The following is a 115,027-nucleotide window of genomic DNA, read 5'->3' on the forward strand; positions in this document are numbered from 1 at the left end:
AGTAAGAATCTTCCCCCCAATTCAAAAAAAATATGGAAACTATCGATTTTGTGACCGGAAAATATTATAATTATTTGTATCAAATAGTTTCTTCGGAAAAAAACTGTATTAATCACTTTTATTAATGTTTTTTTTAATGTCTTCTTTTTTTAATTTTTTTAATTGTTTTGTTACGTTACTGTTTTGATGTGGCATATTAAAGTTTTTTTTGTTCATTATCGTCTCTAATCTTTTGAAAAAACAAACTGCCAGCCATCAAAAATTTAAAATATAGGATTAATTTTATTTATTTTTTTTAAAGAAAAAGCACATCCAACAATAATTGGTCCCACTTCCCAAGGAGCAATAAGCATCACCAGACAAACAAATTACTCACATCACGTTTTGAACGATGGCTTTCCATTATTTATGTTATCATTTTCTTTGAACATATATATTTAGATTATCATTGTGTTGTCTCTGTGGTTGTTTGGCCATAATTTCATTCAAATAAAGTACTTAAACCATGGCCTCAAGTACTTCATCTACTTATTTTGTACCTGTACAAATAAATAAAATTATTTAAATGTAGTTCAGTAACGTATAGAGTGTGCATTATATATATATTCCGAAAAAAGGTATAATATACGATGATCATAAAAACATTTAATATCAATCAAGCATATCTATATTTATACGTAGAATTAAGATGATCAATAATAAAATCGATGACATATATACCACATATATATAACCATACATATAAAGGACCACTACTAGCTAGCTAGCTCCAAATTAAAGTCATCACATACAAAACAACAAAATCCCAGCTTGATGATTAACAGGGAAACATGCAGACTAGCAGATCATCGAGAGCAAGAGAGGATATTGATCACTCAGTGGAATACATTCATCATGAATCCAAGCAGTTTTCAGCTGTTGGCACCAAAAATATTCCCTTGCGTTTCTTGAGAAACTGTTGCTTCTCCGGCCAAGATTTCGCCGATAGCAGCAATGCAACAAGTGATATCTCCACCAGTCATGGCGGGAGCAGAGGCCATTCTTCCCATGGATATTTTATTCATCCTGAAAATTGGTATGTTTTTTTGCTAGCCTTTGCGCGATTATCGGGTTTTGGTTTTAACATTTCCTGGAAAATTTTAAAGAAACATTCGTTTTAGCATTGTTTTCGTGAGACAGCGCAGCTTGATTCTGTACATGATCATCAAATCAAATCAAGAAACATTTTGTGTAGAATATATTATTACAATTATGTATGGCTGGTCATATGGCTGATGTCTGATGATAATCAGTTCTGGTCTTCTTTGTGTTGTTTTTTTATTTAAAATGATGAAATAAAATTGTTGTCAATATAGTCCATCTTGGTTGTTATTTCTAAATCTTTAAGGTCTTATAAATAATATGGAAACCATATCTTACATATTTATGACAGTATTAGTAATTGTTAGCATATATCCATATAAATGATCAACACGTGTGGATTAATCTCAATTAATTTCCTTCCTCTTCGATCTCACGCAACGTATAGTATTTAATTTAAGGAAAATGCTATATGTACAATTGAATTTTATATTTACAAGATTTTTGGTCTGTGTACTCATTTCTTTCAAGTTGTTTGCCAATCATTAATTGTTTCCAAATTCATTCAAGATTTCTAAACCAAAAGGTATCAAAATTAAAAAAATTAAAGAACGATACTAAAAATGCATGCAGGTTGTACGTAGCATGGAATCAGTTCATTCTGATATGGGCTGTGTACTCATCTTTCTTCACTCCGCTGGAGTTCGCCTTCTTCCGAGGTCTGCCGGAGAATCTGTTCCTCCTCGACAGCGCCGGCCAAATCGCTTTCTTCTTCGACATTTTCGTTAGCTTCTTCGTTGCCTATAGAGACCCTCATTCTTACTGCATGGTTTATAATCACAACTTGATCGCCATCAGGTGATAAGACAACATGGATTTCGATTCGTTTTATATGTTCTGCTAATTACTTTTCTTGAAAAACTTGTAGTTGTTACATGAATGTACATACTTTGGTGGTTGTAGGTACTTGAAATCAAGATTTCTGATAGATTTATTGGGATGCTTGCCTTGGGATGCCATATTCAAGGTTAGTTTTCTTGTTCTCCTGATTGTTTTGTCTTCTTTGACGCTCAGAATTTATCGACTGCAAAACTTAACTGCATCAGGGATGTGGAAGGAACGAGATAGTAAGATACATGCTTTGGATCCGGCTAAGCCGTGCGCTGAGGGTGACAGAATTTTTTGGAAATCTGGAGAAAAACATACGTATAAATTATATGTTGGCAAGAATCGTGAAGCTTTTTGTGGTGGAATTGTACTGCACGCACACAGCAGCTTGCATATTTTACTATTTGGCCACAACTCTGCCTCCTTCAGAGGAAGGGTATACTTGGATTGGTAGTTTAAAGATGGGGGATTACAGTTACTCCAACTTCAGAGAAATTGATCTTTGGACTCGTTACATAACTGCCTTGTATTTTGCTGTTGTGACCATGGCGACTGTTGGTAAGTTCCCTGTCATTCATTTAACTAAAACGTTCAACGATTGACTATCAAGTTACGCGGTTTATGTTCCGTGCTTGCAGGTTATGGTGAAATCCATGCTGTGAATACCAGAGAAATGATATTCGTGATGCTCTACGTTTCATTAGACATGATTCTGGGTGCTTATTTGCTGGGTAACATGACTGCATTGATTGTCAAAGGTTCCAAAACTGTGAGATTCAGGGATAAAATGGGAGAACTCATCAAATATATGAACAGAAACAAGCTTGGGAAAAGTTTGAACAAGGCAATCAAAGGCCATGTACTGTTACAGTTCCAGAGCAGTTATGCCGAGGTTGCAGCTCTTCAGGATCTTCCTCTCGCGATAAGAGCCAAGGTTGGTATTAACTAGCCTCGTTTTAGGCTCAAATGAACCGTGCGAACGTCATCACTCTCGTTTCTCTGCTTTTTTTTTTTCTTTATCATGGTGCAGATATCAGAAAAGATATATGAGCCACATGTTAGGCAAGTTCCTCTATTCAAAGGTTGTTCATATGGCTTCATCAAGAAAATAGTAAGATGTGCATTTTTCTATAAATAGTATTATTATATTATACATTTATAAAAGAGTGATAATTCCCACTATCTAGTAGTAAGGGTGGTTGTTTTTACCATGCCACTACATTTATTAGTTATTTCTTGTTCTGCTTACAATCTTATCAAAATTGGCAAAGAAAGCTTACTTGCTATGTTGATTTAAAGGCTATTAGGATGCACGAGGAATTTTTCCTTCCCGGAGAAGTAATCGTCGAAGAGGGAAGCATTGGCGATCAACTCTACATCCTCTGCGATGGTAGACTGGTAGAGTTTACCTGAATATATTCATTGATCATTATCAACTCAAGAATGTTGATTAATGAAACGATTGCGTATGATCTGAAAAGAGCAAAAACTTAACATTTTGTAGCAACCACCGGTCGTCTTGATGTGTAATCACATCCCACTTTGGTTTGGTCAGTGTTTGAATTCGCTTAGGTGTTGTAAATGCAGGGTGCAGTAAGAAACTCAGAAGATAGTTATACCGAAGAATATGTGCCTGGCATACAATCTTATTGGGCATTTGGTGAAATTTCTGTCCTCTGTAACATCCCTGAACCTCGTACAATACAAGCTGTTGAACTATCTAAGCTTCTACGAATTGAAAAGAAGGCGATTCTGGATGCGCTTGAGATGCACTTCTCTGATGGACATACTATCACTAACAATCTTCTTGAGGTAAGTTCATTAATTTTTTGTGTTTGTATTCACCCAAACTTCTGAAAATTCATGCAAAAATGATCAGTCTGTACTCTCTAGTTTATTATTCACTGAATAATACATAATAAAATAAAAAATTCCTACATTTGGTTATGACTTCCCAATTGTTTACCTGATTTTTTGGAAAATATTTGGCAACAATGAGCGGAACCAGAAGTGTGAGAGGACATTAATTACAGTTTGACGAAAAATTTGATGTAGCGTGGCTATGATTTTCAGGGAAAGGAGTCTAATATTCAAAAAAAGATACTGGAGTCTGATATCAAATTGCAAATAGGAAAACATGAATCAGAGTTGGCCACAAGATTGAATTGGGCAGCCACCGATGGAGATTTGCACAGATTAAGACATTTAGTTGAAGCAGGAGCAGATCCCTCTAAGACGGATTATGATGGACGATCACCTCTGGTATTAAAACGATCACCTCTGGTATTAAACTTCATACTTAAGTTTGTCATACTCATTGCATGTGCAAAAGACGGATAACTTAAATTCTTTCTCAGCATCTTGCTTCATCTAAAGGATATGAAGATGTCGTTCACTTTCTTATCCAAAAAGGAGTGGAAGTCAATGTTAAAGGTGATTGTTTTTTTCTACTCATCATCCTTTCCCAAGTCATGGGCTATAATTCTGGAAACAATCTTTATCATTCGATTTTTTTATAGTGTGTACTTGGTTTTTCTTTTCATTTTTGTACTTCCCAAGAATTTTCATATTTTGGTTGTAATTTGGCTGGTTGGAGAACATGTCGTGCAATGTGTTGCATTATGTGTGAAGGCGAGGTCTGTTTTTCAAAAAACTTCTTTGTACATGTCTATTCTTGCGATGTACTCCTGGCTATAATGTGCACATGGTGTGAAACATCACCTATGTGCTAACATTATATATTATCTGAATTCCCAAAGATCCATATATCATACAAATATGACATTAACATGCACAGAATATGATTTAACAAAATATCTGTGCGTGTGTGTAACAAGAAACAAATGATGAATCGGGTTCTCTTTTTTGGTGAGTGACTGATTGTTATGTTCGACTGCAGACCATATTGGAAAGACTCCATTATACGAAGCAATCAAGAATGGCCATGATCAAGTAGCTTCTTTACTGGTGAAAGCAGGTGCATTTTTGTCTGTTGATAATACTGGGAATTGTCTTTGCGAGGTGGTAGCTAGTCAGCACACAGATCTTCTTAGACGACTTTTGGAGAATGGAGTTCATCCGAATTCCAGGAATTATGATTTTCGGACGCCTTTACATCTAGCTGCATCGGAGGGCTTGTACTCAGAGTCTCTTTTGCTTCTGGAATATGGGGCCAGTGTTTTTGCAATAGACAGGTACCGAACGCGTGTTTGTTTTTAGTATTCGATGTTAAGCCTGTTGTGGATCAAATGGATCTTGTTCAACCATTCTACAGCAAACATGACCCTTGATGTTACCATGGCTCATGCTTTCATTTTTGTGGTATATGTAATGTAAAAATATCATTTTACTTGTCACTTTCTTTGCACATTGGTCCTAAAGAACTTCTCAGGCTATAAAAATATGAGTTTTCTTTTTAGATTTCATGATATTTACTGCCTATATGTATTTTGTATGGTTTTCTCAGATGGGGCAAGACACCAATAGATGAAGCTCGTGTTAGTGGAAACAGGAACGTGCTTAAACTACTGGAAGAAGCCAAGATTTCTCAAACGTCAGAAATTTCTTCCTCTTGCGAAACAAATCAAGGTACTGCCCCTTCATTAATTTTTGTATAACAGTATTTCATTTTAGATGAAGATTGGGATAGATCATATTCATAAATATAGCCATCATTTTTATGACAGATAAAGTGCCAAGCAGAAAATGCACGGTTTTCGGGGGAACCCCATCGGATCATAGGGAAGGAAGAAGCTTTGGAGTCGTTGTATGGGTGCCGAAAACCATTGAAGAACTCATCGAAACCGCGGCAACACAGCTAGGTTTCTCAGGTGCTACCTGCATCCTATCTGAGAGTGGGGGCAAGATCACTGATGCAGGCATGATCAGTGATGATCAGAAGCTCTTTTTGGCTAGGGAAGTGAAGTTTATATGAAGTCGTGATGCTGATACACATATAATTTGAAGTACATGTCTGTGTGCGTTCTCTGTATACATGCATACCCAAGAGAAGTAGAGTTTCAAAGTTCAAATAAGTTGGATTTATTTGTTATGTAATGGAACACTGGGTTCACTAATTAATCAATTATTACTTTATTCTTAACTTTATTCTTACTAGCTGTGTAATATGTACCGGAAAATCTTTTGATAAAAAATATAAAATATAATGTAGTTTAGTTTCACGAGGACAAAGAATTTGATACCATTTACATAACACGTCAGCGATACGTTAAACATTATATTGACAGATAATCGACTAAAACTAGGGCTGGTAAAATTCAAAAAATTCCCGACCTTCCCGGTTTCCAATCCATTTCTGTCCCGAATTTTTTTCGACCCGAATGTCCTAACCCGATCAATTTTGGGATCGGGATAGACAACTCTACCCGACGATTTTCGACCCGACCCGAATATATTAATAATTTTTAATAATTTTTTTAATTAAAAAATAGAATTTTTTTATAATTTTCTGTTTTAATATTAATGTTTTATAATTATCTACCATATAATTATTTTTTTATATTTATATTTATCTTTTTTAATATTAACATTGAGTTATAAATTTGTATTTTGTTTTTTTATTATTATGAATAATTATATGTTTTTATTGTAATAATGAAGCAGTTGTTTTAGTTTATTTGTAATATATTAAAAAGATGTTTTAGTTTTTAATAGTTATATAAAAAAAAAATTAATTTATTTGTAATGTACTAAGAAATTGTTTGAGTTTCTTCATAAATTTTTTTAAAAAAAATATTTTCATAGAATTTGTTTTTTAAAAAATATTGTTCGGGATTACCCTCTCCCGACCCGAGAGGATCTCGAATGTTCGAGATTACCCGCTCAATTTTTATCGAGACAAAAATCTGGTAAGGTGTTATGGGACGGGTTCCGACCCGATCTCACCCATAACTAAAACTAAAATTGATAATATAGAAGATCAAAATCATAACTAAAGAAATATATAATACGAAAAAACAATTTTCCGTGATTTCATTTACCAAAACAGATAATTGTGTTAAACTCGTCGTTTTTTTTTTTTTTTGTTTTTTCAGATTTTAATTATATAATATAACTTATCAAATTTTGATCAACATTCACAAATTTTATTTCCGTCGTTTTTCTCACATTTATGTAAATTTTTGGGATCTAATTGTAATTACACATAATTTGACTGACGTAAAAGGAAATAAAATAACTACGAAGTTTAAAGATGAGACGCGGCCCGAACCAGAGCAATTTTAATTTTATGATTATGATGTAACCCAATATTATATTTCCACAACTTGTCTAAACCTCCACTCCTGGTCTCTTCTCGCCCTCTCTCTCGATCGTCCTCCGGTGAATTGGCGTTGCCCTAGGCCTCAATTCGCTTTCCTTCTGTCTTAAAAATGGAACATGCTGAAGAAATTGGCGGCGAACATCATGAGAAACATGATGACGATGGAAGACACGATGTTGAGGTCAAAATTTTCTTCTTGTTTTTGTGTTTGGGTTCCCTAAGAAGACGCACTTCGGAATGAGCTTTTGCCTTTACCCCTGTGGATTTCGAGCATACTTAAAGTAGATAAATGTGCCCTAGTTTTTTAGTGTTGTCCTCGCTTTAAGTTGGAGGACAATGAACGATATACTAGCCGTTCACCTTAAATTTCTGTATTTACCCAGTTGACGCATGTTTTGTTTTATTGGTCCTTTCGCTATATGTGATATCACAACGTGTTATTTTCTTGAATAAAACTGAGGGGAGTCTGAAAGCTTTTATTTTACATATTTTCGGATTTTTATTTATTTTGTTTTTCTATATATTTATTGTGTTGGTTGGGAACATTGTAAGAAGCATGTCAAAGAGGGAAAACAAAATGAGTAGGTCAAATTCCTCTTTTTTCCTATAATAATATACTTTGAATGATTATTCCCTCTTGAGTTACACAATATGGATGATTTGAGCAGCCCTTCTTTTATTGGATGCCAATGAACCTTTTCTTGGCATTGATTGTGAATTTATATCTTCAAACCATTTGAATCAACTATTGTTATTGATTCAAGTGCAACACAAGTGATATTTTGTGTTTAATGAATGAAACTTTGGAAGTTTCAAATTTTTGTTTGTTGCATAATTTTGGGTGGTATATGCTATGAAAATAATCGTTGTATTCATAAAAACATGATTCAGGAAGCTAATGCTCGTCTAGAGGAATTAAAGAAGTCCATTGAAGCAAAAATGGCTCTGCGACAGAGTAATTTGAAACCTGAAAGACCTGGTTAGTGTGTTCTTTGGGACATAGTTTACTTTGTTGAAATTTTATAGCTTCAAGAGTTGTAGAGTTGACTTATGATATCTTCTTTGATGTCCGTTTAGGCATTTCATATGGGAAGTCTTTCTATTTGCTAAATAGAATATATTTTTCCAAGGCTACCTTGTTGAAATCTTTTGTGGCATACAATACTATTAAATAAATAAAATGACAGGAAAATCTTCCACAAACTAACAGAAAACATTAATGCTATCAAATTCATGTTTTTGTAATTTTCGCGTGGAGTGTATGTTCTCTCGTGATGGAATCAAAGCTCTTAAAATTAGATATCTAGACCATAAACTGCACTGATGCTGGAGCCCATGTTAGAATCCTCGGCTTGCTTAAAAGCGTTGAGATGGAATAGATAGCGGTGCACATGATTTGAAATAGGATGTGATTTTGATTATGTAAGTGATGTTTCTCAAGTTGTATCTGTTGACTCTCCCTCTCTCTCTCCTTAAGCATACTGTTGGAAATGAACTAGTCTTTATAAGCATATGATATCAAGGGTGATTCAAAAATCATTTCCGTTTTGCATATGGATGCGTGTGATACAGGACTGAAAATTCTTCTATAACTCTGATGAGCTAATGGAGATGAGTGCCATGATAGACATGTGGTAACATGAAATAGTAAGAACGGATTTTTATAATGAAAATTTATTATCTTTTGCTCATGAACAGGGAAGCAATTGATCAACTGCAGCAATTGGTTTTATCAATCTAATATAATCTTGTCAATGTCTAAAATTAATTGTTTCCTCTTTCTGAGAGTGGAATTGGGAATGGTTTTCTTGAGGGTGGAATGGCCTTTTCATTTCTTCTTAGCTTATGATTTTGTTTTTCTGAGATTTTATTCATTTGAAAAGAATAGATTGATTGTTATTCACGTATTCTTGCTGTCACATAAATTTTATACTCCGGGTGATTAGATTTTAACATATAATCACTGAAAGCAAGAAGAGGACAGATTCTTTTTCTTGACTTTTCTACAATGAAACATTGAGATCGAAGGAAGTTATGAAATTTATCTGTTATCACAGAAATACATTTTTTTACACGTTAAATGTTGTTAAGAATTGGTTTATTGTATCGTTTTGTCTGGCGATCTGTACCTCTATGATGATGGTTCAATGAAAGCTTTTATTTACTTCTATCCTTACTATAAGTGGGTTTTAAATAGAATAAATCTTCATGCTCTAATATATCATAGAACTCGCGCAATACTTGTAGAACATTATAACGCTTATATGTGTTGATTTTAAGATGTGATGTCTCTTGATAGAAGCATTAATTCAGCTATATTTTCTCTTACAGACTCAGGTTTTCTCAGGACATTGGATTCTAGCATCAAACGTAACACAGCTGTTATTAAAAAATTAAAGCAGATCAATGAAGAGCAGCGAGAAGGCTTGATAGATGAGTTACGTGGTGTTAATATGAGCAAATTTGTCAGTGAAGCTGTAACTGCTATTTGTGATGCAAAGCTTAAAGCTGCAGACATACAACCTGCTGTACAGGTAGCTGGTGATTTTGGTCAATTTATTTTACTTCAGTGTTTGTATTTTCATCTTTTTAGTCGAACAAGTACATGAAAGTATCCATATGGACAGTATGGGTGTCAAATATCTCACTAGTGAGCATAGTTATTTTATCTTATTTGACGGTCTAGTTTCTCTCTTTGTTCAAAATGATTTTATGAATGATCCACTACAAGGTTTTCATGTTAGGTGCATGGCGAGAATTTTCCGATTTTGGTTGTGCGAGAAAAAAGCTTCTTGTACAATCTTATAGAGTGGGAAACTTAAATTATTCATGAATCAATCATCTCTGGCTGATGTAAATTAGATATCATTATCGTTATTCTAATTAGATGTCTGCCTGATTCAACGTCTTCTCTCTTTCTTTTTTTCCTTTCGTGTGGATATTTATTTGACTACTAGTCTCTGGTTGATCTTATTAAGCCATTGATGGAGATGATTATCTATTTCAATAAGAGAGAATGATAACCTAGATAACAGGTATCTTATCTTTTTAATTTGGAAAATATCATATACTTCTTTTGGATGTGCATCTCACTGTTCTCACACGAGTAACAGGCACAATGGGAAAGGCTTCGACTCTTGGAACCTTTTAGTTCTTGTATGGATTTTCTCAGGAAGCTTGTGGTTTGGTTGGTTTGCTTTCCATGGACCATTTTCCAACTTTGAAAATGAAACCAGATATTATCCTCTTATTTTTATTTTCTTTACCAAAAATATATTTCACTCATTTCACCTCTGCATAATCATTGCTTAATTTAATTTTTTATTCATTTGTACAAATATCATGTTATCATATTATTTTCTAAAATGTTATATATTAATTTTAAGTTTTTCTACAAAATAAAAAAAATTAAACGAATAAACGCATTCTATATTTCTATTATAACTTGACGTTTATAGGAAATGATTTAGGCATATTAGAATAGTTATTTGAATGAGATGAAAGATGCTAGATGATATCCTGTCTCCTTCGGCCTGTGAATTTTACTCTGCTGAACGCTATGCAGAAGAACTCAATTTGACTACTTAAAGAAGATTTTAACTTGTACTCGTAGCATGAAAAGTCTTTATAAAAGCAGGTTGCCTTTGGATTGAAATTTTGTGTGAAACAATTTGTGCTTAGAAATATATGAAATTCATTAGATTTATCCAAACAACATTGTGATCACTAGCCTAACTGCACTGTGGTGCAATATTACATCAATTACTAGCAGGGACACACATTATTATGTTTTTAAACATTGGGGCTTCTACAATGCATTCAGAACTCAGAAGTTTTCTTGACAAAATGTTTTTATGGCTCCAGATCTGTTCTTTACTTCATCAAAGGTACAAAGATTTTTCACCTTCTCTAGTTCAAGGTCTCACTAAAGTTTTTGCGTCGGGAAAATCTGTCGAGGATTTAGATACAGACAAAAATTCAAGATCCATGAAGAAACGGAGTACTCTTAAACTTCTATTGGAACTTTACTTTGTTGGAATTATAGAAGATTGTGGCGTCTTTATAAATATCATCAAGGATCTCACTAGCAATGAGCATTTGAAGGATCGTGATGCAACCCAGACAAATTTGTCTCTTCTTGGCAGTTTTGCACGACAGGGAAGATTTCTGCTTGGGTTTCCACTAACTGGATTTGATATTCTGGAAGAGGTACAACACTTTTGAGATGTTTTCAGATTCATGAATTAAATCATTATTTGAAATGTATTCTGTTGTGCTTATGTCTCTGGTTAATTGTCCTTTTCAATTGATGCATAATCCCCTACTCGGTTAATTATGAGTGGTGTTCTGTTCCATTCTGTAACCTTTTTATTGCATATAATATATTCCCCCTTACACTTGGCAAGTTTTTCAATGTGATTGTTTTTCAATTATGGAAGTTGACCAGAATTCTTACCTCTTGTGATAAATGGTGTTATGGAGGTCTGGGTTAATAATTGTTTTAACCCCTTTTTCTTCTGAGAATTACAGTTAATGTCATGGCTTATCTTGAAACTTCTATATTCTTTGGGTTGCATTCTGAAGAGATTTAAGTTCTGATTAGCTTTTACTTGTGAATGTTGTGGGTGTTCTCTGAGTCAGGATTCAAAATTTTATGTATGTGTCAACCTCACAAGATTTGGTCTACTTTTACGTAAAGTTTCAATCTCAAATAGTAGTTGATTGGGATGATTGACTATTTTTGCAAAAAAGATAAATAGTGCTCAATCCGTACTTGAGGCGTAATTGGACAAGTGTGTGCTTATTTTGAATTTGGAGCTATGAATTTGAAAATTTATATTTGATTTACTGATTTTTAAGTGTTGGGGACATATTTTCCACAGTTTTTCAAGGAACTTACTGTTACAGCTGATCAGAAGAAATTCTTTAGGAAGACTTTTCAAATTTACTATGATGCTTCCGTGGAACTTCTCCTGTCAGAACATGCTGTAAGGAGTTTTACGCGTTTTGGTGCTGAACTTAGAATGAAATTTCATCTGATTGAATTATTTTTGTGGTGAAATGTAATGGTTCATACTTTCAATTCCTGAATGACAGTTACTTCGCCAAATGGAGCATGAGAATGCGAAGATTTTGAATGCTAAAGGTGAACTGAGCGAGGAACATGCTTCATCTTATGAAAGGCTCCGTAAATCATATGACCATCTAAGTCGTGGCATCTCATCGTAAGTTACTTGTCCTAGACTTGTTCATTGAGGTTATATGTAGCATCTGTAATGATTCTCTTTTTATGCGTTTGATTTTGTACTTTATTTTTTTTAGGCCGTGTTTTTCAGTTCTGAAGTTTTCATCCACCTCACGCATGGATCCACTGAATTAAAAATTTATTATATTGTTTTATTTAGTTTAGCTGAAGCGCTTGATTTGCAACCTCCTGTGATGCCAGAGGATGGTCATACAACCAGAGTCACATCTGGGGAGGAAGTTCTATCACCTGTTTCCAGTAAAGATTCCTCTGCTCTTGAAGCCCTTTGGGATGATGAAGATACTAAAGCTTTCTATGAATGCCTACCGGATCTTAGGTGGTTTTTTCTAAGGTTTATTGGAAGTCTTCTTCTAATGAATTTATGAGGGCTAATATAACTGGGTTCATTTCCCCAGAGCATTTGTTCCTGCTGTCTTGCTTGGAGAGGCAGAACCAAAGTTGAATGACCAATCTCCAAAGACTCAGGAACTACCGACTGTAAGAAAGTTACCTTGTTTTTACAACTTCAATGACATACGCTTGGTTGACTTTTTCAAGTTAATTTTGGTAACTTCTGCTGGATGCCAGAAGAATCTTATGAGGTTACTTCAGCAAGCATTAAACGTGGTGTTTCTTATCAATATTTGCTCCCCACCCCACCCAAAAAGCACCACATACCCTTTTCACCTTTTTAATTGGGAATGTGTGTCTATGTAGGGAAGGAAAGAATGGTAGGTGTTCTGGAGAGGAGGCAATAAAATTTTTAAGCCCTAACATAAGTGCGGGTACAATCTTGAGAATTGGCAAAAATAAAAATATTTATCTATATTGTTTTGTGAAGGTTTGTGTTCCCATCCCATTGTGGAATAGCTCCTTGAACAATACAGACTGTTTGAAACTAGAAAATTTAGGTGCAACTCCGATCTCAAGGATCAACAAAAAAATTATTTGTAGTATTTTGTGAAGATTTGCATTCTGGTTGAAGATTAGCTATTTGCACAATACAAACTGCTTGAAAGATGCTCTTTTATGTATGTCTTGGCTGTCCAAGGATAAAACTGTTATATGTTGTGGTCACTGGATTATCTGTCCATATGGGTTGTAGTATGATTATAAGATGCTTTTTGAGGTAAATATGGATGCGGCTATTTGTGTTCTCATTTCTTGGTGATCTTGTGGTACTGTTAATTCCATCTCTTAACATACATCAACTTTTTGTAGGATTTGGCTTCTGAATCAGAAAAGGATCAGATGTCTACCCTGGAAAACTCAGAGGCTTCTGGATCTGAAGCTTTAGCAGATGATAAGCAAGATAAGGACACAGAAAAGGGCAAAGAACCCGAAAAAGAGAAGGGAAAGGAGAAGGATGCTGAAAGACGAGGAGAAAACGAAAAGGACAAAGTTAAAGGTCTTGATGGAACAAATCTCGAAGCTTTGCTACATAGGCTTCCAAGCTGCGTGAGCCGTGACCTGATTGATCAGTTGACTGTAATCTTCATCTCACTCTCTCATGCGTCATGGAGGATTTTCTTACTTTTGTAGCACACTTGCGTCAAAATGATATCTTGTCGGTCTCTCATTGTCTTTTCAGGTTGAGTTTTGCTATTTAAATTCAAAATCCAGCAGGAAAAAGCTTGTGAGGGCTTTGTTTAATGTCCCAAGGACGTCTCTGGAGCTCTTGCCGTACTATTCGCGCATGGTTGCTACACTTTCTACTTGCATGAAGGATGTCTCTTCCATCCTTTTACAGTTATTGGAGGAAGAATTCAACTCTTTGACAAATAAGAAGGTCAGTATAATTAATATAGCTACCTGATGCATTGGATTTGAACATATTTCTTATACCTAAGTGCAATGCAGGATCAAATGAATATCGAAACAAAGATCAGGAACATTAGATTTATTGGAGAACTTTGCAAGTTCAAAATTGCCCCAGCTGGAATGGTTTTTAGTTGTCTAAAGGTAATGGTGAGGCAATTATCATGAGTATGCTGTTGAAATTTTTGGGACTTTCTTCTTAAGATTCTTCGCATTTATGAAACTCGATGAAATTCCTCTTCAATTCTTGGGCAGTAGCTTTGTGTTTGCAAATAAAACCGAGGCTGAAAACTGTTCTCTTCTTTACTAGCTGACTGATTCTGCTGACCTCAGGCTTGTTTGGATGATTTCACTCACCACAATATCGACGTTGCTTGCAATCTGCTTGAGACATGTGGCCGCTTTCTCTATCGGTCACCAGAAACCACAGTGCGGATGTCAAACATGTTAGAGATACTAATGCGCTTGAAAAATGTCAAAAACTTGGATCCCCGTCAGAGTACTTTAGTGGAAAATGCTTATTATTTGTGCAAACCTCCTGAAAGATCTGCACGAATCTCGAAAGTTCGTCCTCCTTTGCATCAGGTATATTTATATAAATATCTTTGGATTTTCCACATTATAGGACTGCACAGTGGGTTTTTACCTTGTATGTGTTGTATTTTTCAGTATATCAGGAAGCTTCTTTTCTCTGATCTTGACAAGTTTTCAATTGAGAACGTTCTACGACAATTACGTAAGCTGCCTTGGAGTGAATGTGAAGAATATCTTTTGAAGTGTTTTTTGAAGGTTCACAAGGGAAAATATAGCCAGATTCATTTGATCGCATCACTTACTGCTGGTCTGAGTCGATATCATGAAGATTTCGCTGTTTCTGTGGTTGATGAGGTTTGTTCTTTGGTGCTGCCTTTTGTTTTGGAAAGTTTGTATGAATGCAAATTGCAATGGAATCTCTTGTATTTTATGTGGAATGATAACTTTTTTGTAGAGATTTCAGTTGATAGAAATTATAATAAGATATGCCGTTCTATTTTGCATTTAGGTTTTGGAGGAAATCAGGCTAGGGTTGGAGTTGAATGACTATGGGATGCAGCAAAAACGTGTTGCATTCATGCGGTTCTTGGGCGAACTGTACAACTATGAACTTGTTGATTCATCTGTTATTTTTGATACTCTCTATCTTACTCTTGATTTTGGGCATGGAACTATGGAGGTACGGAATTGCTGAGTTTTAGAATTTTCAGTCTTCCATGTCTTTTTTACGTTTGGTGCATCTATGTTTGCTTTGGTTACATGTTTTAATTCTCCTTTATTTCCTGTCATAGACATTACAAGATTTTCTGTCCATTTTCTCAGCAAACGCCTATTTGTGATAAGCATTCATTAGTTATTTAGTCTCTGACCCAACCAAATTCACTAATCATTACACGTGGTTAGATTTCTTACAGCATAAAATTGGGGAGGTTTCAACAAAAATCCAACTGATGGTGTCTTAGATTTGATCATGCATTGTTAAGTGACTTGAACAGTGTGTGCTTATAGATGCCGACAAGTTTGAGTTCCAGAACAAGATGTACTTCTTACTTGGTTTCCATTATGGCATGATGTATGATATATGGATATTTAATTGTTGTGAGGTAATGTGCTGCATACTTTGTCTTTTGTACGCGCATTCGCATACATTTAACCAAAACCAAATTGTTTCAGATGAGATGTACACCATTTGATTTTTTATGGGTTTTTACGTCGCATGCATGAGGTACCGATATCGGATAAATTATAGCTGATTATGCGGATACAGCATGATTCCCATTGGCAGGAAGAATCTAGAATAACAGGGCACAATTTTTTTCTTCGTATATACACTTGTAATATTTACTCATCCATTATGTTAGTGAAACATTTTGGAGTGTTGAAAATTGAAATCTGTGGGTGTAAAGACCTTTACTGCCATATCTATCCTTTTAATTTGGAAATATTTCTAATCTGATGTTCTTCTGTATAGCTAATATTGCTTGTGATTATGTTAAAAATCAAACATTGAACATGATTTATGTTTTATTGCATTTCAGCTTTTCATGGTTAACTACCATTGCCCCACTACAAATGTATTAGATTGGATTTGAACTTTATCTGATGAGAGGCTTTATTGTTATGATACCAGCAAGATATACTTGATCCTCCGGAGGACTGCTTTCGTATAAGAATAATTATCACACTTCTCCAGACATGCGGGCATTATTTTGATAGAGGTTCATCGAAAAGAAAGCTTGATCGGTTCTTGATTCATTTTCAACGATACATTCTGAGCAAAGGTTCCATTCCCCTGGATATTGAGTTTGACCTGCAGGTCTGTATACTATGATTTTTTCTGGCTATATCTTCATTTTGACAATGTGAGTTATTCTGTCAACCAGAATAGTTGCATTGCTCAGATTGTCATGCCTATGATAGAAATATTTAATTTGAAACTGGTCCTCGTTTAATATTTCTTTTTAGAGAGTTATTCTATTGTTACTGAAGCACGCAAGTTAGAATTGTTGGTCCTATTTACTTTTCGTTCATTCCTTTATCGTCTCACTTTATAAATTGAGAGTTTTTCAGGACGTGTTTGCTGATTTGCGCCCAAAGATGACTCGATACTCATCATTGGAGGAGGTTAATAATGCTCTAATTGAACTTGAAGAGCATGAACGTAGAGTTTCATCAGAGAAGGCTCAGAATGAGAAACATTCAGACTCAGAAAAACGTCATAGCAGGACGAGCTATTCAGACTCAGAAAAACGTCATAGCAGGACGAGCTCTGGTGCTTTATCCATGAATGGACAAAATCTTGTTAATGGCACCGAGGAAAATGATGATTTGTATCAAGAAATTGTCGGCGAGACGGATAGCGATTCTGGTAGTGGCACTGTTGAGCGCGTTGATCATGATGATGAAGAATCGGAAGGAGAAAATCAAGATGACGGTTGTGAAAGTGAGGATGATTACGAGGAGGGAGGTCATCCTGCTTCAGATGAAGATGATGAAGTACATGTCAGGCAGAAGGTGGCAGTGGTAGACCCTCAGGAGGTGGCTGATTTTGATCAAGAACTGCGGGCTTTAATGCAGGTATTGTTTGAAACTAGTGTTTTTTAACTCAGTTATGCAATCCCAATAGTCTTGGTAACAATGCAAACAAGATGAAGCTTTAAAAGTTCTCCCATCCACTTGTTCTCTAGTGTAGAGGCAAAAATGAACAATAGGCTTGGCCCGTGTATAAAAATTATATATTGGATATGAGCAGGAGAGCTTGGATTCGAGAAAGTTGGAAATGCGCTCTCGCCCAGCGATAAACATGATGTTGCCAATGAATTTGTTTGAGGGTTCCACGAGGGAACACCATGGGAGAGGAATCGAAGGAGAAAGTGGCGACGAGATGACTGATGAAGGAACTGGAGAAGCTAAGGAGGTGCGGGTGAGAGTTCTGGTAAAGCGTGGAAACAAGCAACAGACAAAACAAATGTATATTCCCCATGATTGCTCCTTGGTTCAGGGTACCAAACAGAAAGAGGCAGCTGAGCTTGAAGAAAAACAAGACATTAAACGACTTGTTTTAGAATACAATGATAGAGAAGAAGAGGAACTCAATGGAGGGACACAACAACCAGGTTGGACTCAAAGTGGAGGCAGAGTTGTGAACCGAGGCAATATGTTGGATGGACAGAATAGGACTTCTGGTTCAAGGCATCGACATCTGTATCATTCAGGTGCTGGCATTTACTATGGCAGGAGAAGGTAATTACGGTAATTTCATCACATTCAAACATTGCAGAAGGAGCTGATGCTTTTGCTGAAGTTACCCCTTGCCAGTGGTATGGATTAAAATCTGGCGCCCATGGATCACCATTTGACCGAAGAGCAATCTTTTGTTGTCTCCTCAACCAGTGGGGAGATGCGACAGCAAACTTTTTTTGTCTCCACAACCAGTGGTGAGATGTGACGATCTTTTGCTGGCTCGATAGCCGGTGGGAAGATTTGAAATCAAAGCTTGAAGGAGGTTGCATCTGGATGTGTTAATATGGTTCGTGCAAGAGTAATTTACAGGTACTTGCCCTTTTGATGTTAGTAGTTAGATATTACCTTTGGCCTGGATTTGTATGAATCAGTATAGCTTGTCCATATACGATTCCAACATCATGTATTAATTCCCTTGCTCTTGCTCGGAGGCTAGATGGACATATGGCACATATTAATGTTATTATTTGCCTCTCGCGTGGTGTTTGTGACAATCCCGTTAGTTTTTAAGATGATTAAAGATATATAAACATTTTGAGCTTGTTTGGTGCAAAAACATACTTGTTCTCTTGAATCTTTTTTTTCTTCGTCCGAACAATTGTTCTCTTGAATCTTGATTTTGTGATGTTGCAACCCATGTGCAACGTGCATGTCACGTATAAAAATTAAAAAGAAAGCGCGAGAAAAGGGCAATTGGACAAATTGAAAAAATCCATGAAAAATCAAAGTGCATCGTCATTCAATTAATTGAACTAAAGGGAACATTGTAAACTTGTGCACCACAACCTGTCAATGTTGCGGAGAAACCTTTTCAGATTACATGCTGGTAATTTTCAGGTTCAAAACTCCATTAAATTTAAGAATCTTAACTCTTAAGACTATAGCACGTAAATGTGCCAGCTTGCACTAACATCCGTGAACAAACGAACCTTGCTATGGAATCTAGTGTTTTGCTACACAGAATTAAAACAAAACTGTTCGGATCTCAACACTACCTATGTAGCTGATACTAAGATATTGTCCCCTTTACCGATCTCTTTTACATTAGGTATAGCAACGGCTCAGATTCAAAAGACTCCAAGTAATGTGGCAAAGGCAAAAACCAAAAACAAAGCCCCACCGATGAATCCAACCTGATTCAGTCACAATGGTCAGTAGCATGTTAAATATCATCAATTTATTAAAGTTTTTGAAGATGAAAATTTATTTTTACCAATTTTTCGGAAATGTAGCGCGATAGGAACGCCCCTCCAACTATAGCAATTAAAGTTGCCAGCAAGTGTCCTGCAATGGCTCCACCTGCCACGCCCCACGGAGACTACATTTGAGAAAAATATTATTGGTACAATGAGGTTTGGAGAGCAAAATATAGTGAAACTTCAACTGAGAGTTTAGGAAGCTTATACCTGAGCTGCACCGAGGGCTATTGTAGCTAACATTGAACGGTCTCCCCATTCCTACGAGCAGGAGACAATGCAATCAGTCGATATTTCCATATACTTTTGTCTATGGGAGAAAATATATTTAAAGTTAAGACTATGGTTGAGAATTTAAAAGCAGCATATTGCGGTAGCAGCAAGTGAATATACATTCAAAGTGGAAACATATAAGAAGGTTATAGCACATCTTAGAGGCACCTATGATTGGTAAAAGGAAATGCTTACAGCAAAGAATATTAGGCTAAACGACTTCCACAGAACCTCAAGCGGATTTGAAAGATGATTTGACGCCTTTATACATGCCAAAGGTAGAAGATGTTAATTGAAACATAGATAGAAGACAAAAAAATTGTTCGAATTCAGGATGATTACCTTTTCCTTAACAAGTTCTTCAGCTTCGGCAAATTCATCAGATTCTTTGTTGCTTTGATCATCAGTTTCGGCTACTTTGGATGGAAGGTCCCATGCATCTTTAATTGATTTTAGACCAAAGAACATCAGTAGGGCTACTGCAGCATATTCTCCAATTGGCAAGGCTGTTCATACAATAACTAATTTATCAGCAGCCATTGCTGCAAGAAGAAAAGGATGGTAGACAAAAGACGATTTTCATGTCGGTGAGTGATCAGGCTCAGTTTGTTGAGTTGTTATGCTATAATTGATGCACATCTAGTTAAATATCTACCAATTGTCACGTTTCAATTTTCATTTGTAGGAGCGAGAAATGTTGATTACACCAGCAAAAGGAACAATTGAGTTGCAAAGATGAGAGAAAACAAATGAACAAGGCACCAGACAGGTTTGGCAGAGAACATGCCGTAGTTAAGATTGCAAACGAGCGGGCTGAACAAAAAATTGTAGTTTGACACCGAACGCACCACAGATTAAAAAAATTAAATATCCCCAAGAATTTCTTAATATTAGTATTATCTATGACAACTAGAGTCCTTTTTATTGAGCTTAAAAACTTTGTGCCTTTACGATGTTCTAAAAATTTCTCCATCGATAAGAAATTTCAGGCTTTCCACGTTTCAATTGCTCCTTTCATGCATCCTTCCTCACGCTAATGTAGGCAACACTTACATAATGATACCTTTAATGCTGCCTGAGGTCAGGCACAATCCTCCTCCACATATCCTTTGATATGTGTGTTGAGGGAGGGAGCGTATGTGTAAGAACTACTGCTTACTTGTTTGAAATTGAGCAGGCACCGAGTGAAATATCCGACCAATTATGACAGATAGGATAGTCATAAGTGATAGAGCACCCATTGATCCTAAAAGGACCTGTCCACAGTTAATGGAAGTAAGAACAATGCTCTATCAATTAGTATCGGCAAAACTACTGATTCAAAGAAAATAATGTACATGCATGAAGTTCTGTACATCTATATTGCTACTACTCCATAAGTCGTTCATATAAATATTAACCACGTTTAAGTGCTGCATATGGGCAAACTTAATTATCAAAATCACAATTGTCAAGATCGCAGAACCACAATTAACTCATTAAATTACACTCAGCGGCAGACATTCGAAATAAGTAACACTTGATCTTTTTCTTTTCCAGTTCTATTTAGCTTTCAAAAGCTTTTGAATTGAGCAGTGCGATCATGCATTCAAGAAATTATGTTCCTGCATTGACTGGTTACTTCTATATGTTTGGAAACACCAACACATCAGCTTATTCACAAATATGTGTGATCATTTTCTAGTCTTTGGCCCCATCAAAGCAAATGATACTGAGTTGTCTCCTGTTTATTGTGAGATGAAGCTAAGTTCAAGATTTCTGAGCCAAGTTCCGAAACTTGTTTTCACACTGTAAATTTTCAAGCATGCTAGCAGCACAAAACACGCCCATTATATTAAAGACAAAAACAAACCATATCAGATTCAACACTAGCTCATGCATATGGGAATCGAGTAGTAAAAATAATTCATACTTGCAGATGCGCAACAAAGATTAAGACAAATAAAAGAGGGTAAGCACAGGGAGAGAGAGCAAGAGGGATTCACACCAGAATTTTGTCATATTGCATGGCCAAGAGTGCAGCGATAAAAAAAGTCTGCAAAATCAAACGTTAAATTTTGAGTGGAGTGACATCTGTCTCTATGCATGAACCTAAAGTAGTTGAATTATCATAAAGGAGGATATAAGGAATATTGTATAATTTAACCTAAAACACTTGACTAATCACCAAATTTATCAGAAACCCTATATTCAAGGTAGAGTCAGAATTTTATCGACCGGGATAAATTTACTAAATCTTAGAGACCAAAACTTTTGATTTTAGAAAACTTCCCCCCCCCCCCCCCCCCCCCTCTCCCACCTCTGATTATGCTTCTTATAAATACATGATATTTCAAATGACTCTGAAGCACGAATTTTTGTAATAATGAAACTATCGAAGCTGACACTACATAGTGAGGATATCACAGACAACCGATGAATTTCCCTATACAAACACATTTACATTTTGCATGTCGCGCCCTATATCCATGAACATTAGGTACTACTTTTTCTATGCCATAATTCAACACAAGTATGAAAAGATTGAATTTTTTATATTATTGAAGCCATTGTACCTAATAATTTGCCTAAACGAAAAACAAAACTACAAACAGCTGAATATGGGCTAACCTTGCTTCTAAACGAATTTTCTACTTATTTCTGTTCTATGCTAGCGTACTTTCAGTAATATGCGTATATGAAACTTCAAATTTTGCTGTGTTTTACCTTGTCTCCAATCTCAGAAACAAATATCAATGAAAATGCAGCAGTGAATCCTGATTTTGCAATAGCTGGCAATATTGATGAAGGCCCTCTCCCAAAGGCAATCAGTAAAAATACCAAACCGCATGCAACAAGAACAAGAGCAATTGAGATAGGATAAGGGATTCGATCAGGAGATGCCTCACTGCCATTCATGAGAAGTTAATTATATTAGACAAGACAAGGACAGGATTAAGTTGGATCATCCTTAACAAATATTTGTGCCGACGATGATTTGTAAGAAGAAAAAAATTGTCATAACAATCAGTGTTTTACAGACTAAAAGATGTGCATATTCTTCACTTTTTTTATGCATGGATCGCAATTAAAAATAATTACATTCTGGATTGGTAACTTTCATTATTTTTTCAGCTTATGAAGTAGTTGAAGTGGGTAATGTCATAAGAATGTCAATTTTTGCTTAAATGAGTTACTATTAATACAAAATCAGCTTGTATATGAGAATGAGAACAAAACTAGAGAAAAAACAGATTCTTCATTCCCTAACAATCCTATAACACATCTAGTATAATTGTCGAAGATACTACTATTTTTCAGAAGAATGAGCCTTTCAAGATTTTATTCAACAGTGCCATCAATTTCGCAAGGTCATTTCCCATAAATAATCTCACTGCTAACTGAAAATTATCATCAAAGAAAGAACACTAAAAGATCACGAACATTTTAGATGAAGGATTAATGTGAGCTCCGCCACTGGAGAAACTTTCCTTGTGATTTTCTTCATAGTCTCCAGATCCAGTTCCGACATTTAATGAATGAGCTATGATTGTTCTGCTCCTCGCACATAACCGTGGTGCCTTCCTATAATATACTGTGAAAAAGTAGCTGTCATCACCACCAGATTGAAATGTGACACTCTCATTGACAAAAAGGCTTCTTGAAGAGAATTTATCACAGCCATCAGTACCAAAGACTTGAAAACATGAACTAAAATGTCAAAAGAAACACGTTGAAGATTTATGTGAAGGGAAACCAGAGTAGGATTTGAGAATACTTGGACCATACTTGCTGATATCCAATATCCATAGTGGAAGCTAAATCATTATATGGATTGAAACAATCAAAGTCAGACATCCAATCTACCGCAAAAAATTACCCGATTAGCTAAACACCAGAAAATCAGTAGAAATATGTTTAAGTAATATTAGGTGCATTTTACAACGTGAGAAAGAATGGTACAATGACGGCTTTCCCTCATCAAGATTAATTCACTTCTAAAAGCTCATTCCATCTGAATGTACCTAAACACCAACACCCCAGCCGCAATTTTTAAATTTTAGCAGCCCAATTTCAATAAATATGAGTAGAAACACACAAGATTCACAAAGATCGGCTCCCTCATTACCTAAGCAGGACAAATAAAAGATTCAATCTCTAAGCTGAATAAGAACAGTCAGACCGAAAACAGTTGAAAGAACTCACGTGAAGATGAAGATTGTGCAAAATTTCTGCTGGCCAATGAAGAAGCAAAGGGTAGTTTATTAATGAAAGCAAATATGGGACGGAGCTCGTTCTTGCTCACATTTCTTGATGCTACTAAAACCTGGGGTACCTGAAACGCCAAGAGTTGCATTTTTTTTTCCCTATTTTTTAATGTTAAATTAAATAAACTTGAATGCCATAAATTCTTGTCCTGATAACTTGTCTGAATTGTCTACAAATGGAAGAAAAAAGAGCAAAGGATTTGGAAATTGGAATTGTTGAGAAGATGATGAGGTTTGAGAGAAGCCTCGTGTGCGTGTGGTGCCTTCTGTCTTGTATTTCAAATATATATAATTAATGCGATTTTCCTTTTTTTTTTTAAAAAAAAAAAAAACAAAAACTTGACAAATAAACAGAGGGTAATATTTACTTCGTGAATTATATTTTTATTTTCCATAAATTATAATTTTATGAGCTAATAAATTATTATCTTCGAAAATATTTTAGCTAAATCCAGGACAATTATAAAATATTTATTAACATTTTTTATGTATTTGAGAATCACATTATTTTAAAGAAAATCGCATTATTAATATTAGATAAGAACTAATCTTTCGAGAAAAATATAATTGTATCTTTTGTATAATAATATTAAGATTTATTTTCTAGCATGTGTATGTTATGTTGATCTTTGGGTCTCTATAGTGACAACTGACATATGTTCACTCAGGAAAAAAAATAATAGCGATTATATAATTCATTTTTATGATTAATAAAATATATATGATTGCAAAATTCTCCTAACAAATTCGTTTTAAAAAATTTTACGCCATCAACACACTGATACTAAATTTAAAAATGAATTTCCAGTAATTTCATTAGTGAAAACACAAAAATAATTAACTCAAAAAATTTATTCGTCTCAATTATCTGAAAGATGTATTTAATACGATTTTCATTTTCGGAAAGCATCGTTAAAAAAAACTTTTATTTTTCTTAGAAATTAAATTGAGGTTAAAAATTTTAAAAGACAAATTTAACGACTTCAAAATTTTAAAATTTTAATCTTTATTCCGCATATAACTTCTTTTTTAAAAACAAAATTAATAAGTGTATTTTCAAATAATCCCGTGATCAGAAAGAATAAAATGAGCGGAGTAACCTAAAATAAGGAATAATTATACACATTTAATGTTAAATAAATATATAAATTTTTACTTATTTAACCATATACTTTCAACAAAATTTTTCCTAAATAACAAATTGATTACCCCTCGAGGCTCGATCGAAATTGTATTCGAGTTTTCAATCAGGGAAAAAAAATGTAAAACCTTTCATTTAACATATTTTTCCGTTTAATCGTAAATCTAATACTAACACAAACTCCTATTTAAAATTGTTGTGATGAAAATATCGAAAAGTAAATTGATGTTGAATGACAAATAATATTGGATAGAGTTTTATTATAAATTTATAACTGATACAAAAATCGACCAACACCAGAACAGATTTTGCAAATCCTTTTAAAAATAAGGTTCTCTTAATTGGGTATTATATGAAAAGCAATCAATTCATCTGATACAGAGTATTAAGAAAAATCAAAAATAGGAAACCTGTATTCCCTCTATATTGACTTCAAGTTTCACATAAAACTTAACATGAAATATGAAGTTTTCAAAATTCACTAGTATTGCTCTTTCACCTTTTCTGAGAGAGATGAGAATGAGAATTGTGTTTCATCTCCTTCATCTGTTTCCGTAGCGTGGACATGATTGCTGAAACCAAAATGGTAGAAATAGCGATCATGCAAGGAAAATCTATTGCAGGGCTTCTATTGTATCTCCAAATTGGAGATGTCCGGATACAAACTGATGCAAATCTTTCCTCGGATTGCTTTCTCCTGTGACGTTAAAATGGTTAGAAGCTGAGGAATCTGATGCTGAGTAAAGTTACATGAGAGAATTGACACAATAAAATGAGTCTAATAGCATGCGCTAAAACCAAAAATAGGAGAAACCACAATGGAAGTAGAAATGCCAGATATCTTTGCCGAACTATGTCAAGAGACTCCTAAGCAAGAAATAACTTAAAATGCAGCGACAAACAAATGATACCATATTCAAGTGACATGCATTAGCTAATAAAAGAGTATAAACTCTGGAGAACAACAAATTAGTGATCCACAGCAGCCACATAATAATAAATTATAGTCAAAATGATGTTTCAACATTGCCGGTCTCTCCACCAGTCCACCCCATACGTAATTATGTTCTCATGCAGCCAACAGTTACTTTTTTCTCGTAATATTCTTTTAACACTCTTAGACTATTGCCCTTAAAAAAGGATTCTTTTAGTCTAAATCTCAAATTAACCTGCTCGGTGAAGGGAGTTCTTCTGTCCATTGTTTGCCAGAGAAAATCAGTTGCTTCTACCTATTCTAGTTCTGGAGCTAATACCATCTTTGTCAAGAATTGCTACAATTCCAAGCAGAGTGCATAGAGAATCCATGTATACATCCCAATACTCAGAGTACGGTCTACCTTTGGGGTGGAATTTTCATGAGCTAGAGTGACTAGGTTGTAGTATCAAAATACACACAACATATAAAACTTCAAGATCGAAAAGGAACTTGCATCTTAAAGAAATAACACAAAAAATTGTGGATTTTTTTGGAGCAACCCTAATCTCCTCCCATCGTGTGTATAATGCATTTACACAACAAAATCCACCAACTAAAACAATACAAAGTTCATTAACCTTACTATGACGAGCTTTTCCATTTGGCAATCAGTTATTCCTCATTACTTTGTAAGAAGCGGGCATTACAACCGCACAACTTCTGCAATAAACAAGCTCTAACCTATAAGCCCCAGGTTGGACCGGACCCATCCAACATACTATGCAGTGAGGGTCTCAGACTAAGGTACACAATACAAAAAGAAATGGGATGCATTATAACAAATGAGAACGAACAGAAAGAGGGAAACTTATGAATAAAAAGAGTCGGGGCCTAAATATATAAAACATAATATCATCTCATGCCAACTACTATGACTAAAAAGAATGCACTGGTTTGTAACAAATGAGCACTAACAAAAGTGGGGATATCCAACCAGATATAGTAAGTAAGAAAGAGGCTCGGCGATGTAGAAAACCTACCACAAGAAGTCTTTGACTCGGTTCCACCAGTACGCGTCACTTTTGCTTCTATTGCTTGAGCTGTGATCTACATTATCTTCATCATGCTTGCCTTGCATTGCTGCAATATAACAAACTAAGGCAACAAAAAGAGGAAGAAATAGAATAGGAAAGATTTTCATTGAGCAAAAAAGTAACCTCCTTTTTTCACTGGGATCGAGCCGCCCTCGGTTTCCTTGAAAGAAGCCAACTTTTCAACTAGGGCGCGCTCAGCATCACTATCATTATGGTGGCATAACATCAATTGACAGATTATTTAAGTGTTATATAATGACATGTTATATAATGGCATACGTTAAACAAGACACCAATAATTAAGGAAATTATGGTGCACCTTTTCCCATTATAAATAAGTATCCATCATCACGAGACAAAAAAGAATGAGATGTTTGCCCTAACATAATATTTCTGGTGAACTTATCAAAACTTATAAACTGGATTTTCTGGAACATGTAAAGCAGCAAATCACACAAAAATAAATAAAATAAACAAAAAAACACAAAAGGAGATGGCATGCATCACTTGCCTCTATATCCTTACTTTTTGTTCTTTCCCTTTTTAAGTTATTACTACCTTTAAAAACTATTTCATAACTTCACTGAAGTAGCAAGGAGTGGGCTGCTTAATCTGGGCATGGGGCCTTCTCTCGACCTTATCTAATATATTACAAACTGCCATCAATTATAACTAGAGAAGATACCAGAAGAGCACAAGCAACCATGAAAAAATGAACCATAGGAAAGCAGGAAGCAGAAAATGCTTACAGACAATCGATTGAACATCTAAATACAAGGAAACAAGATCCCATTAATTTGAAAGAGAACACAGTGAAGCAATAAGTTTTCGGAGACAAACACATTCTGTAAAAGTAGATATAGACCTAATTTTCTTTGGGATCTGTACGTCCACCGTAAAGTAATGATCACCTCTTGCAGAAGCTCTGTTAATGTCGGGAACACCCAAGCGTGGCAACTTAATTTTATCTCCTGGCTGAGTTCCTGGGGGAATTCGTAGATCCCGAGTGCCTCCTACAGTATCCACCTGTGATTTGCTCAAAAATTACGTCAGTGACCTTTTGAAAGAAAACTTCATGGGTTGAAGCCTGATTCATTTTATCTTGACTTGCAGCAAATCACAGGATTATCAGATTATTCCTTGAAAATGATGGAAAAAGGATCTATTGAGTTTTATGATAGTAAAAAGCCTACTCTCTCTCTCTCACACACACACAAAAATGGTGAAGTACAGAATGCTCATTACCATTGACGGGTGACGATACAAAAGATCAGAAAAAGTTTATAAACTAGAATCCTGACATCAGTATTAGTCCTAGTACTAGAGTAGATATTGACACTCGTAAATTTTAGATGCTGAAATATTTCAGCATGAAAGGTAATGGTCGGACTCGGACTATATTCTCATTAACATATAATGCACCATTGAATTAAAAAATAGAATTGTTAATACCTTTCTGATGGTCCCCAGAATAGCTTCTGTGTAATTAACATTTACTTTTGAGAACAAATCCAAGCCATCCCTCCGAATTCCTCGTTTTTCCTCAATATGGATGACCAGATACAGGTCACCAGTTATACCCCTGCATTGAGACAACAGCAAGACAAGCTTTATGTGAAATATATTCAATCTTTCAAATGGTGCACAGAACACCAGAGGCACAGCTAGAAGTAAAAGTGCAAAAACGAAGAAAAGGCACATTTTCACGTAACCTAAAGGGAAAAGGAACTTCAGAATATGCGACTCTTCTTGGTCCTTGGAAATTATAGGATCGATGTTGCTCGGAAAAAAAATATTTGAACCATGTCTCCCAAAATAGATTAGTTAGCTGGACAATAAATTATCACCTACACGGACAAAATAAAATTAGACTAACACCTACCACAAAAAACTATGTTGGGTTGCTACTTAATGGTGCTGGAGATACCTTTGTAGTTGTATACCACAGCCCTCAGACAAAATAAAACAAAAAAAATTGAGTCACATTGTTTTCAACTTAAAAGCCAAAGTTTTATATTGACTGCTACAGGGTCATTGATATAATAATTCCTAGATCATTAAAATTTTTGTTCACCAAATTAATTGATGTCATAACATCCTAGAGACAATTTCATCATTCTAGCGACATAAGAAAAAAAAACTGCTGTTTAAAATTATTACCCAACAGAGTAAGCAAGAATAGGTATTATTATGATAGTAAAAAGAAAGCTAGAATAGCCAATGATTTAGCACTTGAATAAAAGTGATACAACAGCGTAATAATAACATAGGAAGACAATTCAGATAAAAGTGATACAACAGTGTAATAATAACATAGGAAGACAATTCAGAGTCAGTTGTAAATTTATTTCATGAAGTGACAATTGCAGGTCAAAGGCACCTCTTTTTATCGAAATTTCCCTCTCCACGAACTTGCATTGTGGATCCATCATCAATGCCAGGTGGAACCACCACGTCAATTCTATGTTTTGCTAGAACATGTCCACGGCCATTGCATTTTCGACAACTATCAGTAATTATCTTCCCATCACCTCCACATTTTGAGCAAGTGGTCACCTACAGTTCAGAGACAATCATCTAGACAGGATGTCAAACAAAGACAAAATCAAATACCACGAGAAAACCACTCAGATTTACTACTGCTTAAGCCTTTTTGTAAAACTTTTCAGCTTCCTTTTGCAATTTCACTAAATGCTAAAAAGTCCAAATAACAAAACAGTCGACTATAATTGTTAATTTTCTTCAATTGTTTGGTCCTCCGCTGCTTGGAATCGAGTAGCTGTAAGTACCATTATTTGGAGTTATTTATTGAACCATTACTGAATTGGAGCACCTGAGACATAATGCCAAAAGGAGTTTTCTGTGTTTCAACCACTCCTCCTCTACCTCCACAAACCGTACATGACTTCAGACAACTGCTGGACTTTGCTCCCGTTCCACCACAATCATCACATGTCACAGTGCGTTGTAACTCAATGTCACGTTGACCACCAAATATTGATTCTTCGAAACTCAAATATAAATCATATCTACAATGTAGATGAATGAAAAAACAATTATATAACAACATTATTGATCACCATATTCAAGAGAAAGATCATAAAAATTGCCTAGATCAATCGTACTGGAAAGTTATAAAATCACATACAACATTGTAAATTAAGATACAAATTGATTAGGGGTGGGCAAAAAATACAGAAATACTCGATATACCGAGTTTACCGTACCGAAAAATACCAAATTTAGAAAAATTTTGGTATACCGGAAAGATTCAGGTATGGTATGGCAACAATAACAAACTTTTCGTTAAGGTAACGGTATGAAATTTGGAAATTTCTATATATAACGAAATATCGAAACAATATATATAAATTTAAAAATATATTATATTTTTAATTAATAAAGTCATAAGTTAAAAAATATATAAGGTTTTTTCGATATAAAACAATATATACCGATACCGTACCGAAATTTAGGTAATTTCGGTATCATCGGTACGCTAGTTATACGTACCGAATCTTTTGGTATACCAATCGGTATGATAGTTATACGTACCACCCATGAATTGAATCCTCTCATGGCATAGACAAATTGCAAAAGATAATCTGAATCCTCTAATGATATAGACAAATTGCAAAAGATAACCCATACAAGCATTCATCGCATACAAACGTGGTTTTGGATATAAAGATCTAGGAATTGAAATTTCAACCTCTTTTAATTGGTGGGTGAATTTTTTTTAAAAAATTTAAATTCCTTATGAAGCAGATTGACAGTAAATTTGCATTGATAAAGGAGATATATTTGATAAAATTACAATACACTATTACCGGATGTCAAGATTACGACTTCCTTTCTCTTTGAAACTAAAATTAAAGCCATTTGGTTCACCGCGTCCTCCGAAAAATCCATTGGATTCACCAAAAATATCAGCAAAAACATCAAATGGATCCACCTACAAAATATACAGTGAGAATTTGAGTGGTGATGCACTGACAAAGGAATTAGGAGAAAAAAAGGGCTATACTCTAATGCATAGAGAGGGAAAAAGTACATTTCCAACACAGAACATGAAAAATGTGGCGTTAACAGCCAGATTTTTGCAATCTTACCCCTTGAGGCCCAACATTTGAAGCATCGAATTCTCCACGTAAACCTTCCTCACCAAACCGATCATATGCAGACCTTTTCTCATCGTCTGATAACACCTATATAGATACCTTGTTACAACAGCACACAAAGGAGGAGAGTATTAAATGAATCAAATTAATACATTGAATGTACAAACGAAGATATGTATGCATATATACATTAGTGAGAGATTGATAGAGAGAAGCTATGTAGCAAGTCAATGGTACCTCATATGCAGCACTTATTTCTTTAAACTTTTCTTCAGCACCAGGTTCCTTGTTCATATCTGGATGATACTGTTTTCAAATGAGAATTTTGAATCAGTGGTCAGTAGTGATCCACATTACAAAATGCAGTTTTTTAAACATAATAGGGATTCCCAAGGAATCACATGGCCACAAGCATGCATACAAGCCAAGAAAAATACACATTCGGAACAAGCCGTGATCGGTACCTCTTCATGATGAAGGTGTTTGCATTCGGTACGTAAGACTAAAATCATCACACGGCAAGAAAATGTACGTAGCACATTAAATGTAGTCGAAAATCTATTTCAACATTTGCAGAATAACGTCATTGAACAATTCCTTGGGGTAGGAAACATTTTCCCTCTTTATATTAATACATTTGCGATCAACTAAAGTATTAAGACAAACAGTATATGAAGACAAATAAGAGAAAATTACCTTACGAGCAAGTTTACGATAAGAAGATTTAATTTCTTGCAGAGTAGCACTTCTTCCGACATTGAGAACAGAGTAGTAATCGGAACTTGAGGTTGTTTTAGCAGCAACAAAGGAAGCAAAGCGGCCGCGGCGCTGGTGTCTACGGTAACCGAAATTTGTAGAGATGCCTTTAACGGATGGAAATACCGTGCTCGAAAATCCCAAGTTCCTGAACTTTGGAGACGGGTTCCTAGAATTGCAGAAGACAATGTTTGGCTTTGCTGGATTTGAATGGATAGAGCTGAAGTAGTAATTTTGGGATAATTGCATTGCTTAGAGACGAGGGTAGATTTTGAAATCACAAAACCCTAATTGCTCAAATCAATTTGGGTATCCGGTGCTGAGTTCGGATTCTGCAGTATTGATTCGTTGCTTTGTCTTCCATGGCCTAATAGGCTAATGACTTGGATTTCGCCTATTTACGCCTATATCTTCAAAAATATACATATATTTAATTATGGCAAATAAACAATAGAATATTGAGTTGATAGAAATAATTAAAATAACATTATGAAAAATTAGTAGATGTCAATGTCATGGAAAAGTGGAGTAAGATTATGGGAGGTCAAATTTTAAAAAGATAGAAAATTACAATATAATTTTATTTTTTAATCTTAAATATTGATTTTGAAAGTTTATTTAAATATATCGAAATTTATAAATTATTTATACCTCTCTATTTTATTAAATAAATTAAATAGTAATAAATATTTATCAAGATTTATGTTATTAATTTGTGTGTTATATGTATTATGGCTCTAACTTATTACGTAAATGCTTTTAGCTATATCAAATTGTTATTAGTTATTAGCAAGACTATATGTGTGTGTGTCGCTTTTATTTTTTATTATAAAAGATTTAATATATAGTGACTAATATATAATCGATTTATGTATATGGTTTCGTTTATGATACAAAAAATGAAGAAATCGGAGTAGTAATTTGGTCTATTACCGACCTCATTTTATGTCTACAAATCACACTTAATACAGATACCACAAAGGCACAAACATTAGCATAAAACGAAAATGGGAAAAGCTTCATTGTCTACTTTTATCAGCTCGTGCAAGCTTGTCCATCAATAGATGCGCCACAGATTTGAATCCCATTTCTCTAGCTGTCCAAAGAATCGATGCATCAACCAAAATCCAAATAAAATACATGAGAATAGATGTCCACTGTACAAGAACATCAAACCAACCTCTGAATATGGCTATCCCAGTTGGAACCATCTTTCGCTTCTTCAGGCAGAATGAACTATTTTCATCCACATCTCAAGAAATGTCAGAGGAAAAAAGTATTGCAATATTCAATTACATATCTTATTTAAAAATGTAGTTAGTGGCACCACAAATTACACCAAGTCAATGTTTGGAGAACGTTTTTTAATAATCACTTCTCAGCTTTTACTTCGTAAAACTTTAAAATGTTGTGAAAGAAAAAGCGGAGCCAAACACTGTAAATTATTCCCTGGCCAGCCCCAAAAATTGTTCTGCTGATGACTTCAAAGTTTTCACGACATGAAACAAGTAGAATGTATATGTATTTCAAGCTCATGTTGATTTGAGATAAATGTACTAGATGGCAAACTTACCTATTACATATCCAGAAAGGGTTGATTCCTTTGTCTTCCACGCAGTGAGGGCAAATCCATTCTTTGTTAGCCCTAACTTCCTCCATTTCTAGCAGATGCATGAAAAGCACGATTTAGCACCCACAATGAATTTTTGCTACGCTAGAACTCAGGATTCAGCTTACCTTCACCATACCTGACCTTGAGACAAGCTCGGCAAAGAATGCCATTACTAGAATGACAGTTTGAGCAGTCTGTTTTGCCTGCATGAAAGATTGTGGGATATACATTATCAAAATCCCGCATAGAAGGAAGAGAATTGAAGGAATGATAAGATGGTTTTTTGAAGTAAACTGACCTGTACATGGTTCGTCCATGTCAAGATAACCACAATGTTTGCAGTCTTCTTCACCACACATTTTCTTTTGCCTGAATTTTTTCAAGAAAAAGTCATGACAACCAAAATCTACTCATTAATGGTAATATCAAACTGCGGGCAAAAGGTACTCTCAAAAATTTCAGAAGAATTTGCCATCATTAAAAACCTTAGCTTATGAAAAGCAAAACAAGAAGCAAATGAGGATAACAAGTAAAAGAAAAAGTAAATATGAACTGTGCCATCAGAGTAGAGAACCACCTGCAGAAATGGCAGCAAATGCCATAAACAGGATTATACAAACTCCCCCTGCCTTTACTTTCACAACGTCGAGCCAAAACCTCCGGTGCAATCATGAGCAATCTCCTTCCCCTTTTGGGCCTCCCCCTTGATACATTTCCAGAACTTCTTTCCTTGCTGTTTTCGGTACTATCCCTACCTTCCAAAAGATCCAATTCCCCTGTTCACAAACAAACAAAAGAGAATGAAACTCAACTCGATTTCATGTACAAACAAGGAGTGACAACAGAAGTAATGTCAATCATATTATATCCTCGTCTATTCAAGCGGCGGTGTGCCGAACAATGCAGTTGAGGGGGACCTTGCTTGTTTTAAAAACAAATTAACATAAAGTTTGTATCTTTTCGTCGAGAGCAGTTCGACTCAGCACATGCATATGCCGAATCAAGTATCAACCTGGTGATGTGGGTAAATTTCCACTCAATCGGGCGGAACGGCGTAAAGGGGTGGCTGAGTGATCAACTTTGCAGTGTTTTCTGACTATGGTTCTTTCGGATTTGGCCGATGATGAAAGGGAACGCAGTTCTGAGATGGTCTTTTGCAGGCCCAGAGAAGCCAATCGAGCCTGTTATTGATACCAATAAATGCAAGCAAGGTTACGCATAGGAGAATATGGAAATAAGAGCCACAATACGTGATCTTGCCGATGGCTCGACCAAGAAATTGAAACCTGGTTTTGAGAAATACGGGCTTTTCTGATTTCTTCGTAATCAGATTTTGCTCGCAGTCTCCCCATTGCGTTGGCGAAATGAAGAGGCTTACGCTGCGAGTTCGGGATTTACGAGTCTTCTGGATTTGAATTTCAACGGGCAAATTGTCAGAATAATAAACATAAATTATTTTTTTTCCCTTCTTTTTCTTTCCAAAAAACTATCTACATTTTTTTTTTGAAAGGCAAAACTATCTACATATATTCTTTAATAAACTATTTTTATTTTATTTCAAAAAGATTATTTTATTTTAATTTTAGTGTGTCAATATCTAATTGGAAAAACTGCAACTTTAGTTATGTATGTTTGTCATTTTGCGATTTTGATCATTTATGTTTTCATATTTCAATTTTAGTCAGGTATGTTTTGATTTTTGACAATTTCGATTTTTTTTTCTTCGAAAATGCTTACGTGTAGGGGTGAGCAAAATATAGGTTAAACCGAGAAAACGACCGAACCGAAAAAAATCAAAAATTATGTTCGGTTTATTCGGTTGGTCGGTTATTTTTTAAAAAAATATCGGTTATATCGGTTTAATCTGTTCGGTTTCGGTTTTTTTAAAAAAATATCGGTTTAACCGATTAAATTGATATTTATTTATATATTTTAAAAAATACATATTGGGCCTTAACTTTGATATCCAAGTTTTTTATATGTGTTGGGCTTTAGTATAATATACCCAATTTTATTTAATCCAACTCAACTAAAAAAGATATCTAGGACTTTTTGGCTCATTTCAATTTTTAACTTTTTTCAAATTTATTTATATAATTTCGTTTCTATTTTTAAAATGGATTTTAAAAGGTTTATTTTAAAAATAATAATAAAAATCGATTATTTTGGTCGAAAACCGAAATAATCGATTTTTAATCGGTTCGGTTTTAGTCGGTTTTGTTATAAAATTTGGTCGGTTCGATTTGTTAAAAAACTTGATCGGTCGGTTTGGTTTTCATAATTTCGGTTCGGTCGGTTCGGTTATAACCGATTGCACACCCCTACTTACGTGACATTATACACGTCAGCTCTACATCAATACTGCATTGGTGTCACATCAGCGTCATATCGAAAACAAAAGACTAAAATTGCCAAGAAAACAAATATAACATACTAAAACTGAAATCTGAAAATATAGATGACCGAAATCGCAAAATAAGAAATATATAGGACCAAAAAAATAATTATCTATGTCTAATATCAAACAAAAAAAAAATAGTCTGTTTTTCTTTCAGAAAAATACTAACTGCGTTTCAAGTTTTCTTTGATTATATTAATAATTATTTTGAAACGCAGTTATTTTGTTGATCTTATCAAAACCTTTGTGTTGTTAAATTCTGTCGGTAAGCAAATCTTCAAAATGTGGTGTTGAGACTTATGTTAGAGCAGTTAAATTTTTTAGACAATCCAAACGACAACATAGTTTCATATTCTTGAAGCTAAAGAATTATTTATACAGCAGCACACATCAAATCAAGAAAGTTTGGCTTGAGAAGTTGCACCAAATCCCAATCAAGAAAACATTCCAACTAAACAAGACATCATTGAATCATAGGGGGAGTCATCTTCGTATCCGATTCTTTCATGCCTTCCACAGAATAGTGGTATCAGCAATCATGGAAGTGACAACATACGGATCCATGTTTGAAGCAGGCCTCCGGTCCTCGAAATAGCCTTTCCCAGCCTTCTCCGTGTCCCTGCCCACCCTGATCGAGGCTCCACGGTTGGCCACACCCTGTAAAACACAACAGGGTCCACACAATCATCTGTGACTGAATCTCACCCTAGCCGAAGTGGGATTCCTACAGATTGGAAGTTTCGGTAATTTACCCATAAGAAGGTGTTTATGTCGGCTGTTTCATGCTTCCCTGTGAGACGGCGTTCATTGCCTTCACCATAAGCAGCAATGTGTTCTTTGTGCCTCAAGCCAAGCTTATCAATTGCTTTCTTGATGACTTCATAGCCTCCATCCTCTCTCATGGACTTGGTACTGAAGTTTTTCAATGGTTTAATTAGTGTTGGATTCTAAGGGAAAATTAATAAGATGTGAGCCTAAAAGCTGTAGTATTGGACCTGTAATTTGTGTGAGCTCCGGCTCCATTCCAGTCACCCTGATAATAAAATAGAAACCAAAGGGTAAAAATTGTTTAAAGATTTGCTCGGCCTTGTGCAAATGATACCACAAAAGCAACCACAAACTCGACAATGGGAAGAAAACGAAGTACCGGGATGGGCTTTGGATCGAAAGAAACCACAACTCCAGCTATCTCTGTGATCCTCTGTTATGAAACAATGAAAGTGTCAAGAGCGGCGAAAAGAGCCAATGGCTTTACATTTGGCTGAAGCTCAAGTACCTCAAGAATGTAGCGGGACACCCATAGCTGGTCACCTGAAGATATTCCCAAAGCCGGCCCAACTTGATATTCCCACTGAGCAACATCAGAACAAGCAGTAGGTAATCATCTCAGCGTTGCAAAATGTTAGACACGAAAACTTCCAGTTTGATGTACCAATTCTAATGCAAAGCATAATAGGGATTAATAAGAAACCATAATAATATACCTGGCCAGGCATAACTTCACCATTGATGCCACTGATGTTGATTCCAGCATACAAACATGCTTTGTAGTGAGCATCAACAATTTCACGGCCAAACGCCTTATCAGCACCAATTCCACAATAGTATGGCCCCTATATGTAAGCATGGACAAGTTAGTAATCATACACAAATCCATTCCAAGTAACTAGATTTAATATTGCATCGTTCGATTACCTGAGGTCCTGGGAATCCTCCAACAGGCCATCCATACGGCCACTTCACATCTTTTTGTAGCAAAGTGTACTCTTGCTCTATCCCATACCTGTATTTTGATCATAAAATTAAAAATATTGTTCTATGTAACCAAATTTTGACAAAACATCGTGGATCATGTCATACCAAGGTTCCTCAGCAACAACCTCAGGCTTGCTAAATACTTTGGCAGCATTATATCTCTTGTTTGTAGGAATAGGCTCGCCGGCGGGTGTGTACGCATCACACATGACCTGTGGAAACAAAAAACCATAAAAACACCATTTCCTTAAAACAGGAAGGTAAAAATAATGAGGTGCCGATTGGGGTTATTCTACAGCCAGCATATTGGGACCAAAAATCAACAATCTAGAAGTGATGGGTGTTGAGTCTAGCTCCTCATAACAAGCTACACAATCTCTAGTCATATTTATGTGTATATTTGATTTTATTTGAACAAATTACTATTTTCTTATGAATAAATCTCAAATGAAAAAACTTGAATGCCAATCAAATTTGGGACAAGCATTGGCCACTTGACCAAGTTCTACTCGATCTCCGGAAGCTCCAACTTCCATAGATAATCTTGATGAGCTTGACCATAAAACTGCACAAGCTTGCCAGGGTGAATCACTCACATCCATAGAGATAAAGCACTTACAAGTATATTCTTTCCTCTCCTGAATGGATCAGGGAAAATTGCCTGAGGGCTGTAAAGAAATAAACAGAAGTTTGTAATCTATAAATGGGAAAGTAACACTACAGAAAAACAATAATAATATGCAATAAAAAAAGGTAGAAAAAGGCTTACTATAAAATAACTTCACTGTCTTCTCCTGGTGCTTGACCTGTGCTAGAACCATCATAGTTCCACTTAGGAAGCTTGGACGGATCGGACTCCGTACCAGTGAGAGTCTGTCAAATAGCACACACAAATGAATAACCAGACATGTTGAGGAAGTTGCCAGATAAAAAGTATCAAATTTCGCGGTTTTCTGAAAGTAAAAGATATTAAACTTCGGACATCAAAATCGCCACTAGCCTAGAATCCAAGTTGCATGTGCTTGTGTTTGAATGTGTTTTAAGGAAAACGAGTTACCCTGGCCTTGCTCCGAAGATCCATGCCAGATCCACCAATCCTGGATCATACCAAATCTTTAGCATCAGGAAAAAGTCTAATTCTATGTTAATATATAAAACTATGCCCATGATCAAAATTATCAATTCAGTTCGTAGAAAATCGGCCAAAAAATTTTAAAAAAAAATCTTCATGTTATGTATTTGATGGATCAACAGATTAGTTAAAAATTAAAAACTAAAACAAGAGTATCATTCAAACCCCATTTAACAGAATAAAATAAATATAAAAAAATAGAAAAAAGATACAATAACCAATGGCAAAGACAAAAATCATCACAAAACACAACAAATGCCATTATCGATTACAAGATCAAGATGCCTTCTTCCATCCCCGAATAATAATAAATCGCCAAAAATCTAAAAAAGATCCAAACTTTATCACAACACGTACATACTGAAACTCCACCGAACATATTAGAAGCATTTTAAATCACAACCAAGAAAACCCCAAAACTTAAGATGGTGAAAATCTCAACCAAGCATCAAGAAGAACAAAAAACACAAACAAAACAAAACAAAAGTGGCAAAAATACGAAAAAGAAAAAAAGAACTTTGAAAGAACTCACCATATATACTCAGCAATGACTTTGTTAGTGACCTCGGAGAGGTTCAAGTTGATGAGATCATTTAGCAGAGACATGGTTTAATTTCTTCTTCACAAATGTATTAGACTACCCTTTACACTGGCTTGTTATTTATGATGGATGTGATCTTTTATATTGGAAAAGTTTGCGTCTATAACATTTGTTTCCTTCATTATTATTTTTCTTTATTACTCCAATTTTCTAGGATCTAGTCAAACCTCAAATGCGGGTAATTTTTTTCCATAAAATAATATTTATTTCCTTTACTTTTCCTCCTTACTTTGTATATAAAATTAAATCATTTACGAAGAGAGATGTGAGTGTGATGGAAAAGAAAATTCGTATTCGATCTGCTTGATTCCTTTATTATAGTAGAAGGTGATATCAAAATTATATTTGCTAAACTTGTTTAAAATGTCCAATTGAAAAGGTTAAAACTACATAAGTTAATTAAAATCCTCAATCATAGCTTCATATATTGATGTATATTATTACATCATCACTTGGTTATATATAATTAAAAATATTAACAAAACCGGTTGTATAGAGCTCGATTGACATCAAAATCTCAAATTCGAACAAAATCTCAAATTCGAAATTCAATTTCATAAATTCCTCGATTATAAATAAATAAATAAATCATCCTATGCATGGCATGTGGTAGGTGTAACTTGAAGACTGAAGTTTGGTGCAAGTGCAACCACGAGGTCAACAAGCCAATTGTTTGGGTTTCTTTATTTCTTTCATAGGATGATCGTGATAAATGACAATAAAGCGTCGGTAGTTGGGAAATTTTTTTATTATTATTTTGAAACAATTTAATTAATTGATTTTTTTTATTATACGTCAATTGAAAATTAATATTAATTATTGTTATGAGAGGCAGGGAATCAAGCGATATCGTTAATATGTAGAGGAATCCGGAATTAGATTCTGCAGAATCCTTGGCAAACGAAGATTCAACTTTCAAGTCACTTATTCCCAAACAACCTACGTGAGATTTATATCTTCCCACTAACAAACAAATCTAAATAGTACAAATACTATTGCCAATTCTCCCATCTAGTATTGTCCTGTTATTCTTCTAGAATTTTTTTTTTTATTGCATTATCTCCCTTGATAATTATTTTTTTAATCTAATTATGTCTCTCGGGGTTTGACTTGACTATACTTTAGTTTAATGTGTTGTATTTTAAAACACTCACATTCAATTAGGGATGATTTTTCAGTATACCGTAACAAAAATATCGATATGAAAAAAATTCATACCGATATCAATATCGAAATTTTGGTATGAAAAAATACATATTAATATCGTATATATATCGAAAATATGTCTGTATATTGAAAAAATTTCGATACGACATGATACTATAATCTAATTTTTTTATAGCACATGATATCCATACTAAACTAGTTTACAAAGTAAAATGTGTAATATATAATATTCATTATTAGTGAAGACTAAAGAGATTGATTAATTTAATTTGGTTTTGATAGAAACGATTATCATTGGCCATCATCGCCCACCAATCAAACCGTATTTGCTTTATATTAGCTCTTGTGGATTTGGGATCGAGATTTCTGTGGATCTCGAGGTTTCACATCTTATCTAATGTAGATTATCCGCATGATAATAGTGATACTATTCATGGGGCATGTATAGAAATATAATTAATTATTATAGATGAATATATTGTTTAACGATTTGGTTTTTTTTTTTCGAAAGGGAAATTTTACGATATGGTATATAAAATCTTGTTTTTAGCTGATTGTATTGTAAAAATATTAGGGACTTGTATTTAATTAAGATATCTCCCAAAAAAAAAAATATTGTGCAATGAACATTGCTTTGGCTCGTCTTGTATTACGATCGAAGATTAGAAAATAAATTTTCACGTTGAATTTATCCAAGTTAACAAAACTGGAGTTCGAGTTATAATTTATACCGATGGAAAAGAAAAATAACTGCGTGTAATTACGCGGGGTGTTGTACTTTATTAAGATAAATCCTTTATTAGTTTAAAAGCAGGAGAGATTTGTTGGCAAATTAAGAATTTAGAACATTGCTTTCAAACATGTAACACCTTATTTTATTTCAAATTTCAAAGTCAACAAGCGTAAGCTAGCGTGATAGTCTAAAGTTGAGGCGAGACCCTTTGATTTAGGTTCGATTTCTGCTGATTGTGAGTATTTTTTTTAAAACTTATTTAGGTAAATTTAGCTCTTTTTTTTTGTAATTGTTTTTTTAATTTATTTAGGTAGATTTAAAAGGTTTGTAATAATTTGGATCAAGTTTGTATTGTACTCTCAATATATATATATATATTAAATAAAAATAGCATAATAAATTTTGAGATTTATCATATTAAACTCTAGAAAACACAAAAGTCAAGAATATCGATTATGAATAGCATTGATCCTATAATCATATGATTCATATCCCGTGCCACAATAATTTTCTTACCCCTTTTCGGATTATCTCATATATCTTTATCACTTAACTCATATAATTAATATCTTATTTTATAAATAAATAATCTATTAAATTCTTGCTGCCTTATAATATTTCAACACCATTAATTAATTGAGTTCTTACTAAATATACATACTACAATCACTTCAAAATCGGTTAATGAGATGTTATAATCTCAATGCAAAACACAAGTACGAAAACTTCTGAGCTACTAAGGGGTAAACTAAAATGGCCCCAATAAAATCAAATTTCCAATTTGTTGCGCTTGAGAATTTAAACAAGAGGAATCGGATAGGATCTGCAGTCGATAGAGTGAATGCTCACCACTCGTATGGCCTCCGATCCTTTTTGTGTAAAACTTTGTTTTGTAGCTTAGCTAATGCGCGTCCAAGAAAACTTTAATAATTCCAATTCACCCCGGCCCTCAAACTATTTCGGTTTTCAAATTCTCTATTAAATTTCATTGTCATCTATAATCACAACAGTTAAATGAACAATACATGGTGTAAATTGTAATGAATGATTACGCCACATGTTTTTTTCTCAAATTGCTGTTATATTGCGAGTAATTTAATTATATATATGGCACTTTATATAGTCCCTCTCTACTAAGTTTTCGAAAAAAACATATAGGTGCAAAATTATCCGATTAACAAAAAAAAAGAAAAAGAGAAGGGTTTGTGATGAGAATTTAGGGTAGTTAGGATGTCAAAATGCAATTAACCCTTCACGCCCCCTCTGGCCCTCTTATCTTTTTGGTGGTCAGACATGAAACCCTGAAGAAATCTCCTCTATTTACAATATTTTGTCTTAGAAAATAAAACCACGAACAACACTTGCTTAATTATTACCTCCAATGGCCTCTGTTTCAGCTGCTTGTAGTAGATTTGGGGCACCAATGCAATTGTCTCTGAAGACTAGTTCCAGACAGGTAACAAATTTAACAAACACAGTTAATTTGGTTAAATTCAACTTATTTATCCTCATTTTATGCTTAAGTAATTCGAAATTATTACCACCTGCATGCTTGGAGATATGATTTTTGCATGTTGAACACAAGGAAAATTGAGTGAGAACAGAACAAATGTACAATACAGTAGTTTAAATCGCATTCTTTGTTTTAAATCTTAGAAGTGAAGCTAACATGTCTGAATCACATGTAAATCCACATTAAAATATCCAACAACTTGGGTTTTTTTTTTTTTGGTTCCATGTTTTCTATATTTATGTGCTCTTTATATTTATTTTTCACATGCATATATATTGTAGATAAGTATCCAAAATCCTAGGATGGTGTCCATGGTTTGGGCAACAAGCGGTGCCAAGTTTGCTCGCAATAGCAGAGCTTCAAGATTCCAGATGTGTGCTGTAAGACATGCATATTGAGTAGTACTAATTAATTTCATACACATTTTTATTATATTCCATAAAATGCAAAACCCATAATTATCTTGTTTTAGAGAAAAAGAATAAATGTACTTAAACTGTATATATGAAACAGGCAAAGCCGGAGACGGTGGATAGAGTTTGTAGCATAGTGAAAGAGCAGCTGGCTTTAACTCCGGATGCTGCAATCACCCCTGATAGCAAATTCTCCGATCTCGGCGCCGACTCTCTCGATACTGTACGTGCTATATATAATTGGTGTACATGAATATCATGTTGCATGCATGTGTTGTTGAATTTGTCATTATAAATCAAGATGCATATTGGTGTGTTTGTGTTTCGGCTCAGGTCGAAATCGTGATGAAGTTGGAGGAGGAGTTTGACATAATCGTGCCGGAAGATAATTCAGGCAACATAGCAACCATACAAGAGGCGGCGGACTTGATCCATAAACTTGTCGAGCAGAAGGTTGCTACTTAATTTTAGACCCCGATTCATAAAAGTATGCGGATTTATTATTTATTATTCACGGATTATTTGAGATTAGGTTAATCTTATTTTTTTGGGAGAAAGGAAGTTAACGTTACCCTTTTAATATTGCGTATTGTTTTGGAATTTCTTCGCGTATTTGAAGCATCGAATGAAGATTGAGTTTATTTCATTTTTCGTGTTTCGGATATATACAACGGTGGAATTCAAAGGAAAAGGGATTGTTTGATCGAGGTGTTTATCCAATTAAAGCATCAATATTTTATCGAAATTATTAGGTTTTCAGCATCTCGATAGAATTAGTGGTAATAATTGTTGGATGCACGGCGTTGTATGTCTTCTATTGTCTATTTTTTAACTGAAAATAAAAAACAATAATAATAAATAGTGATATTAAAAAAATCACATTTTTTGTAAATAAATATTTATGAAATGACAAAAAAAATATAATAAAAATGACATTTTCGTAATTACATAATCATTTAATGACAAAAATCAAGAGAATGTTCATACCAAGAGACCACTTGCTCTTACATAATATATATGGGACAAAAACTCATATGAGACGATCTCAATTATCATTTTTTGAGACGAGTCTTTTATATGAGTTATCCATTAAAATATATTACATTTTATGCCAAAAATATTACTTATTATTATAAATATAAGTAGAATTAACCCGTCTCACATGAATGTTATTCTATATAGTAATAGATTCTTATAAGAAATAATCTATAATGAACTATCATTAATATACTTGGATACATACAATGTAATATAAAATTATTGTTATATATAGAAATAAATTTAAAAGATAATAAATATTTAAAATATAGTTTAACAAATAAATATGTATCTGAATTCCTTAATAATAAGATTGAAATATTTATTTTTTGAATATATAAGATTGAAATATTTATTGCAAATGTGTGTATTTTAGAAAAATACAACAATAGAATGTTAATGAGGATTATATGTAAATACGGTTTAATATAATATCATAGATTTTTATAAAAGGTTTTGAATCTCAAGGTTTCCCCAATTTTTTTAAAAGAAAATAAAAAAACGCCGTTGCCGGGGATCGAACCCGGGTCACCCGCGTGACAGGCGGGAATACTCACCACTATACTACAACGACTTTTGTTCATAACTCAAAGTATTATTATTATTTATTCATTCATTAATTTTTTTAAAGTTAAAAATGGTTCGACACCTGTATTATTATTTAATTTTATAAAAAAAAAGATTTGGAATTAGATTTGAAATTGAATTTGAATTTGGAATTCGTGCAATTGAATTTCATTTTGGTTTTCAGTAAGAATTTAAAATATGACAATGTGAATTGATAATATAACTTTTTAGATAAATTATATTTTGTAAAATTTGAAATCTACGATTAAGTTATATAAATATAATTTTTTAAAAATTTTATTAGATAATATTTGCAACTTTTAAATTATTTATAATCATTTATTTTTAAAAGTTATAAACACGTCAATTATTTTTTAAATTCAAATCCTGTCAAGTCCTCCAAGCAATTTAAAACTCAAATCCAATTTTATCAAACGTTAAAATGTTATTTCCCCGTCAAATCCCATCAAATCTGTTTTCCAAACTCATATAAATTACCATAATTCGTCAATCTTCTTCCTTCCCCTCCAATTATCTAGCGGTTTCTTAGAGTTCCAAGTCCCACGGTTCTTGATCGCTCGTGCCTCCACTCCTATACTTTCAAATACCGGAAAGATCGTATCTTTTACTAACCTACAAGTCCAGGGAAGCAAAGAAGAGAAATGACTACGGATCACAAAGGAGATTCAGACACCTTCCAAGTACATTTTCTATCTCCCTTTTCTTCTCGAATCAGTACTCCCCTAAGCACATGAAAATGAAATATAGCTTAATGCAGTAAATTTAACCATGTTAAGAATGGTTTAGATATGGAATTTCAGCTGAATTTTACTTTAAGCGGATTACAAGTTTAATAAATGTGCATTTTTCACGTATATGCAGAAGGAGGAGGAGGAAAAGGAGTTGGATTTGGTGAACGAAGTGCAGGAGGCCCCGTTGCCGCTCACCGTCACTTCAAGGGTTTGTGTTTCACGACTATTTTAACTGAATTTGCCGCTCAAAGTGTTGTCTTTGCATTGGAAAATTGTGAGATTGGATTGAAGAAGTTGGGGCAATGCAGGTGTTGTACATGTTGGGGGATATAACTGCTGGACCCGCGCATCGATTTGCGCAATGGTTGGAGTTGGTCCGTCAACGGAGCAGCAAGTATCCAGCATCGGGGTTCCCACATGGGCTTCAACGTGTAGAGAGTATACACATGAGGTACTTCTTTTCCCGGTGTATGATGTTTTGGTACTGTCTTTTTGTGCTTTTATATCCTTTTCATTTCTATGAGAAACATTTGTTTTCCCTTGGCATAAGTTCATGTTTGTGTTTTAGTCTAGGTGAAAATAATCTCGATTCAAAAACTGCCTCGACTTCTGAACGAGCTCCAGAAATCAGTTTGTGGGAAAGACTTGGTAAAGCTGGCATTCTGGACATCAAATCAGACTCCTTCTCTTGGGACACCCTTTCTTCTCTTCACCACACAGAGCATAGTAGCAACACTGAGCAATCCGAAGATGAGATGAATAAAGCACTAGAGGTTTACTAGAAAAATTGTAGTTTGTGAATCACTCTTTTTCTCCCAGGATTTTTTAATTCAATTGATTTACAAGGATATCTTAATGCAGCCAGTAATATTGTTGACGTATGCGTGTGTGTATAACTATTTAGGTGAATATAACTTTATTCCACATAAAGTAAACATGCTCATATGTGATATTAATCGTACAATATGTAACCTTTTATCCTCAATCATTTGGCATATGGTAGATGCCATAAAATTCTCTCCTTTTCTACAAGCTTAACATTATGTGTTTGTTTGTCCCCTTTTCATTCCAACATTTTGAGATTTAGATTTTCTTTGTATATAAAATTTTTTACCCCTCCCACTATATGTATGCTAATAAAATATATGGCAAGCCAATAATCAACTGCAAAATTATGCTTTTTGAGTAGCTGTTAAGCTTACATAGAGCACGCCGCACGGGAGCTTGTCTTATGATTTTACTTTTCAACCTATGTACTGTTGTCATTCTTAATCATTGCTTTGTTGTTGTTATGCCGCGCAGGTCACTGTTAATTCTGGTGGTGTGGTTTTTTTCGCTCTATTCAACCAACCAGGAAACAGCGAACCTTCTTCTACAGAAACTGCAGCTGTTATAAAGTTCTCCTCGTCAAGGATGGCCACCCAGTCTGAACGACTTGGGTATGAATTTGCTAAGTGGCTTGGTGTCCAAACTCCACAAGTTGTTCCTTCACCCTTAAGCATTTATTTCCTTCGATACGTGAAACAAAAACTTCAATATGCTAAAATTTGTACGCCAACATTCAGGCTAGGGTCATTCACAATTCGAGTTCTGAATGGCTGCAAATTAAGGAGGCTGCAGAAAAAGCAAAAGATGCAGCTATGAGAGAAGGGGATGAGATTGGTGAGATGACATGTTCAGAACTCCTGGAAGCTCTGGAGCTTAGTCGCTGCCTTTTACTTATGAAGTGCGTATATAATCCACTGTCAGATGCTATAGTGCATCTTAGAATAGTACTTGAACTAATAATTCCTTTTACATTTCCATTAAATAGAGTAACAGATAGCAAGGTACCAAATAGCGGAGTTTATATTCAATTGTGATTGAATGTTCACAGCCTGATTGAGTTGACTCGTTTTTTGTGTACCCACCCACTTCTGTAAGTCAACCGAATTTCTGGCATGTATGATTATCCTTGTGTCAAATTTCAGCACACCATAAGATAGAACCTAGGGTCCATCTAGAAATTAGAAACAATCTATCAAGCAAATAGTTAGCTATGCTCTTGTAATTAATCTAGGATACTGCAAGATTCTTCACGCTATTATCAAAAGCATGCATACTTAATGTTTTACGTAAACTTGACATTTTGCAGTTACGTGCATGGATCTCCTCTGTTGGAAAGTTCAAATGCATTTGAGTCACTTGAAGCATCAGAAAAGACTTCCGCAGCCCTGGGAAGAATTTTGATGTTAGACCTTGTTATAAGAAATGAGGATCGTCTGCCTTGTCGCCATCTCAGGTGGCGTGGGAATTTTGCCAATTTACTCTTGGCTGAAAAAGTAGTTAGAGTAAACAACGATTCTCTGGAGGTGGCTTTTGATTCTGCAATCAAGAAATATAGACCCAAAGTGATTCGGGCACTTCAAAAGAAAAGAAGAGCAACTTCTGTTGACAGTAGATTTAGCCCTCCTCATCCAGGATTGGTACCGCAGTCTTCTGATGTTTCCAGCATAGTAGAATCTCCAAAATCTGGTACCACGAGTGTAGCGAGTCTCGCGTTGAATGAGCCAACTGGTTCTGATTTGCATATTGTGGCAATCGACTCCGGAGTTCCTCGGAGGCCACCAGCAGGGAAACGTGCTAATGACCAAGAAAATTACCCAAAGCTTGTTGAGCTACTCCTAAACAACCCCGAGTATGCGTCAGACTTGTTGCATGAAATAACTGGGGAAAAACTCGAATCTTTTCGACTTGATACCGAGGCTGATTTACACGGAAATGAAATAAATTTAGTTGTGCTTGAATTCAGAAATGGGTTCCGAGCAGCACTCAGAGACTTGCAAGGATTTCATATGTTTCTCCTCACACTTCACCAAAAACTAGATAGTTTGTTACGGGCTTTTCTCAATATTGTCGACAAATCTTCTGGAGACCTTGACAAAGAGGAGTCAGTGGTTCCTGAATCCCCATCACTTGCTAAAGAGATGGAGGTCCATTGTCCTTCCCCTGGCACGGATAGTGTCCTTACTGATGACACTTCGAATTTGAATGATTTAGAATCACAGCGAACACCTCCCAGGCCACCATCTTCTGGATTTAAAGAAAGTTCAGAATCTTCTCCAATACCACGCGATAGTTCACATGGGAAATTTAGCAAGGGAAGTGGTGATCCCTTAAGTAGCTTGAGATTGACGTCAAAGATTCGCGAGTTTTACCGATTTGCAAAGGTTTGTGACACATATTTTAAGAGTTGTATGCTCGTCAGAAAGAAACATTATCTATTCTGCCTTTTGGTCATATAATGAGATAAGTAATTTTTAAGCTCGGCAAAAGTTGGGTAAATATTTGAAAGGATTTTTTTAAAATTATTATTATTATTATTATTATTATTCGTCTTCTTCTTCTTCTTTTGAGTGTGATTGACCATGACTAAAAGTGCATATAATTTTAGGAATGATCCAATGTCCTAGACATATTCCGTGGATAATATTTGAAGGAATTCTGTTATATAAGTTGTCCTCATGTTGTTCCTTTTTCAGGTTGATGCAGAGTTAAATAAAGAATTGGAAAAGTGGAACGACATGCTTAAAAATGATGCGATTAAACTCTGTCACGAAAACAATTTCATTACTGGATTTTTTGAAGGTATTGATAGCCACGGTGTGGTGGATGCTTATGAGTTGAAGGTAACACTTGCAATGTGCAATTTTGACGCGAAATTGGTAGTTTTTTATATCTTGGGAATGATAAGCTTCTTTTTATTTCTCAAAATTCAGGTGAGGCTTGAACACATTCTCGAGAGAATAGGGTTGATATCTGATGCAGCAAATACTGAAAAACCATCAGAAATCTCCGCTGGTCTGTTCATTGGTGGCGCACTTGCTGCTCGATCCGTGTACACTCTGCAGCATTTAGGGATTACCCACATTGTGTGCCTGTGCTCGAATGAAATTGGACAGTCAGATTCTCAGTTCCCTGAGTTATTTGAATACCAAAATTTTACGGTATGTGATGTAGACCGTTTTGTTTCTCTTCATCTTCAAAGTTGCCTCCATGCCATGCTTCTTAATTTTTGTAGACCTGTTAATTACGATGTCATCTCTTGAACAGATATATGATGAAGAAGACGCAAATATCAGTAATATCTTTCAAGAAGCTCATGATTTCATTGACAGTGTGGAACAAATTGGTGGGAAGGTTCTGGTTCACTGCTTTGAAGGAAAGAGTAGAAGTGCAACTCTAGTTCTGGCTTATTTAATGCTCCGGAAGTAAGTGATGGATGATTTCTTGACGTATTTTCACATCTAATATATGGTATTGACATGGAACAGAAACTGATCATGTTTGATAAAATGCAACTCTATGCCATTAATTAACATTTCTGGAGATGTTGAGTATTGCATGGGAAGATATGTGAAAAAACATTCAGTTGTCCTTCAAGAAAAAGATTTAGACCATCAAGGGGTTTTTTTCCCAATGCAGAACCTTTACCCTATTGGAAGCATGGACTGCACTGAAAAGAGTTCATCGTAGAGCCCAACCTAATGATGGCTTTGCAAGGACTCTTTTAGACCTAGATCGAAAGTTGAACGGCAGAGTTTCTATGGAATGGCAACAACGCAGACCAACAATGAAGGTTTGCCCCATCTGTGGAAAGAATGCTGGCTTAAGCAGCAGTTCTTTGAAGCTTCATTTACAGAAAGCTCACAAGAAGCTATCATCCGGCAGTGTGGACAGTGCTATGACTATGGAGATACGGAAGGCTTTGGATGCTCTCAAAATAAGTCGAGGAGGAAGTGTCAGCCCGACTCCGAGACAATCTCATTCCATGATCGTCGAATGAATAGATTGTTGAAAATGTGGCCCTAAAACTGATATTTGTTATTAATTGCCAATTTTAAATAAAAGAATTTTTTTATTTTATGTTTGATTGTTTTATGATATTTTGCTTAAAAATGAATATCTATATAAAACCCATAATATATTATAGTTGCTGTGATTTTAGGCACCGTTTGGTTTGAGTGATAAGATAATTAATACATAGATAAGTAATATAATATAATTAAAAAAAATAGTTAATATATTATTTGATTTGATGGATAGATTATAGTTTATTTGATTTAATTGATATAAAATTAATAATTAATAAATAGATAAATAATATGACGAAAATAATGCGAAATTAAATGAGATAAGTTATACATAGATTAATAATACACCAAACCAAACAATGTCTTAGTATATAAAATTGTTATATGCATGAAGATTATGTTGTTTTGCTTAAAAATGAATATCTATATAAAATTCATAATATATTATAGTTGTTGTGATTTTAGTATATAAAGTCGTTATATATAAGAGGAAGATCAGAGTTGTGGACTTTGTAAGGATTGTGATGAATCTATTGAACACTTGTTCTTCCAGTGTTTTTGTGTCATGCAGTGTTTGGGATCGCATCTGAGATTGGATTCAGATGAAGAAGTGTATGAGCTCACCTACTACGATTTTGAAAGCATTTCGAGGAGTCTATTGAGGTGCGGGTGTCATGACCCGCTTGAGAGTGATGGGTTTGGCGGCTTGCATATACTAAGTATGAAGTGCACGTAATAGAGCATGCATTAAAGATAAAACTCCTGATGTTGAATACATAGTTCAGCGCATTAAGACTTTGGTTTTACGTTGTATGTATTCGAACTTTGATGTTTTGCCTTCGTGACTTTGTTAGTTTGTATTTCGATTTATTGTAATCAACTGAAAATGTCCGATGTAGTTGTACCTTTATCTATTTACCTTTAATGAATTTTTCATTCATTAAAAGAATAATAATACACTCATATTATAGTGTTCAAATCATATTCATTATAAAGCACAGTTCTATAACATCACCTAACGTCCGACACCAATAAGCCATTTATTACATTTGATCTAGAGGTGACAATTGGGGAATGTAGATAGCATCCACATACGTGCTTCAATATGCTTAAAATCTCCTAGCTCAAACTTATAGCCGAAAAAACTCCTCCATATCCGTCTGTTTCGGGTTTTTTCCACAGTCTCAAACCCGTTAAGAAAATTGTTATCCCTAATCTATATATATATATAAAAGTCTCACATATCATTGTGAATTTACATATTCATCAATTTATATTAATAATTTGCATACATTCTTTCTTAGTTTTCGAGGTTATATACGTAATTGCCTCATGTCCCTTAGCTGCCTTACTAATGTCGGCCGCCTATTTCCTATGTCTGCATTGTTGGAATTCCAATAACTCTAATGCCTTAATAAAGCTTCGGTCAATTCATTTCCAAGATTTTTTTTGAATTTTTTTGTGTCATTTTATAGTTTTATTCAAGGGCATTTAATTTGTGATTATTTACATATTTTAGGTAAAATTAATTGTTAATATTTCATTAATGTCCTAAAATTAAATTTTTATTTTTATCCATAATTTATTTCATTTAATGGTTAATTTTGTGTCATTTCCAACATTTTTTTGAGGTTTTTCTATGTCATTTTGTAGTTTTATTCGATGAGTATTTAATTTATGACTATTTATATATTTTAAGTAAAATAAATTTATAATATTTAATTCATGTCCTAAAATTAATTTTTATTTATATCCTCAATTTATTTAATTTAATGGTTTTTTTTTTTTGAAATTTTCAAGGTTTTTTTATGTTTTTTTGTCATTTTGTAGCTTTATTCCGTGAGTATTTAATTTGTGTCTATTTATTTATTTTAGGTAAAAATAAATTCCTAATTATTTATCTATGTCCTAAAATTAAAGTTTTTTTAATTGAAAACTATATTAAAATTTGTGCTCTACATCAAATAACTTTATTAATTATTTTTTCTCTACATCAAAGAAATTTATTAATTTTGTGAAATTACTTTCAACATTTATTTTCAACGTTATTTTTAGTCTCCATTCTTATAAATTTTTTAACATAATATTTTATTATTAAACTTTTAAAAAACAAATTAAATCGAGTCGTTAATTTTAATCATCTGATTCAAGACAAGTAGAATCATATCATAATCATAAATCGATATTTTATTCCATTTATATAGGAAAGCTATCTCCTCTTTTATTCAACTAATTCGTTTATTTTTTGGAATTTAGTAATTTAACTAAAATTTTTTGTATTTCAGTTTTTAGGAAGGATATTTTATCTAAATTAAAATTTTTTATTAATTTTGTGAAATTACTTTCAACATTTATCTTCAATGCTATGTTTTTAGTCTTCATTCTTCTAAATTTGTTAACATAATATTTTGATTATTAAACTTTTAAAAAAACAATAAATTAAAACGAATCATTAATTTTAATTATCTGATTCAAGACAAGTAGAATAATATCATAATCATAAATCGATATTGTATTCAACTTATATAGCAAAGGTATTCTCCTCTTTTATTCAATCAATTCGTTTATTTTTTTGGAATTATGTAATTTAACTAATATTTCTTGAATTCCAGTTTTTATGAAAGATAACTTTAAAACTAATAGTGATGCCTAACTAATATTTTCAAACATTTTAGGGACCAAAAATATTTTAGTGATGAACTAAAAGTGTATTAATCAACAACACTTATATTTTTTTTTTATCAAAGGTAAACAAATATATGATTATAAGTAGGTTTCGTGTTGATATTTGAACTATAGTTTTGTCATTTTTAAGGTTTTTTGAGGTTTTTTTATTCATTGTATAGTTTTGTTCAATGAATATTTAATTTGTGTCCATATATTTATTATAGGTAAAATTAATTGCTAATATTTAATTCATGTTCTAAACGAAAGTTTTATTAATTGAAAGCTATCTTTTTTCTTTTTCTATAAATCTAAAAAATTTATTAATTTTTTAACTTACTTTCAAGTTTTATCTTCATCGCTATGTTTTTAGTCTTTTAAAATTTTTAACATAATTTAGTATTAAACTTTTAAAAAACAAAAAATTCAATCGAGTTATTAAATTTTACCGTCTTATTCAAAATAAATAAAATATATCATAAATCGAAATTTTATTTCATTTATATAAGAAATGTATTCCCCTCTTTTATTCCATAAATTCGTTTTTTTTTAAATTTGGTAATCTAACAAAAAAATTTGGTATTCCGATCCATTTTTTAAGAAAAAGGACTATAAAACTAATGGTGATGATTAACAATGTAATCTTTTCAAAAAATTTAGGGATTAAAAATATTATAGTGTTGAACTAAAAGTGTAATCACATTGATATTTTTTTTGTCCAAGTTAAAAAAAAATTAATTATAACTAACTTTCATGTTGATGTTTGAACTACATTATAATATAATCTTTATCTATATAAAAGTGGTCATTTAGCTATGAATTTACAGTTTTGTCCTTATTTTATTTCATTTACTGATTATTTTTTTGTCATTTTCAAGGTTATTTTTATGTCATTTTGTAGCTTTTTTTCAATGAGTATTAAAATTTTGCCTATTTATTTATTTTATATGAATTAATTGTTAATATTTAATTCATTTTCTAAATTTAAAGTTTTATTAATTGAAAGCTATTTAATCTAAAAAATATATTAATTTGTGAACTTACTTTCAACATTTATCTGCATCGCTATGTTTTGGTCTTCTAAACTTTTTAACATAATATTTTGGTTATTATACTTTCATGAAAAAATATAAACTGAATCATTAACTTAGTCATCTGGTTCGAAACAAGTACAATCACATTATAAATAATCGAGACTACATTTCACATATCTATGAAATATATGCTCCTATTTTATTCAATCAATTCATTTCAGTTCGTTTATTTTTTGAATTTAGTAATTTAACTAAAATTTTTGGTATTCCAGATTTTAGGAATAATGATTATAAAACTAATGATGATAACTATGTAATCTAACTATGATAGTTTACTGAAAAAAATATATTACAAGATATTAACAAATAAAATTATAAAGAAAAAGTTTACCTTGATTGTTGAGAATCAAATTAAGTCATATGGACAAAATGTTTTATTAGACACAAAAAAAAAAAATGTTTTAGATACACTTTATCTATAGAATATCAAATTTTCACTAACATGCTCAATTTTAGGTTTTTGTCACTAAGTTTTTAAAGTTTGGTTTTTGTACGTTAAATTTTATTTTCAGCTATTTAGAATTAATTGTTGTGGTGACACTGAAAAATTCTTATTTTGCATCGAAAAATGCTGACATTTGCATGGTAATGATGATGCGACATCAAAATTGCTGACTTGTCAGATGTCATGTCAGCAATTGGACTAAAAATAGTCAAAATTAAAATTTACTATGTCAAAACTAAAATCTGACAAATCAATTGAATAAAAATCAAAATTTGATGAGTTAATGGACTAAAAAAAATATTGTTTTAACTTACAAATCAATAGAAGTAAAATTATTATTTAACAAATATTATTTTTTCTGAAGTGCAATAATTATTCATACCGAGTAAAACAACCGAAACATGATGTTTGAGATAAAACATAGTTTAAGATATTGGATTAGTATTGTTACCAATGACTATAATTTTTGAAAAAAAGCAATAAGCATTCGGCCATACAATATGTATCAATGTGAAGGTCATGACTTCGATTGACATTGTTTGCAAGCATAATTATCGGGAAAAAGATTGTTCGGTACAATAATTATATCTTTGCTATGTAGAACAATCCAAATGTAGTGTTTGAACTGTTGCACAGATTAAAATATTTGAATTACATAATTATATATCATCATCTATAGCTTTTAATAAAATGCAAAACGTCCAGTCCTATGGTTTATAACAAAAATCAATGTATTTTTTTATGTTTCTCGACAAATATATAAAATATGTTATTGGTTTAAAGTCATTAGTTAAAAAAATAAATTAAATCCAATTATAAAACATAAAAGTATCGATTAGATGCAACAAATTGATCGCAAAAGAGAAAAGTTAAAGACGTAATGTTCTCACTTCAATTACTAATTAGATATCAAATCATTATAACCGAAGTTTGAAATTGATAGTAAAATATATAACACTTAATTAAAAAATATAAACAATTTAAGATATTATACGATAAATTCAGTCTCAACTAATAAAATTATTGTCGCGTGCAAAGCACGTGCAATTTTCTAGTTTGATCAAAAGCATTTCTTTAAAATAAATTACTTTTGATTTTAAGGAGAAAAAAAAACTCTTTTTTCACTAGAAAACATCGTTAATAGCCATAGGAGAAGGGTATCAAGTATCAAATTATTCTGGACTAATTTATTTTTTTTTTACGTTGCACGACCTTTGTCTTCATTAAAGAGATCGAAAGCCATCAGAATCCTGAAGTCCTGATACTTGGACTGAAGCTTAAAAGTTACAAGGATTTGAAATTTTGTTAGTCAACTGTCAAAGTTCTTCCAACCCGAATACAATCTGGTACAATCCACCAGGGACAAGGCATCAGTAACCCCATTTGAATTACAAATCCATATCATTTTCAACCTATAATTATCAAAAAGTACAATAATGACCCACTCCTAATACACTGCATCAACAAAGATCAAAAGCACACTAGATCCTATTCAGATCCTGTCTTCTACACGAATATGGGGAGAGAACAGCAAAAACGTTTTATGTGCATAGGTTGAATTCTCCTGATTTCTAAAATAAGGTCGGAAATGCCGTGCAAACAAGGTCTAACTTCTATGTAGCACGAGCCATGTTTGATGATGAAGTAGTCTGTAAATTTTTCGTTTCTTTCGAATCTAAACCCTCTGCAATTGAGGAGGTTTCTTCTCCTTTAGAGCCAAAATTTCTTGGATTCATACGAAGCACCTCCTCTTTTGTAAGGATTAATATCTTCCGAGCCATACCACAAAATTCTCTGTTACAACAAGGAACCACTACTGATGAGCATGAAGAAAAATATTAAATGCACTAAATATGAAAGCAGCGTAAGAAGATAATCTGAAACTTATGGATGAAAGCGTTCATAAAAGAGGGATATATAAACTTACTCCCAAGGATCATCTCCAACAAGCATCATATCATCCTCGTCATCTGTATATACAACAAGCCAATCCTTGCCAAGAGCCCTGAGTTCACCATTAAATACGAAGATATTATCCAATTCAGCAATCAATTCATCGTAATTGTTGAACTTCGCAAGTTCTATAGACCTTCCAAGGGCCATGCCTTGCTTATGAACCTGAAATCGAAACATTTAAAATATATTTATATTTATTTATTTAAATATAAAAAAATTGAATGACTATTGTCTGTAGAGGGAAAATGTCAATATCCCAGAAAGAACCTTGGTGCAACTTCTTGTTGAAACAGAACTAACTCTGCCTTCCCTCTCTCTAGCTACAGGATGGAAGGTTTGAAATTGTTTCTCTGATTCGCAGACAGCAGCAGAAAAGTTTGGTTTTGAGCCCTTAGACTTATCACATCTTTGATCAGATTCAGTAGTAGAGGAATAATAAGAGTTTATGCCTTGCTCTGTATGGCCTGAAGGCTCCATCCCTGTATTCAGAAATGCTGGCTTCGATGGTAAAGAGTTGCTAATAAGTGGAAAACCAAAGAGCTTGCAATTCCCTTCCTTAGATTTCAGAGACTCGGCCGTTTGTTTGTATATGGGCTTTGGCATTAGGTTTCGTGATTGATCAGGCAAGATTTCGATATAAGGTGAGGTTGGTGGAGGCATCAACCAATTTGTTTCCTGATTATCACTCATGAGACAAGGTGTCGTGGATAATTCTCTTAAAGTGTCGTACCTGACTTCCGAATGTGGCTGATAAGATGTATGGCAACTCTGAACAAGAGTTTTTGAACCAGAATCCATCACATCAAGTGGCACGTCAGAAGGAACCATAGACCATGAGTTCCCAACTAAACCAAACTTTACCTCTAGCTCTCGTGTTTGTCGCTTCAAATTTGCTTCATCAGAAGACATACAGATATCGCGGGATGAATCAATCTGTGATCCCAACCCTGACAAGAGATCTGTGAATGATGTCTCCGTCCTTCCCGAAGATAACCAGTTATCCGATGCATATCTTCTGGCAGCAGACACATCGCCATTTTTCTCATCATCTAATGGTGAAGCCCATAGCAGTCGCTTCTCAGACGTGTTTGAATCATTTCTCTCCAAGAAAGTGCCTCTCAAGGTCAGGAGTTCTTGACCTTGCAAGACCTTTGGAATCCCACTGGCAGATGCAGGGTCTAGTGCCATCTTGGGCGTACCTGTATTACATTATAGGTGGTGAGTCAAGATTTGGGCTCTAAATAGATATATAAAACCACGAATATAGAAAAAACTTTGGTTAGATTAAATTGAGAAACACACCTTCCCTAGTAAGAACAGAAGAGTTTGGGGATGAAGGCAAGGCACTTGGTCGAGGCCTTTTTGATCTGGGGACTGGAAGTGGGTTCATTGCATGAGGAGGTAGAGCAGGTTCTATGTTCCAAGGTGAAACCCTGTTTGGTCGAGGAATTGCAGAAGTTTCATCCCACCGCACCTTTATGCAAAATTAAAAGAAGAATTCTCAGAACAAAATGATGAGAAACAATTAACCAAGGGATGTTATGAGCCAAAAAAATTAACAAGACAACGAGGAGAAGGAGCCTCGTTGAACAAAAATAGAAACCTTTAGGGATCTCCATTTTGAATTTGACCATCGTTTTGTATCAGAGTCTTCAATACCAACTATAGTTCCAGTAAACCTAAAAGAAAACAATTTACATGATAAAACTGCTCTATGAAATCAAAACAAAAGTAGCACATCATTCAAAAAAATACTGCCTACCTCTGTTCTGGTGCTTCTTCACCTTCAAATCTCATTTTAAATCTCATTCCTACGGAATAATTGTTCTTAACAGAGTTTACATATTGATCATAAGGGACGATAAACTCAGCCGGGCTCGTCCTGTGATCAAAATGTGACGTGTTGAGGGGATGATTAAAATCCGGAACAGCAATAATGCTTGCCAATGAGAGATATATCATATATGTGCAAGTGAAAAACCTGGGTTTGTAATACACGGTGAACATGGTTTTTGTTTGAGTAGCATGCCAAGCTGTTGCCAGAACACCGAGATGCATGTTGTGGCTGGATATGACCGATGACGGAGCATTACCCAGTTGTTTCATAGCACGCCTAACTCCAACACGCAACTCTCCATTCTCCCCCCTGAAATTGTGAGGCATTTGAATCAGATAGATAGAAATATAACTATAGGTAAAGGCAGAAGAGTAAGACTGGTGTCTAGCCTCAAAAATATGAAGGCATCACCAGCAACAAGTCTCTTTGAACTAACAAACACGCTCCACCCACTCTGAAGGAGGTGCCTCCTGGGTTGACCTGGAATTAATGGAGCAAACGAAATCACAAGTCAAACTCTCCGTTCAGAAGAAATCAAGAGTTGGTTCATACATAAAGCAATCTACTAAATAACATAGATTCCATATCATATAAGAATGTGATTATTTCTTCTTCTTTCCTTTAATAATTTCCCTCTGATTTTTTTTGCTTTTTGGTCAATCAAAATTGCATTACAGAGTAACTGGGTTTGGTTTAAAAGAACTACTTTTCTTGGTAAATTATTTCTTGATATTTAGACTCTTAGCTCTTCCTAAGCAACCTTTTAACCAATTTCTACATCAGAGTTGATACTCTTCTACTGCCATTGAAACCCAATTTCATTTCTTTACGCCAATAATTACTTGTAATCTCATCAACATGGAATAGAGCCATTCTATAACTAAACAAAGACACATGTACTATCCCAAGGAAATATATATGTGACTGGTTAATAGAATCGACAACAATTAACATGATCTCAATTTTCTAAAGGTTGAGCATGATTTAAGTCAATCCAGAATATAGTGAATATGCTCTAATCATGAACTGCGAATCATCAGAATGTTACCGCGAAAAATATGCCTGAATCGCCACTCAATTCCGTGTAAATCTTTGGCCACTAATTCCTGAGTGGGAGGTTGCTTCGTCATGTCCTGCCATATTATGTAATCACTCTATTACTAACACAAAAAATCTTACAACCTTAATCAAATGAATCTCGTGACTTCGGGTGGACTCGTCCTAACCAATGGGGGCAGACATTCATCAGCATGTCGTCTTAGCACTGAGAACCCACCGTGGGTGCTTGTATCTGATGCAGTAAGAATCTTACAAAAAGAATGGACATGAAAAGGCAGAGGTGGAGGAGGTAAAGTTTCCTTCTTCACGGCAATCTCATCTTGCTGCAAAAGAAATCTCATCAGAAAGTTAAAAAAAATATCAAGAAATCTCTCACCATGTAAGAAAAAAGTTCAATCTAAATTACATAAATAGGACAAAGCATTAGCTCATATAAATGGCACAAAATTTTAGCTCACGTTTGGTTCGGGTATCAAAATAATCTGTGCAAACACTTCATCCGTATCTGGTTCAGCCTGTTCATGGAAACATAAAGATAAAAAACATAGGAACTCTCTGCAAATGACAAACCAATACAAATTTCACAAAATGCTGTAGACGATTTTGTAGGTTTATTTATGTTTCCCCGGAACAAATTTACCTTCAAATTCACATTAACAACTCGACAAAGGATCTTTGGAGGAAGGTTATACACTGGCATCTGCAGGTCTGCACTTTGTTTGGTCGAAGCCTCCACCTATTCAATAAACCCCACAAACTCCAATAAAAGATCTAATCAAACAAAAACCCCATTCATCCGTGAATCTCACAGGATCAGTGAGCTCCAATTTCTAGTCAACAAACCTAAACGTACAGCATTAAAATGCAACAGTTGGACTCAAAATGCCAAAACTAGAACAGATTGAACACAACTATTACAAAATCCAAGACCTTGCAAAACTTCAGAGTTACTAAAAAAAAATAATTCATTGTTAAAACAAAAAAGTACACCTGTTCTATGTGACCCTGCGGAAAATAGAAAACAAGCTCGTTTTCACGAGGCACGGGAACTAAAGGGCCGGCGCATGCTTTCCATAACTCCGTGTACAACGCTGTCTCAGCGTCCACTATATTGAATAGAAAAATAAAACTTGCCATCAATTTCACCAGAAAAACAAATTAAATCAGATGAAGATATTTTAGAGGGAACAAATTTTCACCTGAATTATCTTTCCAGCTGGACCCTGAGGTCCCTTTCTCCGGTCTGGAAACACAACCATCCGTCTCGTTAAAACCCTTGATCAGACCCTCCGAAGCAGCCATTCTCAACACACAACTTTCAACTCAGATCTCTCATCATCTCACAGACCACAAAAAAAAACCAGGGAAAATTCAGCTCTGGAAACACTTGGAAAAAGCAACGAATCACACGCGTGTTCTTGACTATGAAACCGAATTTTAAATCCCCGGGAGAAATCTGAGGATGCTCCGCGGAATCAATAATATAATAATCTACTAATAAAAGATATTCTGTAAGATTTTTGTGTGGATTATGTATGTCTTGAAGCATGGGTGAGACGAGAAATGGTGTATGTGTGTGTGTATTGGGAGAGAAGGAAAATATACCGTCCAATAAGCAGAAAGCAGTGGCATTTTAGTAATTATCATTTTCACGTTCGATTTCCATTTACCCGGTAAATAAAATAAAATAAAATAAAATAAAATAAACTTCGATCTTGTCGCTAATTTCAACACTTTGTCTTTTTTAAAAAAATAAATAAATATTCCAAATAAATTGTACAGTGGGGTCAATTCTACGTCATAAGTAGCCAATGACAGACTATTGACGGCGTTAGAAGTTGTCGGGATGTCATAGGGTCGTCAACGAACGCCGTTAAATTCTCATGGGAAATTGGGGTTGTCTTGCCAATTACAGGATGGGTTTAGTGCGCACACCCTACCTCGTGCGCCGCATTGATGCCAAAACCGGGAATATTTACCTAATTTATGTTTTTTCCCCCAATAATAGAATATGAAATAGTAGTAATAACTAATAATAATTAGATGAAAATCGAAAATTATATAATAATAATAGTAAACCGATCGACCTAGAGTTTGTAATAAATATTAATTCACTCATGCATGAATCAGGCAAAGTTGTCGTTATGGGTAATTTAATAAATAATATTGTCTAATTTTGAAATGTAAACATCCTAGCTAGCTAGGTAGCGTGTGTATGTGTTATTGGCATGGGGAATTTAATTATTAAATTCTGTTTGACTATTTTTTTATTAAAAAAAAATTGACTTTATGAATCAATTCATCCGCCTCCCATTCATTTAATTTCCGGGTCTTATTTTTTTTTTTTCCAGTTTATCAAGTTCAATATATAAACCTAATGCTATCAATGACAACAAGTGTCCATCTAATCTAATATAAAACATAATTTTTTTTGCCCATAAACTCGTGTTATTCAACACGGAGATTTAATTATTAAATTCTGTTTGTTTTTTGTTTTTTTTGTCTAGACATGCCGCTGTCATTGCAATATATAAACAAATTACATCATATTTAGGTAAAGTTTGTAAATATATATTTATATATATATATATATATATATATATATATATATAAGTTATTATAATCGAGTGTTTAGTTCATAAATTTGTACAATTTTGTAATTGAAAATTTCATAATCACTTTTTTCAATATTCAAACACTAAATTATTATTTATTCATTAGGATACAGTGTACGTGTGCCTATGTCGTCCACGGTCCACGGATTTAATGAGAATTTTAGGATGAAATGTGCCAAGTGAAATGGCGTTTCCATTCCTTAATTCAGTTTTAAAATCCATAATATATAATTCCTTCAAAAAAAATATCTATATATCTATACTATTTTTATTTATTATGAAAGAAGACCATATCATGGTCTCTTGGTATAGTCAATAATAAAAATAATAATAATTAAAAAACTCAAACTTAAAACATGGGAAAAGCACTAACATTAAAACTATCCACTCACATTAGCATAACAGCCACATAATACTCTCCTACATAAAATACTTTCTTTTACATTGTAGTTGGCAATTTACATCAATATTGAAAATAACTGGTTCATTTTTCAGTTTGCTTACTATTATGTTTTTTATATGGCGATCACACATTACGAGATAATACATTTAATCTATGTTTTTCACACGCATCGCGTGTATTTCAGCGCTAGTAATATATAATATAACGAGAGTGTTTATTCCACGTGTGTTGTAGAATAGACCCATGATAATTAGGACCATACCTTATACCTATGCTCGTTAGTTAGTTACGCTTGAATAATTGAATCACTTAATATACGAGAAAAAAAAATGCGAAATACACCAAATTTCACGTACACTTGTGCATCGGTGCATGTATGTTCCTTGTAACTATTTGATAATAATTTTATTACTTTAATTTATTAGAAAATGGTCTTTATATATAATATATATATACTAGTAATTCATTGCATGAAAATTCACGTGCATAAATATTTTATATTAGATCTAAAAATAAACGATTTTTTTATGTTTTTAAATTGAAAAAATAAAATTGAATGATGATAATTATAAATAATAAGAGATATTTTTGCAAGATGATTATTCTAAACTACTCATGCATTATTATATTTTACAATATATACATGTGTATATTTTCACGAGTACGATCGATCCAATTTAATTATTTAGTAACAAACTATGACATAATTTATAACAAAAATACTTTAAAATATAATTCATCATACACATTTCGCATGTGTTTTAATTGTTCATCCACGTCCACACAAAATATAATATATATCCCAAATAGATGGCAACACGCTATATATGTTGAAAACCCCAATTCTTCTCAAATTCTTCTTTGAGAACCGAATCCCTACAAGGTATAAATTAAGAAATTCCGTTTATACGAAATATTGATTAAGCCTTATCATTTCTATATCTACATATATCACTTTTTTTATTATTATTATTACAACAATAATCAAGCACGAAAACATTTTTAGACTTAAACGTAAATTCGAACTCACGTCACTGCCTCGAAAAACAAAACAACAAAACAAATATTCCTGTCACTGGACACAGAGTACTCAAAGCTGGTTGCATATTCGATATTACTGCAAATATATAATAATAATAAAAAAAAATAGAAAAATACGTACATAGATGAGCAGGTCAAAAAAGAGAGAGTGCCTACATAAATCGAGAAAGAGCCGCGGGAATTGTGCGAAGGAGGCGAAGCATCAACGTCAGTGGTTGGAGGGATCCCGACAGGCCAGGGTCCCAGCACGTGCGCCCATTTGTTTCCTAATGACATGACATTAATCCAGATTTCAATTGTTTTTGTTTTATTTTTTTGAAAAAACTTGTAATTATATAATAATCTACTTGAGTTTTATCTCGTTCACATGGATTTTAAAACTAAAAATTTAGTTCTAATTTATTATAGTGATCGAGATAGAACAGAACTTGAAATTTCAAATGTAATAAGAAAAATTCAACTATTTTACAGTTGATTATGCCCAAAACTCCTGCAGTATATACATATATATAATTCAAAATTAATTAGATGTGGAATCGATTAAACTTGCGTTGCAGGAACACCCTCATTAGCTTTGTTCCGGATTTCGGAAGGCAATTTCTTTAAATTAGAAAATTCCCATGGCTTCAACTTTGAGTAAAATATCTCAAGAATAGGGCCAATTTTACACGTGTTACAGTTGCACGTATTTGACTAATTCATGTGTCTATTTTTATTAATTAAACTGGTCCCACGTCACATCACTTAACCCTAATGAAAAGATAATATTAAATAATACTATATATGTATATTAATTATTATGCTATAAATAAGCTCGTTTGAAACGCATTAATAGTATTGACAATTGCATTCTTGAATACCTTGCTCATACGTGTCTAGTAATTTGTGGGTTCATCGGTCTCATGATATCCATCCCTTCATCCCTTGGCTTCTTTCGCATTGTGGGCACCCAATAACTTTCAATTGACCATATATATATTTTTCAAGAAAAAAAAAAAAAGCACCGTAGTATATTAATTTTAGCAGTCCTTATCTAGGATTGATGCGGGAGATCGAGACTATATATACATACACAGAGGACGAGTTTCATCATCGTTAAATTTTTTTTAGGGAAAACTGCAAATTTGGTCATGTATATTTGTTATTTTGTAATTTTGGTTCTTTATGTTTTCATATTTCAGTTTTAGTCTTTCATGTTTTGATTTTTGGCAATTTCGGTCATTTTTATTCGAAAATACTTACGTGGCATTGTACACGTCAGCTCCACATCAGCACTAAATTGGTGTCACGTCAGCGACACGTCGGAAAAAGGACTAAATTCGGACTAAAACTGAAATATAAAAATATAAAGGACTGAAATCGCAAAGGAACAAACATACAGGACCAAAAAAATAATTTTCTCAAATTTTTATATAGTGACGTCCTAAGATACATCCCGGATATTATTCGATGGTATACCCAGATGCATCCCTTTTTCACATAAACTCATACCGATATTTAAGAGCATTAAGCAGGTTGTACGTGATGGTTCTATTAGATAATCGATCATTATATAAACTTGGGTTTGGACTTGTCAAAATTGTCACGGTACAAGTAATGTCTTATGTAAGCATGAGTCATGTCTAATCGGGCCGGGTATGCAAGACTTCCTAAATTTCAAGGTTCTATATTTTTATTTTTTAACGATGGGAACTTCCATTCTTTCTAGTTTCTCCCATATTTTATTTACTTGACTCAGACATGATCACATCAGGATTGTCATCTCCTAACCTATTTATTTATGATTTTAAGGCAACGACAAATGAAAGAAACACAAATACTCGACAAATCAATATCATGAAAATCATAATAGTGTTCTGGTTACATTAACACAAATTAGAACGTAAACAGTATTTGCAATTGAACATGTTAAATTAAATACGGCACAGTGATAAATATTTTGTTAAAGCGATGAACTTTGAATTTCCATATTGTCTCCCAGCAATTCCGAAAGGAAGCATAGGTTTTAACTTTTGAGACAGATGGGACATTATAATAATGAATATTGTAAAAGCGTGGGGTAATGTCTTTTCTTTTCTAGTCTGGCAATCCAACGTGCTGTATTCAAAAATTGTCGTGTACGTCTTTCCTTATGCTGTCATTAATTTCATCTTCAGAAGTGTTATACTTTGTTCATGTGTGAAAAGATCAACCATGATCAATATCCTCAGTTTCGCTGGTTCGATTGACTCAATCAAACTAGATAATTTTGACAACAAACTTTTACTCGAACTTTAAAAACACATTTAATTTTAGATTGCACCATGACACGTACGTGTCTTCTCTTTTAAGCTATCAGTGTCATTTGGTTTTTTTTTTTTTAAAAAAAAAGGATTGATCCCTAAGGGGACTCATTTTCCACATGAATCAGAGGTTTATTAACTCATGTGGGGTTAAATCGAGGTATGTGCACAAGCAGCAGTGACCTGAAGGAGGGAGCAACATGATCAACTCCCAGAAAATACCCCACAATATTTCAGTAAGAAATATGCTCTACACGAGGATCGAACCCGCAACGTTGGAAAATTTCTCCTCACGTCACCTCAGGCCTTACCAACTCGCCTATGCTTCTGTAGGCTCATTTGGTTTTTTTTTTTTAATTTTCATTTACGTAAACGTAGCTCATTGTTGTAAAATTGTTTTTTTTTTCGTTCAACAACGTCCATTCAAATTAAAATCTGCCATATTTAAAAATATATATATATATATTTTCAGGAAATTATCAAGAATTGTAGACATTTAATTGGAGCCTTTACCTACCAAATTCGCGGGTACGACCCGGCCCCTCAATAGGTGTCCAATTGCGAAAAGTAATTTGGATTTGGTGAATGGTGATCCAATGGATAAGTAAGAGAAAGTAAAATAAAATTAAATTAAATTGTTGGTAACGTGGCATGTACTTGTTATTATTGTGGGAATATTCGCTGAAAAATAAGATTCCAGTCGGGGCACATTGAAAACATGTTTGTAACGTGACAAATTAAACGCACTTTGAATTTTACTTTTAGCTGCCAAAGCATATTAATTATACTAGGGGACAATATATATATATATACATAAATATGTATGCATGTACTTGCAGAAGAAAATAAATTCAATGGTGTTGGCTGTGAGCTTGTTAGCTTTCGTTCCAATGGTGGGTGCACTTAAAGTACGTACTCAAACATGTTGATCTTAATTAAGAATATTTATTCATTTTGTTTCGACATTAACCGTTTGGTACATGAGATAAAGGTGGGACGACACACAAATTTTTACTCATCTCATGTTTTTCTCATTTTTTTGTTAACCCAATGATATCTCATGGCCCGATATAACATTAGATGTAGGCTTGATGACAAATACCTCTTAACCAATGATATTAGTGGAGGATGAATGTCACAAGTGAAATTGTGTGAAATTGACAATAGTAATTAAGAGAACAAACACAATAATCTTACAAAATAAAAAAACATACAAAACATCATATTATTCATATATTTGTCTTGCTTATCCACATCTCATCATGTTTTTATTCATTTATCGTACATCTCATCCATAATACCAAACGGTATCTATAGAAAAATAATGGCATATATAGCTTGCGAGAGTGATCACTATCCAACTAATTAAACCAGCTAGCAGTACTATATGTTAAAGTTTAATTTTATATTAGAAAGAAATAAACAGAGATTTAAATTATTTACATAAATAACATAGTTTTAACTTTAAAGTATATAAATAAAGTTGTTTGTTTACATGTGTGTATATATAAAATTATTGGATTGATGGATCATGATTGTGATTTGGATGAGTGAGATGATTTCAAATGAAAGATGTACATAACTAGCAAGGTTGAAGATTGGATTTGAAATTGAAGCATATTGATCTCAAAACATTCATTCTAATTTTAAACCAAACGGATACAATATATTATTTGAGGTGTAGATATGAAATCAAATTCACACGAATCCTTCTATCATAACGCAACCTCATGATTTTAATATGATAGTTAGTTTGAGATAATTTGCCTCATAAAAATGAAGGTAAGAATCAAGATAAAAGAGTTCGCGCTACAAAGAAAACTTTATATTGACATATATGTTGAATTATTATGAGCGAAAGATTTTGTCGTCTTTTTTTTTCTTTCCTTTTTAAAAAATAAAAAAAACATTCGACAGTAAGCTAACAATATTGGCAACCATTCTTTCCAAAATTTGTTTTACAATCACACGAGATTACATTGAATTGCTTGGCATAGTTTGGTACACAGTATATGATAAATATATAATATATAATATAAGAATAAATTAATGATAAGTAAAATGGTAGTATACTATATTAAATGTTTGGTATGATTTTAATAAGAGTGATTAAATTTATATATTAGATTGTAACGACGAAATTAATCTTACCATAATAAATTTTATTTTTCATTATTATTCAAGATCTTGCACTTGCATGAATGTAATAATTAAATTTGAATTTTTGTAGTGTTTTTTTGTTTGTATTAAATTTATCACACCAAATTAAAGGGATACATAGTCCACTTGTAGAAGCACTTTACACATGATATGATAAATATATGATATATAATATAAGGATAAGTAAAATGGTAGGATACTATATTAAAAGTTTGATATGATTTTAATAAGAGTGATTAAATTTATATATTGAATTGTAATGACGAAATTAACCTTACCATTATAAATTTTATTTTTCATTATTATTCAAGATCTTGAACTTGTATGAATGTAATAATTAAATTTGGATTTTTGTAGTGTTTTTTTGTTTGTATTAAATTTATCACACCAAACTAAAGGGATACATAGTTCAATTGTAGAAGCATTTATCACGGGCTCATTAAATTATCATGAGCTTTTAAAAAATGTACCAAGCATGAAATGAAATATGATAATTTATTAATCACTTATTTATCAAGTGTACCAAACTATACAACCTTAACTCATTTGAATCAAACCTCAACCAGAATTTTTAAAAAAGTCTCAATTTGGGACAAGATTGGAGTTCGAAATCACCCAAATAAGGTAGAATGGAATACGAGGCTCATTACCTCGCACCTCTATGGGCCTCTGTTTAATGTCATGATGACAACATATGGGCCACGATCTGTTTCCTCAATCTCTTATAGCAGGTTTATTTTTTATTTTTGTTTTGTTTTGTTTTGTTTTTCCTTTGCAGTTTGCAACACTTTGTTTTTGGACCAGTCCTAAGAGCATGTACAAGGATGTGAGTAAGTTGGTGTGGTCAAGTTGGTAACTTCATCGCATGATGATATCAGCGTTGATAACTTCATTGTGTGTTCCTACAATGGTGTGATGATGTTATAGCGGTGATGTTGAAATAATATTTTTTTTAATCAATTAAATAATTTTTTTAAAACATAATAAAAATACAAATAAATATAAAAAATTAAAAATAAATATTATTAAAATTAAAAAAACTACATTAAAAAATGCACATAAATATAAAAAATAATATTTTTGTAAAACATAATTTTTTTTTAAAAGCATACATAATATTCCAAAATAAAAAACAAACATGAAAAAAAAAACACATGAATTAAACTTGATACAAGTAAAAAAAAAAATTAATTGAGTTTGTAAAATATAGTCGTTGACCTTTTTAAATATTTTTATTAATTATTCTTAAATTTTTTGATTTTTTTTTACAAGTTATTTAATTTATTTTTAATTAAAATCATTTTTATAAATTAAAATAATAGATCAACTAAGATCATCTCACGTCCATGTTTTAAAAAAATTTAAAAAAAAGAAAAAACAAAAAATTGGTGGGGCCCGCGCATAAAAAAAATTCAAAAAAAAAAGAAAAACAAGATTTGTGGGCCTCACCACGCAGGGCCCACAATCTTGACTGCACGCGAAAATTTTCGCGTGCAGTTTCATTGCCCCTTGTAAGGGGCAATGATTAAATGCCCAACTTGATCGTCCCTTGGGTTTGCTCTAATGTACATGTCAAAATATCAAACCAATTACATAAACTAGTTCTTAGGTTTTTTGAATGACAAATTATGAACGGTGATTGATTTTTCGGTGAATGTCACGTTTATTATCGTTTCTGTTTTATAAAATTTGAGCCACTTTTAAAAATTATTTTGCCGCGTTTTGATGACATCAAATCATATTTACTATTTAAGCCTTGGTCGTTGTTTAAAATGTTATATGTTTACATTGAAAAAAAAAAGATAAAAATAGTTGAAAAATAAAAACGAAAAAAACTACCTTGTATTTTGAGAAATGCATTCTATTATATTATTAATAACTGTATCCACTTCCCCTATGTTGAAAGAAACTACAATCGCCCACAGGGGCATAGGCGAGTTGGTAAGGCCCGAGGTGACGTGGGAAACAGCGTTGCGGGTTCGATCCTCGTGTGGAGCATATTCCTCATTGAAATATTTGGGGGTATGCTCTGGGGGTTGGACCATGTTGTTCCCTCACTCAGGTCCCTGCCTACTCGTGCACATCTCTCGATTTAACCCCCGCATGAGCCAATGGGCCTCTGACTCATGTGGGATGGGGTCCCCTTCGAGATCAACCTTTTTTTTTTAAAAAAAAAAAACTGCAATCAATTTGGTTTATGTCATATTGACCACACACGTTATGCGTGTGCATGTTTTGCTAGTTAACAATAAAATTTGATTTTCAGATGTAATTTAGGAAACTTGAAATGTCTCCGGTGAAACATATTTGACAAACATTTAAGTGTTCTTAAATCACAGATTGAACATCCTCGACTTGTATGTGAAGAATAAATGGAAATGGAACTAACCTAGCTCGTGCGATGCTTGCATACATAACATATTTTCAATCGGTTTCTCTCTACATTACTCGAATTAAAATCTAGGAAATAATCATTCAAGAAATCAAATTGTAATCGAAAACAACGATAATTCTTGTAATTAAGACATTTTTTTTTACAAATCTGTTTTGATAAAACTAAAAGCATTTAGCACAAAATTTCATCCCGGAAAAATAAAGAAAGAAAAAGAGAGCGATAAATTTCATACAAGAAGCCGAATCGTGAACTCTGCGTTCTCCCCCGGACCATTACATGATCGTAGGGAAGACAAAAAGCCTCCTTTCTCACACACAGCACGGAGAATCAGTGATCGTACTTGAAGGGAGAAAATGAATGCGCCACCGTTGGTGAAGAAGCCGAAAATGGAGCTTGAAGCGGAGGAGGAGGAGGAGGAGGAGGAGGAGGAGGAGCAAGTGGAAGAGAGGGAAGGACCAGAGGAGGAACAGAATAGGAAAGAACAAGAAGAAGCGCTATTGGCCCTTGTCCAGCATCGCACCAAAGAAGTTGAGCATCTTCGTCAGCGCATTACTTATTACAAATCCCAGGTGGATCTTTTGTCTTTCTTGATCTTATGCTTTTCTAAAAACATTACTTTCTCGCACCTTTTAATTTCTTTACTTTTTTCGTATGTTTTTTGTTTTTGTTTGGAGACTGTTCTTGATTACCTCCGCACGTGGTGTGTATCGGGGAGCCAGTGTTTTTGTTTTGCCTTGTGATAGGTATCGGTAGTTTGATTAAACTCTGTGGAATCAGCTACTCGTGAATTGTTTTATGGAATTAATCAGTTCAGATATCCTTATGTGCCAGATGCCCTTTGTTTTCTTGGTAGTTGGTGATGGGTTGCATTTGGTTTGATGTGTATTTAATGCATGAATGATGACAGTGTAATACGGTCTTTATCGTAAAATGTTCCTTTTGCTCGTTGTTTTGTGACTCAATCATTACCACAGACAAATATCTAAGATTCCTGGGTAATGAATTGGCAAGATCAAGTTAGATAAACTTATTCTCGTTATAAGCTGAGCTTCGTAGGAAATTTCTGGAGGAATATGTTCAACTCAATTGTTTGGGTGGTTGATATTATTCAGTTTCCTGGCTTCAGTTGTCTGTGTAGATAAGCTCTACTAGATTCGGGCTCTAGTTATTTGCGCCTGGAGAAATGAAATATTAATACTCAGAATTGTGCAGTAAAATGCTAATGTAGTTTAGAGAAATCAGCAATGTGAATAGAGAAGTGTAAAATGATCTCTTTGATGGATCCATAGCTATGGAAGGTGCACCGAGGAACACATGGGTATACGACCAAGCATAAAGGTGTGCAGCCTATCAAATAGGCATGCTAAGGTATCATATTTTAAAATATAGATGCGTGAAAAAAAAAACACGTTGTATACCATCTGAGAGGTGCTTGGCAAACTATTGAACAAGAAAGTAAATATGATTCATGTGAAAATGAACGTGGATGAGTAGCATATTATAGTCTCCAGGATTCAAAATCTTTTCATGTAAGCTGTGCTTAACTCATCCCTTAAACCTATACAGTGCGCCAAGGCACATGGCAAAGGTGCATGCTTTACTAAAGGGCTTTGCCTTGGACTTTTAACATGACTACGTGAGAAGCCCCTACTTTGTAAGAATAACAGAGAGAGAAAATGCAGGTTTATCCCATAATCTTGTTATTTCCCCCCTCTATTGTGTGCCCTCTTATCCTAATTTCTATTAAATATTTACGCTTATGGAGCAGCCTAAAGCATATACGGTGTCTTTGAGGCAAGGGGTGAGTTTACAGTTCTTTGCCACCTATTCTCACGAAGAGGATGCACACTATGGAATCCTAGAAGTATTGTAGCATCATTACCTTTAATGGTATTTTATGCTTTATAACCTAGTTTTGCTTACAACATAATTTGACATGGGGATAGCATGCAATCGCATGGTCTCAATATTCACCAGATGTAATTTGACCGGGCAACTTCTGTAAACTGCTGTGGGTTTATATCATCCCATTGAAACTGTGGATAGAGTTGACTTTTGAAGTGATAATCAATGTATTTACTATAAGTTCATAACTATATGAATAAATTGTGCATTTTTTTATACAAATGTGACAGAGTTTGCATCCAGTTTCCTCTGAATCGACATGATCTGTACTCTTTTTATCAGTGGGTTGATATAGACTGATGTACCTTGTGTTTCATGTGCAGCTTGATGAAGCGGAAAAGAAGTTGGAGGATACACAAACTAAATTGGCTCGTCATCAAGGACAAGACATTTCAGTGGCTTCTGAAACATCTGGTAACATTACCAAAGAGGTAAGTGTTGAAAGATCAACAAGCCTTGCTCTCTCTCCGCGTGTTTTAATTTGTCAAGAAATGTCATGCTTTTTGTTAATGAAGGTTCTTCTTAAAAGCAGTCTCAATGTAAGCCACAGACGTCAGGTCTGGATACCATTAAGTCTTCCAGAGATAATCTTAATGTTTCACAAAAATCAGTTAGTCCTTTCCATCAAAATGGAGAATCTTCTCGAAGCCATATCCAGTCCAAATCACAACTTTTGATTCGTTCTGTGACCCCAAAGATTGAAGAATCTGGAAAAGCTACCAATGGTTCCGGATTGTTGCCTGGTATATCGGTATCAACTCAAACTAATAGCACTGCCAAGCAAAAAGGAGACAAAGCTCGTAAATTGTCTTCAGTCCAAGAAACCATGCAATCTGAACCTAAGGGGAAAAAGGCGAAGCCTGGTATGATTCTGAAGATTTTTTTAGCTGGAAGCTGAATTGCCACGTTTCCTTTTGTGAATCTACAAATTTGTTTCAGCCCTAAATTTGTAATTTTTTTAATTAAAAATTAATTTTCTTAAAGTTCATAACCACTACTTTTGGGTGCAAAGAAAGTTTGTGGATTCAAATGGATAATTTGATAATGTACTGAGAAAGTGGTATTTTTATTAATTATTTTGTGTACTAATATAGTGGAAATCTGTAATTATAGTGCAACTTTTTAGTCATGGAAGGCTTCACGTTTGTTCACATTATATAATTTGTCAATAATTATTCCTGATTGTTCCTTTCTTTTAAATGCAGAGGAGAGAGAATCTAAAGATTTGATTCCATTAATAAGCAGCTGCTCTTCATCAACCACCATTCACTGCCAGACTGGTTGTCTTTTGTCGAGTCAACACAAAAGAAAACTGAGAAGTCTTGTGCTGTGTCCGACAAATGATCAATTATTTGTGACCAGGTGATTGGATCTTTGACAGTCTCTCATTGGAATAATCAGAAATAGAAGGGATAATTTGGTTGGTTGCTTAGAGTGGTCTATACGACAATATTGTCTATTGCTATGTGAGAAAGGAAAGAGCAAACAAATAATTTCATATAGTTGGTTCCCTTGTTGTGTATAATAATGACATTATCCTCTACCAGTTGCATAGCACAGGCGAATTAATGTAGATTATTTTATTTAATTTATTGCTGCTATAATCTTAGAGTAAATCTTCTTTCAAACTGTTGCTACTTGATTCTTCTTAGTGAACTGTTTTATTTTATTTTTTCTTGGTGTAGTAATTGTGGAGCTCGAGTCTTCATCATTGTAACAGGGTCCACAACTGTTGCTCCTTGTCCCCTTTTGACCCCTCGTAATGAAACTAGTACAAACTAAAAGAAAGATATAACTATATTGGCAGCACAGTGTTGACTTGTATCTCAACAAGGCTTTGTATATACTGGCATATTTACTTAGCATCCTTTTGACATGTTGAGAGATCATATATATTTAGGTTACCTAGTAATATATTGCCTTGTTTTATTGGTCTCACTGAAGGAACGGTTTTCTTTGTTTTTCTTAATCTTGAATGCACTTGGTTTTAAAATTTTAGAATGGAAAATCGTTTCATGAAATTCTGATCATGTGCTCATATCATGAATGGTCATCACAATATGCAATTAAGATTGTCCCTTGAGTCTTACTTTGCCTACCAAAATTTGTTGTAATCGCATTTTATTTCAACTCCTTGACTTCAACTCCTCTTCAGATCAAGAATTATCGTAGAACTAGAACCTACAATTTATTGATCAATGACAATGTTATGAAATTTGACATGATCATCTTCTTCAACCCCGTAGTTATATTGATTATTCTGTCCTTGGTGAGTTGAATAAGTGGCATTCATATGCCTTAATCCTTTTTCTTTTCATGCTGTGTGATTTATTAAGTATAACTCCCTTGTGATAAATATCCTTGAATGCTATGCAGTGCATTGGATGGATTGGTCAACCTTTGGCAAATACAGGGGAGGGGGTATGTATTACATTTGTGTCAATATCATTTTGACTTTATCTATTTGTTCCAGTATTTTAGGAGAGTTACTTGACTTTATAGTATCTTAGAATGCCATTTAGCGATGGCCTTGGTTGTTTACTTCCACTACATAAAATTGCAGCTCCAGTGCCAATCTTTTAAGTTCTACTGAATGTCAATCTAACAAGCAGAGGAGATGGCCTGAAGATATAGCTTGGCATCCACAGGGAAACAGACTTTTTTCGGTTTATGCTGCAGATGGTGGAGATTCCCAGATATCAATTTTGAACCTGAATAAAGGAAGAGACGTAATATTCCTTGTATCAGTATGCCGTATCATTCTTCACATGAATTGCTTGCTGTTGGTGTGTTTTAGAACAGAAATCGGTTGCTTATCTGAGCAATTGATCCTGGATCAAAATAGTTCAAGTGATAAAATACCATGCAAATTATGTAAACAAGGGATAAATGCAATTTGACAGGGGAATGGAGGTATTCTCCCAAAATCTTTGAAGCTTTTTAGCAAACATAGTCATTGGCCCAAAACCTGTCAAATCAGAGCGGGGTATTACTGTACAGAATATTTTAGGAACAAAATTACATCAGACCCTTTGTAAATTTGCCCACTCATCCGTTACTTAGGAATGATTTTCTATTTCTAACATCATAGTGTTAAGATTAGTAGAATATTTGGGGAAAGTGGGGTGAAAAATGAGATAATGTACTTTCTCTACTGACATGATCTTTATGATAAATTGGAAAAATGGTTGACAGCATTATGCCTGTTGGAACTTAGGTTTGAGTGAGGATATCTTTTGTAAAATTTGATCTCGATTTTGAAATTTCTGTTGGCATTGTCTGTATTCATTATGATAAACAGAAACCAAAGCATGAATTTGTGGAAGGAAGCTCGGTTTGAATTGTTATGTTTCATTAGGCCTCGCGGGAATGGGAAAAAAATACATTTGTATCACTACAGTGGTGCTTTACATGCATTCCTTTATTATCATCACTTTCTTAATTGTCACATAAGTACCTCTTTTGCTTTCATATGAAGATCCATGTTGAATTTAATTAAAAATGATGGCAAAGAACAATTTGCAGAGTGCTTTTTTTTTTTTCAAAAAAATAATAAATCTCTGTCAGTCGACTCATCTAGTAACACCTAGTCTTCTTTGGTACTTTCACAGGGAACACGCGTCTGCTTTCTTGAAGACAAGCCTCACATTAAAGGCATTCTCAACAGCATAATCTTCATGCCATGGGATGAAACACGGTTTGTTACGGGTGGTAGTGACCATGCCGTGGTCCTTTGGACTGAGCAAGATACGGGAGGAGGCTCATGGAAACCTAAATCATTACATAGAAACTTTCATTCCTCTGCTGTAATGGGGGTTGCGGGAATGCGGCATAAGAAAATGGTGATGTCTGTTGGTGCTGATAAACGGATAATTGGATTTGATATGATGAGTGGAAGAGCAGAGTACAAACATCAAATTGAAAGCAAATGCATGAGTATTGTAACTAATCCTTCTGACTACAATCTCTTTATGGTTCAGACTGGGTAAGTTTTTCAAAGCAATTTTTATTTTAGCCATTATTTATTTGCCTTACCTTTCCGGTTGTTTATATCAATGACTTCCTAACATATAGTTTCTTATTTTCTCCCCCACTTGCATTTCTTTGGTTAAATTCTGCCAATCTGTGATCTGTCATCCTATTAATCAGATCTCTTGTGGTAGCGTATGCTGCAAAGATTTGTCTTATCTTCAGTTAGCCCCCATGGTCCCCAAAACCTTTGAAAATAGTGGTTATATTTTTTACAAAATTCATATTCCGGTTCATTTTTTGGCATGTTTTGGAGCGAAAATGGTCTATTAGATTTGTTGTGTTGGGGAAAGATTCTAAGGTATACTGCGGTGTAGAGAACCTGTTGATATATATAAAAAACCTATACCTGATGACAATAATGAAATTAAAATTTAAGAGTTCATTAGATAAAGCATTACTACTACTAGAACAGTTGTCGACGCAAAACTATGCCCGTACGTCTATAGACTATATGTGCAATTTTATTCAACAAATTCTACATCAATCTACAATCTTATGCAGTGTAATTATTCATTTATTCTGTGCGATGCTGCATTTGTTTGGAATAAGTTTTGGATTCTATTTATACATCGTGAATTTGTGCTGAACTGAAAATGTGTTTTCTTTGCAGGACCCCAGAGAAGCAGCTCAAACTGTTTGATCTCAGGATAAGGCAGATGGAGATTCACGCTTTTGGGTGGAAACAAGAGAGTAGCGACTCACAATCGGCCCTTATAAACCAGGCGTGGTCTCCAGATGGTTTGTATATAACATCAGGATCTGCAGATCCCGCCATTCACATCTTTGACATAAGATATAACAGCCACAGACCTTCTCAATCAATACGAGCTCATCAGAAACGAGTATTTAAAGCTGTGTGGCATCACGCTCTCCCGCTTCTCATCTCGATTTCTTCCGACTTGAACATCGGATTACACAAAATCTTGTAAGATTTGAAGGAAAGGGCAGTCATCAAAACTCGATTTCTTTTGCTAATTATTACATCTCCAGAACCGGGGGAAGTTTGGTCTTGAAGAAAAACATGCTTGGCCAATCCTTGACGACGAGATGGTCATGACACGAACCGGATACTTTTTCTGCAGCTATCTTTGAGGCATTGGATACTTGTTACTAATGCTGCATCCCAGTCAGAAAATTCATTAGCACAAGGGACGGGAGTTCATCCCCTCAAATAAAACATTTTCAAATTTTATGTGTCTATTGATATCATACGAAAATCTGGGTTTTGCTTCATAGTCAAACGAGTTTTGCTTTCACTATTGTAGCGTACGATTTTCTACGTGTAATGCACTATAATTGAATGTTTTGTGGCTCTTTCAAGGTACCATTAGCTTACTATCTTAAAAGTATCTTAAAAGATGCATGGTTCGGGATTTAACTAGTGCGCATCGAAAAATAGTGATTGTGATTTTTCACGTCATAAAAAAATGCATCTATCAAATTAATGTTGTACTCAAATAAAACAATTATAAACAGGAAACTAATCTGAGAATTAAATTTTATTCAAATACATGTTTATATATGCATTGGCAATTATATAACAGTTTTGCTTTTAAAAAGGTCATATGTTTTATGTACGCAACAAATCATGTGCTAAAGTTATAATAAATATCGTGTATAACGATATTTACAACAATTATATCGTGAGATTTATTATTATATTGCGAGATTATATATCCAATGTATAATTAAATTTTGATAAATGAAATTTTATTGAATTTTTTATATTATACAAAATGATATATAAATTTTGTTGTACGTGTAACATTGCTCACGTAACAAATGCTTCAAAGTCTCATGCACGTCATTATTGGCCAGATTTATTTTAGAACTAAATTTAGTGGTTGACCCCTTGACCAGTTGTGGTCGACCACAATTTTACTGATACAATACAACATCACTTTTCTGACGAGCCAATCAAATTTTTGAATGAAACTTTCCGAATTTGGCATTTAAAGGCTTGTTTATTTTTTTTTATTTTTATTTTAACAAGAAGGGCTGTTTATTTTAAAAGGTTTTTTCCCCCTCGCTATGTTTATCATATTATTATTTTTTGACCGTAATTTTATTGATGATCGTTAATTAAAAACTCAACCAAAATGAAATTCTTATTTCATCCAAACAAAAGATCGGAAAGAAGATCTTCATGCTATTTCTGATTTTTGCACGCATCCCATCTTATCCTAGATTCTCTTAAAAAATACTCACAAATTTAATTATCTAATTTGATAGCATAGTTTTTTTCTTTTTACTACTATATCATTAGTAACCTAACATTGAAAAATATAAAATCATTTTTTAAATAAATTAAATAAAAAACAATAAGTTCGCCTTTCTCCGTACTACTAATATCACTTTCTCAATCTGTGTAATATAAAATAAATTTGATATAACTGTTAAAATTATGTGTATATATATAATGAACATATTTCCCATATAATGATAAAATATATTAAAAATTTTAATCAATATCATAATAATTATATATATAAATAATATAATTTTTAGGTGGAAAATATTTAAAGTGTAGTGCTTATGACAGATGGAACAGAGACTGGGGCGGTCAAAGTGGGACCCATGGCTCGATCAACTCTCTCTTCTTTGGTACACAAATCACAATGTCTGTCTGTATGCATAAAATATATCAATTTATTGGCTCGTCAAATCTCTTTGCTTATATCTCAATTTCGTTCGTATATTCTTTGAGAGAGGAGGCTTGGCGATGGGAAATTGCTGTTCCGATGTCGCCGGCGGTAGGTCGGCGGTCGGAGGAAGCGCCAGCTCGGTGGCCAACCCTACGAACGACGCCGTTGATGCCTTCCTCAGGTCTCGTGGCCAAAACGGCCTCTTCTCCCAGATCGAGGTGTGTTATTGCTTTTTTCCCCCACGAGTTTCTCATATTTGGGCGTGTGGACTGGAAAGTGAAATGTGACTTTGACTGAGATGGGGATTGTTCAGAGTTCATTCATCGGATTGGAGTTTGTCGTTTTCTGTCGTTCATAGCCTCTTGACTTGGATTTGGGTAACAAATATGAGATCATTAAGTGGTGCCTAGTCATGTTAGTATTCACTCTTGGGTTCCGTGGCAACAATATGCTTATGATTGCAGATTCTGAAAGTTTTATTAGTTACGCGCTAGCTTGAATTAAGTTGCGAGGTTGCATCGTGGCTTTTAGGCTTTGTGATGCTATGCTTTATAGGCTTGGAGCACACAAGGACCAGTGAATGCGCAGGTTCTTTGGAAAATAGTTAATGCACGCTAAGGAGGTATAGAATTTTTGGTCTGGTCTGAGTACTAGTGTGTAGGAACATGTAGGCTTCTTGAAGGGTGGATTCTTACCCTTTCCCAACAAGGGTGCGGTGAGATTCCTGAGATACTTGTCACACTGAATGATCCAAGCAAAAAGGATGGCCTTTTATATCTGTCTGAACCCACAGACGTTGACTATAGTTTTTTTTGCATAGTTTGTCGAAACACCAAACCAGGCGCATAGTTCAATCAAGTGAATTCCTTATTCACGGGATTAGAATCGGACGGACTTCTTCTTTGATCTTGATCAATGATTCCTAATTTCATGTATGTTGATTATCCGATTTTCAGAAAAAAAAGGATAAGATCGATTGAGTTTATTTATTTTCACGACTGAATGACTCAAACATTTATTTATTTCTTCCTTCTGTTTATCCTTGAGGTTTTAAAAATTGGAGTCCAGGCAAAAAAATAATATTTATCTAAGTCAGTATTGGTTGTCATCCCAGTTAGCAGTCAACTAGTCAAAGTTCAACTGGATTTATCGCCCTTCTTTCCTCTGTCATAATTCATATAATCTTAGATCAGTTTGTGTACCAATGCAAATCACTGGTTCATGTGGAGAGTGACCTCCTTTTCACGAGCAAGTAAAAGGGAGTGTGATATCTGACATGGGAGATTAAGTCTTTTATAAATGGAACTGTGGGGCCCTTGATATTTGCTATATTGTCTAGTCACATGGCAGAGTGGAACAATGTTAATTAATGGCAACTCTCTTCGAGAATTTCATTGATTGAATTGTCTATCCTCCATTTCCACGATAGTCTCGTTATGCCAGTGGCACTAGTTAAATTTTAGTCATAGCCCGCCTTCTAATGAAGGAGTCTGACAAGAATAAAATATACTTGTATGTGGCATGTGTTTGAAGCTGAACTTCATAGTGACAGCTTCACTGAATTATCCAATTTGTAAAAACAGATGCATTGCTTACGATTTTTAGCCACGAAAAGCAAACTGTTTATTTGATATGCATTTTGGCAATTGCTGCTGGATCAAGTATGTCATCCTGTGGTTCACTCTGAATTCTTTTGACTTGCCATCTGCTTCATTGACTTCTTGATAGTTTCTGTCACTGTACTAATTGTGTCGACTGGCTTTAGTAAATGGATTTGACCAACACAGTGTTCTACTTTCGACTTACTTTCTTGTTAATGAATCCTTTGAAGTTGGCACCCTTACTGTTTTTGCATGATGTGCAGCTATCTCTTTCTGCTTCAAACTTGCGTGATCAGGATGTGCTCTCAAAGGTCTGTTGATGTATCATTCTGACACAAGAAAGTATACAAGTTGAATTTTCTATCAATTCATAGTCAGACAATCATATTATTTTGTTTGCCAACCACTTATCATGCCACCATTCCCTGTACAAATTTCTTTGTTTTGTGTTCGCAATTTCACAAATCATTCTATTCATATGTCAGCACTAGACTAATCAGCTCATTTGTACATCCAATATGTTTCTGATGTATTAAATGCTGTGGAGATATGCCTGCAAATTGTATTGCATCTGTTCCAGAATCATACGTGTAAATATTTCCTTACACTTTATGTAACTTCCTGCTCTCTAGTATTAATCAAGCATATCTGCTAATTCTGGTGATTCCCTGTGCACATAAGTTGCAGCTGTTGAATCCTTGTTCTTGCCACTCAGAGTTGTTGTTACCTTTCAGAGTGATCCTATGGCGGTTCTTTATATGAAAGGAATAGATGGTTTGCTTCAAGAGCTTGGACGCACTGAAGTAGTTTTGAATTCATTAAATCCCAAATGGATTATAAAGCACTTAGTCACATATCAGTTTGAGATGGTGCAGAATTTGGTGTGAGTTTTCATGTGTTACGATTGCCTTTATAAAAGATTTATCAAAGACTTATTTTTTCACTCAGTATCTTAAAAACAAAGAAACTGTATTCATTCCAGGGTTCGAGTCTATGATGTTGACACTCAGTTTCACGATGTTGATGTGAAGGTATATCAATTAACTTTACTGCATGGCTTTTATTAAAGAATGGCGGCACTTTTTAAAATATTGTAATTAATTTGCGCAGTTGTACCGTTATCCTGATCGAATGTTAGCTTATAACTCTCTTGGATGATATTTACAGCTAACTAATCTTTTGTTAAGATATCCGAAGATTTTGTTGAATAATCAGTGAGGCAATGCTTGAGGCCTATGGTTTTGTTTGGCTGGGTTTTTTTATTAGGCAAAATTCTTGTTTGACATTCATTTAGCTAAATTATCTGCTCAACTTTGCTAACTTCCCTTTCAAGTTACTTTCGGCTTTAGGCCTCTACCTCCCTCTCTCTTTCTTCAAGTTTATGTGCATAGCCAATAGAAACAAAAAGTAGTTTTATGTATCAAAGAGAAGATCCTTTTTTGTCTTATTTTTTAATGATTTCGTTAGCTAACTGTATTTCTAAGCCTAATTGCATGTGGGATGTTCTTGCAATGGCGTCTCTGAAGCTGTTGTTTAGTGGCTTCTTTTTTTCATTTCGTGTTTAGTCAAACTCTTTGTTATCCCGGTTGCCGATCTTTGCTCTCTTACATGTATTTGTTGTATATAGAGTATGTTTTACAATTTGATGAGCCCTATACTTTTACATGGATGCTGATACGTGATTTATGCTAGTTTAATATTCACTAATCACTCCTATCTGCTAACCTTGTATTTATGTTTGGATAAATATATTATTGTTTTGCATAGGCACTTAAGCTGGAGGAGCAGCAGTTTCTCGGCGAGGCTAGTTGTACGTTATCGCAGGTTAATTCTTTGTCATGCTATCCATGTTGCCTTTATTAAAGAAATGCAGCAGAAATTAAAATAAAGTTACCTGTATCCATTGCACTATCAATGCCTCTGAGAACCCAGACACATTTCTCCACAATGGTTTCTGTTTTTCTGATTCCATTTTTTATAGCCTGTTTTGTTTTATGATGTATTCAGATTACAGTAAGCAGTAATTGCTTTAGAGGATAATTGTTCTTATCATAATCAAGTTCTTTTGAATGTTACCCCTGATTGGAAGCCTCGTTTAGCACACTAGTACTGCTTATAAGTTTCCATCATAGCTTCTCTGATATCGAATTTGTTGGTTGACTGGAGTATTGCCATAACTCAAGTCTGTTTCAGTAACTTATTTTTTCTGGTTTAATTATTCAATCATCCAGGCTTTTCTGTCAACATGAAATATATTTGTTAAAGAGTTTTCCAGTTCAAAAAATTACTATTTACAAGGTGTCATTTCCTCACCTCAGTGATCCATCTTTCTTTTTTCTTTTTAGATTGTCACAAAATCAAACAAGACATTGACCTTAGATCTTGGATTGAAAGAATTTCGTAGTCCAACCGATGCACAAAGATATGGCCAGCTCACAATTTACGCCGAAGAAATTGTAGCGTCAAAGACGACAACTGAATTGAAATTGAGATGCTCAGACTTAGAATCTAAGGATTTGTTCTGCAAATGCGTATGGAAGTTCCTCTTAATTTTGCTTTTGTATTTGCATATGAAGGTGGAAGAGCTGATATAAAGGTTCTTGCTTTGGTTGTGTTACAGGATCCTTTTCTGGTGATATCGAAAATCACAGAAAATGGTGTAACTGTTCCAATTTGCAAAACTGAAGTTTTGAATAATGACCACAATCCAAAATGGAAATCAATTTTCTTGAGTATTCAGCAAGTTGGAAGTAAGGTACTGAAACTAGTCCTAAAAGGTTGCATCAATAGATTGCACCTAAACTGAAACCTCATTATCTCAAATGGTGGCATTATGGCATACTTCCATATTAGATGAGAATTGAATAGCTTTGTTCATGGTCCTAAGACCTAACCAATTCTTTTCTGACAAACGTGGATAAGCATTGGTGTGTTCAAATTACACATGGATAGTTGAAATAGAACTGGATGCAAAATTGGACGTCATTATCTTTGCTCATCCATTTTTTGAGCAACTTCTCTTTTTTTTGGGGAATTAAATGGTGTTTTCAATGTAATAATATATTTTTACTATTACAGGACAGCCCATTAATTATTGAGTGTTTTAACTTCAACAGCAATGGAAAACATGATTTACTTGGGTAAGTGACTGACTGTTCTTTTCTATTGGCCCAGAGTGCTTTCAGTTTCTTAACTTGCATTCTCCATGTCCTTACCCAGGAAAGTTCAAAAATCACTGGCAGAGTTAGAAAAACTACATTCAGTTGTCACAGGGGAGAATTTGTTCATCCCAGTGTCTGTTGGGCAAAATCACCAAAACAAGGTAAATGGCTAGTTTTACTCAATGAGTTTTTCTACCAGAATGTCATTGTTGCTTGGTGTTGTCTTTCATCCATAGGTCTTAAAGAGTCAGTTGTTTGTGGACAAGTATTCAGAAAACATCCGTCATACATTCCTAGATTACTTGGCTGGAGGTTTTGAGCTGAACTTCATGGTTGCAATTGATTTCACTGGTAGGCTTGTTTACATGTGTGTTTGATTTTGTTTTGGCTGTCTAATGTTGCTCGATCTGTTTAATATTTCAAGAACTGGATGTTAGTACCTTGCTCACTTTTTTTCAATTTCAATTTGTGCATCGAATATATAGATTCTTTTTGGTGATAGTTAGATAATCATTTTATGATGCTCTATGTTTTGTCTAGATTCAAGTGTCGTAAGTATGGTCCCTTGTGGTATTTATTGTCTATGGAAAATTTTTGGAGAGAGCATGCGACTTATTATAATACACATCTAAGATAAAGAGTTGTTATTTTGAAATCCAAACCAAGTCATGTAGTAGTGAATGGCGAGAATTATAAATTTTACGTGGTTTTATATGTCGAGACATTTCCATAAATTAAGATGATATAGGTTACTTCTTGTTCTAGGCTTGATTTTTCTCCTTCCTAAAACGGTATTTGCCGGTTCAATCTGGGATGATAGTTTCTGAGGCAGATCCTGCTATATAGTGGTGGTTGCTTGATATTGTTTCAACCAATGCCAATGGGCTGTTTGGGCTAAAGGCCGGGTTCTAGGTTACTTACTAATTTTCTGTCTATTATTTTGGGTTTAGGATAAAGGTTAGTTCCACAGAAACCTAGTACTCACACAATTATATTTATGATAATAGATATGTGTATAGAGATGCAGTGTGCATGACCTCGCGTCAAGTAACTCCTATGAGCTGGGACTGCCTCGCCTTTTTGCATAAAAGCTGGTGGTTCCTCTAGTGGCCTCCACCTTTCAACTTGATCCACTTCGCTCATTACTCCCTACTTCATTATGGCTTGTTTTAGTCATTTGTAACTTTTTTTGTCCCTTTGCCCATGGCATTGAAAAGTACTTTAGCTGCTTCAAAAGTCTGAATATGTTAAATAAGGGGGAAATTTGCGAACTACTTACTACACAAATGAGTACCGAAAAACTGTAGAAATATGATCACAGGATTGTGCACCATGTAGAAATAATTTTCTGATTTGATCATGAATAGAATAGATTGATTGCATCCATTAATTGTTTTCATTTTTGGAATTTTTTTGCCTATGAAAAGGTAGTGATTGTAATAAATAAATAAGATTTGCAGTATATTATATGGTCCTTGCACAGTGGATGAGATCTGGCGGTTGAACCACATTATTTTAAGTGTCTTTCCTTCTTTGAACATCTTTTACTGTTCGAATTTCTGACTAAATCAAACAACATGAAATTCTCTGCAATATATTGTAATCATTTGATTGCCTAAAACTGTGTAATCGCTACTATTATACAAATTTTAGTGGCATGCAATATTATAATTCTATAAAAAAGGTTGAAGTATCAAAGATGGATTATGCATGAGCATACATTTGTGATTATCATTTTCCTTAGCTTTATAAAATTTAGGAAGAAAACTAATATATCAAGATTTCCCTCTCCCGCCTTCAGATATATGGCGTCTTTCGCTTCTATCTCTCAGTGATGAATGCATGTCAATGAATATATATCCTTGATTACAATTTGATCGGAGTTTTGAATAGGTTTTCACTAATGCTCACTTGTTTATCAGCATCAAATGGCAATCCTCGATTACCGGATTCATTGCACTATATTGATCCTTCAGGACGACTTAATGCATATCAGAGAGTGAGATATGTTTCTAAGAGATTTTAACGCATGTGGGTGTGAAAAAACACAACTAATTTCACTTCCCTAAATTTAGGCAATTTCAGAGGTTGGGGGAGTTTTGCAGTTTTATGATTCAGACAAAAAATTTCCTGCTTGGGGTTTTGGAGCACGTCCAATTGATGGTCCTGTATCCCATTGTTTCAACTTAAACGGCAGCAGTCATTATTGTGAGGTGAAACTTCTTTTTCTAAAACTTGTTTCTGTCCACTAGTGGTAATTTTTCATCATTACTATCGTTCTCCCAGGTTGAAGGAATCCATGGGATTATGATGGCATACACAAGTGCTCTTTTCAATGTCTCACTGGCTGGACCTACATTATTTGGACATGTAGTTACGAAGGCAGCACAGATAGCTAGTGGATCTGTTGCCAATAGTGAAAAAAAGTATTTCATTTTGTTGATCATAACGGTAATGCAACTTTTGCAACTTCAAGTTTCATACAAGGGTTGTCTATGTTGAATTATTTTTCTTGTAGATATAAATGCATCTCATGACAGAACTGTAATAATCTTGCAATTATTAGGTCAAGTCATTGTCACGTCTATCTGATTTCACGTGTTATTCTTTTTAATCCTGTCATTTAATATCTGTTTTCCACACCCGAACCTCTCAGGATGGGGTTATAACCGATCTTCAGGAAACAAAGGATGCCCTTGTTATGGCATCTGATCTGCCACTGTCCATACTAATTGTTGGGGTTGGAGGTGCTGATTTTAAGGAAATGGAGGTATATGTTTTTCTTATCTTCTTTTAATGTTCTTCACTTGCCCCCAGGGGCACAGCTGGACTGGCAAAGGCCTTGGTGAAAAAGAAGGTGACGAGTGTTCGAATCCCGTAAAAGGTGTATTTGACCTTGTTTATCGCGCTTGCGAGCCTTCCTCTCCCTGGGTACTTACCTGGCCAGGCATAACCCTGATTTACCTCCCTTCACGCCGGGGCTTGGGGCGGCTCTGTGTGGGGCCCTTGGGGGTGGGGCTCACCCTTTTTTTTTTTTTTAATGTTCTTCACTTATTAAAAGCATTTCCTAAAATGGCTGTAGCAACATTTCGTGCTGATATTTAACATCTACCCCACTTCTATGCTATAATGTTGTCAATTTTTTTTTAATCAGATATTAGATGCAGATAAAGGGGAGAGACTTGAAAGTTCGAGTGGAAGGGTTGCATCACGTGATATAGTTCAGTTTGTCCCTTTTCGAGATGTACAGGGTAAGATGAAATATATTAGATAAATAAATTTTTGTCCTTTATGGGGATAATATCCGAGCAAGACGCTTGATGGTTGTTTTGTTAAAAAATGTGCTTTCTGGAAAGATGACTGATGCCCAGCCAAAAAATTAAATATCAGAACCAATGGCACTGGATTAATTCAGGGTCTAAGCAATTGGTGGGAATTTTTGGAGGATCGGCATGAAAAATAAACCAAATCCCTGGATTGTTCGATAACCTTTACGAGAAAGCAACCCTAGTGTTATGCATGGGTTAACCCTACATTTGAAAGATTTGAATTTCACCATTATTATTACTATTAAATTTTAGTGTTGCAGTCGGTTCAATTCAATATACTGTTAGCTAAAGTTGGAATTTTAAATTACGCCAAAAGATTGTTTAAAAACCCAGATTTTAATATTTATGCGCAGGCGGAGAGATCTCGGTGACTCAATCTCTTTTGGCAGAATTGCCTTCCCAGTTTTTGACATACATGCAAGCTCGGGGTATTACCCCAAATACATGACGATCTTTAGATTCACTTGCAGCATTTCTTGTCATGTGGCCTGTGACTGCTCCACCAGCATCATCTTTTTTATGCTTCTGGTGAGATCTTTTTTCGTCTTACCAGTGTAAACACTTAAATTGTTCATATGTCAATTTGCACTTTTTTCTTTATTTTGAAAAAAAGTACAGAAATATTTATTTAAATTGTAATGTCATATTTCTTGTTTAATTTGCATGTTTCATTTTGGTGGAAAAACTTTGCTCTAGAAACATTTTTTGAATTATGAAGTTGTACAGAGTTTCATTTTTGTTGATAAAGATTTTGTGCAATTTGTGATGACATATATAATATATTTTGGCCATTTAGAGTGTTTTTCCCCCTCCCATTATAGCTATTAGCCTGCGTATATTATTATTGCTGTCAAATTAAAGAATTGAGAGGAAATTGACGATTTGTTGACCTAGGATCTTTTTCCCCCCATATATTTCCCGACTTTCCAAATGGTACAAACTATTTGAACTTAATTCGAAACTTTTCCGGTTGACCCAAGTTTCTTTTACGATACGATCAAATTCTCGCACTCTTTGACTTCAAAAGAAATTTTTTTTTTTCTTGTACTCGACTTAGTTTGAATATATGCAAATATATTTCAAAATTTAGATTTAAATATGTTTGCTTAGTATATCTCAAATCGCTCATGTGCTTTGATTTATTAATGTTAATGTTAATATAATTCATAAGTATATTTTAGATCAAGCCATTATATAATCTCACTTAACAAGGTTCAAAAACCATATTCAAAATCAAACAAAATTAAGCTTTAGTTTCAAACGTCCTAAACTCAAATGCAAAATAACCCATTTTCCAGTTTCAAGGCGAGTTTTAAGACACCTCAAAAAATTTAACTTGAGCTCAAACATAAAGATGTGAATGCTATTCTATTCTTGTGTCGACCATACCAATCCAACATGAATCTGATGACAAACCCAATCACTCACTTGGACCAAGCAAATTAAATCTTCAGTTGAAAAAAATTAACGAGGGAAAAAAAACCCACCCCGAGATTCTTTCACAAAAATTGGTTACATTCTTACTTCTGTAACAAGGCGGGAGATTGGGTGGAAATATAGATTTAAATTTTTAACCAACACAAGTATCGTTTCTTTTGCTCAAACAGTACAATACTTTGAAACAAGGAGTTGCCATAAACTGTAAGACATTCCTAAACTTAGATTTTGATAAGGCTACGAACAGGACTAAAAGTTTCAGATGCTAATTTTGGAGATTAAAACATTCTGGTCTTCAAATTGTACACAAGTCAGAACCATCAGCCAAATATCAATACATAGGGGTGGTAGAGTAACATTTTGTATCAAAATTGTAGGAAATCCACATTTCGAAGACGCGTGAGAAGAAAACCTGCCAAGAATTCTTGGGCAGCTCCCCTAAATACGCAGAAGACTGGTGGGAGATTGCGAGATCCATTCAATTCGTTTCTGGTGGTTTGGTTTCGTGAAATGCTGTTTCCAGACATTCTTTGGCTCTGTGGACCTTTGATTGAAGATAAAAACTCCCATTCTTGGCGTTCCGTTCGAACAGGTTATCATACCTCTGAAAACAAGAGGTGATATTCCAAGTCAATGCCATTATTTGAAGAATATAGAAAAGAATAGAGACATGAGACTTCTTCTTTTAGTGATTGTTAGGGAGGTGAAACCTTCAAAATCTCTTCCCATGTTGTCTGTTCGGTGACACCTAAAATTTGCCTTGCCTCTGCTTCGGTCATTGTCTTACCTGCCCTTTTGATGTTCTCCACAGCTTCTTGAGCTACTCCATTCTTTGAGGCATCTGAATTAAATGGTAAAAGTGTAAGAAATATTGAAAAGAGCCAATCCTGAAAAAGAAACTGACCACATAGCATGATCATAATCCAAGAGATAGTCCCAAACTAATTTCAATGAAAGCAAACTATACATACGATCGATTTGAATTGAATATGATGAGGGTTTATATGAACCAGTAGTGATCCGTTATCAGATTCAAAGCTACTCAATCGAAAACAAAGAGACCTCCAACTATTTTCTTACCATAAACCAACTTCCTTGCTATTTCACCATATAATAAAAAGGTTGTCATTGGGAACATCCTATGATCTGTAGAAGCTTCTAAGCTGTTCACAATAATCTTACACAAGAACTTAAGTCAGAATCCCAAAAGAGGACTTACTTGCAAGTGCCTGACGATATGCTTGCACCAACGCTCGGGCCATTATTCCAGAACCCATTACAATCAAGTTTGCGAGAATCCTCGCAGCCTACAAGATTGAGTGACAATAATAATAAATTAGCAATTGAACACAGCCTCCCAAATAATTACTCTTGATTTTCATTGGTGGAGTTAGTTAAGTTCAATATAAACACGGGAGTCCAACGATGATTATCTTTTGTTTAAATACTGGACGCTTACGCTATTTCAGGAATGCCCAGTATAAAAACAAGATCCAGGCATAAAAACAAGCATGCAATTGCGTTAAGATAAATGTAGTTATATACAACACATAAAAGTAGATGAGTTATCCATGAAGCTCAATTCAAAATTTGCAGGAGACCTGAATACTATCAAGATAGATCAAATTTGCATGAGAAAATGTAGCATTTGGTCAGAGCTAATCGAATAGCGCATTTTCCAAGTCGTATCATTACCATGTTACCTGGGCAAGAAATAATACTTGCAACACAAAAAATGTCGCATCGATACAACAGACACAGAGGAACATACATAAAATAGCCTTTCGATTGTTCTGGATAAGAATCTTATATCCCTAAAGTTGCATGCCAGGAAGGGATCACTCGCACAATATCATCCTTGAATATGAGCAATCGAAGATAAAACAATCTTGGCACGCAAAAAATGAAACAAATGACATCCACAGTTTACTTTCCTGGAGTATTAATGTACTACCAGACTCTCAAAGTACCTTCTATGGGAAATAGATAACAGTTTGTGATAGAAGATTAAAATGTAAAGAAAGTGTATCAAAGATAGAAATCAAAAGTCGGCAGATTGCATAACACTCTCCAGATCCTTCAAAAATTGACATCCTCAAATTCCATGAAGAGCTATAGAACTATCCATCTGATCAGATAAAATACATATCTTAACTTTTGGTTTCTACCAATTAAATCTCTTGAAAAGCACTTCGATTTTCGTAAGTTTTCCTCCAATATTCACCAAATTATTACAATCGAAATTCATGGGTTTTTCAGCATCTGCAATCCACCATATTTATGAATGTAATTCAACAGATGAATACAGAATCCATGATATAAAAATGAAAGAATATGTTTAATTCTGAGCCTAAAAAGGCCATTTGGATAACAAAAATACATAGTAAACCACATAAAATGGCTAGAGCAAGCTGAACGAAAAAAAAGGTAGCTCCTTTTTCATCTCTTTTTCCGCGTTTCAACCATGTCCGCATTTCATAACATATGTGCGTGAAAATAGGTTTACCAAGTATTGAAAACTGGAGAAACGTATCAGTATTGAAATGCACAAAAGAAAAGAAGGGAAAGACAGAGGGGTGAACCATGGCAGGGCGGCGGAGGTAGCGTCGTCGGGGGTTGATGAAGGCGGCGGCGTCGATCAGGGCGGATGGTGATGGAATGTATGTGGGGACATAATGGACTTTTTCTTGATTTTATTTATTGGCTTTACATTTCAACCTTTTTTTAAAAAAAATAAATAAATAATTAGAAATATAACCGGGCGGAACCGGGTTTAGCAAAAAGCCGGGCTTATTAATAACCCCGTCTCTTGAGGAATTTTATTTTTAAATGATATTTTTAGAAAATGTTATTATGATTTGAGAAAGAAATGGAATGAAGGTTCCGCAGCAAAGGAACCTATTTTCTTCAAAAACACCGTTTCTTGGATCATTGAACAAAGCCACTTTCATCCCACAATCTTCTCCAATCATTCGCCCAGCTCGAACCCTTTATTCAGAGACAGGTACTTTGCTTTTCATTTGATCTGATTCTGCTTGTTTCGTTTCGTTTTTGTTTTCTGCTTGTATATTCGTTTGTGGCATTTCAGTGTTTTAAAGTGTAATCTTGTATTTTAAAAGACCATAGAATTTTGCGTTTGAAGAAAATGAAAAGTGGACGGATCATTTAAGTTCAACTTTGTTTGGGAGTTTGATTCATTCTCCGACTGGGGATTGGTGTGCTGGTTTTGATGAGTGTAGTTCTTTTGGTAAATGTTTTTTCTTTTTATATTTAAATTTTACATGCTTTTAGATGGTATTTTGTTGTTTGATTAATGGGCATTTTCTCGTGGATATGTGGCTGAAGATGGTTTGAGGATTGCAATATAAAATTGCCAAATCAATGAACTTTAAATTCCAGCGTGAATTCTCATATTCAGATGTAAAATGCTTACGTTCCTTTTCTCAGCTCTATAATTTATTCTCCTATATGTGCTGATTTCTTTAGATGATCGAACACTTCTCCATATTCTTGAAGGGTGCAAGCTACCCCCAAATTTCAGAACAGCAAATTCCGTACACGGAAAAATCATTAAACATGGGTATGGAATGCACGCGCCCCTTTTATCTCTGTTGATTACGGTGTATACATCGTGTGAACAACTCAACCTTGGTAGAAAACTACTAAATGAATTTTTCTGCCTTAATTTTGATGTGGTTTCTTGCAATTTGGTCATCGATAGTTTCATGAAGGTTGGGGAATTTGGTGTTGCCAAAAAAATATTTTTGACATCATCTGCCCGAGATGTAGTCACATGGAACTCAACGATTGGAGGTTGTGTAAAAAACGGATACTTTCTTGAGGCAATTGGCCTATTCAAAGAGATGTTAAATGCTAGTATTGAACCGGACGGATTTACTTTTGCGTCTGCCATTACCGCTTGCTCCAGGCTTGGAGCTCTGAATCACGGACAGTGGGTGCATGAGATGATGATCCAGAAAAAAATTCAACTAAATTATATTTTGTGTTCTGCACTCATAGATATGTACTCAAGATGTGGAAGAATTGAGATAGCTAAATCTATATTTGGGACTGCTGTAAGAAATGATGTTTCCATATGGAATGCTATGATTAACAGTTTAGCGATACATGGCCTTGCTTCAGATGCAATATCAGTGTTCTCAAACATGCAAATAGAAAAAATTTCACCTGATCCTTTAACCTTTATCGGTATTCTGACAGCATGTAGTCACTGCGGATTTGTAGACCACGGTCGCTATTATTTTAACATAATGCAAAAGAATTTCTCGATTCAGCCACAACTTGAGCATCATGGAGCAATGGTTGATCTGTTTGGGAGAGCAGGACTGCTAGAAGAAGCTTATGCGTTAATTCAGGAAATGCCGATGGAACCTGATGTTGTTGCATGGAGGGCACTGCTTAGTGCTTGTAAAACATACAAAAATCACGAGTTGGGTGAAATTGCGGTTGGAAAGATAAAGAATCTTGGAAGTGGAGATTATGTATTGCTGTCAAATATGTACTGCTCTTTAAATAAATGGGACAATGCAGAAACTGTGAGGTATGTCATGAATAAGAAGGGAGTCCGCAAGTGTAGAGGAAGAAGTTGGGTCGAATTGCACGGTTCAATTCACTACTTTAAGTCTGGTGATAGGTCACACCCTGAAACTGACGCTATCTACAGAGTATTGGAAGTGTTGATCCATCGTTCAAGAATGGAAGGTTATGTATGTGCACGAGACTCAGTTTTCATGGATATATCTGAGGAGGAAAAGGAGGAAAACTTGAATTATCACAGTGAGAAGCTGGCCTTGGCGTATGGGATCCTGAAATCGAGCCCAGGAACTGAAATTTTGATTTCTAAAAACTTGCGCACTTGCTCTGACTGCCATTCTTGGATGAAAATCGTGTCGAAGTTGTTGAACAGGACTATAACAGTAAGGGATAGGATGCGGTTTCATAGTTTTGAAAAGGGCTCTTGTACCTGTGGAGATTATTGGTAGCTGAACTCGAGTTTATTGGTCCTGCATCGACTTTGCAACTTGCAATAAAGATGCCTCTCCAACCGGGTAGCAAATCTGATGGTGAACACTGAACAGAGGCAGGGCTGCAGCCTGCATGGGATGAGCTCATGAGGGCTTTGTTTCTTCCCGTGGCAATGAGACACTCGACCCAGGCCGAGCACTTCAGTCTATTCCCGGAAACCTCAACTAGAAGTTTGTAATTTTTGTCAGAAAAAATTCAAGTTCTGTGCACATAAATTTTCAAGTTTTACTTGTTGAGCTTGGTTGCTTCTTAATCCATTGCAGTGACTTTTAGTGTTGCTTTCAATATGTTGATTCTTGAAGCTATGGTTGCTTCTTAATTAGTTGAAAAACATTTCTACTAGTGCATTATATATGTAATCATATAAAATATTTTAATATCTAAGCGACACCAACAAAGAGAAAAAAAGAAAGAAAAAAGGAAGCAATGCAATCTTGAAAGTGAGGCCTGACCTTCTCAATTTCGACGCACCATCAAATCTTGTAAAAGGAAAGGTATTTCCCCACGGATTAAATATCAATCACATTTTTTATATGTATAGATATAGATATAGAAAAATAAGAATATGACTAATGTTCCATGAGTATTTCACCACCACCACGAGGTTTCTCTATATAGAGACACTAATTGTGTATTTCATTAATTTAAAACATCTCATGTTTCTCTTACAAGAGATTCACGTATGTTCCTTTGTTTTTTCCAAAGGGGAAACAAAAGTTGACACTAATGAATGTAAAGTATATTAATTTAGAAACTTCGGAAGTAATTAGCTTGGAAAATAGTTATACTATACATAATCAGAAATCCACATGCAAGAATAGATTAGAAAATATTTTTGATTTACAATTAAGCGGAAAAAAATACAATTTTCTACATTCATGCATCATATTTGTCCTCCGACTAGTATATATTATGAAACTTTTAAGTCAATGCAATTCAATTATTATTCAATAAATAAATGATTAACCATGATTTTGCAAATTTATCACAATAAAATAATTGGTTGGGGAGTACTATTTGTTAAAATAATCCTGAGACGAATCAATTTTGTTCATATTCACTAATAAATAATATTTTTTTATAAGTGATCCAAATAAAACATTTATCTCATATATTAAACTGTCTCAATAGTTTTTTTGAAAAAATATAATATAAATTGTTTGATCACATGTAAATCATGTGACATCGCGATTTAAGTTAAAAGACGTTTCGATTTAAAAACTTATCTCTAACAATCTCGGATCCAACTAAAAAAATTAAAATTGAAGGATAAACTATTAAGCAATGTTTGTTAAAAAAATCTCCATAATCACTTATTTTTAGAGTTTGCAAACACTATCTAAAACTGATGCATATATATCAAGATTTTCGGTACGCAAAAGCAACTTGACAACCACTTACCCGTCCGGACCAAACATCCCTTCTTCCTCCGCCAAAATATAAAAAAATATCGAGCTTACCTGTTTCTACAAGCAAATCACATACCTGCAATTTCTTTAATATCTTTTTTTCCCCCCTTTTATGGTGATGCATTGCCAAAAATCGCAGCTTGCAAGAAAGGGCTAACCCGCAACTACCCTTTGTGATGACATTCCAACTATCCAAGTTCTCTCGCTCCAACCTTTAGCTTTAATACCAAGTTAATGTTTTGTTTTTGTTTTCCATAATTGTTCTTTGGGGCTGATTTTAATGTGATAAAGCATTGGGATTTCCTTGAATTATTGTCTAATTTGGTTGACTCTTGAGGGAGAGTGGTGGAGAAGTGTGAAAAATGAAGAATGGAAGACGGGTTTTTGCTGTGATTTTGTTTTTGTGTTTCTGTTGGAGGATCGGAGCTTTCAAGTTTCAAAGGACTCAACAAACGGAGAGAATTTCCGGTAGGAATCTTGTTTTTCTGTGTTCCTGGTGGCCCTTTTCCATTAGTTTGTCCATTTAACTTCAGTACTTTACCATTATCAGTTAAGTTGGATTAACATCTTGTGGTTTGTATGGGTTCAATTTTGTTGAACTGTTTTTGATTTGGGAAAGCGAGGATTTGTTTGTTCGCAATTCAATTTTCTTTTCTTTTCTTTTCTTTTTTTGTTGGAAATGCAAGTTTCAAAAATTTTGTGACTTTGTGCTGATGCGGAAACAAAATTGGGGGTTGTTTTCAACTTTTCATTGTGATTTTTGGCTTTTGCTCTTTGAACATACCTGAGAAGTCTTGATGAATTGAAGTTTGGTTTCATATTACAATACGTTGTATAGGCGAAAGAAATGAAAGTATATACCATCATAATGACTTGCTCCAATAGGGTTTTGCTGGACTTTTATTCAATTTGGATGTGTTTGTTCCCACTTCCCATTTATCTTCTATGGGTAATAAACGAGAGTGTTTTTGCTTCGGAGGATTATTTTTCAAAAAACTTAGTTTGACCAAGGTCATTTTTCACAATTTTCCTGTAAAATTAACTTTAAGGAGATGTGTTGTTTTTTGTTGGCCAGACTTGAAAACTTGGTCCAAACTGTAAATGCTTGTTGAAATATCAAATCATTCACGAGTTTGTTTTTAGCTCCTTCAAAACATCTTGTTCATGGACCAAAACCATAAAATAAACTTCTTGAAATACGTGTTTCGAGTATGCTCTGACAGTCACAACTTCGCACAGAGTACTTTCCTGAATCATAATATTGGCAAAACAACTTATTGAACTTAGTGTGTCCGGTATGTTCAACAGACACACAAATTCACACAGAGCACTTTCCGGAAATCACCATACTAGCATTCACTGAACATACCACACTCTACTATCAGGTGAACTCATTTTCTAAGGTATAGCTCGTGTGATCCATGATTTTCTGATGTGTCAAATTTTTCAGTTTTGGACCTGCTTTCAGTTGTTTGTAGATCAAATTAATCCAGTCTTTTAAACTATTTTTGGTGGGATCTGATGGCATGCTTAGCCATGTGGGTTTATTGTGCAAGCTGTTGTTAAAGCCTACGAAGCATGTCTTTTGGGTATTTGTGTCAGTCTTTTTGGGACTACTTTTGGTGTTAATTAAAAGTGCACATGTATACGATTGTTTTGAGATGTGTTTTAAGCAAATTGATTTGTTTAGTGGGTTTCAAGTATTTGCTACTGTCAAAAACGGTCAAACAAAAGGAGTGCATGCCCCGTTGTTCATGTTTATACTTTGTTGCTAGCTCTCCAATTTGTTCAAATTCTTAAGGTATGCCCAGTAGAAAGAACAACTGGTACTGTTTGATTTGACATGACATCGACTGTTAGGAGCAAAAAACACCTGCTTAACAAATCTATCAATCGGATTTCAGGGAGTGCTGGTGATGTCTTGGAAGATGACCCGGTTGGAAGGTTAAAAGTTTTCATTTATGAGCTCCCCAGCAAATACAACAAAAAGATTCTACAGAAGGATCCAAGATGTCTCAATCATATGTTTGCTGCAGAGATTTACATGCACCGTTTTCTTTTATCAAGCCCTGTTCGAACTCTTAATCCTGAAGAGGCTGATTGGTTTTACACGCCTGTCTATACTACTTGTGACCTCACACCAAACGGTCTCCCTTTACCTTTCAAATCGCCTCGTATGATGAGGAGTGCAATACAGCTTATTGCTTCAAATTGGCCTTATTGGAACCGGACTGAAGGTGCTGATCACTTTTTCATTGTGCCTCATGATTTTGGTCCATGCTTTCACTATCAAGTAAGAAATTCGATTAATGCATCTCTATGTTCTATACTTACAAATTCAGGATTTGGGTATCGTTTTATTTTATTTATTTTTTTGAAGGAAAGATTTGGGTATCATTTGCTAAGCTATATAAATATGAGAATCTGGTATTATTAAAGAAACCGAATAAAAGTTAACAAAATCTTTCTATCCCTGACAAAGTGTCATCCAATGCATTTGTATGTCAAAATACCAATAAACATCACTCAAACAAATTACATCATATATTTAATAAATTATGTCAAGTTTTATTTTGAAATAACGAGTTAAGTAGTGTTTATCTCAGTTTTAATTTAAATTTCTTGAACTTACTATTCAATATTGGAAGTAATTTTGTTACATCATGGAATATTCTTTTGTTAAATGTATGTACCATTCTTGTTGCAGGAAGAGAAAGCTATTGAAAGGGGGATTCTTTCACTACTCCAACGGGCTACCTTGGTTCAAACTTTTGGACAACGAAACCATGTTTGCTTGAAGGATGGCTCTATCACAATTCCTCCATATGCTCCTCCACAGAAAATGCAAGCCCACTTAATCCCTCCTAGTACTCCTCGGTCGATCTTTGTTTACTTCAGAGGTTTGTTCTATGACGTTGGTAATGATCCTGAAGGTGGTTACTATGCAAGGTATTCTCTCAATCTTTACTCGGTAAGAATGTGTATTTGTAAAAATAAACCTAAATGGGTGAATCCATTATTAAGCATTTTTAAAAAAAAGAACTAAATAAGCCAACAACATTGTCTATCGTTTGAAAATAGCTGCTGTCACATTCAAACAGAGTCATTCATTATGAGAGTCATCTGAAATCACTGTTTACTCCATGTTTCTGGGTTTATGAAAATTACGATAATTATTTGATGATTTCTTTGAGTATCGAGAGACATGCGCTGTTCTTTTTGTAAACACAAAAACCTCCTCACGTCATTGAACAGAGGTGGGGATAGTAATTTAACCACGGGAGAGAGTTCATAAAATTTAGTTTGTGAACATTCATCTAAAATTTCACCACTGTGCTTGAAGTTTGATATTCCCATATGGAATCTAGATTTTGTGGTAACATATGCTGCTAACTTCGCAGAGGAGCCCGAGCGTCAGTGTGGGAAAACTTTAAGGACAATCCTTTGTTTGACATCTCGACAGAGCACCCAACCACCTACTATGAGGATATGCAGAGGGCTATCTTTTGTCTGTGCCCACTTGGATGGGCTCCATGGAGCCCCAGATTAGTCGAAGCAGTTATTTTCGGTTGCATCCCTGTCATTATAGCTGATGACATTGTCTTACCATTCGCTGATGCTATTCCATGGGAAGAAATAGGGGTATTTGTAGCAGAAAATGACGTTCCTAAGCTGGATACAATTCTTACCTCGATTCCCATTGACGAAATCCTAAGAAAGCAGAGATTGCTCGCCAACCCTTCCATGAAACAGGCGATGCTTTTCCCGCAACCTGCTCAGGCTAGGGATGCTTTTCATCAAATCTTGAATGGGCTTGCTCGTAAGTTGCCACATGGTAACGGTGTCTTCTTGAAACCTGGTGAAAAGACATTGAACTGGACAGCAGGTCCAGTAACTGATCTTAAACCTTGGTAAGATGCTGACGGGTAATGGTCAGAATTTCACACTCGAACAATGCCTTTTTTGTTGTTGCAGCAGGATTTTGTGTATCTTGAAATATATTTGATTACTGTATTTTTTTTTCTTGTAAAATAATTCTTTACGGCTTTGTGTTAGCTTCATATCTTGATGTCGTTTGCCCCAGAAGGTGGTTTATCTAGCATTAGGATATGATATTTGAGTTAAAAGTAAGTATGCTCGTGTTTTTAATATAGATCTTAGTATAACAGAGTCAAGTAACTTTTTTTTTTTGTATTTTTCATTTGATTTTAAACCTGAGATTTATCGAGTTATTCGAGTCGGATCGCATTTTGGGCTTAAAATTTATTTTAAATGGTATTCAATTTTTCCGTTTTCTACTTGAGATTTTTATACTATGCTTTAAGTTTGGAGGTTTGTTTCATTTCGACAAACACACAGGACAATTACGAGAGGAGAAAGTATAAACTCGAAATAATCTGGCATTTTCGAAAATTACAGTGTGTTATTTACATAACAGGATTCATTAAACTGAATAATTAATAGAAGAAAAAAACCATCATCACTCTTGTAGAACAAATGACCCTTCTATCTTTTTCTCCAAGAATTTAGGAAAACTTAAAGGGGCAAAAGGGTCGCTAAAACCCGAGGACGGCGCAGGTTTGAACGCGTACGGGCCACCCTTGACACCCCAAACCTGGAAAACAAGGGAAAAGATCATTCTAAATTACTACAACATTAAAAGACTTGGAAAATAAAGTTTGAGAGAGTCAAAAGCTACTTGGTTCCCATCTTCATCGTATCCTTTGTCCCATTTGTGTATTTCATTATTTTTCAACACAGCGAGTTCTGAGGTACAGTATGTAGCACCATTCTGCAACGCGTTGGACATCATTAATTCCTTGGCGTGTCAAACTCTACGGTTATAAATCGGATTATTCTATGCTACACCTGGAGTACTTCTCCCCCCTCATGATGTGGTCAAATATCAACCATTGGATCATCAAGACATATGTCAATTTCCATAAAAATATATGGGTCCCACGTTATCTAATGGTGTTGAAATAGGGAGAGAAACACTCCCGGTGTAGCATAGACTAACCCGTTATAAACCTGACGCGGATTTATCAATTCAAAAGAAAGATCAGTTGACATACCCATGTATTGGGAAACCCGTCTCCTGGAGTTGAACCTTCATATAAGCAACGTTTCCCTCGTTCACAACGTTTCAGATATATGGTAGTCAAATGCTCAGCAATGTCCTACAGTTAAAGTTGAAGTTATCGTCCAAAAATGTCCTTGTCTGACAAATGTTCTGCTACAAAATCCAATTGCCTCGAATTAGACATCTGCAACTCGGCTTCCAAGCACTGGAAGAAGACTCACTCCTTTTCTCTATGATCCTTACCTACTATCCTAGCCATAGTTCTCTTAACCCTTAGGAGATCCGTTTGGGCTTTTTTAAAATAAAACACCTACTGTGTATTTTATTTTGAAAATCAGGTCTCCCCCATGCGTTAGACCTAACAATCCAACTGTCCCATGCATATGGGAGTTTGACCGACCACATCCCCTATGATCCAATGCGACTTGGTGCAAACAAACTTTACAACTGAAAATTTACCCATCTGAATTTTTCTTCAAGAATCTACTGCCTAAATTAAAATAATCTTATAGCCTAATCTATTGTGATCTCTGGGCTTACTTTCAACAATTTGAGACAGTTGTTTTGCTCTTTCTGTCTGCTAAATGTCAATGTCGCCAACTACTGATTTAGTTCAAAGCAATTGTTAATGGATACCCCTTCCTTGACACCAAAGGAAAAGGCAGGGAGAAAGGAATATATCAACTGACGAGCTTTTTATAATTCATTTTATCAAGCATGATGATAGGAGGTTTTCCATGGCATCGTTTGGTACAAAGACGTGACATTAATGAATTTCACATCTTTGTTTCATCCAGCATTTGCCTCAAATTGTATCCTAAATCATTGTGTTGTCCATATATATTGATTAATCATATCCCCATATTATACTATAGATCCTTTATCAACCGATCCCACAAACCAAATGGTGCCTCGATAATAGCGCACAAGTTATGATTGATACGTTCTTGGAGCCAAAAGTAAGAGGCAGCAGAGATAAATAGCATCAATCACAACTACTCTTTTAATTTCACATTCAAATATAAAAGAAAGCTTACTCCAATAACTTCATCAGGTTGAGGCCGTTGTTCCTTTGATCGATCACAAAAGTTCCTATATTCTTCTGCGTCCCTGATTGCATATGTACTCAACTGTTCATTGAGCAGGGAGGGGTGTCAATCTCAAAATATTACAACTTGGCTTCAGGGATAGAAGAAAGAAGAAACACAACATTGATTTTTGAAAGGTCCTAAGATTCTTCAACCACTCTGAAATTATGACCAAAACAAAAAAATAAAAAGTGCAAATCATGACATACAAAACCCAAGAAGTTGTCTGTGATCACAAACCCATTAGATATACTATTCCACAGACTATGAAAATAATCATCACTGATGGATGAGAAATCAAAAGTGTATGCCTACAGGTCGAGTGAAAATACAGGTAACCAGGTCAAAACATTACTCCATGGACAGTTTTATCATACTCTTAATGCTTGATAAACCAAAGACACGTACTTCATTTTGGGCCATTAACAATTGTTTCATGACCATAAGCATGTTGACCTAAGAATGTATAAATTGTTAGAGAGAATCATTCTTCTCAGTAATAATGGGTTCTCCAAAATCCATGGAATGTATAATAGAAAATTCTTAATTTTTATTCAAGAACTCATATGGTGCACCACTTTAATGCAGTATTCGAGAGTTACTGTAAATGAACACTGGTAAAGTTGCATATCAATTTCGAAAGGTAACAGCTACAAAATTAAGTAAAATACAGACTTGAAGCTGACCTCAACGTCGCATTTCATCTCCTTCGAACAAGGTTTAACCATGTAAAACCTCTGCATCCAAACAATACGTATATGAATGAAAGAAAGAAATAGACTTTGAAATATAGGCAATCTAACATCCTAGCAATAATTACTATAGTTTCAGAACCAAGAAGAACCGGAGATAGAAATGAATTAGGAACATCGTGAATAAAATGGAACCATGTGAAGTACCTGCCGAAAAGGTTTGTGAGGAGTTCTCCAGAATGCCTAACCACAGAAAAATGAATTAAAAGGCCAATCATGCAAATGAAAAACATATCCAAGCAAAAACCAAAGCTTCTTCAAGATACTTCACAAATTCTCACCTGTTCAAAATATAAAACCTTTGAACCATCCACCATTTCTGCAGCTGGACATGAAAGCCATCTGCAAAATAACATTTGAAGTCAAAGAAATTTTTCGATGAAGAAAAAAAGAAAAATTCTTTCGAATCATATTTTACACTTAAAAATGCCCATTTAAAAAGATTTTGAGGATAAGAAACTTTTAAACTGACCAGAGCTTGGAAGCACTAAATGGCAAACTAACATTCAAAACCAGAAAACATTTATCCAAATTTCAAATGGTTTTTCATAAATTCAAATTCCGGGTCCCCAAATTCTCCGGCTGTCAAACATAAGCAAATATATTTGAAGTTTCAAAGCTTCAACAGCAATATTTTCACCAATTTCACAAAATGGTAAATAAAAATCAAGCACCATCCATTGATTTCCTTCCACACATTTAACAACACAGACAAAAATGAAAAGCCAACATCAATTGAGCAAACCCCATCTCACCAATGAAGCTGTAAACCGCTGCTAGAGTAAACTTTCGTGGTTGAAAACAAGCAGTACCTTATATTGAAGTAATTTTCCGGGTCCCTCGATGCTTGCTCCCTCGAAAACTAACGAATTTGAAAAACAAATTTTAAAACAAAAAAAAGATAACTGAATCGCATGAAAAGAGTATCAAGAAACCGACCTTCTCACCGGCGAGAGAGTCGGCGACGATGCGAGTATGGTCCCAGCGCGTGGTAGACTTGGTAACGCGCTTCAGCAATAACGCGCCGCCGATCAATACTAGAGCTTTGAGCACCACACCGCGAGTTTTGTTCCAGCCATTCGCGTCGGAGCCCGAGCCCGAGCCCGAAGTCGAGCCAGTGCACATAGTATGGCGCTACTCAATCCACACACTGCTCATTCATTCACCATCCAATTTTTAGAACAATAATTAATTAATATTCATGGAATTTAATGGACTTTTTTAAAAAAATCCATGTGAATTGCATTTTGCACCCTAAATCTCTTTTAATTATCGATTTATCTCTTGAACTATGAATTACATTATTTTGCCCCCACTATTTCACTACACTGGGAGAGCTCCCACAAAATTTTGAAAATTTTGAAATTTTGTAAAATAAAAGCAAACACTTCCTTAATCTCTCCTCTTTCGTGGGTTGAAATTTTTTTAAACAAAATATCTAAAAATAATAATAAAATTTTAGAAATCACATTTTATTGGTATAAAAGTCTTTTTTTTAATATGTTGAATCAGACAAACGATAATCAGTGGTTAATATAACATGAAATATTACAGGATTTATTGCTGATAAATTTTCTCCTTTTAATTGTCACCGCACTTAGTTCGTTTGTTTTGTAGCGTTTTTTAAACGATAATTTCTAATTTTGAAATTTGTAAAATGATGCAAATGGGAATTGATGTGAACTATGAGTCCATGATTTTATATGAATGAGTTTCAAGCAAATGGACCTGATGTTTGGTCCATTGAGTTTTGGACTCAAGAAATTAAGTATTGTTCCCCTATTTTAGTTTCAAGCTATTATGAAATTTTGGATCCATATATTTCGGTCCAATATGATAAGTCTTGTTTGGCTGTTTGAGTTTGAAACCTGGTAATTCAATCATATAAATAGTGTATGCAACTTTTAAAAATAAGTTATTATATTTTTTTAAAAAAAATTATAATCACTTATTCTTAAAAATTGCAAACACTCATCCCTAAATTGTATCATAGAACTTTTTAAGAAGAAATCTCTAAAATGAAGATTACATTGAGATTTGTCGATAATCCTACACAATTTGGGTTTAAAAACAATGATCTCCGTTTGATTGCACATATGTTTTATTAAATACATAAATATGCACGGAATGCCATGTATTTTAAATGGCCCGATTTTATAAGACACCAAACCAGAAAAATTGATCACCCAAAAAAGTAACTGAGTAAAACATTGGGCTAACGCGATAATTTGCAAATTATGTTATCAAGTTCGCACCGAAGGGTAGCGACTATGGATACATACATTATTAAAAAAATAAATAAGAAAAATCATTTCCAATTACTCACAAGCTTATATCCAAACATAAAATGACATATATATATATATATATATATACATATATCTATTACTATTTAATGAAGTGAGAGTATGTTATAGTAACTGTATTTGATATTTTTAAGTGAATTTTCAAAATTTACCCTCCACCTAATAAAACGATTTTTAAAAGCAAAAGTGTAATTTAGTAATTTCAATATTTTCATGAAAAGTAACTCTCCACCATGCATGTTTTAGCTGTTTGAGTTTTTTTTTATTGAAAAATAATAATAACTATTACATATATTTTATCTTCTAAAATGGTAAATTAATAATATATATATTAACAAACACACACATTGTGTGTGCAAACTACTAGTATATATAAAAGGTGGAGGTTGTCTACCGAACTTGGTGGAGTTCATATTATCATAAGAGTAATACCTAATATTAAATATAAAGAAAACAATAAAATAATTAATATATATACTGCGAATACATGCATCCCGCTGCAAGGAAGTTAATATTTTTCTTGTCAAAGGGCTCTTTGTGGAGCAACAAATTTAGAAACCACGATCACAAGTAAATGTATTTCACAATTATTAGCCAATGTGCACTGAGATCACATTTCATATAAATTATGGCAAATGGTATTTGTTTATGCTTTAACCATAAAAGATTACTTTCAAAATAATAAAGACTGTTTCAAAATAAGATATACTCGAAACATGATGTATTGAAAGTTACCCAATAATTATAGATGAAAAAAAAAAGAAAATTACCCAATAATATTTGACTTTTATGCCTTCTACTCCAATAGTCTTTTTTCCAAAAAAATAAAATAATAAAAGGAACTAATAATAAAACAAGAAACATAAATAAAATCAAATGATGATTATTATAATATCATATATGGACCTTATTCTATAATCCCAAACCAATAATTTGGAGGATGCGAAACAACTATTGATAATACAGGATAGAAACTAATTAAATAATTATGAATATGATCTACATACATAAAGTTAAATGATTTTAAAAGCCACGGTCCACGGACAATACATAAAAGCTTTTAGAAAACAAATATGAAATTTTTATTTTTATTTCAAAAAAAAAAATTAAATTAAAAGGCGATATTTACTTGGAAATTCGTACAACTGAGTCATTGACCTTATTTCCATCGGATTTTCCGAGGATCTTCTTGGTTATTTATTATAAAAATATTGTAAAGAACTAAAGATCACACTGTGTACGTACTGATATCTCTTGGAGACAATGCAAATAAATTTCCCTGCTTTTGTTAATTCAAACTTATAAAAACTTCATCACTAAGTATTTGGTAGCTTCGAAAATTTGTCACGCGCACATGATAATTACTCTTTAATCGGGGCAATTTTGATTTTCTATATTTTATTAACTGTAATCAACTCAAAATAATCAATGCACCATGTATCATGAAAACAACTGATATATATATCCAAAACGTGTGTTTGGTAAACTGTACCCATTGTGTTGACTCTTGATCAATTAATAGGTTTGTTTCTTGGCTCGTAGGAGTTTGACTAATCGGTTTATGTATTTGATTTGATTTTGTTCTCCAGATGGTAGAAAATTCGCCAGGTTTGATTTTAGTGTTTCTTTAAAAGGATATACAGTTATTCAAAAAAAAAAAAAAGGATGTACAGAAAAAATATCTTTAGAGAAAGGGAATCATGATATGGGATATATAGTTATTTAGTTAATATTTTTGGATGGATTAATTGGTTACGTAAATTATAACTAGTTCATACTACGACAAGCCTAGTTAGAGGCACGCAAATTCTTACTAAAGGCTTCTCCCAATTTCTTAAAAATAACATTCCACCAGTTGAAATCCAATACATCATACATGCATGCACTTAATATATATAAATTTTGGGAGTCTAATTAAAGTTCTATAAAATTATTCTTTATATAAATTTTTAAGAAAACAATAAATTTTAGTTGCCTTTCGCATTCATCTATTGATTTATCCGAAGAGATGATATAATAACACACGTAGTCACATATAATTAATTAATATTCTAAGTAAAAAAATAAGATGATTAAATATTGGATGATGAATTAGAAGATAACGATAATATACACAATTATTTGTCAACTCTTATTGTAAAATTTGAATCAAATGAATGATGATGAATATATATTGTTGGATCCAATGATAACACACACACACACACACACATATATATATATATATATATATATATATATAAGTTTTGTTATGCTGTCCAACAACTTTACCCAACTCCGTGTCGACCATGTGAAAGTCAACTCACTTATTGTACTGGTCAACTCACTTATTGTACATGGTGGGCACGGAGTTGGATATAGTTATTGGGCATCATAATAAAACTTTATATATATATATATATATATATATATATTCGGCAATTTAACCAATAAAATAAAATATATTGTTTGACGAAAACCAACAGAAGAGTCAAAGACCAATCTAACCCTGATTAATATAAGAATTTCACAAATTTCATCAGTGGAGAAGGAGTCAGGACTTCCATGTATTTTAAACTTAAAAAAAAAAGGACTTTGTCGGGTTTGACATAATGTAAACTACCGGATTCAAAAAGAAAGGAAAAAAAAAAGAGAAAAAGTAAACTACCGCAAGAAAGATATACTAGCTAATATTTAGTTATTTACTATATTATTATTAATATTAATTAATTAAATTAATATATATACATCTCATGAGTTAGAATCATGATTCATGACATAAAACATATCATGTATACCAAAATCGTTGTATACAACTAGCTATATAGAAGTAATTCACGTTTCATAATATATTAGCAACAGATGCACACGTTCATGCGTGTGTAAAATAGATGTTATTTTATATGTAATTTTTTGTAGGTAGAGTTATGATAGGAGGTTTAGTGGGATAATGGATATGAAAAAGAGGAGAGGGTAAAATCGGAACTGATGTAGCCAAAAATCGCTTGTATATGACACGTTGCTTTCGTAAAGTCCGTAATATCAACAAATCATTGTATGTTTTCGGTGGAGATCTTCAGTGGATTGTTCCTACGTCACAAAACAAAGTCAGAGGAGCCGGGGGTTCCCGGCGAAGGCACTCCGACGCTCAAGTCAGTGATTACTCAAGGAATAATAATGAAGAGTAGCGCGTTATAGTGCTAAAAAAATGTGTGCCTTAATAATGAGGTGACTTGAGCTATTTATAGATATTCGGAGAGTTTTTCACGGGCTTGAGCCTCTTATGGCTTTTGTAGAATTCAGGGCCTGCTTAAATATATATAATATTTAAATAAGTTTGGGCCTGAAAAATATTTGGAGTGGACCTTCATGATTGGGCTCAGGCCTAGTTGAATTTTTAGGTGTAACCCATCAAGAACAAAAATTGGTGTCCTCTTGAGAACTGTTATTAAGAGCCTCTCAATTATTATTAAATAGTAGAGATATCTACATAGATATGTTTAAGTTGATTGACTAAGTGAGCATTGGATCACCTGTCAGGAGTTTGATTTTTTCTTTTAATACTCTCTAGAGTCGAACGGACACAATTCATATCAAGTCACATAATTATAATTTTTATCAAATAAAAGACAATCTAAAAAGTTTGAAAATATCATAAATTCATAATAACTTATGATACAATTGATTTGATAAGCTACTAAATATAATTTTTGGGAAAATTTCTTTTTTGGTCATGTATGTTTGTTACTTTGCGATTTCAGTCATTTATATTTTTAGATTTCAGTTTTAGTTCGCTATTTTTATTTTTTTGGAAATTTTAATCATTTTTTCGACGTGGCGCTGACGTGACACCAATTCAGTGCTGATGTGGAGCTGACGTGTGCAGTGTCACGTAAGAATTTTTGAATAAAAAGAACCAAAATTGCCAAAAATTGAAACATGCAGGAATAAAACTGAAATATGAAAACAAAGAGGACCAAAATCGCAAAGTGACAAACATACATGATTAAATTTACAGTTTCTCTACAATATTTTTCAATATATACCATAAATGTGACTTGCAATTGGTTTTTACGATATTTCATTTTGTAAACTCAATTTATTAACTAAATAATAAAAATATCATTAATTTCATATCAAAAGTTGAGAGGAGTCCATATCCTCAATCGACCTTTAATGGACCAACCTCTATTCTCGGGCCGGTGAGTATATGATATATCGTTAGAATTTGTTCAAACATTTTACCTGTCTGGCTCGCTCTGGCATGATTTCATACTATAATATTCATACTCGAAGAAATATATATAGTCTTAAGCTAACTTTATATTTGAGTGTTTCCCTCGCTTGAATAAAAAAAAAAATTAAGAAGTTTATCTGAAGATAGTCTTTGTTAATTCTATATATCATCATATAGTAAGTTTAATATTTGTAACTGAAAGAAACGGTATACGTGGTTGTTATGTAAAATAAAACAGTGTTGTCGTTTGTGTTGTAACACCACAGACAACACAGTGCAGCGGAAATTTAAAGCGTAAATAAAAACACAAGTAAATAATTTTGCACGAGTATAAAACTCGTGCGGGTGCCTTAGGGCTAAATATCACTAGTAAACGTAAGAATAGTCTTACAAAGTAATCCTAGTGATTTTACGAAAAGTCATTAAATCCTAAATTTCTCAACGAGTTGAGAAATCAAACTTGCATCCTAAAATACAATAAGAGTATAAAAGAAATTGGACGCAACTCCCGTAGCCTAAATTGAAGAGACAGAAAATATCTTCAACAACACAGTTCCCACAGTGTTGTCTCTGATGTCTTCAACACGAACGGCGACACGGGGACATGCAACAACGATGGTTGCAAACTTTGCTTCAGAATTCTTCAAGATCTTCCTCGAATTCTTCAGAGTATGCGCAGAGTATTTTTCGTCTGAAGCTCTCACTTTTCTTGTGCGTGGAAATCTCCTTTTATAGATAAGCATCCAAATCTTGAAGATTGCCTTAGATAGAGTCCTACATAAATAAGGAAACTAGTTTTAGTAGGAAATAAACTGTATCAAATCTTGTAAATCAAATCTTGATAATATCGAATTATATTATGTCAAATAATCACCTTATCAAGATCTAATTTAAATTTTGGCAAATATATCATTAACATATTCGAAAATATACACTCAATATTTACCAAATATCCTATCTTGTCTAGAAAGAAAAATCTTATAATTTCCAATTAATTAGGTCCGAAATATTCAAGGAATAAAATTCCTTTCAATCTCCCCTTTTTTGCTTTCTGGACAACATATTGCACAAGTGTAAGATAATCATAAACTCCCCCTGAGTTTAAAAATCTTCTCCCCCTGAATTTTAAAGTCTTTCCCTGAAGTGTTGTCCTTCGTGTCGTAACACGGTGGATAACATGGACAATAACCCATGGGATTCTTTAATTCATATAACAGAGCATAAGTGGGGTAGAAGATGTTAGTCTAGTTAACATATATGAGCAATTAAGGCACGTAACTAGAACGAACAAAAACAGTTATATTAAAATCAGAATGAAGCAAATAAAGAAAAGATGAGAGAAGAAGAAAAATCTAAATTTGATCACTATCAGAGTTATCTTGATCAGTGGCTTCATTCTCATCATCCTTAGTCCCAGATGGACCAGCTTCATTTTCATCTTGTGCACTATCGCCCCCTGTTTGGCCAGAAATGCCAAGTTGTCGCCGACAATCAGCCAAGACCGTGCTATAGAAGGCAATGTCTTCTTGAGCTTGAGCAATCTTTTCCTCGGCACGAGTCATCAGCAGCTGAATGGTGGTAGTTGTGAATTCCAGGGTAGTAGGAGTAGGCACTGTTTCTTCAGTGTTGTCACCTGTGTTGGCAACACCGGGTGCAACACCAGTAGCTTCAGTAGCAGGAGTAGGAGTAGGAGTCCAGGGCAAATCCAGAACTCGATTTCCCTTGAGAAGACCAGCTGCTAGCTTCAGAATCTCAGGTTGATCAGTGAGATTTTCTGTAATATTGAGGATGAAAGCTTGAGATTCCAAAATGCCGTAGATCAAAGATGGAAATGGCAGCTTAGTAGACCCGAGTCCTCCATCAGCAAACTGGAGCACTGTCTTGAATACCATCTTCCCAAAATTAAAAAGACAGCCAGCCCCAATGGCATACAAAATGACCGCTTGTGGTCTTGTGATAACTGTGGAGTTGGAAGAAGGAGTCCAATTCCTCACTGCTATCTTATGTAGTACCGAATAGAACGAGGTGAGATTTGATGCAGAAAAATGGTCAGAGAATTGTTTGATCATACCATCAGTGAGCACATTGATCACTTCATTGATCTCTGGAGGATTTCCTTCATCAACATCTGGGGTGGAATAGTGAGCATTGATCACGGCCAGAGAGAACTCGAACAGCCGACCCCGTAGATACACCAATCCATACTTTGCAGACTCTGGATCTTCAATGATCGCGGTCAAGTTTGCATAGAATTCCAGAATCACCCTCTTACAGTAGGGTATCACGGCAACAACAGTAGAATATAGCTGTCGAAGCTTCAAAAAGTCAATTAGATTGTACCTATCGTAGGAGCGTACATCTATATTTCTTTCATCCAGAAGACCTCTGTGAGCGAGAAGAGGCCAAGTAGCAGCAGCATCACCAGAGTAAAAAATGAGGGAATGGGCAGCATCCATGTCATAATCCTCATCAACAGTGTTGTCTGTGGTGTTGACGACACCAACAGCAACACTGGCAGCAGCAGCAGAAACATCCTCTTGGTCCAGAGGGTCTTCATCAGCATCCATGCTGGAAACATCCTCAGAGTCTTCTTCTTCTCCAATATCAGCACTCTTATCAGAAGAGTCAGCAGCAGAATCGGTAGAGGAGGAAGAGGATGAAGAGGCAGAATCTTGATGTGCTTTGCCTTGTGCAAACTCCTCCATCATCTCAGCATCAGGCTCATCATCGGAGATATGAGCAGAGGGAGGAACATAAGAGGAAGCCTTTCCTTGTTTGAGGCTTTCCAAAATTTGTGCCAGAGTGGCATCTTCATCCGAATCAGCATTTTCTTGAGGATCAGTAGCTGCAGAAGTGTCCTTAGGAGGAACACCATCAGATGGACTCGAATCATTGCTGTCAGAAGCAGATTCAACAATCGGAGCGGAGGCAGAGGCAGCAGCAGAGCCAGAAGGTTTCTTCCTTGCCACAAATTCATAATCGGCATCCTCCGAATCATCACCAGAGCTGCGATCCTCTTTGGCCATGGAGATACGAGGACCCTTGTAGAATCTCTTGGATTGAGTAAAATCAGGGTTGTAGCCTACATGCCTTTTTGATCGGCGAGCCATTGGTGCAGCAGGATTCACCCTATTCAAAACGGAGAAATCAGGAAGATTCTCCACATCAATTGCATTCCCTGGTTCTCCAGGCATAAGAACAGCGAGAGGAACAGGTTCCATGGGTACTGGAACTATCGACAGAGAAGGAGTGGAAGATGGGTTTTCTGGTGTTGTAACACCGACAGCAACATCAGGCTCTTTGTGGCCCATCTCACTTCGAATATCCTGTGGATCAAATCCTGCCATTGAACGAAAATTTGAGAGTGAGAGAAGGGTAGGGTTTGCAGAGAAAAACAATCGAGAATCAAGAATTGTGAGAAGATGATAATGCCCGATAATTATTAAAAATCATATATATAGAACCCTTATCTCAAACAGTAACAAAATCCTAACAAACCCATAATTACCCTGATCCCTGATCTCCCTCCAGTTACAACGGTAACTTTCCTGACGGCCAAAAATTAAAAACTAGATTAAAGAGATAAAATCCCATAAATAAGGCAATAATCTGAGATAACTATTTCAGCCCAAATCTTTCAGAATTAACTCCACATCGGCTTAACTCCACTGAAACAAAAATCAATCACAAAAATTCAATTTTTAGTAAATAGGATAAATCATCAAAATTCGTCTATGTAGAACCTTACCCAAAAACAGGACCTTATGAGCAAAAATGCATATGCATGACCTATTTTATGCCTAAACAGAGTGTCACATAAAATAAAAATGCAATCACAAGTGAAACAATATGTTGACAAGTGTAGTGTTGCCTCTCGTGTTGCCAACATCATCAACAACACCAAAGTTTTTCAAAAGAATTTGAATTTTGCACACTTGATTACCCTTAACAGACAAAATTTCAGAAGTGGTAGCTTTCACACTAATCGAACAGTCTTCATTAGACTCAACTAGGTAGCTTTTTCCATTTTCTTCCGATTTGACAAAGTTTGTTTTTATGACATTGGTCACCAAACTTCATAAAAGATTTTAACACTGAAAGTGCGAGACCACCTTTCACATGGAACAAGAACATGAAATACACGTACATTCCTCAAATACTCGGTGGTTTGATCAGAGTTCTAAGCCAAAAAGGGTCAGTGTGCCAAAAAGATTTTTGCAGAAAAACTTGGCATCAATTGAATCATTGTAACAGAAATTCAAGCACTACACAAAACAAAATGAGTGCAGAATGCCTAAAATCCTAAAAATGCATGACAAGAAAAACAACAGTGTTGTCGGTAGTGTGGTAATACCGCAGACAACACATGCAAAGGATTATAATGCACACATGCTGAGAGACCTCCGAAGAGTTGAGAATCTCTCATGATCTAATGCTTTAGTAAAGATGTCTGCCAATTGGTTATTGGTTCCAACAAACTCCATTCGAATCATACCTTTTTCTACCAAATCTCGAATAAAGTGATGACGAATATCAATGTGTTTTGTGCGTGAGTGTTGAACTGGATTCTTTGATATATCAATAGCACTCGAATTATCACAATAAAAAATGGGGGGTTCACTCTTAAAACCATAGTCTTTAATCATTTCGTTCATTCAAAGAAGTTGTGAACAACAACTTCCGGCTGCCACATATTCAGATTCAGCGGTCGAAGGTGACACACAATTTTGCTTACGACTATATCATGAAACCAAATTATTGCCAAGGTAAAAACACCCACCCGTAGTGCTCTTTCTATCATTCACATCACCAGCCCAGTCAGCATCACTAAAACCTACAAGGTTAGTGTTGGTTTCCCTCGTATACCACAATCCCAAATCCAATGTACCCGAAACATATTTCAAAATTCTCATAACAGCTTTTAAATGGGTAACCTTTGGATCAGATTGGTACCTAGCACATAAACACACACTGAATATGATATCAGGACGACTAGCAGTCAAATACAAAAGACTCCCTATCATGCTGCGATACATGGTGTTGTCAACACCAGCCGCAACACTGTCTTTTCCTAATTTTTCACTTGAGCGGTTGAGCCCATAGAAGTTTTCATGTTCTTAACATTCTCTTTGCAAAACTTTTTTACCAAATTCTTTGCATACTTACTTTGACAAAGAAAAATCCCATCATTTGTTTGCTTAACTTGCAATCCAAGGAAAAAGGTTAACTCTCCTACCATGCTCATTTCAAAAGTAGAAGACATGCATTCAACAAAATTATCAACATGCTTTTGAGACGAAGCACCAAAGATAATGTCATCCACATAGACTTGACAAATAAGAATTTCACCTTTGGCCTTTTGAATAAAAAGGGTTTTGTCAACCTCACCTCGTTTGAAGCCAATTTCGAGTAAATACTCGGTCAACCTACCATACCATGCTCGTGGAGCTTGCTTCAAACCATAGAGTGCTTTTTTCAACTTGTAAACATGATCCAAGTGGTGTGGATCCTCAAAGCCTTTGGGTTGCTTCACATACACTTCCTCATTCAAAATACCATTCAAAAACGCACTCTTTACATCCATTTGGTAAAGTTTTATACCCATATGACTTGCAATTGCTAGCAATAGTCGGACAGACTCAATGCGGGCAACAGGAGCGAAGGTCTCATCAAAATCAACCCCCTCAACCTGAGTATACCCTTGAGCAACCAACCTTGCTTTGTTCTTTATAATGTTTCCTGATTCATCGGTTTTATTTTTGAAAATCCATTTTGTACCAATGACATTACCATGATCAGGTGGTGGAACTAAAAACCAAACATCATTTCGGACAAATTTCTCAAGTTCTTCATGCATGACATTTACCCAAAATTCATCATTCAAAGCATCATTGACATTCTTGGGTTCAATATTGGAAACAAAATAGGAATGCATTACCTGTGAGTATACGGAACTCATGCATACTAACCCAACCATCTTGCGGTAGTCAACTTTGTCCTTAGCACGGGTTTGCCTTGTTCCATGAACATCTCCAATAATCTGAGATGAAGGATTATTCTTCTGTATCTTGCTTGGAATGTCCTTTACAGTAATCATCTCAACTTTCTCATTTTCTTGCGAATTTTCCTCATGAACAGTTTTTGGAGGAACCAGTGTTGTGTTTGGTGTTGCAACATCAGGAACAATACTGTGTTCTTCGGAGGAAATTTCCAGCGAGCTTTCAGTATCATCTTCAGCAGTTTTTCCCTTGAGATCTGCACCATCATCAAAAACAACATTAATAGATTCCATCATTGTTTTGGTTCTAAGGTTATACATCCTATATGCACGACTATTAGTAGAATAACCAAGGAACAAACACTTATCACTCTTGGAATCAAATTTTGCTAGGTGATTTCTATCGTTCAAAACATAACACACACAACCAAATATATGAAAATAATTAAGATTTGGTCTCTTTCCCATGAGGATTTCATAGAAAGTCATCGAAGATCCACTTCTCAAATAAACACGATTGGAAATATGGCACGCTGTGTTCAATGCTTCTGCCCAAAATCTTTTGGAGATATTTTTTGAGCTCATCATCACCCTAGCCATCTCCTGCAACGTTCTATTCTTCCTTTCGGCAATTCCATTCTGTTGAGGAGTTTTTGGGGCAGAGAACTCTTGTGAGATGCCCTTCTTATCACACAAAGAAG

At 34.4% G+C, this 115,027-nt stretch overlaps 15 protein-coding genes and 1 non-coding gene across 19 annotated transcripts; 8 read left to right on the plus strand and 8 right to left on the minus strand.

Moving 5' to 3' along the window:
• The first annotated feature begins 797 nt into the window (after window positions 1-797).
• LOC140887462 (potassium channel SKOR-like) lies at window positions 798-6,081 on the plus strand. Of its 2 annotated transcripts, none has more exons than XM_073294716.1 (13): window positions 798-1,075; window positions 1,714-1,938; window positions 2,044-2,107; window positions 2,187-2,526; window positions 2,607-2,902; window positions 2,999-3,079; window positions 3,268-3,366; window positions 3,556-3,780; window positions 4,042-4,251; window positions 4,326-4,401; window positions 4,868-5,162; window positions 5,435-5,556; window positions 5,655-6,081. In XM_073294716.1, the coding sequence occupies exons 1-13, from the start codon at window positions 831-833 to the stop codon at window positions 5,900-5,902; spliced, it is 2,526 nt and encodes an 841-aa protein (XP_073150817.1). In that variant the 5' UTR covers window positions 798-830; the 3' UTR covers window positions 5,903-6,081. The 2 variants fall into 2 exon arrangements, with proteins under 2 accessions (XP_073150817.1, XP_073150825.1); XM_073294724.1 differs by having other exon boundaries at window positions 4,042-4,230.
• A 1,137-nt stretch (window positions 6,082-7,218) lies between these two features.
• Window positions 7,219-18,633, plus strand: LOC140882576 (regulator of nonsense transcripts UPF2). The gene is made up of 17 exons (XM_073288657.1): window positions 7,219-7,430; window positions 8,141-8,228; window positions 9,581-9,783; window positions 11,114-11,458; window positions 12,133-12,237; window positions 12,347-12,474; window positions 12,655-12,831; window positions 12,911-12,992; window positions 13,716-13,982; window positions 14,086-14,283; window positions 14,355-14,456; window positions 14,646-14,897; window positions 14,982-15,200; window positions 15,355-15,525; window positions 16,477-16,662; window positions 16,917-17,423; window positions 17,599-18,633. The coding sequence occupies exons 1-17, from the start codon at window positions 7,359-7,361 to the stop codon at window positions 18,091-18,093; spliced, it is 3,597 nt and encodes a 1,198-aa protein (XP_073144758.1). The 5' UTR covers window positions 7,219-7,358; the 3' UTR covers window positions 18,094-18,633.
• A 171-nt stretch (window positions 18,634-18,804) lies between these two features.
• Window positions 18,805-24,048, minus strand: LOC140891048 (protein PAM71-homolog, chloroplastic-like). 2 transcript variants are annotated; one of them, XR_012152410.1, is made up of 10 exons: window positions 23,744-24,048; window positions 22,982-23,132; window positions 22,265-22,445; window positions 21,546-21,593; window positions 20,718-20,814; window positions 19,901-20,064; window positions 19,754-19,819; window positions 19,496-19,546; window positions 19,303-19,388; window positions 18,805-19,222 (listed from the first exon to the last, which is right to left on the minus strand). XR_012152410.1 is itself a non-coding variant. In XM_073299290.1 (10 exons), exons 1-10 carry the CDS (start codon window positions 23,892-23,894, stop codon window positions 19,157-19,159), a joined length of 1,080 nt encoding a protein of 359 aa, XP_073155391.1. In that variant the 5' UTR covers window positions 23,895-24,048; the 3' UTR covers window positions 18,805-19,156. The 2 variants fall into 2 exon arrangements, 1 of the variants encoding a protein (XP_073155391.1); XM_073299290.1 differs by having other exon boundaries at window positions 19,303-19,407.
• A 1,219-nt stretch (window positions 24,049-25,267) lies between these two features.
• On the minus strand, window positions 25,268-32,219 carry LOC140893547 (uncharacterized). The gene is made up of 11 exons (XM_073302631.1): window positions 31,774-32,219; window positions 31,315-31,383; window positions 31,069-31,164; window positions 30,787-30,911; window positions 29,790-29,985; window positions 29,337-29,512; window positions 28,409-28,538; window positions 27,822-27,982; window positions 27,080-27,159; window positions 26,903-27,002; window positions 25,268-25,643 (listed from the first exon to the last, which is right to left on the minus strand). Exons 1-11 carry the CDS (start codon window positions 32,080-32,082, stop codon window positions 25,442-25,444), a joined length of 1,644 nt encoding a protein of 547 aa, XP_073158732.1. The 5' UTR covers window positions 32,083-32,219; the 3' UTR covers window positions 25,268-25,441.
• A 580-nt stretch (window positions 32,220-32,799) lies between these two features.
• Window positions 32,800-34,797, minus strand: LOC140876504 (uncharacterized). The gene is made up of 8 exons (XM_073280485.1): window positions 34,732-34,797; window positions 34,458-34,626; window positions 34,023-34,221; window positions 33,744-33,814; window positions 33,571-33,648; window positions 33,407-33,494; window positions 33,014-33,069; window positions 32,800-32,929 (listed from the first exon to the last, which is right to left on the minus strand). The coding sequence occupies exons 1-8, from the start codon at window positions 34,795-34,797 to the stop codon at window positions 32,853-32,855; spliced, it is 804 nt and encodes a 267-aa protein (XP_073136586.1). The 3' UTR covers window positions 32,800-32,852.
• Window positions 34,798-36,175: 1,378 nt separating this feature from the next.
• LOC140880902 (glutamine synthetase nodule isozyme) lies at window positions 36,176-39,406 on the minus strand. Its single transcript, XM_073285790.1, has 12 exons — window positions 39,263-39,406; window positions 38,656-38,695; window positions 38,368-38,471; window positions 38,218-38,266; window positions 37,704-37,810; window positions 37,539-37,626; window positions 37,328-37,456; window positions 37,120-37,194; window positions 36,991-37,044; window positions 36,839-36,876; window positions 36,596-36,755; window positions 36,176-36,500 (listed from the first exon to the last, which is right to left on the minus strand). The coding sequence occupies exons 1-12, from the start codon at window positions 39,334-39,336 to the stop codon at window positions 36,348-36,350; spliced, it is 1,071 nt and encodes a 356-aa protein (XP_073141891.1). The 5' UTR covers window positions 39,337-39,406; the 3' UTR covers window positions 36,176-36,347.
• Window positions 39,407-42,528: 3,122 nt separating this feature from the next.
• Window positions 42,529-43,803, plus strand: LOC140875690 (acyl carrier protein 1, chloroplastic-like). Its single transcript, XM_073279458.1, has 4 exons — window positions 42,529-42,687; window positions 43,026-43,124; window positions 43,258-43,380; window positions 43,491-43,803. Exons 1-4 carry the CDS (start codon window positions 42,613-42,615, stop codon window positions 43,620-43,622), a joined length of 429 nt encoding a protein of 142 aa, XP_073135559.1. The 5' UTR covers window positions 42,529-42,612; the 3' UTR covers window positions 43,623-43,803.
• Window positions 43,804-44,697: 894 nt separating this feature from the next.
• TRNAD-GUC (transfer RNA aspartic acid (anticodon GUC)) lies at window positions 44,698-44,769 on the minus strand. Its single transcript has one exon. It is a non-coding gene; the product is annotated as a tRNA-Asp (tRNA).
• A 504-nt stretch (window positions 44,770-45,273) lies between these two features.
• Window positions 45,274-50,397, plus strand: LOC140892189 (dual specificity protein phosphatase PHS1-like). Its single transcript, XM_073300993.1, has 11 exons — window positions 45,274-45,463; window positions 45,645-45,722; window positions 45,823-45,965; window positions 46,083-46,287; window positions 46,817-46,993; window positions 47,080-47,240; window positions 47,649-48,723; window positions 49,036-49,182; window positions 49,273-49,500; window positions 49,607-49,764; window positions 49,979-50,397. The coding sequence occupies exons 1-11, from the start codon at window positions 45,425-45,427 to the stop codon at window positions 50,337-50,339; spliced, it is 2,772 nt and encodes a 923-aa protein (XP_073157094.1). The 5' UTR covers window positions 45,274-45,424; the 3' UTR covers window positions 50,340-50,397.
• Window positions 50,398-55,841: 5,444 nt separating this feature from the next.
• LOC140875107 (auxin response factor 2A-like) lies at window positions 55,842-60,993 on the minus strand. Its single transcript, XM_073278652.1, has 14 exons — window positions 60,622-60,993; window positions 60,413-60,528; window positions 60,063-60,158; window positions 59,881-59,937; window positions 59,590-59,745; window positions 59,412-59,496; window positions 58,753-58,843; window positions 58,508-58,672; window positions 58,289-58,408; window positions 58,130-58,205; window positions 57,829-58,000; window positions 56,794-57,725; window positions 56,498-56,688; window positions 55,842-56,364 (listed from the first exon to the last, which is right to left on the minus strand). Exons 1-14 carry the CDS (start codon window positions 60,722-60,724, stop codon window positions 56,184-56,186), a joined length of 2,541 nt encoding a protein of 846 aa, XP_073134753.1. The 5' UTR covers window positions 60,725-60,993; the 3' UTR covers window positions 55,842-56,183.
• Window positions 60,994-70,345: 9,352 nt separating this feature from the next.
• On the plus strand, window positions 70,346-77,575 carry LOC140887180 (uncharacterized). Its single transcript, XM_073294258.1, has 8 exons — window positions 70,346-70,887; window positions 72,547-72,654; window positions 72,756-73,086; window positions 73,429-73,585; window positions 74,600-74,644; window positions 74,787-74,952; window positions 75,835-76,208; window positions 76,866-77,575. Exons 1-8 carry the CDS (start codon window positions 70,672-70,674, stop codon window positions 77,182-77,184), a joined length of 1,716 nt encoding a protein of 571 aa, XP_073150359.1. The 5' UTR covers window positions 70,346-70,671; the 3' UTR covers window positions 77,185-77,575.
• A 1,255-nt stretch (window positions 77,576-78,830) lies between these two features.
• LOC140879988 (protein BONZAI 1-like) lies at window positions 78,831-87,738 on the plus strand. Its single transcript, XM_073284010.1, has 16 exons — window positions 78,831-79,118; window positions 80,765-80,812; window positions 81,236-81,384; window positions 81,484-81,532; window positions 82,269-82,325; window positions 82,847-83,032; window positions 83,122-83,256; window positions 83,580-83,641; window positions 83,721-83,823; window positions 83,899-84,013; window positions 85,585-85,661; window positions 85,738-85,875; window positions 85,949-86,113; window positions 86,319-86,432; window positions 86,817-86,913; window positions 87,345-87,738. The coding sequence occupies exons 1-16, from the start codon at window positions 78,978-78,980 to the stop codon at window positions 87,437-87,439; spliced, it is 1,731 nt and encodes a 576-aa protein (XP_073140111.1). The 5' UTR covers window positions 78,831-78,977; the 3' UTR covers window positions 87,440-87,738.
• Window positions 87,739-88,546: 808 nt separating this feature from the next.
• Window positions 88,547-91,143, minus strand: LOC140866506 (mitochondrial import inner membrane translocase subunit PAM16 like 1-like). Its single transcript, XM_073271544.1, has 4 exons — window positions 91,011-91,143; window positions 89,648-89,735; window positions 89,139-89,269; window positions 88,547-89,032 (listed from the first exon to the last, which is right to left on the minus strand). The coding sequence occupies exons 1-4, from the start codon at window positions 91,011-91,013 to the stop codon at window positions 88,907-88,909; spliced, it is 348 nt and encodes a 115-aa protein (XP_073127645.1). The 5' UTR covers window positions 91,014-91,143; the 3' UTR covers window positions 88,547-88,906.
• A 143-nt stretch (window positions 91,144-91,286) lies between these two features.
• Window positions 91,287-93,768, plus strand: LOC140874607 (pentatricopeptide repeat-containing protein At5g50990). Of its 2 annotated transcripts, XM_073277925.1 has the most exons (3): window positions 91,287-91,432; window positions 91,915-92,008; window positions 92,150-93,768. In XM_073277925.1, the coding sequence occupies exons 1-3, from the start codon at window positions 91,303-91,305 to the stop codon at window positions 93,429-93,431; spliced, it is 1,506 nt and encodes a 501-aa protein (XP_073134026.1). In that variant the 5' UTR covers window positions 91,287-91,302; the 3' UTR covers window positions 93,432-93,768. The 2 variants fall into 2 exon arrangements, with proteins under 2 accessions (XP_073134026.1, XP_073134025.1); XM_073277924.1 differs by having other exon boundaries at window positions 91,915-93,766.
• Window positions 93,769-94,874: 1,106 nt separating this feature from the next.
• Window positions 94,875-99,064, plus strand: LOC140866421 (probable beta-1,4-xylosyltransferase IRX10L). The gene is made up of 4 exons (XM_073271439.1): window positions 94,875-95,351; window positions 96,788-97,176; window positions 97,591-97,832; window positions 98,285-99,064. The coding sequence occupies exons 1-4, from the start codon at window positions 95,246-95,248 to the stop codon at window positions 98,796-98,798; spliced, it is 1,251 nt and encodes a 416-aa protein (XP_073127540.1). The 5' UTR covers window positions 94,875-95,245; the 3' UTR covers window positions 98,799-99,064.
• A 194-nt stretch (window positions 99,065-99,258) lies between these two features.
• On the minus strand, window positions 99,259-102,988 carry LOC140893591 (chromophore lyase CRL, chloroplastic). The gene is made up of 9 exons (XM_073302679.1): window positions 102,746-102,988; window positions 102,619-102,668; window positions 102,088-102,148; window positions 101,954-101,989; window positions 101,741-101,791; window positions 101,004-101,096; window positions 99,959-100,063; window positions 99,583-99,675; window positions 99,259-99,498 (listed from the first exon to the last, which is right to left on the minus strand). Exons 1-9 carry the CDS (start codon window positions 102,929-102,931, stop codon window positions 99,364-99,366), a joined length of 810 nt encoding a protein of 269 aa, XP_073158780.1. The 5' UTR covers window positions 102,932-102,988; the 3' UTR covers window positions 99,259-99,363.
• Between the last annotated feature and the right edge of the window lie 12,039 nt (window positions 102,989-115,027).

The sequence above is a fragment of the Henckelia pumila genome, chromosome 1 (assembly GCF_033568475.1).
Source record: "Henckelia pumila isolate YLH828 chromosome 1, ASM3356847v2, whole genome shotgun sequence".
Lineage (NCBI taxonomy): Eukaryota > Viridiplantae > Streptophyta > Magnoliopsida > Lamiales > Gesneriaceae > Henckelia > Henckelia pumila.

Excerpts from the sequence above, each read along its gene's own strand:
- LOC140882576 (XM_073288657.1), top strand. The coding sequence starts at position 7,359 with ATGGAACATGCTGAAGAAATTGGCGGCGAACATCATGAGAAACATGAT. Across the intron at positions 15,201-15,354 it reads CTGTTTCTGTGGTTGATGAG|GTTTTGGAGGAAATCAGGCT; the intron begins GTTTGTTCTTTG and ends TTTTGCATTTAG. Across the intron at positions 16,663-16,916 it reads ATATTGAGTTTGACCTGCAG|GACGTGTTTGCTGATTTGCG; the intron begins GTCTGTATACTA and ends AGAGTTTTTCAG.
- LOC140875107 (XM_073278652.1), bottom strand. The coding sequence starts at position 60,724 with ATGGCTGCTTCGGAGGGTCTGATCAAGGGTTTTAACGAGACGGATGGT. Across the intron at positions 59,746-59,880 it reads TTTTGATACCCGAACCAAAC|CAAGATGAGATTGCCGTGAA; the intron begins GTGAGCTAAAAT and ends TTTCTTTTGCAG. Across the intron at positions 56,365-56,497 it reads GTTGGAGATGATCCTTGGGA|AGAATTTTGTGGTATGGCTC; the intron begins GTAAGTTTATAT and ends TTGTTGTAACAG.
- LOC140879988 (XM_073284010.1), top strand. The coding sequence starts at position 78,978 with ATGGGAAATTGCTGTTCCGATGTCGCCGGCGGTAGGTCGGCGGTCGGA. Across the intron at positions 83,824-83,898 it reads GGCAAAATCACCAAAACAAG|GTCTTAAAGAGTCAGTTGTT; the intron begins GTAAATGGCTAG and ends TTTCATCCATAG. Across the intron at positions 86,914-87,344 it reads CCCTTTTCGAGATGTACAGG|GCGGAGAGATCTCGGTGACT; the intron begins GTAAGATGAAAT and ends ATTTATGCGCAG.
- LOC140892189 (XM_073300993.1), top strand. The coding sequence starts at position 45,425 with ATGACTACGGATCACAAAGGAGATTCAGACACCTTCCAA. Across the intron at positions 45,464-45,644 it reads GAGATTCAGACACCTTCCAA|AAGGAGGAGGAGGAAAAGGA; the intron begins GTACATTTTCTA and ends ACGTATATGCAG. Across the intron at positions 46,994-47,079 it reads TTGGTGTCCAAACTCCACAA|GCTAGGGTCATTCACAATTC; the intron begins GTTGTTCCTTCA and ends GCCAACATTCAG.
- LOC140874607 (XM_073277924.1), top strand. The coding sequence starts at position 91,303 with ATGAAGGTTCCGCAGCAAAGGAACCTATTTTCTTCAAAAACACCGTTT. Across the intron at positions 91,433-91,914 it reads AACCCTTTATTCAGAGACAG|ATGATCGAACACTTCTCCAT; the intron begins GTACTTTGCTTT and ends TGATTTCTTTAG.
- LOC140887180 (XM_073294258.1), top strand. The coding sequence starts at position 70,672 with ATGAATGCGCCACCGTTGGTGAAGAAGCCGAAAATGGAGCTTGAAGCG. Across the intron at positions 70,888-72,546 it reads TTACTTATTACAAATCCCAG|CTTGATGAAGCGGAAAAGAA; the intron begins GTGGATCTTTTG and ends TTTCATGTGCAG. Across the intron at positions 74,645-74,786 it reads TGGCAAATACAGGGGAGGGG|CTCCAGTGCCAATCTTTTAA; the intron begins GTATGTATTACA and ends ATAAAATTGCAG.
- LOC140866421 (XM_073271439.1), top strand. The coding sequence starts at position 95,246 with ATGAAGAATGGAAGACGGGTTTTTGCTGTGATTTTGTTTTTGTGTTTC. Across the intron at positions 95,352-96,787 it reads ACAAACGGAGAGAATTTCCG|GGAGTGCTGGTGATGTCTTG; the intron begins GTAGGAATCTTG and ends ATCGGATTTCAG. Across the intron at positions 97,177-97,590 it reads GTCCATGCTTTCACTATCAA|GAAGAGAAAGCTATTGAAAG; the intron begins GTAAGAAATTCG and ends TTCTTGTTGCAG.
- LOC140876504 (XM_073280485.1), bottom strand. The coding sequence starts at position 34,797 with ATGGGGAGACTGCGAGCAAAATCTGATTACGAAGAAATCAGAAAAGCC. Across the intron at positions 34,627-34,731 it reads CCCGTATTTCTCAAAACCAG|GCTCGATTGGCTTCTCTGGG; the intron begins GTTTCAATTTCT and ends TATCAATAACAG. Across the intron at positions 33,070-33,406 it reads CCTTTCTGGATATGTAATAG|TTCATTCTGCCTGAAGAAGC; the intron begins GTAAGTTTGCCA and ends GGATGAAAATAG.
- LOC140880902 (XM_073285790.1), bottom strand. The coding sequence starts at position 39,336 with ATGTCTCTGCTAAATGATCTCATCAACTTGAACCTCTCCGAGGTCACT. Across the intron at positions 37,045-37,119 it reads TGTCCCGCTACATTCTTGAG|AGGATCACAGAGATAGCTGG; the intron begins GTACTTGAGCTT and ends GTTTCATAACAG. Across the intron at positions 36,501-36,595 it reads ACATAAACACCTTCTTATGG|GGTGTGGCCAACCGTGGAGC; the intron begins GTAAATTACCGA and ends TGTGTTTTACAG.
- LOC140875690 (XM_073279458.1), top strand. The coding sequence starts at position 42,613 with ATGGCCTCTGTTTCAGCTGCTTGTAGTAGATTTGGGGCACCAATGCAA. Across the intron at positions 42,688-43,025 it reads TGAAGACTAGTTCCAGACAG|ATAAGTATCCAAAATCCTAG; the intron begins GTAACAAATTTA and ends TATATATTGTAG. Across the intron at positions 43,381-43,490 it reads GCGCCGACTCTCTCGATACT|GTCGAAATCGTGATGAAGTT; the intron begins GTACGTGCTATA and ends GTTTCGGCTCAG.
- LOC140893547 (XM_073302631.1), bottom strand. The coding sequence starts at position 32,082 with ATGCAATTATCCCAAAATTACTACTTCAGCTCTATCCATTCAAATCCA. Across the intron at positions 30,912-31,068 it reads CAAATGTTGGGCCTCAAGGG|GTGGATCCATTTGATGTTTT; the intron begins GTAAGATTGCAA and ends TATATTTTGTAG. Across the intron at positions 29,513-29,789 it reads CTTTTGGCATTATGTCTCAG|GTGACCACTTGCTCAAAATG; the intron begins GTGCTCCAATTC and ends TCTGAACTGTAG.
- LOC140866506 (XM_073271544.1), bottom strand. Across the intron at positions 89,270-89,647 it reads ATATCGTCAGGCACTTGCAA|ATGCCTCAAAGAATGGAGTA; the intron begins GTAAGTCCTCTT and ends CATTTAATTCAG. Across the intron at positions 89,033-89,138 it reads CATGGGAAGAGATTTTGAAG|AGGTATGATAACCTGTTCGA; the intron begins GTTTCACCTCCC and ends TCTTGTTTTCAG.
- LOC140893591 (XM_073302679.1), bottom strand. The coding sequence starts at position 102,931 with ATGTGCACTGGCTCGACTTCGGGCTCGGGCTCGGGCTCCGACGCGAAT. Across the intron at positions 102,669-102,745 it reads ACTCTCTCGCCGGTGAGAAG|TTTTCGAGGGAGCAAGCATC; the intron begins GTCGGTTTCTTG and ends CAAATTCGTTAG. Across the intron at positions 101,097-101,740 it reads AGATGAAATGCGACGTTGAG|TTGAGTACATATGCAATCAG; the intron begins GTCAGCTTCAAG and ends CTCAATGAACAG.
- LOC140887462 (XM_073294716.1), top strand. The coding sequence starts at position 831 with ATGCAGACTAGCAGATCATCGAGAGCAAGAGAGGATATTGATCACTCA. Across the intron at positions 2,108-2,186 it reads CTTGGGATGCCATATTCAAG|GGATGTGGAAGGAACGAGAT; the intron begins GTTAGTTTTCTT and ends TAACTGCATCAG. Across the intron at positions 4,252-4,325 it reads TATTAAAACGATCACCTCTG|CATCTTGCTTCATCTAAAGG; the intron begins GTATTAAACTTC and ends ATTCTTTCTCAG.
- LOC140891048 (XM_073299290.1), bottom strand. The coding sequence starts at position 23,894 with ATGCAACTCTTGGCGTTTCAGGTACCCCAGGTTTTAGTAGCATCAAGA. Across the intron at positions 22,446-22,981 it reads ATTAATCCTTCATCTAAAAT|TGAGGCATCTCCTGATCGAA; the intron begins GTTCGTGATCTT and ends CATGAATGGCAG. Across the intron at positions 20,815-21,545 it reads TGCAATATGACAAAATTCTG|GTCCTTTTAGGATCAATGGG; the intron begins GTGTGAATCCCT and ends AACTGTGGACAG.